Raw genomic sequence first — 144179 nt, 5'->3', positions numbered from 1 at the left:
CTATAGTCACAAGTAGTTGTTACTGCATATGACTAGATATGATTATATGTAGTGACCTATAGCCACATGTAGTTATGTTCATTCTTTTTACTACATGTGACTATATATGACTACAGTACGTGACTATATTTGTATATTAGTAAAATTCATCTACACCACCAAAAAATTCAAAAAATTGACAATTGCAACTATATAAGATGATGAATAGAACAATGTGGTTGAAAAAAAAACAGAAAAAAGACACAACATTTAGTTGTTTGAAACAGAAGAGCAGAAACACAAATACAAACACAACAGAAGAATCGAGTGAGAGTAAATCACGAGATATATTAACAATTACTTGTTGACCTTGCTACTATTCCAAATTATTCATTCTACACAATTAAGAGAGAGAGATATGATATATGAACGAAAGTGGTTGCAATTAATTTACCAGTGACTGTGGCGACGGTGAGCGGTGGGCGACGGAGTGGCGTTGGGTGGCGGAGGGCGGCTGTTAGTAACGGAGTGGCAGTGAAAGGCTGAGGGTATAGAGAGATGGAAGAGGTGTGGCGGCAGAGATTTGGCAGTGGGAGGCGAGAGATAAGAGAAAATGATGGTGGGAGGAGTGAGGAGTAGAAACACCAGGAGGAGTGGAGATGGACGACGGAGGAGTAGCGGGACCAGGTGCTCCGGCAGGGGAAGTGGGAAGAGAATGGGGAGAAACGGTGGGGGAATCGGACGGCGGAGATGATGCGGGCGGCGTAATGGTGGTTGATGGTGTTGTTGCCACCGGCGTGGGCGGCGCCGCCACGGGTGCTATTGTTGGAGCTGACTTTGGTGTGGCTGATGAAGCCTGAGATAGATCAGATCCAGCCACCAACGCGACGATCAGTACCAGCCTAGCTCCGAAATACTTGACCGCCATTGCTGAATTTTTCAAGTTTATTCTTTTTTTCTCGAATTTGCAAGAGAGAGAGAGAGAGAGAGAGAGAGAGAGAGAGAGAGAGAGAGAGAGAGAGAGAGAGAGAGAGAGAGAGAGAGAGAGAGAGAGAGAGAGAGAGAGAGAGAGAGAGAGAGAGAGAGAGAGAGAGAGAGCGCAAACAGTGGAAGCTCTTCAAATTTGAGAGAGATAAGAGAAAACGACCTGGGAGGAGGGAGCCAGAAGAGACCGAAAGTTGAGAGAGGGTTTTAAATTGTAACTAAGGGCAAAACAGGTATTTTAATTTGTCTAGGGGTCTATCAAATTAATATTAGAATTTAGGTTTTTTACTAGGGAAGAAAAATTCATAGGACCTATTGATACGCATAAAACCTACGTATGAAAAACCGCAAGTGTACAGTATCGCGTTTTGTAGAATAGTGAATTCAAGATATCGATCCACAGGGAATTAAGTTCCTAAATCTACCAAGTACCGTAATTATACTATCCTAAACGTTATCTAGACGATCGAAAGGATGAGGGATGAAATGATGCCAAAAGGAAACAAAAATAAAAACACCGGTCAGCCAGGACAAGCAAGGAATTCCGACGTGTGATGGCTTCTAGGGTAAAATCCACCAGTGTATTATCGATAAATCTGAATCTATTGTCAATTCTATGTTCGCTAACCCAGACACTAAAATACCCTAACCCTCGTCTCCAGTGTAGTTAGAGTCTACCCACATGTCCGACGTCTCCGTTCAGAACCTGATATTAAGAGAGCATTTAGGTCAAGTCCTTAAGGGCTACGCGAGGTGCATCACGTCTCCGTTTCCACAACCCGAGCTATGTTTTCCTAAAATCAAACGAGAAATCCTCTCTCGAGTTCATTCCCATTTAGAATCAATTCAACTATTGGCCAAACAATCGAAAGCATTTAATACAGGAAAACATAAACATAATCAAAGAACGTCAAATAGATCACATATCTGGAAATCAAAATCAATATATACAAGGTTTCATTTCCCCTAAAAGAAAATGCTCAGTTCATTACAAACATAGAATCAAAATGAAGAACACGAGAAATTATAAACTAAACGTAAAGAAAAGCTTATGAAAAACCCGAGTCGAAACCCTTGTCGAAGCTTCCCGCGAAGAACTGGCGAGAACCGAAGAGAAAACCGAAGAAAAGGTCAAGATATCGTCGAGAGGTTCAAAAATGAAAAAGGTGTTAAAGTGGGTGACCAACAAGCCAACTTGTGGTCGTGGTCTTTCTCTTTTTACTTGTAATAAAACGATCGTTTTTCGTTCGTAATAATAAAATATTTCATTTGGCATTCTATATCTCTTATCCCATGCAAGTAGCATAGATATAGTCCTAACGAGTTACTCTATTACTGTGAGTTGATCTAGTAGAATCATGAGATAACTCAGCAATGTAATGTAACTGTTAAACCTTGTTCCTAGTCGATGGGTTACGCCAATAATGAGGATACCGGCCTTTCCCTTTTGAGACTAGCACTTAGTGTATGTGTACTGCGTCTCATCAGTCCTCGGTGTTGTGACATCGGCATACTTGAGTGGGTGCTCATACTAGATGAGTTCACTGAACTCCCTCGCCCTAGAAATCTATAAGTGGTTCTCATTCATCGAGTAATAGGTTTCTAAGATATAGTTGTACACCATTAGTCCTTAAGACCCAGACATCACCGTGACTTCACTAGAGGACCGATTGTATCGTGACCTGTCCCTGAGTCCCACAGCGGACCACTCCAAGGGACAACGTTCGTGCAATCCGAAATTTAGTGTGAAGTCTGCGCATTGTAATAGGGGATTCGAGCGCTTGAGTAGTCATGGATGTCCTGCGTGTTCTAACGGTTATAATCCAAGGAATCTCTGGCCATAGTTGATAGTGGGGTGATTAGGGAAATGTGTTTCCCTAAGTCACACACGAACGGATTTATAATACCTAGAACGTTCGCACGGTCATTGAACTTTATAAGAGGTCTCGGTGAACCAATGCCTCTAGTTCAATCGGGACATGTGCTGCGAAGGGATCGTACTGTACGCTAACTATATCATAAGGTTCTTGCAGGCACTTCACTTGTATCTAGGGAATCATGATGCGTAGTTGCTAGACGCCAATCTTGATTCGTTGGGCACCGATTTGATCGGCGATGAAGTAAAATGAGTTTTACTCTAATCGGGACTATTGGGAGGAGTTCGTATAAGAACAATGTGTTGTTCGAATCACAAAGAGTTGTGAGCCCACGGCTAACATACACCTGGACCATTGAGGGTCACACTTCTCGTGTAATACGGATCCTTGATAACAATGAGCATAGGTTAATATGTTAATCTTTGCAAAGTTGGAGGTCAATATGATTGAGTCCAAGATTCGTGATTGTGGATTACGAGTCGGAATGAACGTAGAGAAAGAGAGACATGCAGATTTTAGTGAACTTTCTAAATTGGAAAGTTTCCCGATTTAGCAGGTCCACTGAAGTGGAAGTTTCCATTTTTGGAAATTGGAAATTTCGAAGAGGCACTCGTATCGACGAGGACTTTGAGATCGTCACAAATATAATTTTGTTATAATTTTGTGAACGATCGTTTGTTAGAAACGAGGTGGACGAGGGAATGGGCTTAATGCATCAGTGGGTCAAGCCCAATGACTTAAACCCACAAGGGTTGAGAACCCTAGTATAAATATACCTCAAACAAGAGTTTGAGATCAGATTTTTTACTCCAAAAAAACCCTAGCCGTCAAACCCTAGCCGCCCAAGCCTCTCGGCCACCGCTGCCCCGCCGCACCGGCGCCGTCCGCCGCCGGAAACCGCCGGTTTTCCCTCTTCTTTCTCTCTCGTATTTCCCTTGTTATCTAACCCCTTTGTATCTAGTGCTACAGTAGGGGGGGATCGGTTTTTTCGAGGTGAAACCTGATTGGAGAGGAGCTGCTGCCCCGAAGGAATCACCACACCGCCGCTGCACCGCCGCACGCGCCGCTGCACCGCCCATGCGCCGCCGCCGCTGACTTGCACGCGCCGCCGTTGCCTCACCGTCGGACCAGCTGCCGTTTAGTGGTATTCTTGCAGCCCCTAGGAGTGGTGTAACGCAGCTTGTACGGGTTTGAGTTCGATTTCGATTCGTCGAAATCTCACGCTACAAGAGGTAATTAAATCGAAACTTTCATAAATTTAATTCGAAAATGTTTGTATGAATTTTAATTTACGAGCATGTGCGATATGTGATTGCGTGTTTCGATTTTGTAATATGATGAACAAGCATGTTTTATATTTTTCGGTTTTACATGTTTATAGTAAAATCGATAATTACCATATGTATGGCGGAAGCGTTAAGGTAAGTTGACTATGTGATTAGTTTATGCATGTAATCGAAACTAGTTCGATCTAAAATTTTTAAATTTCGCTGCGTATACATGCACGATCCCCAACAGTGGTATCAGAGCCACGGGTTAATCGTTTATTTGTTAACGTGTTTATCGCTTTCGAAAGCATGCTTCGATTTGTTGAATTGTTGAATTTTCGGTGTTATCAAATTGGGTGGTTTAATATTAATATTTATGATATTAATATTAAGGGTAAATTACAAACACCCCCCCCCCTGAGGTATGGTCAAATTACAAAACCCCCCTCTTGTTTGGATAATTACATCTACCCCCCTTAACTATGATTTTTTCTTAGACCTCCACCTTTATGGTGCCAAATTCAACATAATCATCTAGATTCCGTGAAATGTGCTCTAGTTTGTACTATTTTTGTGTACAAAATACAGTTTCCGATGCACCACAAACTGATATATACAAGCTAAAAATCACATATTATGATCATCTTGCTTCATAATGTAGTGTTTGAATGGGATAAAACGGGTACAAAAGTGATAATATTCCATATAATCTCGAAGATTTCACTAAATTTGATGAGTTGAGGGGGTGGTTGTAATTATCCAAACAAGAGGGGTGTTTTTACAATTTGACCATACCTCAGGGGGGTGTTTGCAATTTACCCTAATATCAAAATTAATTGATTTTTAATTTTTGAAATTATTTATCAATTAAACCCAATTAAATAATTGATCGATTAATTTAATTTGAATTCAAAGAATAGTGTTGGATTAATTATTTAATTTAATCGTTAAATTAGTTTAATTAATGGAACACAAATTAAATGGCAAATAATTAATGGACTTCATTCTTATTTGATTGATTTATGAATGAAGGGAGTCCGTTAATTATATTTGCAATTTATCATATTAATTAATTAATTCATGAGATGAATGATTGTAATTAAGTACGATGATGATCGTATGTCTCTCTTAGGATCAATATGCGTTTCCACATTCCTAGAGAACATAGTTGTAGGAATCACAAACGATCATAACCTAAAACTTTCGATGAGCTAATAAGATTTAATAAATAAAATCCCTCATTCTTAATCAAGAATAATTATCAAGCTATAAAGAAAAACCAAATTGTTGAATTTTTCTTTCCTTCTACCAACAATTAAATTATGTGTAGCCTCTCATAATAGTGCAGTAGGCCGTGTTAGCGGGGAGTGCTATTGTGGGATAAACTGTAATTTAATTGACATTAGATGGAAATACGGTCATAGATAAAATTATATTGGATTAATGTGGTCGGCTAGATTAACTAGGGATTGCATTAGTTTGATATAGTTGGATCTATGACATCTCATATTGGTAGGCTAGACTTGACACACGAAGATTTTGATATTCGCTAGATTAACTTAGGTCATTATCGAGTGTGAGGTAAAACAAACTTTAGGGTCACATAGTGATGTGATTGATAGTACTCTACCTTTAGGCTTATGTAATCGGGATAGATTAACTACGGCTTACATTAGCGCTATTGGACCTAAAGCCCATTAAAGAAAAATAAGTTTTCTCGATTGTCTGCTAGAGGGTGGTGGAATTCGATAAAATTAGTGGGAGAACAATTAAAACATAAAAGTCCAAAATTTTAATTGTAACGATTATTACGAACTAAACTCTAATTATTGTCTTCTTAAAATTTTCTCAGCAACAATGTCCAAACATCCCCTTTCCTCAATCCTCGACCAAAACAAACTCACCGGTCCAAACTATTTGGCTTGGCTTCGCAATCTGAAATTTGTGCTCCAAGTCGAGGAGCGCCTCTATGTGCTCAATGAACATCCCCCCGCTGCTCTCCCTGCGACTGCTACTGCTGACGAGACTGCCACTTTCGAGGCATGGAAGAAGGACGACCTCCATGCGAGGTCCTACATGCTAGCATCCATGGTGCCAGAGCTCGCGAGGAAGTATGAGTCTCACGTGCATGCTTATGATATCAAGCATCATCTTGAAAGCATGTACACTGAGAATACTAGGACATCGAGGTACTCAGCTACCAAGGAGTTGATCACCATGAGGCTGCGTGAAGGGGCTTCGGTCCACGAGCACGGTCTCAAGATGATCACTCTCCTTGAGAAGTTGGTGAGCCTTGATGTCACCCTCCCGGCCGAGCTCTCGGTGGATTTGATCCTACTGTCCCTTCCTAGTTCTTATGAATCGTTCATAGTGAACTTCAACATGAACAAGCTCGATCCACCATTGGATGAGTTGTTGAACATGTTGGTCAGCTATGAGTCCACAATCAAGAAGGAGAAATCTGTTCTCCTAGTTGCTCCTTCTGCGAAGAAAGGTTCTTTCCAGAAGAAAAGGAAAGAAAGGAGTTTCGGCCCGACCAAGAAACTTGAGAAGGGCGAGTCGAGCGGAGTGAAGAATGACAAGCTCAACAAGCAAGTTGATGACGCTTGCCATCATTGTGGAAAGAAGGGCCATTGGCGACGCAACTGCAAGGCTTACCTCGATCAGAAACGTTCTGAAAAGGGTACGTATTTAGTTGAAGTTAATTTGTCCGTTAAATCTTCTTCTTGGGTATTGGATACTGGTTGTGGCTCACATCTTTGTAATGATTTGCAGCTCATGACTGTTAGAGTAGGTGACCGGCAAGCCAACTTGTGGTTGTGGTCTTTCTCTTTTCCTTGTAATAAAACAATCGTTTTTCGTTCGTAATAATAAAATATCTTATTTGGCATTCTATATCTGTTATCCCATGCAAGCAGCATAGATATAGTCCTAACGAGTTACTCTATTACTGTGAGTTGATCTAGTAGAATCGTGAGATAACTCAGCAATGTAATGTAACTGTTAAACCTTGTTCCTAGTCGATGGGTTACGCCAATAATGAGGATACCGGCCTTTCCCTTTCGAGACTAGCACTTAGTGTATGTGTATTGCGTCTCATCAGTCCTCGGTGTTGTGACATCGGCATACTTGAGTGGGTGCTCATACTGGATGAGTTCACTGAACTCCCTCGCCCTAGAAATCTATAAGTGGTTCTCATTCATCGAGTAATAGGTTTCTAAGATATAGTTGTACACCATTAGTCCTTAAGACCCAGACATCACCGTGACTTCACTAGAGGACCGATTGTATCGTGACCTGTCCCTGAGTCCCACCGCGGACCGCTCCAAGGGCCAACGTTCGTGCAATCCGAAATCTAGTGTGAAGTCTGTGCATTGTAGTAGGGGATTCGAGCGCTTGAGTAGTCATGGATGTCCTGTGTGTTCTGACGGTTTATAATCCATGGAATCTCTGGCCAGAGTTGATAGTGGGGTGATTAGGGAAATGTGTTTCCCTAAGTCGCACACGAACGGATTTATAATACCTAGAACGTGCGCACGGTTATTGAACTTTATAAGAGGTCTCGGTGAACCAATGCCTCTAGTTCAGTCGGGACATGTGCTACGAAGGGATCGTACTGTACGCTAACTATATCATAAGGTTCTTGCAGGCACTTCATTTGTATCTAGGGAATCATGATGCGTAGTTGCTAGACGCCAATCTTGATTCGTTGGGCACCGATTTGATCGGGATTAGGTAAAATGAGTTTTACTCTAATCGGGACTCTTGGGAGGAGTTCGTATAAGAACAATGTGTTGTTCGAATCACAAAGAGTTGTGGGCCCACGGCTAGCATACACCTGAACCATTGAGGGTCACACTTCTCGTGTAATATAGATCCTTGATAACAACAAGCATAGATTAATGTGTTAATCTTTGAACGATTGGATGTCGATATGATTGAATCCAAGATTCGTAATTGTGAATTGCGAATTGGAATAAACGTAGAGAAAGAAAGACATGCGGAATTTAGTGAACTTTCTAAATTGGGAAGCTTCCCGATTTAGCAAGTCCACTGAAGTGGAAGTTTCCAATTTTGGAAATTGGAAATTTCGAAGAGGCACTCGTATCGACGAGGACTTTGAGCTCGTCACAAATATAATTTTGTTATAATTTTGTGGACGATCGTTTATTAGAAACGAGGCCGACAAGGGGATGGGCTTAATGCATCAGTGGGTCAAGCCCAATGACTTAAGCCCGCTAGGGTTGAAAACCCTAGGTATAAATAGACCTCAAAAGGAGTTTTGAGATCAGATTTTTTCAGCACAAAAACCCTAGCCGCTCAACACCTCTCGGCCGTTGCATCTCCGCCGCGCCACCGCCGACCACCGCTGGAAACACCGCCGGTTTTCTCCTCTTTCTCCTTCGTTTTATTCGTGTTGTTATCTAACTCGTTTATATCTAGTGCTATAGTTCGAGTGGGTCGAAAATACGAGGTGAAACCTAATTGGAGAGGAGCTGCTGCCCCGACGAATCCGTGCACCACCGCACGCGCCGCACCGCCGCTCACGCGCCGCCGCTGCCGCTGCCACGCGCCGCCGCTGCTGCTGCCGTTCGTTGCCACTCGCCGCTTGCTGGATCAGCTTGTTCCAGCCGTGAGGTGCAGCCCCGTGGATTGGTAATTAGCAGCTTGTACGTGACTCGTTATAGGATTTCGATTCGTCGAAATCTCACGCTACAAGAGGTAATCAAATCGGAACTTTCGTAATTCGATTCAAACATGTTTGTATGATTATTAATTTGCAAGCATGAGTAATACGTGATTACATGTTTCGATCTTATTGAATGATGAATAAGCATGTTTCGTGATTTTCGGTTTTATGTATTTTTAATTAAATCGAAAATTACCATATGTATGGCGGAAGCGTTAAGGTACGTTGACTATATGATTAGTTTTGCATGTAATCGAAACTAGTTCGATATAAAATTTTAAATTCCGCTGCGTATACATGCACGATCCCCAACAGTGGTATCAGAGCCACGGGTTAATCGTTTATTTGTCAACGTGTTTATCGTTTTCGAAAGCATGCTTCGATTTGTTGAATTGTTGAATTTTTGGTGTTATCAAATTGGGTGGTTTAATATTAATTAATATTTTGAATATTTCAGAAAATATAAAATTTTTAAAATTCGTTTTTCTGCTGTTTTTCCAGCTGACCGAACCGGTCCGGTCGGACCGGTCCGACCGGTCCGGTCAGCGCAAACAAAAAAAAAAAAAAAAAAAAATTTATTTGATTTTCTGAGAATTAATATTAAAATTAATTGATTTTTAATTTTTGAAATTATTTATCAATTAAACCCAATTAGATAATTGATCCATTAATTTAATTTGAATTCAAAAATAGTGTTGGATTAATTATTTAATTTAATCGTTAAATTAGTTTAATTAATGGAACACAAATTGGATGGCAAATAATTAATGGACTTCATTCTTATTTGAATAATTTATGAATGAAGGGAGTCCGTTAATTATTTTTGCAATTAATCGTATTAATTAATTAATTCATGAGATGAATAATTGTGATTAAGTACGATGATGATCGTATGTCTCTCTTAGGATCAATATGCGTTACCACATACCTAGAGAACATAGTTGTAGGAATCACAAACGATCATAACCTAAAACTTCCGATGAGCTAATAAAATTTAAAATTAAATCCCTCATTCTTAGTCAAGAATAATTATCATGCTATAAAGAAAAACCAAATTGTTGAATTTTTCTTTCCTTCTACCAACAATTAAATTATGTGTAGCCTCTCATGATAGTGCAGTAAGCCGTGTTAGCGGGGAGTGCTATTGTGGGATAAGCTGTAATTTAATTGACATTAGATGGAGATACGGTCATAGATAAAATTATGTTGGATTAATGTGGTCGGCTAGATTAACTAGGGATTGCATTAGTTTGATATAGTTGGATCTATGACATCTCATATTGGTAGGCTAGACTTGACACACGAAGATTTTGATATTCGCTAGATTAACTTAGGTCATTATCAAGTGTGAGGTAAATCGATCTTTAGGGTCACATAGTGATGTGATTGATAGTACTCTACCTTTAGGCTTATGTAATCGGGATAGATTAACTACGGGTTACATTTGCGCTGTTGGACCTAAAGCCCATTAAAGAAAAATAAGTTTTCTCGATTGTCTGCTAGAGGGTGGTGGAATTCGATAAAATTAGTGGGAGAACAATTAAAACATAAAAGTCCAAAATTTTAATTGTAACGATTATTACGAACTAAACTCTAATTATTGTCTTCTTAAAATTTTCTCAGCAACAATGTCCAAACATCCCCTTTCCTCAATCCTCGACCAAAACAAACTCACCGGTCCAAACTATTTGGATTGGCTTCGCAATCTGAAACTTGTGCTCCAAGTCGAGGAGCGTCTCTATGTGCTCAATGAACGTCCCCCCGCTGCTCTTCCTGCGACTGCTACTGCTGACGAGACTGCCACTTTCGAGGCATGGAAGAAGGACGACCTCCATGCGAGGTGCTACATGTTAGCATCCATGGTGCCAGAGCTCGCGAGGAAGTATGAGTGTCACGTGCATGCTTATGATATCAAGCACCATCTTGAAAGCATGTACAGTGAGAATACTAGGGCATCGAGGTACTCAGCTACCAAGGAGTTGATCACCATGAGGCTGCGTGAAGGGGCTTCGGTCCACGAGCACGGTGTCAAGATGATCACTCTCCTTGAGAAGCTGGTGAACCTTGATGTCACCCTCCCGGCCGAGCTCTCGGTGGATTTGATCCTACTGTCCCTTCCTAGTTCTTATGAATCGTTCATAGTGAACTTCAACATGAACAAGCTCGATCCACCATTGGATGAGTTGTTGAACATGTTGGTCAGCTATGAGTCCACAATCAAGAAGGAGAAATCTGTTCTCCTAGTTGCTCCTTCTGTGAAGAAAGGTTCTTTCCAGAAGAAAAGGAAAGAAAGGAGTTTCGGCCCGAGCAAGAAACTTGAGAAGGGCGAGTCGAGCGGAGTGAAGAATGACAAGGTCACCAAGCAAGTTGATGACGCTTGCCATCATTGTGGAAAGAAGGGCCATTGGCGACGCAACTGCAAGGCTTACCTCGATCAGAAACGTTCTGAAAAGGGTACGTATTTAGTTGAAGTTAACTTGTCCGTTAAATCTTCTGCTTGGGTATTGGATACTGGTTGTGGCTCACATCTTTGTAATGATTTGCAGCTCATGACAAGAAGTAGGAAGCTTAATGTGGGTGAGACCTACCTAAGAATGGGCAACGGAGCAAGGGTTGCTGCTGAAGCCATTGGGACAATTTATCTTTCTGTTTTGGATTCTAGTTTTTCCATTGTTTTGAACAATTGTTTATTTGTTCCGTCACTTATTGGAAACCTTATTTCTATTCCTGTTTTGGATAATGAAGGTTTTACTTTTGTTTTTGGAAATTCGATTTGCATTATACGAAAGGAACAAAATATGATTTGTAAGGGACAACTTATAAACAACTTATATGAACTGAATCCAAGTGAAATACCTATTAACATTATATCAGCAAAGCGAAAAGATATAAGTCTTAACCCCGCACAACTTTGGCACGCTCGACTAGGTCACATTTCCTTGAGAAGGATGAACGAGTTTGTTAGTGAAGGAATGTTCTCCTTGGAGGACGTTAAATCACTTCAAACTTGTGTATCCTGCCTTAAAGGAAAAATGACCAAGACTCTCTTCAAAGGAAAGATGGAACGGGCCGAGGGTCTTTTGGATTTGATCCATTCAGACGTGTGTGGTCCACTAAGCGTTAGTGCTAGGGGTGGTTTTAACTACTTCGTTACCTTTACCGATGATTATTCTAGGTATGGTTTCGTGTACTTAATGAAGTATAAGTCTGAAACTTTTGAAAAGTTCAAAGATTTTAGACACCAAGTAGAAAACCAACTCGGTAGACGTATTAAGAAACTACGATCCGATCGTGGTGGCGAATACTTGAGTACTGAGTTTATAGACTATCTTAAAGAGAATGGGATTCTGTCTCAATGGACTCCTCCTGGAACTCCTCAACTTAATGGAGTTTCCGAACGTCGGAATCGAACACTGTTAGACATGGTTCGATCTATGATGGGGTTCACCGAGCTACCGGCATACCTGGGGGGTCATGCACTCCTAACTGCCGTGTATTTGCTGAATAGGGTTAATACCAAAGCAGTTAACTCCACACCTTATGAACTTTGGCACTCCAAGAAACCCACGTTTAAACATATTAGGATATGGGGTTGTCCCGCTTACGTGAAGCGGCTAGTGGGAGATAAGTTGGATACAAAATCCGACCTATGCTATTTTGTGGGGTATCCCGAGGATTCCATGGGATACGAATTCTACTATGTTTCCGAGGCAAAGGTGTTCGTCTCGAGAAATGCCGTATTCCTTGAGAAGGAATTTCTATCGGATAGAAAGGGCAGTGTAGTTGATCTCGAAGAAGTTCGAGAACCACAATCTGAAGTTCAAGCACAACAATCAGATAATGAACCAATTCAACAAACCACTAACATACCTCCTGAACCGTCGCTGCGTAGATCCGAAAGAGTTCGGAGAGCGCCCGATAGGTTATTCCTCGTTGATGAAGTTGACCAAGGATGTGATCCTAGAACTTTCAACGAAGCTGTATCGGATACAGACAAGGGACATTGGCTTGATGCCATGAAATCCGAAATGGACTCTATGTACTCCAACAAGGTATGGACCTTGGTAGATCCACCCGAGGGAATTGTTCCCATAGGCTGCAAGTGGATCTATAAGAAGAAAATTGGAGTAGATGGAAAGGTATCGACCTACAAGGCTAGATTGGTAGCGAAGGGTTATACTCAAAAGCAAGGAGTTGACTATGAGGAAACCTTCTCTCCAGTTGCTATGCTTAAGTCCATTAGGATTTTGCTGGCCATCTCTGCGTGGTATGACTACGAGATATGGCAAATGGATGTGAAGACCGCTTTCCTTAATGGGGACATTGAGGAAGAAATTTACATGGCGCAGCCGGAAGGCTTCATATCTTCTGGAGATGAGCAAAAGGTTTGCAAACTCCAGCGATCCATTTATGGATTGAAACAAGCATCCCGTAGTTGGAACAAAAGGTTCGACACAACTATCAAAGAGTTTGAATTTGTGAAAAACCCGGAGGAACCTTGTGTCTACAAGAAGGTTAGTGGGAGTGCAGTGACTTTTCTTGTACTTTATGTTGATGACATACTACTCATTGGGAATGATGTAGGGATGTTGCAGTCGACTAAAGTATGGTTATCCACACGTTTCTCGATGAAGGATTTGGGAGAAGCATCCTACGTATTGGGAATACGGATCTATAGAGATAGATCGAGGAGATTGCTTGGCTTGTCCCAATCCATGTACATAGACACCGTTCTTAAACGGTTTAGCATGGGAGAATCCAAGAAGGGATTCTTGCCAATGTCCCATGGGGTTCGTCTCTCGAAATCCATGCGTCCTCAAACGCAAATGGAAATCGAGGAGATGAAAAGGACACCTTATGCATCCGCTATAGGAAGCATAATGTATGGCATGCTGTGTACACGACCTGATATTGCATATGCTGTGAGCGTCACGAGCAGATATCAGTCCGACCCCGGCCCAGCCCATTGGAAGGCTGTGAAGGACATTCTCAAGTACTTGCGAAGAACTCGAGATTTGTTTTTGGTCTATGGGGATACCGAGTTGAAATTAGAAGGCTTCACGGATTCTAGTTTTCAATCGGACGTGGATGACTCGAAGTCAAAATCGGGGTATATATTCAAAGTCAACGGAGGTGCCGTGTGTTGGAAGAGTTCCAAACAAGGCACGACGGCTGATTCCACCACCGAGGCTGAATATATTGCAGCATCAGATGCTTCAAAGGAAGGGTCATGGATTAGGAAATTCATCCAAGAGTTGGGTGTATTTCCGAACGCTAGCGATCCAGTACGGCTGTACTGCGACAACAACGGAGCCGTAGCGCAAGCTAAGGAACCAAGAGCTCATCAGAAGTCGAAGCACGTGTTGAGAAAATACCATGTGATCCGAGAGATCATAGAGAGAGGTGAAGTCAAGCTAGACAGAGTCACCTCGGAGGACAATATTGCAGATCCCTTCACCAAGCCATTGTCAGGATCAGTCCACGAGAAACATCGAGAGTCGATGGGACTTAGATTTATGAGTAGTTGGCTTTAGGTCAAGTGGGAGATTGTTAGAGTAGGTGACCGGCAAGCCAACTTGTGGTTGTGGTCTTTCTCTTTTCCTTGTAATAAAACAATCGTTTTTCGTTCGTAATAATAAAATATCTTATTTGGCATTCTATATCTGTTATCCCATGCAAGCAGCATAGATATAGTCCTAACGAGTTACTCTATTACTGTGAGTTGATCTAGTAGAATCGTGAGATAACTCAGCAATGTAATGTAACTGTTAAACCTTGTTCCTAGTCGATGGGTTACGCCAATAATGAGGATACCGGCCTTTCCCTTTCGAGACTAGCACTTAGTGTATGTGTATTGCGTCTCATCAGTCCTCGGTGTTGTGACATCGGCATACTTGAGTGGGTGCTCATACTGGATGAGTTCACTGAACTCCCTCGCCCTAGAAATCTATAAGTGGTTCTCATTCATCGAGTAATAGGTTTCTAAGATATAGTTGTACACCATTAGTCCTTAAGACCCAGACATCACCGTGACTTCACTAGAGGACCGATTGTATCGTGACCTGTCCCTGAGTCCCACCGCGGACCGCTCCAAGGGCCAACGTTCGTGCAATCCGAAATCTAGTGTGAAGTCTGTGCATTGTAGTAGGGGATTCGAGCGCTTGAGTAGTCATGGATGTCCTGTGTGTTCTGACGGTTTATAATCCATGGAATCTCTGGCCAGAGTTGATAGTGGGGTGATTAGGGAAATGTGTTTCCCTAAGTCGCACACGAACGGATTTATAATACCTAGAACGTGCGCACGGTTATTGAACTTTATAAGAGGTCTCGGTGAACCAATGCCTCTAGTTCAGTCGGGACATGTGCTACGAAGGGATCGTACTGTACGCTAACTATATCATAAGGTTCTTGGAGGCACTTCATTTGTATCTAGGGAATCATGATGCGTAGTTGCTAGACGCCAATCTTGATTCGTTGGGCACCGATTTGATCGGGATTAGGTAAAATGAGTTTTACTCTAATCGGGACTCTTGGGAGGAGTTCGTATAAGAACAATGTGTTGTTCGAATCACAAAGAGTTGTGGGCCCACGGCTAGCATACACCTGAACCATTGAGGGTCACACTTCTCGTGTAATATAGATCCTTGATAACAACAAGCATAGATTAATGTGTTAATCTTTGAACGATTGGATGTCGATATGATTGAATCCAAGATTCGTAATTGTGAATTGCGAATTGGAATAAACGTAGAGAAAGAAAGACATGCGGAATTTAGTGAACTTTCTAAATTGGGAAGCTTCCCGATTTAGCAAGTCCACTGAAGTGGAAGTTTCCAATTTTGGAAATTGGAAATTTCGAAGAGGCACTCGTATCGACGAGGACTTTGAGCTCGTCACAAATATAATTTTGTTATAATTTTGTGGACGATCGTTTATTAGAAACGAGGCCGACAAGGGGATGGGCTTAATGCATCAGTGGGTCAAGCCCAATGACTTAAGCCCGCTAGGGTTGAAAACCCTAGGTATAAATAGACCTCAAAAGGAGTTTTGAGATCAGATTTTTTCAGCACAAAAACCCTAGCCGCTCAACACCTCTCGGCCGTTGCATCTCCGCCGCGCCACCGCCGACCACCGCCGGAAACACCGCCGGTTTTCTCCTCTTTCTCCTTCGTTTTATTCGTGTTGTTATCTAACTCGTTTATATCTAGTGCTATAGTTCGAGTGGGTCGAAAATACGAGGTGAAACCTAATTGGAGAGGAGCTGCTGCCCCGACGAATCCGTGCACCACCGCACGCGCCGCACCGCCGCTCACGCGCCGCCGCTGCCGCCGCTGCTGCTGCCGTTCGTTGCCACTCGCCGCTTGCTGGATCAGCTTGTTCCAGCCGTGAGGTGCAGCCCCGTGGATTGGTAATTAGCAGCTTGTACGTGACTCGTTATAGGATTTCGATTCGTCGAAATCTCACGCTACAAGAGGTAATCAAATCGGAACTTTCGTAATTCGATTCAAACATGTTTGTATGATTATTAATTTGCAAGCATGAGTAATACGTGATTACATGTTTCGATCTTATTGAATGATGAATAAGCATGTTTCGTGATTTTCGGTTTTATGTATTTTTAATTAAATCGAAAATTACCATATGTATGGCGGAAGCGTTAAGGTACGTTGACTATATGATTAGTTTTGCATGTAATCGAAACTAGTTCGATATAAAATTTTAAATTCCGCTGCGTATACATGCACGATCCCCAACAATGACAAGAAGTAGGAGGCTTAATGTGGGTGAGACCTACCTAAGAATGGGCAACGGAGCAAGGGTTGCTGCTGAAGCCATTGGGACGATTTATCTTTCTGTTTTGGATTCTAGTTTTTCCATTGTTTTGAACAATTGTTTATTTGTTCCGTGACTTATTCGAAACCTTATTTCTATTCCTGTTTTGGATAATGAAGGTTTTACTTTTGTTTTTGGAAATCCGATTTGCATTATACAAAAGGATCAAAATATGATTTGTAAGGGACAACTTATAAACAACTTATATGAACTCCCTCGCCCTACAAATCTATAAGTGGTTCTCATTCATCGAGTAATAGGTTTCTAAGATATAGTTGTACACCATTAGTCCTTAAGACCCAGACATCACCGTGACTTCACTAGAGGACCGATTGTATCGTGACCTGTCCCTGAGTCCCACAGCGGACCACTCCAAGGGCCAACGTTCGTGCAATCCGAAATTTAGTGTGAAGTCTGTGCATTGTAATAGGGGATTCGAGCGCTTGAGTAGTCATGGATGTCCTGCGTGTTCTAACGGTTATAATCCAAGGAATCTCTGGCCATAGTTGATAGTGGGGTGATTAGGGAAATGTGTTTCCCTAAGTCACACACAAACGGATTTAAAATACCTAGAACGTTCGCACGGTCATTGAACATTATAAGAGGTCTCGGTGAACCAATGCCTCTAGTTCAATCGGGACATGTGTTGCGAAGGGATCGTACTATACGCTAACTATATCATAAGGTTCTTGCAGGCACTTCACTTGTATCTAGGGAATCATGATGCGTAGTTGCTAGACGCCAATCTTGATTCGTTGGGCACCGATTTGATCGGCGATTAAGTAAAATGAGTTTTACTCTAATCGGGACTCTTGGGAGGAGTTCGTATAAGAACAATGTGTTGCTTGAATCACAAAGAGTTGTGAGCCCACGGCTAGCATACACCTGGACCATTGAGGGTCACACTTCTCGTGTAATGCGGATCCTTGATAACAATGAGCATAGGTTAATATGTTAATCTTTGCAAAGTTGGAGGTCAATATGATTGAGTCCAAGATTCGTGATTGTGGATTACGAGTCGGAATGAACGTAGAGAAAGAGAGACATGCGGAATTTAGTGAACTTTCTAAATTGGGAAGTTTCCCGATTTAGCAGGTGCACTGAAGTGGAAGTTTCCATTTTTTGGAAATTGGAAATTTTGAAGAGGCACTCGTATCGACGAGGACTTTGAGCTCATCACAAATATAATTTTGTTATAATTTTGTGAACGATGGTTTGTTAGAAACGAGGCCGACGAGGGAATGGGCTTAATGCATCAGTGGGTCAAGCCCAACGATTTAAACCCACAAGGGTTGAGATCTCTAGTATAAATAGACCTCAAACAAGAGTTTGTGATCAGATTTTTTACTCCAAAAAAACCCTAGCCGTCAAACCCTAGCCGCCCAAGCCTCTCGGCCACCGCTGCACCGCCGCACCGGCGCCGTCCGCCGCCGGTTTTCCCTCTTCTTTCTCTCTCGTATTTCCCTTGTTATCTAACCCCTTTGTATCTAGTGCTACAGTAGGGGGAGATCGGTTTATTCGAGGTGAAACCGGATTGGAGAGGAGCTGCTGCCCCGAAGGAATCACCACACCGCCGTTGCACCGCCGCACGCGCCGCTGCACCGCCCACGCGCCGCCGCCGCTGACTCGCACGCGCCGCCGTTGCCTCACCGTCGGACCAGCTGCCGTTTGGTGGTATTCTTACAGCCCCTAGGAGTGGTATAACGCAGCTTGTACGGGTTTGAGTTCGATTTCGATTCGTCGAAATCTCACACTACAAGAGGTAATTAAATCGAAACTTTCGTAAATTTAATTCGAACACGTTTGTATGAATTTTAATTTACGAGCATGTGCGATATGTGATTGCGTGTTACGATTTTGTAATATGATGAACAAGCATGTTTTATATTTTTCGGTTTTACATGTTTATAGTAAAATCGATAATTACCATATGTATGGCCGAAGCGTTAAGGTAAGTTGACTAAGTGATTAGTTTATGCATGTAATCGAAACTAGTTCGATCTAAAATTTTTAAACTCCGCTGCGTATACATGCACGATCCCCAACAAAAGGGACCTTCTGTTTGGTTTGATTCTCGGCTTCGCTTCCAAAATCGTCTCGAATCGGAAAAAAGAGATTATCTTTACCTAAAATATAAATAAAATAAAAACAACCTAATATATACATATAAAGTCGAAAACTCAGACGAACGAAGACCAAAAATCGAAGAATTGATAAGTGAAAATCATGCAAAATGAACACTTATCACACCCTCAAACTTAGATCTTTACTCGTCCCGAGTAAATCAAAACGAAACTACAACAAAAAAGAACAAAAACAACAAACTAAATCTAGGCCACTAACGTAGGGAATCACGATTGCATTTAGCGTAGCAACAAGCCTTTGAACCCCTGGGTACCCCCAAAGGACGAGTTGTGTCTCGTGAGGGTTTTTTAGACAACACACCCACAAAGTTGCCGGATTGGTCAAAGCATTGCAATTAATTCCAAAGATAAAACGAGCTAGATAACCTAAAATCTCAGAATGGCAAACGGCTTAAGGTATTCGACTTTCCTACCGACGCAATTAGTAGTTTCTACACCAAAATGAAAGATAGACTAAAGAATCCGTAGTTAAACAATAACCACAATCATCGAGGGTTTTGAGTAGAAATGTGGGTGAAAAGTAAGTTTTGATTCTGAAATTCAAAATCTCGAGTTGGGCATAAGTAGGTCTCTTTATTCAATAAGAAATGAGAACAACAATATTTTTGGTGATTTTCATCACAACTTTTTTTTTTCATTTTTTTTTTTGAAACGAGCATAATCATGACTCGTGCAAGGCTCGACACCACTGTGTTATCTCCCTGACCCATGTATCGAACTTTAGTCCAAGAAACCCCCAAGCTCGACAGCTCGAGAGACTTAGGCGACGAGGTGCACCCAACGGGTTAAGCTCGAGTCAGAAAGGCGGGGAAATCAGAGCGTGAATTACAACAATACCACAAATTATCATTTTTCTCTCTTTTTTTTTTTAACATAAAACATAAAATAAAAACGTAAAGACCATTGATAGAATTTTTAGCCAACAACTGGAAATCGTGAACACATAATTCAATTCTAACTCGCCCCCCAAACCTCAGACTATTATACCCCTCAGAAAAAGTGCGCTCAAGCTTAATCGGAAAGGATTCGAAAGGCTATCCACACAAGCTGCAAAAACACAGTCGGAAGGTTCATCTATAATTAGCCGGTTATCCACAATTTCAATTTTAAAATCAACTAGCCAGTCTACTAATTCATTAATTGCTTTGCTTCAATAGATCCGGAAATGCAACTTACACTCGATCCTAAATGAAATGCATGTGACAAACATAACACAATTACGGAAATTGAAATACATAAATGAAACTAAATTATATGATATGTATGCAAAAGACCAAATCAAAATAAGCTAAACTCACCCCCAAACTTAAATCATGCATTGCCCTCAATGCGAAAAATAAAAGATATGAGAAAGAAATACGCCCTGAACAGTCGTGCCGCAGATTGATCAGTGTTCTACGGTTGCGAAAGTGTTCATTGTTTGCACGGGGTGCCGTGAATTTTGGCACCGAGGGCGAATTGTCGGAGTTGTCTAGACTTCCCGACTTTTTACTCTTCTTTCCTTGGGTACGAGATACCGGCAAAAATCAAGAAAAATGGGTGAAATTAAACTTTAAACCAAAAAATGCAAACATAAAAGAAAACTAACAAAATAAATGACTAAAAATAAATAATGGGTTGCCTCCCATTCAGCGCCTGTTTTACGGTCGACGGCTCGACGCAATTTGGACGGATTATGTCCAATCCAAAGCCTTGTAGATTGCGCATCCATCTGTCAGTCTTGATACATACTTTGCAATCATATCATGGACTAGATTGCAATCTTGTAATGACCATCCCAACCCATGGTACTTTTCGTTTACTTGGGAAATCAGTCGGTAGGAGACTAGGATGGGTTGCTTGCCTACCGATCTCTCAAACTCGTATACGAGATATTCGAGCTTTGGAGAAAGCTCTACCTCAAATATGAAACTCGTCTCCTCACTCACACTCAAATCCAGAGTAGCAATGTGGATAGGATTTTGTTCGTCAAGTTCCTCTACCATCATCTTCATCCCACTCTCATCACACGCAAAAGTATCTACAATACTGGGATGAATAATTCCCTCAAGGTGCTCAACCTCATCGTTCATACGAAAATCTGTAAATACCTCGCTGTCTTCATATAGGATGGTCGGATGTGGTTTGGGACTATGACATCTCTGAAAATTTTCGAAAATATTTGCCAGAAAGTGGAGTTCGTCTTGTAAATAGCACAAGTGCTCATTTGTTTGTGCAACTCCATTTTCTAGGTTCAGCTTACGATATCTTTCAATATCCTCCAACTCATGTTGAATGTAATCAACTCTGGATTGAATCTTGTAAAGAGAGAGATCATAAATCGAGGCCATCAATGTATACAAATCTGTGAAAATAAATAAAATAAATCAAAAATGAAAAAAAAAATAAAAGAAAAATGTCTAAAGTAAAGTAAGGATAGTTTGTAACGATATTAGTAAATTCAAGATTAACTAATTCCCCAGCAACGGCGCCAAAAACTTGATACGCATAAAACCTACGTATGAAAAACCGCAAGTGTACAGTATCGCATTTTGTAGAATAGTGAATTCCAGATATCGATCCACAGGGAATTAAGTTCCCAAATCTACCAAGTACCGTAATTATACTATCCTAAACTTTATCTTGACGATCGAAAGGATGAGGGATGAAATGATGCCAAAAGGAAACAAAAATAAAAACACCGGTCAGCCAGGACAAGCAAGGAATTCCGATGTGTGATGGCTTCTAGGGTAAAATCCACCAGTGTATTATCGATAAAGATCTACAAATCCGAATCTATTGTCAATTCTATGTTCGCTAACCCAGACACTAAAATACCCTAACCCCCGTCTCCAGTGTAGTTAGAGTCTACCCACATGTCCGACGTCTCCGTTCAGAACCTGATATGAAGATAGCATTTAGGTCAAGTCCTTAAGGGCTACCCAAGGTGCATCACGTCTCCGTTTCCACAACCCGAGCTATGTTTTCCTAAAATCAAACGAGAAATCCTCTCTCGAGTTCATTCCCATTTAGAATCAATTCAACTGTTGGCCAAATAATCGAAAGCATTTAATACAAAAAAACATAAACAAAATCAAAGAACGTCAAATAGATCACAGATCTGGAAATCAAAATCAATATATACAAGGTTTCATTTCCCCTAAAAGAAAATGCTCAGTTCATTACAAACATAGCATCAAAATGAAGAACACGAGAAATTATAAACTAAACGTAAAGAAAAGCTTATGAAAAACCCGACTCGAAACCCTCGTCGAAGCTTCCCGCGAAGAACTGGCTTGAACCGAAGAGAAAACCGAAGAAAAGATCAAGATATCGTCGAGAGGTTGAAAAATGAAAAAGGGACCTTCTGTTTATATTGAGAAATGAAAGAAAAATATCTAGTCTCGATTTCTGTGCCCAGATCGCGATCTGGGCTTCTTGGATCGCGATCGGGCAACCACGAAAACTGCGCACCGCCTTCCCAGATCGCGATCTAGGAAGTGAGGATCGCGATCTGCCCCAACTTTTCGCTGTTACTGGAATTTGCCACCAGATCGCGATCCGGTGATTCTGGATCGCGATCTGGCCTCTGCATCAACTTCAAACACTTTATTCACCCTTTTTCAGCCCGAATTGGACAATTGTGCATTTCAAAAAAGTTGTAGCCCCTGAAGTTAGCTTTCTAAATCCACTTAAATCAGCCCAATCGGAGGTCGTATGCAAAAGTTATGCTTGATATACCAAACACTGCCACAATCCGCGAGAATGCACTTTTGCACGTGTTTGGTTTGATTCTCGGCTCCGCTTCCAAAATCGTCTCGAATCGGAAAAAATAGCTTATATTTACCTAAAATATAAATAAAACAAAAACAACATAATATATACAAATAAAGCCGAAAACTCGGACGAACGAAAACCAAAACTCGAATAATTGATAAGTGAAAATCATGCAAAATGAACACTTATCACCTATCCCTATATATTTTCAAAACTAGGGGGTTATCCCACATTTCCACATATATTAGTTTCTAAAAACTTGAAAAAGTCAAAATTCCTTAAATAATTGGAAGGGGTTTGCTATTATCAGTGCGGTTTTTACCACTATAATTCATTTTTTTTTTCTTTTCCAAGTCTTATCCAAACCCCCTCTCAAACACTCTCAACCTTTAATTCTTGAAATTTTTCAAATTCAATAATTTTTTGACCAATATCAGTTAGAGCACAAGTATTATCGACATGGATGACAACGGCTTCGATTTTGAGGTGAAAATACACGTTTTTTGTTCATTTCCAATGTTTTTAGATATTTCGTGTTATAACACACGAAATATATACTTCCATTTCATGTAATACTATACGAAATGTGTATTAAAATCATTTGTTGTTTGTTTCGTAGAAAAACATTCGAAATTAAAGCTTACATTTCGTAGAAAAACGTAGGAAATGGAAGCTCTTATTTCGTATGTTTTTACACGAAATTGTAGCTTACATTTCGTGTTATTTCATACGAAGTCCCTTATATATTGTCTTTTAATTTCAAATATTTATGCATGAACTAAGAGAACAATCTTACGATCATAGTCACTTCTTTGAACGTGGTATTGTGTGTGATAGTAGAGAAGCTTTAATTATGTGGGCAAAAGACACAGCAATTGGTCATAATCATCGACTTATTAATCATTGTAAATCAGAAAAATATCATGTTTTAACGTGTGCAAGATATCAATCTGGACGACATGTACTATTGAAGAAACGTTCTTGCCCGTTCAGGTTAATTGGCAAAACATCATCGGAGGATGGATTATGGCGATTGAGTGTGAGTAATGGTAATCATAACCATTTGCCGTGTACTTGAAAGTTTAACTTATGTTTAAATTTTTATTTGTTTTAATTTTGCATTTTAATGTTTAATTTATGTTTTGGAATATTTAAATTTGTAGCGTTGTATTTTGCATTTTTATGTTTAACCTATGTTTTTGGAATGATTAAATTTGTAAGTTTTTTTGTAAGGTTGTTTTGGAATGTTTAAATCTATACTTTAATTGCTTCAGTTGTACCTAGTTTCTAAATTCAACTAAAAAAACTAGTGAATTAAATACAAAACAACAAACTAGTAAATTAAATAGTTCGTAATAATAATAAACAAAACTAGTAAAATAATTAGTTCCTAATAATAATAAAAACAAATTATTAAAGTAAATAGTTCCTAACAATAATAAAAATGCATAGTCCTAATAATAATAAAAATAAACTTTAAAATTAAATAGTTCATAAAAATACATAACCGGCAAAAAAAATCGATAAACTACCGCCTGGCTCTCCTAGGCGGCTGCACCTCATGATCGTCGTCGTCGTCGTTGTCGTTCTCCTGGTTGATACCAATATATCGGGCGGCGGGCTGCATAATATCTCCAAGGTCGGCACGTAGATCGGCAAACTCCTGCATCCAGTCATGTCCAGTGCTCCTTGTGATCGGGTAAAATGCACGTACTATCTGGTAATAAGGCGGCTGATCTGGTGGCCTCACATTCTCTCGATGCAGTGGAGCCGGGCCTACGTCGGGGTTGTTGATCTTCAGATGAGTCCGATCGGTATACCACTCCATGTAGTGCTCGTCGACTTCCCCGCGTTGTCGTGCCGTCTTGTATATGTTGGCACGAATGGAATGAGCTTGGACCATGTCCCACATACCACCCGGAAATGGGTAGATGACTTTGTATGATGTACCTCATTTGGGACCGCGTGAACATGGCTCCATTGATGGAATCAAGCCGCGCGGAATATCCAGGATCCACCCGAACTGTCGAACGCAACGATCAGGCATATTCGGCTCTACGACCCACATGTACTGGATCGTGCCATGATACAACGTACGAGGGATACTCTCGTGTATATTCCGACCATACGGTAGCCACTCGACCTAAACAGAAAACAATATAAATACATAAATCAAAACATTCATATTTAAACTACAAACATAAACCAAAAAATTCATATTGAAACAAACTACAATTACATAAAATCGAAAAATTTCATATTTTAAAAAAATATAAACACATAAATCAAAAAATTCATATTTGAAAAAAAATATAAATACATAAATATAAAAAGACTTACATCATCCGCTGTCATATTGTCGAGTAAACCTCGAATATGCTCGAGCGTGCCCGCTTTTGGTGGCGCGTTCCACCTCTTGCATCGAGGCTGAAACTCGCGGTACCGCTCGCTCTCCTCCGGCGGTTGGAATCTCGGGAAATACTCGTATATCCAGCACTGCAATATTTTATTTAAAGATATTTAGGGAAATAAACAATAGAGAATATATAAATTTAAAAACATTATCAACAAAATAAGAACAAAAATATATTACAATTTACCTGAAGAAGGGTGGTGCAACCCGCCAAGCTCCTCGACTGTGCTCGACTGCATATACCCAACTCCCTGTATAGATTGGCCAAACAGGTCGTACCCCACGAATACGTGCCGACCTGATCAAGCACTGAATTCTCGAGCACGTGCATATACCACGGCTTCACCAGATCACATGTCTTGTCGGGTAATAAAATGGATCCGAGGAGAAACAGTAGATATATCTGAACTCGGCGTCTCATGTGCGTGTCGGGCATCAACAATTGTCCCTGTATCATCCTCCATGTGGGGCCCCCACACTTCCATGACTCGTCAATCTCCTCAAAATCGAGGTTTAATACCTCGGACAGCAAATACACGCAGTTTGTCCGCTCGATGACCTCGTCGTACCTAGGTGCGACCACCCGTCCCTCCACATTGGCACCTAGAATCATCTGGACATCGTGGAGAGTGATAGTCATCTCTCCCCACGGCATATGGAAGTTGTTCGTCTCCGGCTGCCATCGCTCCACGAATGCAAACAACAGCGGAGCATCTAGGCGCGGTAAATAACATCAGGCTAGGGGATACAAACCGGTCATCCGCAGAAAATGCTTGTCTACGGATACATCTATGTCTTCTAGGGCAGCTGCTATCTTCTCATAGTTGACATGGTTCAGGAAGTTGATATGGGACTCCACTCATCCAACCGGACGTTCATGCAACCATTTATTTAGAAAACATATTAATTAATCAACTATAAAAATATTTTAATATAAGATATATAAATTATAATATTAAAAATAAAATAAGTAATTAACTTACTTCTTCCCTCCAAATATATGCCGCTACGTGCAACTTGAATCTCAGAATCAAAGACGGATCCCGCGGGCCACCAGGAAATGGACCATCTAGCACATCCGGATTGACTCGAGTTTGAGCTCGACCACCACGACCTCCACGGGCCCGTCCTCGGCCTCCTCGACCTCCACGAGCTACAACCTCAGTCTCGTGAACGGGGTCCACAGCATCCTCCTCCTCCTCCTCCTCCTCCTCTATAGCACGAGAAGACCCAACATCAGGATCTGCAACCGATGATCTGGCTTCATCAGCTCTCTCAGCCTATCGCCTACGTCGTGTAGACATAGTCATGCGCTCGTGCTCCCGCTCTTGATGCTCAGCCTCTTCATGAACTGCTCGCATAATTGCCTTTGATTTGCCTTTGCCTGCCATCTGTTAAATAAGACACTATTAACGTCAGTCTAAATAATAATAATAATAAATAAAACAAATCTTAAATAAAAAAACTGAAATTTTTCAGTTATTTCGTGGAAAAACACACGAAATTAATGCTTACATTTCGTGTTTGTGTTCACGAAATACAAGCACTAATTTCGTTTGTTTTTCCACAAAATAACTGGAAAATGGCCGAAACTCTTACGTTTCGTGCAAAATCTTACGAAACAAAAGCTTACATTTCATGAGAAATCTCACTAAATGTAAGCTTCTGTTTCGTAAGATTTTGCACGAAACGTAAGAAAAACAAACAATCTTGCTAATTTCGTGGAAAAAAATCACGAAATCAGCCCTTTAATTTCGTGATTTCTTACACGAAACGCAATTTTTTTCCGAAAAGTTTCGAAAATCTTCGAAATACTGAAAACGTATAGATTTCGACGAAATTTGTTAATATACTACTATAAAACATTGGGTTAACGATTTGAGTTCGAGTTTTACCTTAAATCGTTGTTGAATTGCTCGTTTAATCAGCAGGAATTCGAAGGACCTTGGATAGGGTTTGAGAGGATTTTGAATTTTTTGAAGAAAAGTTATAAATGAAATAAAGTCGCACTGTAAGCCAGTAAAAGTTGTTCTATGAATAGCATTTCAGTAATTGGAATGTCCATCGAGCGAGTTGACTCTTGAGTACTTGAGCGGCATGAATACTGCCATTCATTGGTTGTTCTTTTTTTTTTTTTTTTTATGTTCACGAAAATTCAATTGTTTATTGGTTTGAGTTTTTAAATAGAATAATACTATACTATAATATCGAAATTTAATTGCCAAGAGGTTATAATAATTATTGTCCTTTTATCCAAAGAATAATAATTATTATTTTTTTATCCAAAAATAATAATTATGGTTTGATGTTTCATTTAATAAACAATTCACAAACAAATGATACCCATAATTATATATATAAATTAATAACAAATTTAAATGAATACCAAAAATCAGTAGGGCAAATGGCTAAAATGTCCATCACATGGGACTTAAATGCATTTTGGTCCACAAAAAAAACAGTCTCAAGCTCATCCCCATGTTTTTAGTCTAAAATACCCTCAATAATATAATTCTTATCAATTCCACCCATTATGCTCTAACTTCCTTAATATTACACATTGACCCCGGATTTAAACAAATATATCACATTAACCCCCAAAACTTTTTTTTTCAAATTTTTTTTTTTTCTGAAATGTTTTTTTTCCATCCAGATTCCTGCGTTGACCGCCGTTGACTATTTTTTTTTTTTTTTGAATTTTTTTTTTCTGTAATTTTTTTCCGGCCGATCTCCGGCGTTGACTTTTTTTTTTTGAATTGTTTTTCTTAGAAAAAAAATAGTTTAATTAATATTACTGTCTTGGCTACTAAATTACTGTCTTAGACAGTAATATTATGAATATTATTTTTCCGAACAATAATATTATTAATATTATTGTCTAAGATAGTTAAATTACTGTTGGAGACAGTAATTTAACATCCAAGGCAGTAATATTAATTAAAATAATTTTATTTAAGGAAAAAAAAAGGTCAATTAACAATTAAATTACTGTCTCCGACAGTTAAATAACTGCCGGAGACAGTAACTTAGCAACGAATACCGTAATATTAATTAAAAATATTTTTTTTAAGAATAAAAAAGTCAATTAATAGTTAAATTACTGTCTCCGACAGTTAAATAACTGCCGGAGATAGTAATTTAGCAGCCAAGACAGTAATATTAATTAAAATATTATTTTTAAGAAAAAACAAAATTATAAAAAAAAAAAAAAAAAAAAGTCAACGCCGGTCAACGGCGGCGACCGGCGGTCTCCGGTGGTGGCGGGTCAAAATTGGGGTCAAAATTGAAATTAGGGTTAAAATTGGTTAATTGATGAAATTGAGCTAAATTGGGGTGTAAATCATGAAATTGGAGTTAAATTGGGTTTCAATGAATTGGGGGTAATTTTGGTATATATAAAAGGATTTTCCTTATTTGCAAATAAGTTTGAATGGACTGGATTTATTTGAAAAACAAAAAAGTTGGATGTCTCTCTTTTAATTAAGTGCCCTTGTCATGAGCCTATTTGTCATTACCCAAAGTCAGTAAAGGGATAAGAGCCCTTGTCATGAGCCTATTTGTCATTACCCAAAGTCAGTAAAGGGATGCGCGTCCGCACACTTTTAAGTATTTTCAACTCTTTGTAAAACAATAACTTAAACCAATAAATAGATAGTAACGTAAACATCCGAAAATAAAATAAACAAAATTTAATCCTTCGATCACCTATACAAATTTCCTGATTTATTTGAATACAAGATGACTTTTTTTTTTATTTATAAAGAAAAAAAAAACAAAGAAATCCTGTTTTGAATAGGGTCAATTTGAGTTGGCAAGTAAATGAGGAAGCAGAAAAATCAAAATCTCCGGCGTTGACTATTTTTTTTTTTTTATTTACAGAGTTAAGAACAAAATTATTGTCAGAAATAGTAATATTGAATACCAAAGGAGTAATATTACTAATATTACTGTCCCAAAGAGTAATATTACTAATATTACTGTCCCAAACAGTAATGTTATGAATATTACTTTTCCGAACAATAATATTACTAATATTACTGTTCCAAACAGTAATATTATTGCATCATACAGTAACATTACCGTCGGAGACAATAATGTTACGGTCGAAGACAACGAAATTGCAGGTCAAGACGATAAAATTAAGGCTGCGGATATATACAAGCCCATTGTTTTATTAGTTCAAGACCTCCAACATAAAAATACTAATTTACCCTTAATGAAATTCAAAACCAAATAAAAAATACAAAACATTAAAGAAAATAAAAAATCGGCGTACAACGCCGATTTTGACTTGTAAAGTCGACGTTGTGTTGCCGATTTGATTAACAAAAATCGGCATTATGACGCCGATTTTCGTGTATAAAATCGGTCTAGGTAAACCGATTTGGGAAGCCAACGAAAACACACAAAAAAACCAATCTCAATTTTTTTTCTTAAATCGGCTAAAGCATTGCAACCCAACAAGAGAAATAAGTATAGATTAATGTTCATCCACACATATTTATCAAGAATCGATGCTCGATTAATGTTTTCGAATTTACAAATAATAGTTTAGTAAAAAGGTGGTGATGGTGCGGTGGTCGTGGTGCGGTGGGTGGGTTGCTGGTCGTCGCCGGCGCGGTGGAAGTCTCGTCGGTCGGCGTCGAGGCGATAGTCGTGCGTCAGCCGTGAGGGTTTTTTTTTTTTTTTTTTGTGTTGAACAAATTAAAAATAGGGTTTGTTTGTATTTGAGTATTATTTGTGGATAGAGGTATATTCATCCTCTTTAGTCGTGATGTAATAAAATAAGATTAAATTACGGGCTTGAACTAATAAATATCTTTATGTGGGTTTGAACTAATAAAAAAATGGGCTTGCATATATCCGCCGCCTAAAATTAATTAATTCAAAGAAATTATTGTCACATACAGTAATATTACTGTCCCGAACAATAATATTATGAATATTACTTTCCCGAACAGTAATATTACTAATATTACTGTCCCAAACAATAATATTATTGCATGAGACAATAATATTACAGTCAGAGAAAGTAATGTTACGGTTGAAGACAATAAAATTGCAGGACAAGACGATAAAATTAATTAATACAGTAAAATTATTATCTCACACAATAATATTATTGTCTCAAACAGTTAAATTACTGTCTCCGATAGTTAAATTACTGTTGAATACAGTAATTTAACAGCCAAGACAATAATATTAATTAAAATATTTTTTTAGGAAAAAAAATAGTCAACGGCGGTTGACTTGCCGGAATAAAAATCAGAAAAAAAAAATTCAAAAGAAAAGTCGACGCCGGAGACCGGCAGTTGACCTGGCGAAAAAAAATTTCAAAAAAAATAGTCAAAATTGGTTAATTTGTGAAATTGGGCTAAATTGGGATTTAAATCATGAAATTGGAGTTGAATTAAAGTTTCAAGTAATTAAGGGTAATTTTTGACATATATAAAAAAGTTTTTTAATTTATAGATAAATTGGAATGAGGTGGAATTATTTAGAAGACAACAAAGTTAGATGTTTTTTTTTACAGATAAATTCGAATGTTCTTATTTATCCGCTAATTTATTTTTCCCGGCCACCATGTATTCTGTTGGGTGCTAAATACCTAACACGCAAGTGCACGTATCGCAAACAAGTAGTAAAAGTGGACTCGTGAGAGTCGGATGTCGATCCCACATGGAATACTCAAATTATCTAATCCTAAGTACCAAATTCTAACAACTATGATTTTTATCCAGCCTACGCAAGTTTGTCGAATTAAATCAATTAAACAATTAAACTAATTATTTTTTTTTTTTTTTTTTTTTTTTTTTTTTTTTTTTGGCCAAAAAATGTACTTTTATTCCGATAAGGCACAGGGGTTTTTTTTTTTTTTTTTTTTTTTTTTTTTTTTTTTTTTTTTGGTAATGCAGGAACCCGCAGCCAACCATATAGGTGCACTGGGTAAACCTACACTCTCGTATAATAGCTTGCAAACCATACGAGAGATGTAAACGACACTAGGCTAACCATGTGTGACAAGCTCGACCTAGCGACCGTTGGCAAGGGGATTCGAACTTGGGTCAATTGACCCCAGCTCTCTTGCTCCAACCGCTAGGCCACCCTTGCGGGTCAATTAAACTAATTAAGAAAGCAAAGAATCACGAGAAAATATCAATAAAAACGGACCTAGGATTTTATCTTCCCCTATGCAAGAATTGCTCACCCAAAACCTCTCAATTATGAAATATATGATTCATGATTATAAACCCGAGACACTAATTTACTCATAACCCGCTGTCGCGTGTATTATGAGTCTATTATTCATAAACGGTTCACTATATTGCAAACAAATTATGAATAAAACATTAACTAACAAGTCTCGTAAATGGCTACCTAAGGTGATATATGTATGTCTACGACACGACATGCAATTGACACACTCATCCGGTGAAAACTACTCGAAGGCTATTCTACTTACCGTCTAATTATCAAAAAAGGTCGGTCGAGTCAATCCCAATAATCACAGATAAATCACATAAATTGATCAGGTTCATGCACTAACAATCATAACAAGTAGAAGAAATAATCATAAAATCACAATTGCATAATCTCAAGATAACGGGTTCACCATCCCCACATAGCGTTCTCCAACAAAATCCTAGATTAAAAACTTAGCTACTCATAACGAAAAAACATAATAAAACTAATAAAAGTCATAGATTAAAAAAAGATAGGTGAAAGAAGAATTATGATGAAGATTTGTCAATTCTCCGTCTTCGTTTCTTCGTTCTCTCGCTCCTCTTCCTCTAAGGATGTGTTCTAAAGTCCTCTAACTCGTGCTTGGTTTGCCCTTAAATAGATTCCCCAACTTGGTAGAAGAATTTAGGTTTCCTTGTGTGATTAAAAGTCCACAATTGTCTCCAGCGTGTTTTGGCGCGACCGCGCGAAAATCAGTGTAATTCTCACACGGCCGCACGAGAATCGCCGAAACCTTCCGCCCAACTTCGGCAGTTGGCGCGGCCGTGCCAAAAGTAGGCTAAAATTGGCACGGCCGCGCGGGCCACTTTTCAGCCAATTTTCAGCATATTTTGTTTTCTTCCGTTTTTGCCCGTTTTTGACTTTTTTTGGCTCGTTTCGTCCTTGGAACTTCCAAATCGTCAAGTTGTACCTAAAATACAATAAACCACTCATTAAGCATCATAAAATCAATAGAAGTATACAAAAATCCTCGTAAGAAGGTATACATTGAGTGTAAAATATACACTCAACATATTCCTATAAGTTTGAACTAAAGTAATCACGACTCACAACACTGAATTTATCATTTGTATTCATATTTAGATTTGATCAGTTTGAAGAAATCATTCAGATTTGACGATGACTTGTTCGAAATCTATTTTAATCATCTTCTTCATCCTCCTTTCCAATTTTTCGGTCCAAGTCCTGTCGGTGGTTGAGGATTGCGGCGCCGAAGAAGATGACGGCTGCACAAACAAGAAGAAGGCTTTGCCGCTCAAAATCATCGCCATCGTAACAATCCTAATCAGCAGCATAATCGGAGTATGCTTGCCACTTGTCACACAGTCAATTCCGGCTCTCAGCCCAGAGCGAAGCCTCTTCGTCATAGTCAAAGCCTTCGCCTCCGGGATTATTCTAGCCACGGGATTCATGCACGTGTTGCCCGATTCTTTCGACATGTTGTCCTCCACCTGTTTGAAAGAAAACCCGTGGCACAAATTCCCCTTCACTCTGGCTTCGTGGCTATGCTCTCCGCAATCATTACTCTCATAATCGACTCTATGGAAACAGGCGTCTACTCTAAGAAACACAATTCTGGAGTTGTCAAGCCGAAGTCCGGCAGCAACCGGAGGAGCTGGCGGTGGTGGAAGCTGGCGGCAGCGGTCATTCTCATTTCCACGGCCACCACCATGGAGCCAAGATGGAAGTACAGGGTTCCCAACTTCTCCGTTACCGAGTCATCGCGATGGTTAGTACTTGAATAACAAATTTAAAATAATGATCGATTGTATTTTTCAACCCCAATCTGAATCTAACTGATAAAAGTCAGTTTATATTTCGTTAATAATGGGATGCATGTGTTTAAATGAATTAAATAAGGGTTTTCTGTAGTTAAACCAAATAATCAAGTGCGTACAGAATGAGTGAACACATTATATCATTGTGCATCTCAAGTCATTGAATTGAATGGATCTGTTACAATCAGATTTCCTATATACAGTTAAACCTCTATAAATTAATAAAGTTGGGACTAGGGAAATTCTATTAATTTAGCGAATTATTAAATTATCGAATTAATAATTGAACACGTTCTCACCGAGTCGGGACCGAGAGAAACAATTATTTAATCAAGGTTATTAATTTATCGAGTATTAATTTATCGAGGTTCTTCTATATATTTAAAGACTAATAATAAATTAACGTATATACACAATAGTTGTGAAGTTTCCACGTGAAATAATTAATAGGAGCAGAACGTTCATCAGATCAGATGATATATGATCTTTTTCTAATGTTTGTTTGTCTGTTTGTGTTAAAAATGATGATGATATAAATTATTACTTATTGAGTAGGGGTTTGAACGAGCCGAGCTCGCCTCTTTTGGCAGGCTCGAGCTCGAGCTCGAGTCTATTTTGTTGAGTTCGAGCTTGTCGAGTTCCTTTTTTTTTGGCTCGAGCTCGAGCTTGTGTCCATGTTGTCAAGCTCGAGCTCATTTTGTTTTGTTTTTTTTTTTTTTTAATATATTTTGAAGTATTATTTTATTATTATTAAAAATTATTTTAAAAAAAATTACAAAATAAACAATAAATTGTAATTATATATTATATTACCCCATACTTTCGAAACTCCAAACTACGAACTTAGATTCTTCCTCGAAAATTTTTACGTGAATTTAATAACTTGCATAAATATTTTAGGTACTTTGACGTGCTATATTTAATTAATAGCTTTATTATGTGTTTAATAAATATGTGATTTTGTGATTACGTGAAATATATGAATTACGTATTTAATGGCTTAATCAAAAAAATTTGCATTTTCTATGCCTACTATGTGTACATGCATACATACATACATACATGATTTTATATATATATATATATATATATATATATATATATATATATATATATATATATATATATGGATCGGATGAAGTGTGTGTGTGAGTAAAGGCTGTGTTTAAAATAAATAAATAAATTTAGTAAATATTGCATGACTTAACACTTGGCATTTTCTAATCATTTCACTTAATCCACACTCAAGAGATTTGAAGAGACACTCTTCTATTTCTTCCTTACAACACATAATCTCCCTACTTGACTTCCTCTCCCTCATTCCACCGAGACATCACCACCACCATTGTTGTTCATCTTCTTCCACATCTCCACTCATTTTACAAGAAAAATCAAAAACCACCATGAAAATTCCCTATTTAACCATGGCTCTAGAGTATGCACAGAACACCATAAGAACAACTTGTCCATTCACTGGAGAAAACAACACATCCATTTTGGAACCACACACTATATCTTTCACCATAAAAGTGGCTTGGTTCGAGTTTGTCATCAACCCTTGAAGTCTCTCTATTTTGCTTGTTCTTCATTTTCCTTTTGGTGATTTAGGTAAGAAATTTCGAGTTTCTTGCTACAATTAGAAGATATCATATTATTTTAAAAGAGTTTTCAAGAACCTAAAAGACTTTTAAGTATTTCGAAAGTTAGGGATTTTTGAGGGAAAATGGAAATTTTGTGTTAATCTTTAATCTCCTCTTCTTGCTTGTTTAATCTATGCTTAAGATCTGTAAGTACTACCACTTCTTGACTAAAGATTTGAAGATTTCAAAATTTCAATAATTTTCACAAGAAACCAAACAACCCCAGAGATTTTTATTTCTAGTGTCTTGCATGTGTAAATCTAAAAGGTTTAAGGGCTAAACTGTTATTTTCCGAAACTTCCAGCTTTGAACAAGTTTTGAACTGTTATTTACAGTAGATCTATGGTAATAAATGAATTAATTTAAGGGGTTTGAACTATTTATTGAATATTTGAAAGCAAAATCAATTTTTGGTAAAGAAGTGAGATATTTAACTATTTTTATTATTAAAAATTTGAAAATTTATAAATCTGTGAAATAATTTCAAAATCTCGAAATATATAATTAGAAGTCTTAGGATCAAATTTGAGAATTTTTAAAGATCTTTTACTATTATTTCGAATTTTAAAGGTTTAGGTGCTAATTATGAAGTTCTTGTGCGTTAAGTGCTATGTCTTGGACTTGTGTGATTTAAATTATAAGACATGGGATTAAGAACATGGATTTGTGGCAGAAACATATTTATAAGGCTGCTGGAATTTATTGAGTTGAAAAATGAGTGAAAGTGGTGAGAAACTAATTAAATGATGGAATAAAAGTGTCTTTACTTTAAAAGCATGTGTGTGATGGGTGTGTACGTGTGTGTATGTGGGCAGTGTGTGTGTGGTGATGAAATATGTGTTGGTTAATTGTGTAATTAAGTAGTTGATAATTTTATTTGATTGGGGTTGTTACTCACTTGATTCATATTTGTGATGTTTAAATGACTTTTACATAATTTGTAGTCATTCCATGACATGCATTTGCTTTTGACAAAATTGAAAGATTAATGGTATGTTTGGGTAATAAACGAATCGGATATGGTGGGCCGGTATCCAACTAGGGTTGAGAGGAGTGATACGAGTAATATGAGTGATATTAGATCCATACACGGGCTCGAAACGGTTTATTATCCGAATATAGAAATTAATCTTTCACGAATCCGAATAAAAATTGATTTTTACACAGATTGCATTCATGAGCATGTTTGTGACTTATATGTTTTAGTATTTTTGTGACTCGATTCTTGTTTGATGTTTGTATGACTCGATGAAGGTGATCGGAATGTTATATATACTATATATATGTATAAGCTATTTTCAACCCTCGGCAAGTCCTCGAATTCCTTACTGAGCTTAATAGCTCATATAGATATTTTCTAATTACAGGTAGTGCTAGTGGTAACCCTCCCTCGGAATGGACCGAGTAGTGGATCGAAGTCTTGCCCGGAGTTTTTGGAAGTTCAAATATGTGTGGCTAAGTACTATTTTGGTGATGTAATATAAACTAACTTCCGTTTTCGTTTACTATCATATTCGTCTTTAAAGTATGGGAAGTATGGGACTTTAATCGGTAACGGATCCTATTTTGAACTTTATAATATATTGATCCGCTTATATTCATAAGTAGTTCGTTTATTCTATGACTTTATCGTTTATCGCCAAAATATTTCTAAACTCTGATTTTGACTTCAAACCTATGTTTTATGATAGTGTAGCACTCGAATAAACTCCTTCCAAAAAAATTTATACAAAAAAAAAAAAAAAAAAAAAAAAATTAAATCGATTAAAGCTTTTCAAAGAAATGTTGCGAAAATTACTAGGATTCTCAATGTTTCAAATATGGTTTTGAAATCGCAAGTGTTGATTTTTCGAGTTTTAAAAGAGATCCTATAAGATTCTTCCGCTAAACAAAATTCCGATAAACCGGTTCGATTTATCGCCTATAATAGAGGGGGTGCTACATATATATTTTTAATATTTATATATATTTTTTTATTTCTATAATATTTTATATTATTATACATTATTTAAATAAAAAATAATATATAAAAATAATAAATAAGGCTCGCGAGCCGGCTCGTGAGCTCACTAACAACTGAAAACTTGCTCGAGCTCGAGCTCGAAAAACTAGAATCCGAGTTCGAGCTTTTTTCAAGCCTGCTCATCGAGTTTACAACTCAGTTTGGCTAGTTTACCATCCCTACCAGCTGCAACAAATGGAGCAGATGTTACATAATATATATTATGCCTTCAATATTTCATATATAGCATGGTTTTCATTTTCATGTTAACCTCTACTTGTTGTCAATTAATTAGAATAGTAATCCTACGTGTATGTGGCCTAAATTACATCTTACTAGTTATCATATTTTAACTATAGGTTAGCCGACCCAAAGAACCCGATAAACAAAAAAAAACAGTTCGATCATATATAGGATAATAATGAGAACGATAATAATGGGAACGCTGATATAAAAATGTAATAATATACATTTTGATTAATTGATTAAGGCCTCGTTTGGTTGCCGAGATAAGATTAGCCAAAATAAAATAAAATAATATAATAAACCTAATTATTTTATCGGATCTCTCGACGTACATAAAAAAAAAGTACCCTATAAGGCAAGATAAGCCATAATTACATAATTTTGGCGGGTCGACCCGGCAATTTATTGAGGATACCAAATATCAAATTCAGTCCAACTATTTAGTTAATCATGGCTTATCTTGGCAACTAAATGGGGCCTAAGAGTATGCATTAGTGCAGGTTTTGGAGCTGGGAATAATAGTACACTCGATAGTGATTGGGTTGTCACTTGGCGCCTCTAACAACACATGCTCGATCAAAAGACTTATCGCTGCACTCTGCTTTCATCAAATGTTTGAAAGAATGGGACTTGGTGGTTGCATTCTCCAGGCGGAGTACAAGTTCATAAAGAAGGCAGCAACGGCATTCTTCTTCAGTGTGACAACTCCATTTGGAATAGCATTGGGATTGGGATTGGCTAGCTCATACAAGGAGAACAGCCCTCGATTGTTGATCACCGTTGGATTGCTTAACGCATCATATGTATGATTTTGGTGGATTTATTGGCTGCTGATTTTATGGGGCCGAAATTGCGGGGAAGTATCAAACTCCAAATCAAGTCTTATATAGCCGTTCTCTTGGGTGCCGGTGGGATGTCACTCATGGCTAATTGGGCTTAATCGATGATATATATATGTAACATATGAATGTAGTATGATTGTTGTTTTTGAAGACAACACAACAAATGTTGTGTTTTCTAGTTTGTTTTCAGATATTTGTTGTCTATTGTGTACGTGTCATTCTTGATGGAAATTTGCCTATTTCGTCGGCTCCACTTTTTGAAATGTAAATGTTACCCATTAATCTCCCTACCTTTAAAAGTACGAATGTTTTTTTGTTTCTTAATTTTTTTGTGATACCTATTATATCCTTATTAGTAACTTATTATATATGTATGTATTACTTGTGGTTATTTGTTAGTTAAAAATGTTATTTAAGTTGAAATCAATACGTCCAATCAAATATATGGGCTGAGTAGCTCTCTCTCTTTGTTTTGTTTTTTAATATGTTTTTTGATTTATTTTGTTCTTTAATTTTACACATGGACAAAATATGAAATGTTGGGAACTATGTATTCCATTTATTGGAGAAATCAAATTTCACTAGGATCTATTAATCATCAGAAAATGATTATTTTAATAGTCAGTCAAATATTTTTAGTGGCTTGATTTAATTTCATGGTTTACATCTCAAACCTCTACAATGTTTTTATTTACTATTGATTTCATTGATATAAATTTATGGCTTTTGTTTTATTGAACTGTGTAAAGTAGATAAACATCTTTAATAATAAAAAAAAATTAAATGAAACTTTTATAACCCATAAAATGAAAATACGTTAGATTTAGTATGTAGATTTAGTATGTCTGCTAAATATGTTTTTATGAAAAAATTATGGTAAGATGATACTTTAATAAATGATATGTAAGTGACAAAACTCATTGAAATGATGTTATAGAAAACAAACGGATAAATTCTAATTTTTTAATGGTTAAAAAATTTGTTTAAAGTTATTGTTTGGTGATTTCGTGCATTAACTACTTTAATTGTTTTACCTAACATAAACATGTTTTAATGCTGACAAATAATTTTTGAAATATATTTTCCATTACCATAAATAGATACAACATTCAATTGTTAAAAATATTCCGTGTTTAAAGTTAGTGTTTGATGAATTACGTGTGTTGGATGATTTTAATTGCTTTGACCAGCATAAACCCTTTTTAATATTGATAAATACTTTTTAAAATATCTATTTCATTAGGGTAAATAATTTTTTGTTAGTCAAGGACCTTCCACAAAAAACTCCCATTATTTGAAGTTATCTTTAGCATTGTTTGTAAATTAATTTAAACTAATTAAAAAATCTAGATAATTGACATATATGGAAAGTATCAAAGTTAAATTACATGGAACATAAATATAGTGATCAAACTGTTCCAAATTCTTGAAATGTAAAGATGAACCACATTTAGGGGTGGAAATCGGACTGAAAGAATTGAAAATGACTTTTTCGGAAAAAAATCAATTGTTTTCGAAAATTAAAAATGAGGTCCAAATTTTTGTTCCAAAAAATTGGGAATTCTAAAATCAATTATCATTTCGGAATGCCTCGGCATAGGCAGAATTTCAGAAATTTATAATATTTTGATCCAAGTTCTGACATAATGCAAATACGTAGAGACATCCGTATGTCCAACGCCTCAACCTTTCGACAATTGGTAGACAAGGCCCTTATGGCTTCCCAAGACGAGAAAGAGATTCAGCAAAACCGTCGAGCCCAAGGAATTACTCAACGCCCATGGAAGAAGATCAACCTTGGCAACCGCCAATTCCGAGGAAAGGAGATCCAGCCCGTGCGACGAACAACCGGACCACCACCTCCACCGCCACCACCTAGAAATGCGTGCCCAAAATGTGGAAAAGGACATTTTGGAGAATGCATACCAGGGACGAGGACCTGTTTCCGATGCCGACAGCCCGGACATATCGCGCGAGACTGCCCAACTACTCCGGAACAAGTTCCCGGACGTGTGTTTGCTATGACCGAAGATCAGATCGAACGAGACCCCTCTATGATCGTAGGTTCCATATTTGTCCTCGATAAACCCACGTATGCTCTAATTGATTCCGGCTCCACTCACTCCTTTATATCCGATAAAATAATTACGTATCTGAATCTCACCCCTAGTCGAACAAACTACGAATATCGCATTCTCATTCCCTCTGGTGAAGAAATGTGTTCGAATCAAATAATACTCAATTGTCCGATCCGAATTCACGCCCAACCCTTGAATTTTGATCTAATTATTCTTCCGATCAAAAACTTCAATATTATCCTAGGCATGGATTGGTTAACCAAATTCAAAGGCAAAAATGATTGTGCTCCGAAAACTGTCATCTTTCCTCTTCCAAACAGCGAAACCTTAAAATTCCAAAGTCAACCCAAAACATTGATTCCAATCATCTCTGCAGTCAAAGCTGTCAAACTTATCCACAAGGGCCATTTCTGCTACTTAGTGGATATTTTGAAATCCGAACCCAACGACAAACCTCAAATATCCGATATACCGGCAGTACAAGAATTCCCCGACGTGTTTCCCGACGACATCCCTGGACTTCCACCCGATCGAGAAATCGAGTTTGAGATCAACTTGATTCCCGGAGCTGCCCCCATTTCCAAAGCCTCGTATCGGATGGCCCCGACAGACTTAAAGGAGCTGAAAGATCAAATTCAGGAATTGCTCGATAAAGGCTACGTCCGGCCCAGTCACTCGCCGTGGGGAGCCCCCGTATTGTTCGTCAAAAAGAAAGACGGATCCCTTCGCTTATTCATTGATTACCGTGAACTTAATAAAATCACAATCAAGAATAAATACCCCCTTCCTCGTATTGACGATCTGTTTGACCAACTCCAAGGCTCCTCCGTCTTTTCCAAAATCAATCTCCGATCCGGATACCACCAACTCAAAATCAAAGACTCAGATATTCCCAAAACCGCTTTCCGGACCCGATATGGCCATTATGAATTCGTAGTCATGCCCTTCGGTCTAACCGATGCCCCCGCAGCTTTCATGGACCTCATGAACCGAGTCTTTCATCAATACTTGGACCATTTCGTTATTGTCTTCATTGACGATATCTTGATCTACTCTAAGAACCAAGAAGAGCATATGTCACACCTCCGCACCGTGCTTCAGATTCTCCGATCTCATCAGCTTTACGCCAAATTCAGCAAATGTGAATTTTGGTTATCAAGTGTGGCTTTCCTTGGTCACATCGTATCGGCAAAAGGAATCTCTGTCGATCCTAGCAAGATAGAGGCGGTGTCAAATTGGTCGACTCCAAAGAATGTAAAGGAAATCAGAAGTTTCCTCGGACTAGCTGGCTACTACCGCAAGTCTGTGAAAGATTTCTCAAAGCTTTCCTCTCTGCTCACCCGACTAACCCGAAAGGACGTTAAGTACCAATGGACCCCAGAATGCGAGGCCAGCTTCACCGAATTGAAGAATCGACTCACATCAGCACCAATCCTCACGTTACTGGAGAAAACGGAAGAATTCATAGTTTACAGTGATGCATCGAAACTGGGGTTGGGAGCTGTACTTATGTAAAATGGGAAATTCATATCTTACGCCTCACGCCAACTCAAGGAGTACGAACGGAATTATCCAACGCACGATCTCGAGTTAGCCGCCGTCGTATTCGCACTCAAGATCTGGCGACACTACCTCTATGGCGAAAAATGTACCATCTACACCGATCACAAGAGCCTGAAATACTTTTTCACTCTGAAGGATTTGAACATGAGGCAAAGAAGATGGCTTGAACTAGTCAAGGGCTGCGATTGTGAGATACTCTACCACCCCGGCAAAGCTAACGTTGTTGCCGACGCTCTCTGCCGCGAGTCAATGAACGCCCTCACTTTCCAACCTAACTTAAGAGAATCGATCAAAACAACTCAACAACGGGACCCGCAAATTCTCAAAATTCGTGACAACCTCGAATCCCAGCCAAACTTTCGAATCTCCGAAGAAGGACTTGTTCGATTCCAAAATCGAATCTACATTCCTGGCGATCTGAACGTTCACCGACTAATCCTAACCGAAGCTCATCAAACTACGTACACTTGCCATCCCGGTGAAACCAAGATGTATCAAGACATGAAAAAGTTATACTGGTGGCCCGGAATGAAGAAAGGCGTGGCTCGATTCGTCGCGGAATGTTTAATATGTCAGCAAGTTAAGGCGGAACACAGAGGCTCGGCGGCTTACTTCAATCAAACTTAATTCCATAATGGAAATGGGAAGCCGTTACGATGGATTTTGTGCAAGGGTTTCCAAAGACCCAAAAGGAATCCGATGCCATTTGGGTGATTGTCGACCGACTGACCAAATCGGCTCATTTTCTCGCGATCCGGATGACTTTTAGCTTGGACAAACTAGCCGAAATATACGTTCGAGAGATCGTTCGACTTCATGGCGTTCCCGTCACCATTATTTCCGATCGAGACCCTCGATTTACGTCAAAATTCTGGAAAATCTTACACGAAACCCTCGGCACACGAATAAATTTCAGCACGGCCTATCACCCACAAACCGACGGTCAATCCGAGCGAACCATCAAAACCCTAGAAGATCTGCTACGTGCTTGCATTCTCGACTTTGGAGGAAATTGGGAATCCCGTCTCCCATTAATCGAATTCGCGTACAACAATAGCTTCCACTCATCAATTGGAATGGCACCATATAAAGCTCTATATGGTCGTAAGTGTCGATCACCACTTCATTGGGACGAAATTGGCGAAAGAAAATACCTCGGCCCTGATTTAGTACAACAAACCGTCGAGATAATCCAAAATATTCGGAAAAAGATGCGTGTCACCCAAGATCGACAACAGAGCTATCCAATTCTCGTATAAGAGACTTAGGATTCAAAGTCGGAGACTCCGTGTTTCTTAAAGAGGCACCTTTCAAAGGGATTATGCGATTTGGGAAAAAAGGGAAAGTTAGCACCACGATTTATCGGCCCATTCGAAATTCTCGATAAAATTGGTAACCGAGCCCACAAACTAGCCTTACCACCCAACTTGTCCAATATTTACAACGTATTCCATGTTTCGATGCTCCGCAAATATATCCGAAGTCCGGACCACATCTTGAAAACCGAACCGATCGAATTATCTTCCAACTTAGCTTACGAAGAAAAACCTTCCCAAATACTTGATTCCAAATCCAAGACTCTTCGAAACCGAGAAATCATACATCCGAAGAAGCCACGTGGGAAAGGGAAGAGGAAATGCGTAAACGTTACCCAGAATTGTTCGGGTCAGGTAACAATTTGGGGACAAAATTTCTTTAAGGGGGGTGATTGTAATACCCCATACTTCCGAAACCCCAAACTACGAACTTAGATTCTTCCTCGAAATTTTTTACGTGAATTAAATTAATAACTTGCATAAATATTTTAGGTACTTTGACGTGCTATATTTAATTAATAGCTTTATTATGTGTTTAATAAATATGTGATTTTGTGATTCGTGAAATATATGATTTACGTATTTAATGGCTTAATTAAATAAATTTGCATTTTCTATGCCTACTATGTGTACATGCATACATACTGACATGATTATATATATATATATATATATATATATATATATATATATATATATATATATATATATATATATATATATATATATATATATATATATATATATATATATATATATATGCATATGGATCGGATGAAGTGTGTGTGTGAGTAAAGGGTGTGTTTAAAATAAATAAATAAAACTAGTAAATATTGCATGACTTAACACTTGGCATTTTCTAATCATTTCTCTTAATCCACACTCAAGATATTCGAATATATATATATATATATATATATATATATATATATATATATATATATATATATATGGATCGGATGAAGTGTGTGTGTGAGTAAAGGATGTGTTTAAAATAAATAAATAAAATAAATAAATATTGCATGACTTAACACTTGGCATTTTCTAATCATTTCTCTTAATCCACACTCAAGAGATTTGAAGAGACACTCTTCTATTTCTTCCTTACAACACATAATCTCCCTACTTGGCTTCCTCTCCCTCATTCCACCGAGACATCACCACCACCATTGTTGTTCATCTTCTTCCACATCACCACTCATTTTACAAGAATAATCAAAAACCACCATGAAAATTCCCTATTGAACCATGGCTCTAGAGTATGCAAAGAACACCATAAGAACTACTTGTCCATTCACTGGAGAAAACAACACATCGATTTTGGAACCACACACTATATCTTTCACCATAAAAGTGGCTTGGTTCGAGTTTGACATCAACCCTTGAAGTCTCTCTATTTTGCTTGTTCTTCGTTTTCCTTTTGGTGATTTAGGTAAGAAATTTCGAGTTTCTTGCTGCAACTAGAAGATATCATATTATTTTAAAAGAGTTTTCAAGATTACCTAAAAGACTTTTAAGTATTTCGAAAGTTAGGGATTTTTGTGGGAAAATTGAATTTTGTGTTAATCTTTAATCTCCTCTTCTTGCATGTTTAATCTATGCTTAAGATCTGTAAGTACTACCATTTCTTGACTAAAGATTTGAAGATTTCGAAATTTCAATAATTTTTACAAGAAAAATAGAGATTTTAATTTCTAGTGTCTTGCATGTGCAAATCTAAAAGGTTTAAGGGCTAAACTTTAATTTTCCGAAACTTCCAGCTTTGAACAAGTTTTAAACTTTTATTTACAGTAGATCTATCGTAATAAATGAATTAATTTAAGGGGTTTGAACTATTTATTGAATATTTGAAAGCAAAATCAATTTTTGGTAAATAAATGAGATATTTAACTATTTTTATTATTAAAAATTCGAAAATTTATAAATCTGTAAAATAATTTCAAAATCTCGAAATTTATATAATTATAAGTCTTAGGATTAAATTTGAGAATTTTTAAAGATGTTTTACTATTATTTCGAATTTTAAAGGTTTAGGTGCTAATTCTGAAGTTTTTGTGCTTTAAGTGCTATGTCTTGGAATTGTGTGATTTAAATTATAAGACATGGGATTATGAACATGGATTTTGTGGCAGAAACATATTTATAAGGCTGCTGGAATTTATTGAGGTGAAATCAATGAGTGAAAGTGGTGAGAAACTAATTAAATGATGGAATAAAAGTGTCTTTACTCTAAAGGCATGATTGTGCTATTTATTATGCATGTTTATGGTTGCATGGCATAAATATGCATAAGTGTGATGTGGGTGTACGTGTGTGTATGTGGGCAGTGTGTGTGTGTGGTGATGATATATGTGTTGGTTAGTTGTGTAATTAAGTTGTTGATAATTTTATTTGATTGGGGTTGTTACTCCCTTGATTGATATTTGTGATGTTTAATGACTTTTACATAATTTGTAGTCATTCCATGACATGCATTTGCTTTTGACAAAATTGAAAGATTAATGGAATGTTTGGGTAATAAACGAATCGGATATGGTGGGCCGGTATCCAACTAGGGTTGAGAGAAGTGATACGAGTGATATGAGTGATATTGGATCCATAGACGGGCTCGAAACGGTTTATTATCCGAATATATAAATTAATCTTTCACGGATCCGATAAATGGAAAAAAAAATTGACATTTATACGGATTGCATTCATGAGCATGTTTGTGACTTATATGTTTTTGTATTTTGTGACTCGATTCTTGTTTGATGTTTGTATGACTCGATGAAGGTGATCGGAATGTTTTATATACTGTATAAATGGATAACCTATTTTCAACCCTCGGTAATTCCTCGAATTTCTTACTGAGCTTAATAGCTCATATAGATATTTTCTAATTGCAGGTAGTGTTAGTGGTAACCCTCCCCCGGAATGGACAGAGTAGTGGATCGAAGTCTTGCCCGGATGTTTTGGAAGTTTGAACGAGGGTTCTACAAGTGTGGCTAAGTACTATATTTTGGTGATGTAATATAAAGTAACTTCCGTTTTCGTTTACTATCGTATTCGTCTTTAGAGTATGGGAAGTATGAGACTTTAATCGGTAACGGATCCTATTTTGAACTTTATAATATATTGATCCGCTTATATTCACAAGTAGTTCGTTTATTCTATGACTTTATCGTTTATCGCCAAAATATTTCTAAACTCTGATTTTGACTTCGAACCTATGTTTTATGATAGTGTAGCACTCGAATAAACTCCTTCTAAAAAAAATTATATATTAAATAAAAAAAAAAAAAAAAAAAAAAAAAAAAATCGACTAAAGCTTTTCAAAGAAATGTTGCGAAAATTACTAGGATTCTCAATGTTTCAAATATGGTTTTGAAATCGCAAGTGTTGATTTTTCGGGTTTTAAAAGAGATCCTATAAGATTCTTCCGCTAAACAAAATTCCGATAAACCGGTTCGATTTATCGCCTATAATAGAGGGGGTGCTACATATATATTTTTAATACTAATATATATTTTTTTATTTCTATAATATTTTATATTATTATACATTATTTAAATAAAAAATAATATATATAAAATATTAAAAAAAATAATAATAAATAAGGCTAGCGAGCCGGCTCGTGAGCTCACTAACAACTGAAACTAGCTCGAGCTCGAGCTCGAAAAACTAGAATCCGAGTTTGAGCTTTTTTCAAGACTACTCATCGAGCTTACAAATCAGTTCGGCTAATTTACCATCCCTACCAGCTGCAACAAATGGAGCAGATGTTACATAATATATATTATGCCTTCAATATTTCATATATAGCATGGTTTTCATTTTCATGTTAACCTCTACTTGTTGTCAATTAATTAGAATAGTAATCCTACGTGTATGTGGCCTAAATTACATCTTACTAGTTATCATATTTTAACTATAGGTTAGCCGACCCAAAGAACCCGATAAACAAAAAAAACAGTTCGATCATATATAGGATAATAATGAGAACGATAATAATGGGAACGCTGATATAAAAATGTAATAATATACATTTTGATTAATTGATTAAGGCCTCGTTTGGTTGCCGAGATAAGATTAGCCAAAATAAAATAAAATAATATAATAAACCTAATTATTTTATCGGATCTCTCGACGTACATAAAAAAAATACCCTAAAAGGCAAGATAAGCCATGATTACATAATTTTGGCGGGTCGACCCGGCAATTTATTGAGGATACCAAATATCAAATTCAGTCCAACTATTTAGTTAATCATGGCTTATCTTGGCAACTAAATGGGGCCTAAGAGTATGCATTACTGCAGGTTTTGGAGCTGGGAATAATAGTACACTCGATAGTGATTGGGTTGTCACTTGGCGCCTCTAACAACACATGCTCGATCAAAAGACTTATCGCTGCACTCTGCTTTCATCAAATGTTTGAAAGAATGGGACTTGGTGGTTGCATTCTCCAGGCGGAGTACAAGTTCATAAAGAAGGCAGCAACGGCATTCTTCTTCAGTGTGACAACTCCATTTGGAATAGCATTGGGATTGGGATTGGCTAGCTCATACAAGGAGAACAGCCCTCGATTGTTGATCACCGTTGGATTGCTTAACGCATCATATGTATGATTTTGGTGGATTTATTGGCTGCTGATTTTATGGGGCCGAAATTGCAGGGAAGTATCAAACTCCAAATCAAGTCTTATATAGCCGTTCTCTTGGGTGCCGGTGGGATGTCACTCATGGCTAATTGGGCTTAATCGATGATATATATATGTAACATATGAATGTAGTATGATAAACATCTTTATTAATAATAAAAATTAAATGAAACTTTTATAACCCATAAAATGAAAATACATTAGATTTAGTATGTCTTCTTAATATGTTTTTATGAAAAAAGTATGGTAAGCTGATACTTTAATAAATGATATGTAAGTGACAAAACTCATTGAAATGATGTTATAGAAAACAAACGGATAAATTCTAATTTTTTAATAGTTTAAAAATTTGTTTAAAGTTATTGTTTGGTGATTTCGTGCATTGACGATTTTAATTGTTTTACCTAACATAAACATGTTTTAATGCTGATAAATAATTTTTAAAATATATTTTCCGTTACCATAAATAGATACAACATTCAATTGTTAAAAATATTATGTGTTTAAAGTTAGTGTTTGATGAATTACGTGTGTTGGATGATTTTAATTGCTTTGACCAGCATAAACCCGTTTTAATATTTATAAATACTTTTTAAAATATCTGTTTCATTAGTGTAAATATTTTTTTGTTGGTCAAGGACCTTCCACAAAAAACTCCCATCATTTGAAGTTATCTTTAGCATTGTTTGTAAATTAATTTAAACTAATTAAAAAAATATAGATAATTGACATATATGGAAAGTATCAAAGTTAAATTACATGGAACATCAATATAGTGATCAAATTGTTCCAAATTCTTGAAATGTAAAGATGAACCACATTTAGGGGTGGAAATCGGACTGAATGAATTGAAAATGACTTTTTCGGAAAAATTTCAATTGTTTTCGAAAATTAAAAATGAGGTCAAAATTTTTTTTCCAAAAAATTCGGAATTCTAAAATCAATTATCATTTCGGAATGCCTCGGCATAGGCAGAATTTCAGAAATTTATAATATTTTTGATCCAAGTTCTGACATAATGCAAATTTTCATAATGTTTTCACTATTTTTTGGAATTTTCTAGCAAAATGCACCACAATCCAAAAAAAAATCAACAAAATGCAATAAATAAAATCATATGTAGAAAAAACATCATGCAACACAGAGTTTGAGATAAAAGAAAAAACAAATTGACAACTACAAGAAATCAGGGCTTCACCGACAGAAATTTTTATCGGTAATCTATCAAAATCTATCGCTAAATGAGATCACTGACGGATTTATCGACGTCATTAATCGGTCGGTATAAGCCCCGACGCTAAACCGTACCGACGAATATTTTTTTCCGTCGGTGACGTAGCAACGGAAATTCAGTCAGTATATTCGTAACTTTCCGTCGCCAAAATAATCATCAAAAGGTTTAATTTTCTGTCCGTAAAATTCAATTTATCGACGGATATTTCTGTCGGTATAGGTGTTGCTATTTGTACAGACCGAATATATATTCAGTTAGTAATTCACCAACGGAAAGTCCGTCAGCGGCATCCATCGTTATGATAATGTACCGACTGATTATTCTGTCAGCGATCAGTCACCAATATACCGACAACAAAGTCGTCGGTGATTCACCAAATGTGGATTTTATCGTTGCCGATCAGTCACCAATATTCCAATAAAGTTCAGTCGGTAATTTACTAACGAATATTTCGTCGGTGGATTTTATCCAAATAATTCACTGACGGATTATGTTGTTGATGATCAGTAAGCAATATGGCAACAAGCAATCAATAAAAATCAATATACAACGTATGCCAATAAAGATGAGTAATCAATATGCCACATCTTGTACATCAATAAAAATTAATTACCGCAAAAAATATCAAAAAATCATTAATACCATAATTATGAAATAATAACGATCCAATGAATGTTCAAAGAAACTCAAAATCAACCTAATCCAATAGAAATAGTTGCTAGATAGAAAAAAATGTACTTGTTTTAAATATCGAGATAAAAATAAATAAAAAGAACTAACATAATACCAAACAAACCTATTCTGAATAATTATCTCTAAACGAGCCATCAATCGACTCAGTATCAGATGTTGCCAAATCCTCCACGCCACTGTTTTGTGCTAACTTCTTTACAATATCAATAAGCTTCTCTACTTTCTTCTCATATCTATTCAACCTACTCTCCAATTGTTTAATATAATGAGATGTGGTAGGAGCAACATGTTCACCTGGAAAAGAATGTGAAATATTCGGCATTACTTCATTAGTTGGCTTATGATATCCGAATCCATACACATAACCCAAGATGTAGGATCAAATTCAAGCTGATCAATAGGGGCACCATTTTCATGTTTTTGGGATCGAACATCTTCATAAACATCCTGCATAGTCAAGTAAAATAAATATAATCAATTGGAAAGAACACCATATAGCACGAATAGTTTAAATAAAAAAAATTACATATATTCACTTACACGAACTCTCTTGGACTTACTATCAACAAAATCGCCTTGTCCTTTTTGTCTCTTGTGCGTACGATAAAAAGCATCCATTTCAGAAATATTATCGACACCAAGTGCTCTTTTCTGCACACAAGTAAGTTCATTGGATCAAATAATCTAATATTTCCTTAATAAATCAAATAATTCATCATACAGTAAACAATAAAAACTTCAAAGTTACCATTCTTTTTTCATGCTCTCTAAACGGAATTGAACTACCGGTATGTTTTGTTATGGAACCATCTTTCTCAGTCAGCCTGTTGTTTTTAGCAGCATCACTTTTTCTTCTCCATGCATCAGTTGCGAAAAGATCCTCAACAAGTTTGTTCCAATCATCAACACTCAACCATTTGGGACCACTGTTTTTCATTTTTAAAGGACCAACAAGAATAAGGAGTACCACTATTACCGAAAGGACAAAACCCGTCAGTACAAAATCCAGGACGGATATTACGTGGTTCTGATGAAAATGATGGGTACGTCTTATCAAAGTGCTTCCATGCCTTACTATTTGAAGGGGGTGCCATACTTCCATCTAAACATTGATTTGTGTAGTGCCAAGTCATTTGTTTAGCAGTCTCAGTGGACATATAAAATCGTTGAAGTCTGGGAATTAGTGGCAAGTAACGCAAAACTTTGTGAGGAATATTTTTTTTAGAATTGAAGTTTGTAGGCTTGTATCGATCATGCCCACAAATTGGGCATCCAGTTTTGTCACTATTCTCTTTATAGTACATAAAACAATTGTTAATGCACACATCAATCTTGTCATAACAAAGACCAAGACTAGCGATCATCTTCTTTGTCTCGTACAAGTTGCTAGGCAACTTCTCATCTTCAGGCATCATGTCTTTAATTGTTGACATGAGACGGTCGTAATATGCTTGATGTAAGTTGAATTCTGACTTAAGATTCAATAATTGAGATGCAGCCGAAAGCTTAGAATGTCTTTTACAACCTTCCCATAGTGGCTCGTCTGCATCTTTCAATCACTTATAGAACCTTTGCGCATTAGGATTAGGTTCCAGGTGATTAGACCCTAGATGTTGTCTTGATTAGTCCAATCAAAATTTGGACCAGCAACATCAATCACCATCGACCTCATCCCAATACCTTCTTCACGTCTAGTAATTGACGATTCCTCACTCATTTGATTATTATATGTAGAAGATTATCCATGTCTAGGCAGCATGCTAGTACTATATGATTCTCCGTGTGCAATCCATACGGTGTAACCACGTTCAAATCCATTTCTTTTTAGGTGAAAATGAACCTCTTTGCGAGTTAAATAAGTCTTATTGCAACACTTCGAGCAAAGACATCCTATCTGATCTCGATGTACAACACCGTGTTGCGAGTAAGCAAAATCTAGAAATTCAATAACCCCCTCCTCAAATTCAGTAGTCATACATCCACTATTATCAAACCGACGCCACATCCAACTACGATCCATTGACACAACTACGTGATATTGGAACAGGGAGTTATAAAACTAATGTAAATTTAGTAAACTAGGTTCTCGTTTCTCATTGTTGATGCAAATTTATATTGGAATATATTCAGTAATTCAGCACATCACATGGAATTAAATATCAAATTATAAAAGGGACAATTAACAGTAAATATCACATGAGAATCACAAATAGAGTAAAAACAATGTAACTCAAAAAATAATAGCTGAAGCAAGTAGAAGTTAAATATAATGATCAATAAATTTGTCACAATGTTACCTTGAACACACAATTCTTGCAAACTAAAGTTCTTCAAATAAACCTTTTTAATGTGAAAAATAATTCATCTTTAATGTAAAACAAGCATATATGGTGGCAGCATATTATCTCAATTGTAGAAACAAACATTAGCTTTTATCAAAGAATGTTGGTTTCTGTTTGGGAATGGTTCGAGTAAATTTGTCTTAATTAAAAACAGAACAAGATGTCAGATCCCTGATATATTATATTTTAATAAGATGTATTGAATGCAGTAAAATATTAATATGTTAATAAGAAAGTAAGCTTGGGAAAGAAGAAAGTAGGTGAAGGGCAGAAGAAATAAAGAAAGGGAGAATAGTTTCCAAATCTGAATTGCTTTCCAATTTAGGGTTCATAGTACATTTATAGTACTAGCACAAAACAAAAACATTCTCTTACTTCAGCCCGATAATAAAAAAGACTACTAATAAACGTAAATAAAACACTGAGCCCAACTACTACTTAAACCCACCGGCCCAATAGTGACATAAAATTGTAATAATGGCCCAATTGTTAATCTCCTTTTGCGACGTCGTTTCCCTTCTCAGCCACAGTCAACATCGTGTTCCCAATTCCCCCATATCCAAAAATCAAATCTTTACCACTTCTAGGTTTCCTCCTCCATTTTCCACCCCAATCAACCAATTCCGCCTCATTTTCCGGCAATTTGGCCGCAACCCTCGCACTGCGTTTCTTCTTCGTTCCCCAATTCTTCAATTTCTCACCGTACTTTGCCATTAAGGGTTCCCAGGATATGACATTACCCCCTTCTGAAGCTGATCCTTGTCCCCAAGGATCGAAAGTAGGGTACTTGGCCAGAAAATCCTCGAAGCTTTCCCACGTAGCTTCCTCTGGTGGTGCTCCTGTCCACTGAACTTGGATCTGTGGTAAGTCCTTCCCCAGAAGAGGGAGAACTCTGGTGCCCAAAATTCGATAAGGAAGAGTCTGAAGATGCCCCTCAGCGTCAAGGTTTGGGAGGGCTGGGTTGCTCGTAGTGGTGGGGCTGATCTGCCTTTTGAGTAGAGATACATGGAAGACATCATGGATCTTCGAGCCTTCGGGTAGGGACAAGCAATAGGCAACCTTGTCAATCCTTTCAACAATTGGAAACGGGCCATAGTAGCGGTTGGAGAGCTTCAGATTGCGGCGGAGGACTACCGAGTTCTGCCGAAAAGGCTGCAGTTTCAGGTAAACAAAATCTCCCACTTGGAACTCTCTGTCTGTCCTTTTCAAGTCAGCATACCATTTCATGCAGTTTTGGGCCTGTTGTAAATTTTCCTTAAGCAATTCCACTGCACGTAGTCTGTCTTCGATGAATTCTGCTACCTCTGGATTGGCTATGTCCAGATAGGGTCCTAGAGATAGATGATTAGGACTGTAACCATAGAGGGCTTGAAAAGGGGTCACTTTGAGACTGGTATGGTAGTTAGTATTATACCAGTACTCTGCTAATGATAACCATTTGAGCCATCTGTGTGGGTGTTGGCTAGTACAACACCTCAAATAGTTTTCAAGACATTGATTTAAACGTTCTGTTTGCCCATCACTCTGAGGATGATAGGATGATGTCATATGAAGCTTGGTTCCCAGTAATTTGAATAGTTCCTGCCAAAAAATACTTGTAAAAACTTTATCTCTATCAGTAACAATACTGATAGGTTGACCATGCAACTTGAAGAAATGGTCAAGAAAAAGTTTAGCCACAGTCAGGGCCGAATAAGGGTGTGACAAGGCTAAGAAATGTCCATATTTGGTCAACATGTCAATGACTACCAAAATCACACTCTTCCCTTCTGATTTTGGTAGTCCTTCAATGAAATCCATTGAAATATGAGTCTATGCTCCCTGTGGAATCTCCAATGGCTCCAACAGTCCTGAATAGGGGATGTTGATATGTTTGGCTTTTTGGCAAACTTCACACTGTTGCACCAACCTAGTCACATCCATTTTCATCCCAGACCAATAAAAATAGCCCTTAACCCTTTGATAAGTACCTTGTATCCCAGAATGTCCTCCGATGGCTGTGGAATGGATGTTCTCCATAATTTTGTGTCTCAGCCCTTCATCTCCACCAACACAGATCCTTCCTTTGTATCTTAGAATTCCTTGCACCACTGAATACTCTCCATATGCCTTGTCATCAATAGACTTGGCCCCAAGTATCTTGGTGATCCCAGAATCCTTGGTATAACTCTCAATGACCTCAGTCATCCATTTAGGTTGGAGGGTGGAAATAGCATTCAGCTCTGTCTGGCCCCTCTCCTGCCTTGAGAGGGCATCTACTACTCTGTTTTCAATGCCCTTCTTATATTGTATTTCATAATCCAACCCAATCAATTTTGAAATCCATCTCTGTTGTAAGGCAGTAGTAACTTTTTGCTCCATAATGTACTTAATACTTTGCTGGTCAGCTCTCAATATGAAATGATGCCCTTGCAAATAGTGCTTCCACTTTGCTACTGCCAACAGAACAGCCATGAACTCCCTCTCATAGATGGATAGGTTCTGATTTCTAGAACTTAGAGCCCTGCTAAGAAAAGCAATAGGCCTAGAATCTTGCATTAGAACTGCCCCTAGCCCTGTGGAACTAGCATCAGTCTCCACAATGAAGGGTCTGCTGAAATCAGGTAAAGCCAGAACTGGAGAGGTACTCATTGTTTCCTTCAGTTTCTGGAAAGCTGCTACTGATTCAGTGTCCCAATGGAATCCCCCTTTCCTCAACATGTTTGTTAAAGGCTTGCTAATCACCCCATAACCTTTAATAAACTTTCTATAATACCCAGTAAGGCCTAAAAATCCACTTAAGCCTTTAACAGTGGAAGGTTGAGGCCATTCTAACATGCACTGAATCTTGCTTGGGTCAGTTGATACTCCCTTGTCACTGATAATATGACCCAAGTATTCAATACTTGTTTGCCCAAACTGGCATTTTGACATCTTTGCATAAAGATTGTGTGTGTTCAGAATAGTAAAGACTATTTGCAAATGTTCCAAATGCTCAGTGAAGGTAGGACTGTAGACTAGGATGTCATCAAAAAATACCAATACAAACTTCCTCAAATGGCCAGTGAACACTTGGTTCATTAGTGATTGGAAGGTAGCTGGGGCATTACATAGCCCAAAAGGCATCACCAAGAATTCAAAATGACCATGGTGAGTCTTGAAAGCTGTCTTATACACATCTTCTTCTTTCATCCTTATTTGAAAATACCCAGATCTTAAATCCATTTTTGTAAACCATTTTGCACCATTCAGCTCATCCAACAACTCATCTATCACAGGAATAGGGTAGTCATGTTTGACAGTCATAGTGTTTAAGTATCTGTAATCAACACACATCCTCCAAGTCATGTCCTTCTTTTTAACTAGCAGAACTGGGGAGGCAAAAGGACTCTGACTGTTTCTTATTGTCCCATTTTTCAACAGCTCCTCTACTATACTTTCTATCTCATTCTTTGATGAATGTGAGTATCTATAGGGACATAATTGCTTAGGAACATCATCAGGCTTGAGAATGATCTGGTGTTCTGTTCCTCTGATAGGGGGCAGTTCTTGTGGTTCCAAGAATAATTCCTCAAATTGCTGCAGTAATTATGCTACCTCAGTAGGGACTGACAGCTGTAAGTTGGGGGTGTGAGGACCAATTTTCTCCATGGGTGTTATTGATAACAGCTGGTTCCCATTAACCTCCTCATGTGCAGTGATCAGCAATTTATGTTATCCCCTCCTAATTTTAATGAACCTCCTCTTGTAATCAAACTTCACTGGGCTGTTTTCCCGCAGCCAGTCACACCCTAAAATGATGTCATAGCCCCCCATTTTCAGCAACCTCAGAGGAAAAGAGAAAGGCTCTCCTTGAATCCACCATTTAAGCCCTTCTACCACCTGCCTGCTCATCATTTTTCCCCCATCTGCCACTGTGACTAGCATGGGTTTGGCCTTTGTTATGACACAATTAATTTGCTGTGCCAATTGCTCAAAGATAAAACTATGAGTGCTCCATGTGTCAATAAGAATCTTGATAGGCCCATTTTCTAACTCTCCTTGCACCTTAATTGTTCTTGCTCCTCTCTGCCCTGCAATAGCATTCAAAGACACATCAACCCCCTCTATTTGCCCTTCATTCTCAACTTGTTCCATGCTACTCATGGCCAACAAATGAGCATCCTCCTCTGCACTAGTCATCACCATGTATAACTGAGTGTACTTGCACTTGTGACCTGGTTGGTACTGTTCATCACAATTAAAACACAACCCCTTCTCCCTCCTAGCCCTCATCTCTGACAGTGTGAGGTTCTTCCTTGGCGGATAATTAGTTTGAGTAGGGTTGGTTTTGGCTAAAGCAGTTTGTGTGTTTGGATGATTGTGTTGCAATGGCTTCTTTGGCTGAAAAGCCTGGGCAAATATTTGTTTGGACTGAAACTTTCCTCTCCTTGCAAAAGCTTCTAACAGTGCCTCTTGTTTTCTGGTTTGATCAAAAGCTTGCTGTAGATTCTTTGCTACAAAGAGAGAGGAAAACTGTTGATTGTCTTCAGCTAAACCACTCTCAAAGCATGTCATGAAAAAATCTTCATCATACACCCTAGTATTAAACACCATCAGATAAGATTTGAGCTCCTCAAACCTACTGATGTAGTCCTCCAAAGATGTAGTAACCTTCAACTTCATCAACTCAGATAAAACCTTAGCTTCTTTCAGCTCTTCAAACCTTGCAGCCACCAACCCTACAAACTGATCCCAGGTGTAATCACCGCCCTGTTGCAGCAGATGGCTAAACCAGACTGCTGCCCTTCCCTCAAAATTTAACCCTGCCAATGTTACTTTCTGCTTCTCAGTGAGATTAGTAACTAGCTGAAAATACCCTTGGCATTTGAATAACCAGCCTCTAGGGTTTGTTCAATCAAACCTGGGAAATTTCAGTCTAGGGTTTGGGTTGAAATTTCCAGCAAAAGGATCTGAGTGTCCTACTTGATCATTATTTCTGTTAGATCTGGAATCATGAAAGGTCCTAGTCATATTCTCATGCTGAATATGAGGTGGGAATGAAGCATTTCCTGCAGATGAGCCCTCTCCCATAATGGATTTATCCCTGTGATAAACTTCCATTCTTTCTGCAATTTTGGCCAGTTGGATCTGCAGGTTTTCAAAAGATTTCTCAGCCCTTAGCTGATTTTGATGGATCTGCTCCTGCAGGTTCATCTCCACAGCCTGCCTTTTCCTCATCTCCTCTTGAATCCTCTGTTCCACCAATTTCTTTTGTGTTTCCAGCTGATCCTTTGCTCTAGTGCCTTCTGCCATGATGAATGTCTCTCTGTTGTGTTAATCGTGTAAACCTTGCTCTGGTAGCCAATTGTCAGATCCCTGATATATTATATTTTAATAAGATGCATTGAATGCAGTAAAATATTAATATGTTAATAAGAAAGTAAGCTTGGGAAAGAAGAAAGTAGGTGAAGGGCAGAAGAAATAAAGAAAGGGAGAATAGTTTCCAAATCTGAATTGCTTTCCAATTTAGGGTTCATAGTACATTTATAGTACTAGCACAAAACAAAAACATTCCCTTACTTCAGCCCGATAATAAAAAAGACTACTAATAAACGTAAATAAAACACTGAGCCCAACTACTACTTAAACCCATCAGCCCAATAGTGACATAAAATTGTAATAATGGCCCAATTGCTAATCTCCTTTTGCGACGTCGTTTCCCTTCTCAGCCACAATCAACATCGTGTTCCCAATTCCCTCATATCCAAAAATCAAATCTTTACCACTTCTAGGTTTCCTCCTCCCTTTTCCACCCCAATCAACCAATTCCGCCTCATTTTCCGGCAATTTGGCCGCAACCCTCGCACTGCGTTTCTTCTTCGTTCCCCAATTCTTCAATTTCTCACCGTACTTTGCCATTAAGGGTTCCCAGGATATGACACAAGATTGATATTTTAGCTTCAGAATTAGTTCAATTGTATATATATATATTATATATGCTTTACATATTTCGGTCCTTTAAATGCTATAATGAGCTTTCAACTTGTTAATTCATTTTTCTTGCAATTTTTTTCGTAAATCAAGGCTGGGTTACTTTGAAAATTTGAAAGAATTGGTCTCATAGGACTCCCCAACACAAAGACTCCCCAACACAAACCAAGAAACAAATAAATTATATTTTACCAAACATTAATTAAATGGCGAGTTTTGTTGGCTAAAATTTTCAATTCAATGATTTTGGGAACAGTTGGAGTTCATACGGCCGACGATGGAGGATGGTGATGAGAGATCGGAGTGACTCAGGGGGCAATCGGTGAGATTGTGGAAGAAGGTGGAGACGCGGCCGCTGGAGATGGAGGACGGCGGAGACGCGGGCGGCCGCTGTAGATGGTGGACGGTGGAGACGGTGATGGAGCACGGTAATTCCTGGAGAAGACGAGAAGGTTTTTTGAGGGGAAAGTCTGAACAACGTGTCGAGATTTTGAGATGTGTGGGTTAATTATTAGGGTTTAATTAATAAATTAAACAAGTTTTTATGTTATTTAATTACTAATGACTTAGAATTAACTTGTTGTTTTCATTGGGTCCTACGCACTCACGGAATGTAATTTCTCTATGTATTTTTCCTCTTTTAATTCTTTTTCCTTTTTTTTTTATTTCCTATTTTTCTTTTTATACTTTTTTTTTTTCTTTCCTATTTTTCTTTTTTTTTTTTTTTCGGTGTGATCTAGTATGAGTTATCTTATAATCAATGTTATCAGAACCGGACCGGACACAAAACCGGATAGGTAAATGAGTCATGGTTGGACCGGTTCAACCGGGTTCGACCCGGGTTTTTTAATTTTTCAATTTTTTATTTTGTAAATATTTTTATTGATTTTAAATTTCAAAATTAATATATTTATATCTATCTTTTATATATTTTAAACATTTTTTTTCCATTTTAATACAATATCCCTTACTTTATTTTATTTTATTTTTTGTTTTATTTTTTTTATTTTATTCTTTATCTCTCATCTCTATAATTTTCTCTATCTTCCCACTTTTTCTGCTCTCCTTCACGCAGCCCCTCTCTATCTCCTCTCCCCTTCTCTCTCCTCTGTGAATTAAAAATTCTTCTTCTTCCCTCATTTTCTCTTTCTTTTTCTCTATTTTCTCCCATTTATTTCTCCATTTCCGGCCTCCGACCACCGAATTCAGCCCACGGCCGCTCATGTCTGCCCACCAGACCGTCTTTACAGTGGAGATCCGTCCACCTCCGGCCTCCGACCACCGAATTCAACCCACTGTCGCCCAGATCTGGTCACGAACAACCTTTACGACCAAGATCCGTCGACCATTATACTTGTTTTGACAAAAACCGGGGTCATTAACCGGTTCGCCGGTTTCCGGGTTTTACCCGGTTGAACCGGGTTTCGATCATTTGACCCCGGTTTTAGATTTTTCCGGTTTTGAAGCCCAAACCGGACCGCCTCATCGCCGGGTCGCGGTCGAACCGGTCCGACCGGCCGGTCCGGTCCGGTTCTTACAACATTGCTTATAATTAATTAATTAATGACTTATAAATTACTTTTTAATATAGGGATAATTAGTGAAAACCCCCAGCACATTAAGATATATTAGGATGGATCTACACCCTTTTCCAATATTAGTGAGACCCCCCTTAGTTATTTAATTAAATTAATATTAATATAATTATTAAATATTATACCTATATTACCCCTAATTATCAGATCTTATAATCACAAACCCTAGCCATATATTTTATATTCAAAACCGCCGTTCTATCATCCCGATTCACGTTCTCTCTTCTTTATCGATCTGAAATCCACTTCTCTTCTTTCTCAATCTGGGAATCCCGGTAATGGCGGTGGAGGCGGCGGCTACGGAGGACGAAGGTGGCGCCACGTCTCAACAACGACGAAGGAGTCGTTCTCAAATCTCCGGCACCGTGAAGAAAATTAAAGAACAATAGCCGCTATGGAGTCGATTCTCGCTTAGTTCGCTTCGTTCTCAGCCGCTATGGAGTCGATTCTCGCTTAGTTCGCTTTGTTCGTTATATTCGGTGGCCACCAAAGGCGTTGGAATCGAATATGGGAGACCCTTCGTTTTTTTTTTTTTGGTAATGGTTAACCCCTCTCTACCTCCACCCTCGTCTGCATCGTCAGATCTGGTAACATCGCTCTGCTCCACCGCAACCATAATTTAAAAAAAAAATCGGAGATGTTTTTATTGATGGGTATCTTTTGCAGCAATATAGTTGTTTTCGTTATTCTACTATTTTTAGTATAGTTGTTTTCGTTATTCTACTATTTTGTATAGTTGTTGATGGGTATCTTTTGCAGCAGTATAGTTTTTTAATTAGTTGTTTTCGTTATTCTAATTAGTTAATCTTATAATGGAAATAATATAATATATAATTAATTTAATAAATTGTGAAACTGATGTATCATTGTTTTAATACCAATAACCGGAAATTCTCCTGATCGATGAGATGTTTGCTGTAGAAAGCAAGGATGGTGGTATATTGGTGTTCTTTTATTTGCTTTGTTTGTTTTGATATGCTAATTATTGTTTAATTATGGAGTAGTTTCTATTGTCCATGCTTTAAAAATCATGGTGGTTTGAAATTAGAAAATCAAGATTTGACGAGAATGCTCGAAGCAAACTATTTGATATGTCAGGATGTGTTGCGATGTTCATGTTGTTTCAATTTCGGAGAAATAGTTGTTTGTATCATTTTTGTAGTTGTATTTTCTTTTTTTTTTTATAGTTGTTTTGTTAATTTTTGTAGTTGTATTTTCTGCTTTTTTATAGTTGTTTTGTTAATTTTGTAGTTGTTTATGTTACTTTTATAGTTGAATACTTGTTACCATTGTATTTTATTTTTTTTATTACTTTTTGTAATTGATTTGTGATATTTGTCGGTGTTTTAAATTTGTAGGTGGTGAACTTTTGTCAACAATTGCTCCCATTCTTTGGATTGTTGTTGGAGGTGGACCTGGAGAAAAAATACGTAAAAACCCCCTAATTCATTTACTTACGCGTAATGGCGTGCCGTTTTTGTTGGAATTTTGGTGTGTTTTTTTTGCTTTTGCTTTTGCTTTTGTGGATTTCAATAATTTGTAGTTGAGTCAATATAGTTGTTTTCGTATAGTAATATAGTTGTTTTTGCACAACAATATTATTGTTTTCATTACTTTTTAGTTTGTTTGAATAAATAGTTCATTTAACAAATAGTTGTTTTGGAGATGTTTTAATTAAATAATTAGTTAATCTTATAATGGAAATAATATAATATATAATTAATTTAATAAATTGTGAAACTGATGTATCATTGTTTTAATACCAATTGTTTTAATAATAGTCGTTTTATAATAGTCGTTTTAATAATAGTCGTTTTATTGGCATATAGTTGTTTTAACTGAAAACTAAAATAATATAGAAAAGTAATATTTAAAGAAAAATATTAAAATAAATATTAAAAAAAAAAAATTTTTTTTTAAAAAAATTATTTTTTAAAGAAGAAATAAATAAAAAAACGAAAATTAAAATTAAAATATAAAAAATGAAAAAAAATATATCAAACTAATGGATAATGAGTAGTGAATAATGGGAGGGTAAATTTGAGAATACAAAAAGAATGGGTTTCTCACTAATAAAGGAAAATGAGCTGGACCCATCCTTATTAAAATAATGTTAGAGGGGGTTCTCACTAATAGTCCCTTTAATATAAACCAAAATATGAAAGAAACTTTAAAATTATTTAGATAACTAAACCAAATAATTTCTGTGGGATAATTATTTATTTGCAGAATTTCAATTAGGGGTGCAAGTTGGAATGGAAATTCCAATATCTGCCGGTTTCGATCTGAAAAGTTCCGATTTTGGAACAACTTTTTTTAATTCTGACTTTCAAAATTCCAATTTCCAAATTTTTCCAATTTTTTTGGATTGGAATTGGAATTATATAAAATAAATTTGAAATTTTCGATTTTCGATCCGATTTAATTTCAAAAATTTATTCCGAAAAATTCCATTTTTTTCCGAGAAATACACCCATAAATAATATATTATATAATACTTATTTTTCCGAAAAATACACCTCAATAGTTTCGTTTTAGGATTTTGAGATAATAATTTTTTTTTAAAGTTTTATTAGATATTATGATGTGTTTAGTTTTATTTATTTTTTTGAACTGAAATTTAGTAATTATTAGTTTTATTTTTATCGACGTGGATGTTCATATTTTTTGGAAATTATGAACATTTTCGAAAACTTCCGCTAAGTTTTGGAATTGGGATCAACTTTTAGATTATGAAAATTTTGGAATTGGAATTGGAATTGATTTTGTACTTCCGTTTTTTTTTTTTTAATTTTCAGAAAAGGCCATTCCCGATCCGATCCATCCGGCGACAAAGTCGCAAGATCAACAACAGATTACTGACGAATTATTATTCTCTCGCAAATATATATTTTTTTGTCACACATCTGTCGGAAGTTTAGTCACAAAATAGTGACAGACATTTCGGTCGCTACATCCGTCGGTGGAGGTCATTTTTCGTCGGTTGACCACAAATCAGCGATGGAAAAAATACGGTCGCAACATTAGCGACGGATTACTAACAAAATACAGTTACATGAAAAAATCATCGACGACTTTGCGACGAACTTTAAATCCCTCGTCACATTAGCGACAATGTACCAACCAAACTTGATTCTGTCGTAAGATCGGCGACAGAATAGCAACCAAATATGGTGTCGTCGCAAGATCAACAACAGATTACCAATGAACTTTAAATATGTCACATATATTAATAAGTTCGTCAATAATCTGTCGGCAATGTGTCAGTAAATAGTGACAGTCGTTCCTGTCGCTAAATTTCCGTCAATGAAGCCCTGTTTTCTTGTAATACCAATCAATATTTTCTATGGAATATTTTCTATGGTTTTTAGTTTATTTGGTCCTTGGGTATTCATATTTTACATATAAAATATAACATACATTATATTATGAAATTACAAAAATATATCATAAAATTATATTATAGATTTCAAAAAATAATCAAAATATTTGGAACTAAAATAAAACGAAAGTTTGAATTTTCGGTAATTTTATACACAATTTGCATTCCGTTCCAAACACATCAGAAAAATCGGAAATTAGAACTTCGCCATCAGAATAAAAAATACAGTTATAAATTCGGATATTTTCTTACCAAAATTCGCGAAATTCTGAAATTTCATTAAGATTTCCACCCCTAACGACATTGCATTTTTACTTTTATTTTTCCTTTAATTTATTTTATGAGACATACATACGTATGACGATGTTTTTTTGGTCGTCATATGTGTTATGATTTTAGATGTTATTACAATATGTTATTGAAAGAATGTTTAATGATGTTAATTATAAATGTATTAACATTGCCTATACTAGTTTATCATCAAATTAAGTTGATATACCAAATTGGGCCGACCCAATGGGACCCCAATTTATCTAATAATTGGGCCCACTATACGAAAGCACAATTGGACCCGATACACGAAAGCCCAAACACCTTCAAAATAAGGCTTGAGCCGAACAAAGTAAACCCAACCCAATCAACGACATATAAATAGAGGTTTTTACTCATTTGTTAAGGTACGTTCTATTAATCACAAGTATTCTAGAGCACAAATTCTCTATACCATCTCCACGATCCGTACATCTGACTTGAGCGTCGGAGGGGTTTCCGCCGGATCAACCCCCGGCTTAGTTCACGTGTGTTCATTTCGCAGGGAACTCATGATCATCAAATTGGCAAGCTACTGATCCATTTTGCTCTCCTAGCTCGTTAAATAGACTACCCCAGGTGATCTATGTAATTAGCATCATCATTTTGGCGCCGTCTGTGGGAATGCAAACCAGATCACATAGCCAGCAAGATCCTCATGAGTCATCTGCTCGAAGAGAGAATGACACAGCTAACAACCTCCCGATCCGCGGAGGATCTGGCTTGCCACCTCCTCCCCGTGCTCCCGATCCCTTTGCGATGTCCAAGTAAATCCCCCTCGGGATCCACCACTCGCCGATCCGCCACTCCCTGCTTCTCGAACGGTTCAGATAACCAAGGATGAGCTCCAACACATGATAGCAGAAGTCTCAACTCGTGCCGCCATAGAGGCTGTGACCCAATATATAGCCACGATGGGAGGAAATGCTCCCAACGCGCGATACCCGCACCTCCTCCACCTGTAGTCTCGCCCATGGCACCACCGCCAGTCCATAATCGAATAAGTGTGTCCTCATCCACTTCGGACCCACGGTCCTGGGTGCAACTATCCACTAATCACAGGGGAGCACAGCCTAGACAACAACGTCAATGCTCACCCCAACGGGGTAACGCGTCTCCACAGAGAGTCCCTCTCTTTAATGAAGGAGAAGGCGAGGTAAACAGTAGAATCTCTCGCCAAATTTCCTTCCCCCAATTGAACAATCCAATTGGAGAAAGAATGCCTGCCCCAGCAAGACGCAATCCTTTCACCATGGACAACCTAAACGAGGTATTACCTCAAGGAGTGAAAATCTCAGGATTACCTTAGTTTGAAAGAACCACCAACCCACAATAACACATAGAGAAATTCCACGCCATGGCAGATTTGTATGGCCCAACAGATGCATCAATGCGCAAGATGTTCCGCACCACTCTCTCCAAGCGGGCCATGAATTGGTTCAACTCTCTACCTACAGGATCGATCGACACCTTCTCTCGATTATCGCAACGCTTCACCAACCAATTCGCCATCAACAAACAATATGCCAAGACCCCAACACACCTTTTCTCTGTCATACAGAGAGACAACGAAACACTCCGCAACTACATCAAGCATTTTGTGGAAGCTGTCCAAGAAGTCCCAAGCGTAGGACAAGACATGCTCTCCCGGACCATGCACCAAAACTTGAAGTCGGGTAGATTCAAAGAATCTATTGCCGGAAGGCCTCCTAGAAACCCCGATAAATTGTTAAATCGAATTGATAAATACGTACGAATGGAAAAAGCTGTTAGAGTAGGTGGCCGAAAAATCAACTAATTGTTGTGTTTTCTCACGCTACTCGTAAATTATCTATTTTGTATTAATGATAAAACCCCCTTTGGCATTGTATATCTTTGTCCATTGCATAAGCATAGATGTAGTCCTTACAGTTACTTAATTACTATAAATATATCTAGTAGAATCGTGAGATTATTTATTTAATTATAGTAACTGTTAAATATAGTTCCTAGTCAACGGGTTACGCCACTAATGAGGATATTGGCCTTTCCCATTCGAGACTAGCACTTAGTGTATGTGTACTGCGTCTCATCAGTCAACGGTGTTGTGACATCGGCATACATAAGTGGGTGCTCATAAGTTGATGAGTTCACTGAACTCCCTCAATCTAGAGATCTGTAAGTGGTTCCCAATAATCGAGTAGATGTTTCTATGATATAGTTGTACACCATTAATCCTTAAGACCCTGACATCACCGTGACTTCACTAGAGGACCAGCTGTATCGTGACCTGTCCCTGAGTTCCACCGAGGACCACCCCAAGGGCCAATGTTCGTGTAGTCCAAAATCTAGTGGGAGGTCTCTGCATTGTAGTAGGAGATTCGATCGCTTGATTAGTCATGGATATCCAGTGTTTTCTTGCGATTTATATTCCATGAAGTCTTTGGCCACAGCTGAAAGTGCCGTGATTAGAGAAATGTGTTTCTCTAAGTCAAACACGAACGGATTATATAATCAAGAACATCCACACTGTTATTGAACTCATAAAGAGGTCTCGACGAACCAATGCCTCTAGTTGAATCGGGATATATGTATCGAAGGGATCGTATTGTACGTTAACTATATCACACGGTTCTTGCAGGTACTTCATTTGTATCTAGGGAATCATGACGCATAGTTGCTAGATGCCAATCTTGATTCGTTGGGTAGTTAAGTTGAAACTAGCTTCAACATAATTGTAACTCTAGGGACGAGTTTAAACCACAATGGGTTGTGGGCCCACGGCTAGCTTACACCTGAACCATCGAAGGTCACACTGCTCGTGTACCTGAGATCCTTAATGCAACTATCTAAGATTAATTAGTTAATCTTAGTGTAATTGGAAGTCAATGTGATTGAGTCCAACAATCGTAATTGTTAATTACGGATGAGAATAAGTAGAGGAAAATAATCCAACGGAAATTTAGTGAACTTTCTATTTGGGGAAGTTTCCCAATTTGGCAAGTCCTAAATTAGGGTTTCCAATTTCGGAAATTGGTAAATTGCAAAGTGGTACTCGTATCAACGAGGAATTGTGCTCGTCGTCAAAATATAATTGTTATATTTTTGCGAGCATTCGTTTGTTAGCAACGAGCTGAGAAAGAGAGTGGACTTAAGCTGTTGGGCCTAGCCCAACTTAAGGCATGTTAGGGTTTTCATAAGGAGCATATAAATAAGATTTATATGTCTTGTGAAAGATATGAAAAAACACACAAAAAACGACATAACACAAGCTTGAAACCCTAGCTTCTCTCCCCATGGCCGTCCACCTTGTAGCCGAAACCCTACCTCCGCCACCAGCTGTCGCGCCGCCGCCGGTCGCCGCCGCATCGGCATCTTCCTTTTCCCTTGGTTCTTCTTCGTTGTACTTAGCCTATCACGTATCTAGTGCTGCGTGGATAGTTCAATATACGAGGTGAAACCTAGGAGGAGGAAGATTATTATACCGCCAACGCCGCCACCAGGGTGTCCCCACGCGCCCCCACGCACCGCCACAAGTCGGTGATGCGAGAAGGCAATTCTGAAAAACTGCTCTCGGATTTTCTGCGCAATCCTGCGAGAAAATTCTGCATAAATCAACTGGTGATCGGATGGACGTGAACATTTGGCAGAAGCTTCACGACTCATAAATCTACAATCTCCTAGTAGCAATTGTCCATCTAGTAAATAACCATGGAAATATTGAAGTCAGAGCAGGGCTGTAATTTCAGATCAGCAAACAGGTTGGATCAGTAGGAGTGGGAAGAGCAGCTAGCCATCTTCTCGAGTCTTCGTTCGATTCATGCTTCAAGGCTAAAATATCGTTTTCCGTAATTAATATACATGTATTAATTAATTTATATTAATTGAGATTAATGTATGTTAATTGATTATTGAATCTGATAAATCTATATGTTCGATTATGTGTTTATGTGAATCGTTCGTTCAGCATGTTTATTATTTATTTTAATTTCGCGAGCATGCTATGATCATTTAATTTATGTTATTTAAATTAATTATATATGCGAGCATGTTTGTCGGTGATTGGAAGCGAAAAGGTACGCACTTAATTGTAATTTATTGTGCACGTGTTTGTTTATATAAATAAAATAATTTTTTTTCCGCTGCGTACACGTGCCTGATCCCCAACAGAAGCCTCTACCCATGCTCCTCCCAAGAGGAAGAAGGAAGATGACCGACAAGACGTTAGAGGACGGGATGATCGACGTCCACCACCCCCACCTCAAGGCCAACCATCTTCCTCCTACAATCGGTTCACTACGCTAAACACTCGCCTCACTGAAATCCTTCGTGTGATAGAACAAAGAGGTCTGGCAGAGCATCCACGCCCAATGCAGCCCAACGCGAAACGAGAAAGATCGGATCGCTATTGTCGATTCCATAAACATAAAGGACATACTATCAAGGAATGTGCACAACTTAAATTGGCAATCGAGAGGCTGATCAAGCAGGGCCACTTAGGCAAATACATTGATAAGCCTCGTCGAAATAAGCGCCATGATGACCTCCCACGCCGAGATAATAATCGAGATCAACGCAACGACGAGAGGAGGGGGGTCATCGGCGCGAACAAGATAACAATGATAACCAACCCACCCGGGGAGTCATTGCCTTCATCTCCGGAGGACCAGCGGGTGGCGACTCACAAAATGCGAGACGCACCCTCGCTCGATCACCACGTATGAATCAAGAGCACGCTTCTCCATCCACATCTATCTATCATATACGAAGACCTGATCATAGCATAGTCTTCGACTCCTCGGACCTTGAAGGCCCAGACGAAGATCATGTCGTCTGGTTGGTAGTGACAGCGTCGGTGGCCAACTTTTTGGTCAAGAAGATATTAGTGGACGGTGGAAGCTCAGCAGACATCATGTATCTCCATACATTCAAGCAGATGGGCATAGATAACGCCCGATTGAGCCCCACTACACCACTAAAAGGATTCACGGGGGAGGGCGTTTTATTCATGGGAGAAGTGGAGTTGCCCATCTTCTTAGGGGACAACCCTTGTCGAATTGCAAAGATGATAAAATTCCTCATCGTCGACAAGCCATCCTCCTATAACATGATACTAGGGAGGCCAGCGATCCATACATTCAAGTCAGTGTCTTCATCTTACCACCAAAACTGGAAATTCTCCACTGCTTATGGAATGGAAGAGGTACTTGGAGATATACGCCTCACTCGAGAATGCTATGCGAGAGCCCTACGTGAGCCATCCAAGAAGCCCAAACCGTCCGGAAGGGGAGACGACACCAAAAAACTCGACAAACGAAAATGGGTCAACGCGATCATCGAGGACGATAGAGAAATCCTCATCAGCATACCGGACGACAGCATCAAGCTAGCGGCCGTCGAAGAGCTTAAGCTCATAGAGCTCACACCTGAAGATGATTCCAAGCTCCTACGCATCGGATCCAATCTAGATCCAGAGATGGAACATCAACTAATCAACTTTCTGCGACATAATGGAGACGTGTTCGCTTGGAAATCCCAAGATTTGTCGGGCATTCCCCCTCAGGTGGCTCTACATCGGCTCAACGTCGACAAAAGGTTGAAGCCGATCAAACAAAGGAAGCGTACATTTGGTCCCGAATGCAACAAACACATCAAGGCGGAAGTGGAAAAACTTCTAGAGGCAGGCCATATACGACCATTTATGTATCCTGAATGGTTGTCGAAAGTAGTAGTTGTTCCCAAGCTCGGGGGCATGTGGAGGTTGTGCGTGGACTTCACCGACTTCAACAGAGTTTGCCCGAAGGACCCTTTTCCTTTGCCTAGTATCGACCAACTCATCGACTCGACCTCGGGATGCGAGCTACTCAGCTTTCTTGACGCTTATCAAGGATACAATCAAATCTTGCTCGCCCCAGAAGATCAAGACAGGGCTAGCTTCGTCACAGATCAAGGTACTACTGCTACCAAGTCATGCCTTTGGGGTTAAAAAATGCGGGGGCCACTTACCAACGTCTAGTGAACGCAATGGTCGCAGACCTAATCGGCAAGAATATGGAGGTACACATCGACGGCATGCTCATCAAAAGTATCAAGGTCTCGGACCACTTAGTCGATTTAGATCAGTGTTTCGCCATCCTACGAAAATACAAGATGAAACTCAACCCCCTCAAATGTTTGTTGGGAGTTCAGGGAGGTAAATTTTTGGGATATATGATTTCACAACGAGGAATCGAAGCTAATCCCACAAAAATCGAAGCCATCACCTCCATGGCTCTACCAACATCAATCAAGAAAGTCCAACAACTTAACGGCTGGTTGGCATCTTTGAACAAATCTATTTCGAGGTTGGCAGACAGAGGTCTCCCCTTCTTCAAGATTTTAAGGGGTGGAAAAAAGTTTGAGTGGGATTAAGCTTGTCAAAAAGCTTTCGTCGATTTGAAGTCATATCTCGCGTCTCCACCCTTACTCACAAAAGCTCAGCATGGAGACACCCTCCTCCTATACTTAGCAACCTCGGCTGATGCCATTAGCGCGGTCCTCATCCGAAATGGAAAAAAAGGCCATATATAAGTCGCACCCTTCAAGGAGCCGAACAACTACTACCACTCGTAGTATCCTGGATCTGTCTGAGGCCCACTAAACTCAATAAATGGATAGTCAACGGGAGAATCAAGTCGGCCATGCCATCTATCAACGTAGATACTGTGAAAACGAGCCCAATCTCTACCCCCTACGCCTCGACGATCATAAGAATGCAACTTAATCTCAACATCGTGATCAGTAGGATGTGGTGGTATACGCTGTACCCTACCAAACTGACGTAGCACCCTATACGGACGATGCAGCTCAACTCTCTCGTAAAGTATAAGGGGACAACTCGACAACCAAAGCTGTGGATGCACTACCTCAGGATACTCAAGTAAAGCGCCAAACTCAGGATCTAGTTCACTATAAGGCATCCATGTAAACTAGAAGAAAAAAAAATTTTTAGTATATTTTTTAATAGAGCACAAACATTAACTTAATTGCTGTTAACTTATAAATAACCTGATCCCAGAGCATCCGATCGAGCGTCGTACGATAAACACGTATATTGTTTCGCGAGGACCGAGTGTGACTAGTAGGCCTGATCCAACTGTAATATCATATGAAAATTTGCTAAGTCAATATATTAACCTTCATATAAATAAATTATTAGTACTAAGATGTTTACCGTGCACCGTAAGGAGGGTGGGGATATGCAAGACGACGGGGATCGTCATCTACTACTGGTACTATTGCTGGAGCGAGTAAAGGTATCCTCGACCATGCCCAACACTAATTATGAAACATAAAAAAATATAAAAAACCGCAAGTATAATAAACTACTAATTTAAATTTTAGAAGTATCAAAAATCCTATTACCTGTAACAGAGTAAGCGCACCACCTAGATTAGTTTTCCTCTTATCCAACTCAACAGTGCCGTCTTGTTCCACAACTTTCCTAAGTAAAGCCCCAGTGCATAGCTCACGATACAAATATCCAAGAACTGCACTACCCCAACTGAAAGTACGCACCACCTCAAGATCTTCGAAATGACGAAGATACAACAACGAGATTGCACTTGAAGATGTGTCAGGACACATAACCCCCCCAAGTAGCAATAACAGTAAACACCTGGTATGCTGCTGAACACGCTGCTCCGTGCTGTCATCTGTAATCTTGCATCCTCGTAAATATATGGCCAGATCAGTTGCATAGAGCCGTCTCCCTTTGAAAGCTATCTGAAGGAGTATATCCCAACCACGTCTGACAATAATCCTGCCACTGCTCCTTCGACCATGAAATATCCTGTCCAGTAACAGGTAGTCCGTCAACAGGCAAACCCCATAATAATGCGACATCCTCAAGTGTCACTGTCGCCTCCCCTGCTCGAAAATGAAACGTGTGTGTCTCCGGACGCCATCTCTCCACTAAAGCTGCAATAAGATGCAAATCGACTACGAGACGACCACATCGATATACTCCATAGAACCTAGTATCAACTAAGTACTGCATCACTCTAGGGTGTGGATCATCATCACCATCATCTCCATATAAACCCCAAATCCAACCATCACAGCGTCTCCCGCGCACAATATCATCCACGTTTGCCGATGTAATCGATCTAGATACGTGCTCTGACTGGCGGTATAGCAATGAAGTGTCTCGCGGACCATAAACATAACTGACATCCATCCTGTATAATAATATACATAGAACACTCAGATAATATGCACAAGTGTAATAATAAATACACACTAATAAATAAAATACTAAGATAGATTCAGATAATAAGTACAAATGCAAAGTCAAATAAAAAGTCAAACACGATAATAAAAGCCTACTTAGTCCGACGTGAAAACACGCTAATACATAGAAAAACTCAAATACAAAGTCAAACACGATAATTAGACACTATGTAGTCCGACGTGAAAACGTAGAAAATAATAATATAAATAATACAACTATCGGAGCCGTCTTGCTTGTTCCTCTCTTCTAGATTGTTGTCTTGCCCTTGTTTGTGGCACATCCATCTCATTAGGAATTCGACTGCGTCTTCGATCCCCTAATAGTGTTGGATCATGAATTAGTTCAAAACCAACATCCTCCCAATAGTGTTCACTCAACAGTGGTTGGAATATCCCAGAATAAGTGTTCACTAATCGATCAACAGTGTACAATCGTTCACATATACGGAGGCAGACAACATCCATTCACGGCACACGTGGAGGACATGACTGCAGGGGATTCCTGTTAGCTTCCATTTTCCACAAGTATAAGTTTGGTCCCTTAAACTCACGGTGTGTTTGTTATTTCCACCTCCACCTGGACGAGCTTTAGTGATCACCTCGGCAGAGAGCAGTTGCTGATTAAAACGAGTTGTGTAACATCCAACAGACTTGGCTTCATGTTTCCGGTAAACGCCATAAGCATACGTGGACCACAACTGTCCTCTCTGAACCATCAAATTGGCCTATTCGAGACGATTAAAAAAATACCTAAGAATGCGGTTGAATGTGAGGTCAACAATTGTTGAGATGGGAAGTTTTCGAGTTCCCTTGAGAACACCATTATGAGCCTCTGACATGTTTGTAGTAAGCTGACCACAACGATTGCCCCCATCATGTGCAAATGCCCATTTTTCTTGATCAATATCCTTCAAATAGTTATAAGCTTCAACACTCCGAGATTTGATCACATTAAGAATGTGGTTAAACTTCCAAATTTGAGACTCCGCTCCCGCCTTGTAGCATAGATCCTTCAAATCTACACTCTTAAAACGTTTGTTGAAATTGGAGCACACGTGTCTCAAGCAAAACCTGTGAAAAACATTAGGGGGAGCAAATTCGGGCAACTCCGCTAAAATCAAGACATATTTATTGAAATTCTTTAGATTTGTGCCAAGGTGAAAAAAGACACCTATTTAGGAACGGAGAGAGTATAAGATAAGAAAAACTGCACGCACTTTATAAAAATGACTTAATCAACATATGCAACAAAGTAAAAACGACGCATAGAGTGCTTCAAACCACATGTAGAGCTCAAATGAGATCCCTATGATGAATTATCAGCCAAATAATGCAGAGAACAAATGAGACATCTTAACAGGATTAGCCATGCAACATTCCAGGATGAATGGGCATCAAAAAGGGTTGACGTCAATTGACAAACTAAACATTGTTTAATAACAATCATATCATATTTTATTTTTATGGCAAAATCATGATTTCGGAGATCAAATCAATAGTTTCTAAACTGAAAGTTGAGTAATTTTTTATTTTAAATATGACATTTTATAAATCACCAATTTATTCCAACACACAAACATGTACACGCCCATACCCGAACCCATGACCTCACACATTAATTTTGATAGTTCAAACGTAATTAGTAAGGGAATCAGAAGGTCTAAATGGATCCAGGATGCTGACAGAAGCGGATACCGCCATGATCAAAAATAAAAAAATATAGTATATTTTCTTTAGATGCTTTAATTTACGTCTTTATTTAGGAATCTTATAATTAGGATTATTCTCCTGCCTTTTGGTCATCGGCTTTGTTATCTTTATTTCGTGCATTGTGATTGTTTTTGGATGACTTTGTGCTGCAAGAAATGTACAACATTATGTGTTGCAACTTCTATTGTGCTAACAGTTTGTGATGCAGGGGGAGTTAATCATTTCTGCAGGGGGAGTTAGTCTTGTCAGGAGGGGGAGTTCTTGTTAAACATGGATTATGACCAATCTATGCCAAAGGGGGAGATTGTTGGCGCCAGATTTTTGATTATTGAAGATTGAGGAAATCCTCCAATTTTTTGGAATTAAAAGATTGGTAAATATGTATTTCCATGTTTATTTTGGGGAATGAGAATCCTAGTTTGTAAAGTTCTTCTCCCACTATTACGAAGTGAGCGACTCTCGTTTTTAACTTCCGTGCTTGGGTGATGTCGGTTGGATGTTCTCCCTTCTTGAGATAAATTATGATTGGAGTGAACCAACACGGTTCGTCCTCCTCAATGTAATGCACTTCATCGGTTGAAGTTATCTCCGGTTGAGGCGAGGTGAGAAGAGTAATCCGACTCTCAATGCTTGCCATGGAGCTACCAAGCCTAGCTAATTTGTCCGCATGGATATTACTGGAGCGAGGTACTTGTCTTATTTCGTAGCTCTCGATCTTGGATAACAGAGTATGTGTGAGAGCTAAGTATTTGGCCATGGAGTCTTCTTTGGCCTCGTAAGTTCCGAGTACTTGGTTAACGACGAGCTGAGAATCGATTAGTATTAAGAGCTTACGCGCTTCGTCTGCTAGGGCGAAGCGGATTCCAGTGATCAAGGCTTCATATTCAGCTACATTGTTTGAGGCTGTAAATTCGAATCGTTGAGCATATTCGAATTCATCTCCGCTGGGGTTCGTTAATAAGATACCCGTGCCACCTCGTGTGGCTGTGGAAGATCAATCAACGCTGACGGACCAAGCGGGGATGGAGGTGCTCTCTTCTACTTAGGTCATTTCTACTAAGATATCGGCCAATACTTGCGCCTTGATGGCGGGGCGGGGTTTGAATTCTACCCCATATTCACTCAGTTCTATTGCCCATTTGGCTAACCGCCCGGATGTCTCGGGACTCCTTAATATCTGCTTCAGGGGGTAGTTGGTGAGAACCACCACTTGATGCGATTGGAAGTAAGGTCGGAGCTTCCGAGCTACGTTGATGAGAGCGAGGGTGAGTTTCTCCATGGTATGAGAGGCACACACGTCGTTTGATATCACCGATTGACAATCTTGATGATATCGGTTTTCAGGTCGGAGACCCGATTTTACTGGATCTTGTGGTTAGTATTTTTCTCAAAACAACCATTACTTTCGATGTTTTTCAATTTGTTTTTTTAGTTTCTTAAGTTCTTAAACTTGTAATGCCTTTTATTTCAGGGTAATCAGCTTATATCCATGAGTCTTGCTGCTAGGGCAGTTTCTCGAGATGACGATCGGATATATGATCTGTTTCAGGACAACGCTACACGGATGTATGCAGCTGGGACTCAACTTCTACGTAGGGATGGTGCTTCGTCCAGCTTACCTCCGATACCTGCCATACCTCCTATACCTTCTCCGCATCGAGATAGACGTACCAGAAGAAGGTCCAGCGCTACCGAAAGAGCTACTGAGGATGACGTGAGACAGACAAGAGAGGGGAACTATTATGCATCTACATCTCGGGTACCTCCATCTGGTGATGTTGCCGGTCCATTTGCTTCCCATACACCCTTTTATGCAGATGTTCCTGTGCATGGAGGTATGGACGATTTAGCTACTACACAGGGATTTATGGATATGTTCGGTGCGTCTACATCTCAGGTATCCATATTTACAGATTTAGTTGGTCCATCTACGAATGATTACGTTCCAGATATGCCATGGTCCGATTCTCTAGCTACCCCACATCCTCCTGCTATTGATACTCGGTTCTCTTCATGGGGTCCACATTTGGAGCTCAACTTGGGAGACTCAAGTCCCCAAGAGCGGATCCGACCACAATATAATGTTTCCCCTGTTCCATATCCACCCCATGACACCCAGTTTGTTGATGATGTACCGGCAGATCCGGACATTCGTCGAGATGGTAGGCCGCGTAGGACTAGACGGGCACCTGCATGTGGCACTGGTTCACATAGGCACTGACGTCATAGTGCCAATTTTATTTTCTTGTACTCATTTTGTCTTTTTACTCATTTTGGACCTATTTATTTTATATAACTCTTTTATTGGACCTATTTATTTTATATAACTCTTTTATTTTCTAGAACTCCTTTTGTTTTTGTCTACATATTTTATTGTGTTGATTAGATAAATATATGGACTGATTAATTTAACACTAATTGATAAAATGTAATAAATCTAATTGATAAAATGTAATAAATTTAATAAAATGTAGTTAGAATTGTTTTATTTGTAAAAAATAATTTCAAATCAGAAAATATTTAAAAAATCACAAAATATTAAAAAAAATCAGAAAATATTAAAATATTAAAATATTAAAAAATAATAAAAATATTAAAATATCAAAATAATAAAATATTAAAATATATTAAAATATTAAAATATTATAATATTAAAATATTAAATTATTAAATTAATAAAATATTAAAAATCTGGTAGAAGACGCCACCGGTGGCGGCGTCTCCAGCCGGTGCCGCCGTTGGCAGTGGCGTCTCCGGCTGGTGCCGCCGTTCCCGGTGGCGGCCAACCCCAATTTAATTACTCCTCCAAAAACAGCCCCAATTTAAAAACTCAATATTAAAACAACCCCAAAAAAAAAATTGCCCCCGTATTATGTTATAGTGATTGATGCTGCATTAGGGTCATAGAATTCACACCATTCATTTATTATGAGTTGTGTATTGATCTCAACTCTACCATCTAGCTGCAGGTAGGGTAGATAAAGTGCTAGTAGCCTTGGAAAACACAAAAGTTTCCTAGGAGAATCCGTGCATGAATATAATGATTTAGAACCCGACTTGTTTCTTTTGATTGTATTTTTCTATGTTTTACTTACCAGCTTTTAAGCCACGTGTAGGTTAATGGAATTTGTTAGAATAAATGGAATAAATGTGAATTCAATATTGGAATTAGTGGCAATTCAATATTGGAAGAAGTGGGCATTCATGTTGAAATAAGTGGGCATTCATGTAGGAATAAGTGGAGGATTGAATGTTAGAATTAAAGTGAATTTAAAGCACCATTGTCTAGATGTATCTAGACAAATGTGTTTTGATTTTCCTATGTATTAAATTAGAATTAAAAGAGTTGTTAGTCTAAGAGTCATTTTTTTAATTTATTAGTAGATTAATGTACTCCTCACTATAAATATGGAGTACTAGAGATGATTGTAAACAAGACAAAAAACAAAAAGAGAGGTAATTTTTGCATCCACATAACACTTGTATTTTACTTTGTCTACTCAAAAATATTATTTTTTCAAGTCTTCACAAAATCACTAAAATACAAATTTGGGATTAATTATTTTTATCATATTCTGGTTCCTACAAATTGGCATCAGAGCCATCTTAAAAATGTCCACCAACCTTGCTTCTCTTATACCTCGTTTAAATGGCGAAAAATTCGATTATTGGAGTAATCTAATGAAGCTTTGTCTTGAATCCCAAGACATTTGGAGCGTTGTTGAAGACGGTATTCAGACTCCCGAAAATGAGGATCAATTGACGAATGCACAAAGGCAAACTTTGAGAACCGAAATGCAAAAAGATCGAAAAGCTCTTTTTTAAATATATCAAGCCATCGAAGTTTCCGTCTATGAAATACTAACCAAGGCGAGTAGTTCCATGGTGGCATGAGAAATTCTACAAACAACCTATGCTGGGAAAAATGAAGTAAAGAAGGTTTGTTTGCAATCTTTGAGGGCTGAATTCGAAAAAATGAAGATGAAAGAAAACGAAAAAATTGTTGAAAATTTTACAAGAATCATCTCTCTTGTAAATCAAATGGCGACAAATGGCGAAGTCCTGGAAACCCAAAGGGTTGTCGAAAAAATTATGCGAAGCTTGCCGGTGAAATTTGATCATGTTGTTGTGGCTATCGAAGAGTCACAAGATCTTTCATCAATGGCGTTGGAGAGTTGACAAGGACGATTGGAGGCACACGAAGCAAGGATCCTTCAAAGAAATCCTCAAATCTCTTCTCGGGATCACGCAATAAAATCCTAAATTACATTCACAGGAGGCCGTGGCTTGTTCCGTGGACGTGGCCGAGGTCGTGGCAAAATAAGAGGAGGAAGAAACTCTTAGAACAATTACCATGGAAAAGCCAAATCAAATGATGAGGCGAAAGAGGAGGAGAAATATTTTCCGAACAATTTGCAAAGAGGAAGAGGCCGAGGTCGAAGATCATATAAATGTACAAGGCCTTACATTGAGTGTCATTATTGTCATAAACTGGGACACAAAATCAATGAGTGTTGGGAAAAATATCCAGAAAAAAGGCAAGAAGTTGGTTATTTGCATCAAAATAAAGTCGAAAATATAGAGACTTTATTGATTGCATCTAACGGTAGCTTTGAAAAATACTTGGTATTTGGCTAGTGGTGCGAGCAAGCACATGACGGGGAATAAAAAATTATTCTCAAATCTTGTCGAAGCTAGCCATGGGACAGTTACGCTTGGAGATGGATACACCTACGCATTACAAGATGTTGGAGAAATTGTCTTCAAAACAAAATCCGAAAAAGTCGAAACAATGTCCGAGGTTTACTATGTACCTAACTTGGCAAGTAATTTGCCAAGTGTTGGTCACTTGATGAGGAAAAGTTTCAACATGTTTTTCGACGAATTCACTTGCGTTTTTGAAAAAGAAGGATCAACACATTGCAAATATCGGTATGACCGGAAATAATATTTTTCCGTCAAACTTGATAATTTTGAAGCCTCTTGCCATTTAACTGTGAAGGACGATGTTTCAAAGTTGTGGCATGACCAGTTTGGGCATCTTAATTTCCAAAGTTTGAAGGAGTTATCAAACAAGGAAATTGTTCAAGGATTGTCGAGCATTAAAGCAATGGACGAAATTTGTGAAGAATGCCAATTGGGGAAGCAACACCGAGAGCCATTTCCTTCCAAGTCAAATTGGAAATCAAAGTCCCTATTGGAGCTCATTCATAGTGACCTTTGTGGACCATTTCAAGTTCCCTCTCTCGGTGGTAATCGGTATTTCTTGTTATTTATTGATGATTTTACAAGAAAAGTTTGGGCTTATTTTGTGAAAGAAAAATCCGAAACTCTATCATGCTTCAAAGATTTTAAAATACAAGTTGAGAAATTTTCGGTTTCAAAATAAAAAAATTGAGGAGTGATTGTGGTGGAGAATATATATCTTCTCTATTTGATGAATTTTGTCGAATCCATGGGATTAGACATGAATTCACGACCCAGTATACACCGCAACAAAATGGCGTGGCGGAGCGAAAAAATCGAACAATCATGGATATGGTTCGGTGTATGTTGAAAAAGAAGAATATTCCATTGGATTTTTGGGCTGAAGCGGTCGCTTGTGCCGTTTATTTGATCAACCGATCACCGACGAATATCTTGGATAATTCTACCTCAAATGAGGTGTGGTATGGTAAGAAGCCAAATGTTAGTCATCTTAAAACATTTGGTTGTCTTGCATATTCACATATTCCAAATGCTATGAGGACCAAGCTCGACGATAAAGCCGAAAAATGCATTTTCATTTGGTATAGTGAGAGGTCAAAAGCTTACAAGTTTTACAATCCTCAAACGAAAAAAATTGTGCTAAGTCGTGATGTTCATTTTGATGAAAAATCCTCTTATGATTTTTCAAAAAAGTCAGAATCATTAACTTGGCTGACCCTTGGAGACGAAGAAGGCGATTCTCAAGCAATGCAACCAAATGATGGTGAAAATGAGTCTCCACAAAATTCACCATCACCCCCGCCAAGAAAAACGAGGAGTTTGAGATAACTCTATGATGAAACGGAGGAGGTGAATGCCGGGGAGGATCCAATCTCTTTTGAAGAAGCCTCAAAAGAAGAAAAGTGGAATCAAGCGATGAAAGAAGAGATCAAGGCGATTGAAAAAAATGAAACTTGGGAGCTCACACCTTTACCTTCACACAAATCTCCTATTGGTGTGAAATGGGTGTTCAAAACAAAAACCAATCTTGATGTTTCCATCAACAAATACAAGGCGAGGCTTGTTGCAAAAGGATACAAGCAAAAAGAAGGAGAAGACTTCAATGAGGTATTTGCTCCCGTTTCACGACTTGATACAATTCGTTTAATTATCTCTCTTGCGACTCAAAATGGTTGGAAGTTGTATCAAATGGATGTCAAATCAGCATTCTTGAACGGATTTCTTCAAGAAGAAATGTATCTTTAGCAACCTCCCGGATTCATCAAAAAAGGCGAGGAAGAAAAGGTGTACAAACTCAAGAAAGCTCTCTATGGCTTGAAGCAATCACCCCGTGCATGGTATGATCGAATTAATGATTATTTTATTAAATTTGGTTTTGGTCGTTGTCCTTTTGAGCACACTCTTTACATCAAAAGGGATTCTAACGGCGGTTTTATGGTGGTGAGTCTTTATGTTGATGATTTAATCTTCACGGGTGATGATTTTGAGATGTTGGCAGAGTTCAAAGCTTCTATGATGAAGGAGTTTGAAATGACCGATCTAGGTGAATTGCATCATTTTCTTGGCATTAATGTGGAACAATCAAAAGGAAGAAATTTTATTTCTCAAGAAAAATATGCAAAAGAAATTTTGAAGAAGTTCAAAATGGAGAACTCAAATCCGGTGTCAACTCCTTGCATCACGGGCTGAAAATTAAGCAAAGAAGGTGAAGGAAAATTGGTGAACACAACCAAGTTTCGAAGCTTAATTGGAAACTTGATGTTTCTTACAGCCACTCGTCCTGATATCATGTTTGGTGTATGTTTGATTAGCAGGTTTATGGAGAAGCCATATTCGAATCATTGGGAGGCGGCGAAAAGAATTCTTCGATATGTCAAAGGAACCATTGATTATGGTATTTTTGACGAAAAAAATATTTCTGTTAAACTTCTTGGTTTTACAGATAGTGATCTTGGTGGAAGCGTGGATGATTCTAAAAGTACTTCCGGTTATGTTTTTAATGTTGGAACTGGAGCAATTTCTTGGAGTTTGAAAAACAACCAATCGTGGCCCTTTCTACAACCGAAGCGGAGTACATCGCGGCTTCTTCCGCCGGATGTCAAATTATGTGGTTGAGAGGAATTCTCGAAACCTTAAGTTTCAAGCAAGATGGGCCTACAATTCTCTTTTGTGATAATAGCTTGGCTATTTCTATCTCGAAAGATCCAGTTCTTCATGGAAGAACAAAGCACATTTGACTTCGTTTCCATTTCTTAAGGGAACTTGTTCATGAGGGTGAACTCACTCTTGAGTATTGCAAAAGTGAAGAACAACTTGCGGATATTTTCACTAAGCCACTTGGAGGTCCTGTTTTTTCGAAAAATGTTGAAGGTTTGGGAGTCAAAAGCAAATTCAATTTACGGGGGGAAATGTTGGAATGAATTGAATACATGTGAATTCAATATTGGAATTAGTGGCAATTATGGAAGAAGTGGGCATTCATGTTGGAATAAGTGGAGGATTGAATGTTAGAATAAATGTGAATTTGAAGCACCATTGTCTAGATGTATCTAGAAAATTCTCTTTTGATTTTCCTATGCATTAAATTAGAATTAAAAGAGTTGTTAGTCTAAGAGTCACTTTGTAATTTATTAGTAGATTAATGTACTCCTCACTATAAATATGGACTACTAGAGATGATTGTAAGCAAGACAAAAAACAAAAAGAAAAGTAATTTTTCCATCCACAAAACATTTGTATTTTACTTTATCTACTCAAAAATATTATTTTTTCAAGTCTTCACAAAATCACTAAAATCCAAATTCAGGATTAATCATTTTTATTCTATCCTGGTGCTTACAGAATTTGCCAGCTTTATCCAATGACATTTGTGGTAATGATCCCGTTGAAGATGGTTCTCTAGATGCTGGTTCATCATCTTATGCTGATGTTAAGAAGAAAAAAATAGTGTCTCAATTGCATATATATATATATATATATATATATATATATATATATATATATATATATATATATATATATATATATATATATATATATATATATATATATATATATATATATATATATATATATGGGATTATTTCACAAAACCCCTCATCACAAAAGTCCAATTACAATGAACCCAAATTTATTTCTTATTTTTAAGATAAATTCAAAACACCTTTTATTAATAAAAATTAATTAATTATCACAACTATACCCCTTTCCTTATTTATAATGTACTAGGGTTGAATATAAATAAACGTAATATTTGTTCCATTAATATCACATTTTCAATCTCACCCACAAATCTCGCCCATAAATCTCGCCCTTAACATAACGTTTTTTTCTCTCCCGATTTTCTTTTCCTTTTCTTTTCTTTTCTTTTTCTATTCACCGTTGCAGATCTCCTTCCGTACACCTCTTCTTCTCTCCCCACCGGTGCTGCCCCAACTCCCATCCGGCAAAACCCCAGCCGCCCCGCGCCGCCCCACCCCCCGCCCCAGCGCCGCCCAGCACCGCCCCACCCCCCGCCCCAGCGCCGCCCAGCACCGCCCCACCCCCTGCCCCAGCGCCGCCCAGCACCCCCCCACCCCCCGCCCAGCGCCGCCCACCCCCGCCCAAGCACTCGCCCGACGCCGCCACAGTCCCCGCTCGGCGCCGCCTCAACCCCCGCCCGGTGCCGCCCCAACGCCCACCCCTATGTCCTCTCTCTTCACCGTCGCCGAACGATATCTATGGTCGGTAGAAAAAGGTAATTATTTTTTTTTCGCTTCACTCATCTTTCAATAGTTTTAGGGTTTGTAGGGAAGGTTCCTATTTGATAACGATATTTGTGAAAAAGACTATTAATTCTTATAAATTAATTTTTTTTCTTGATCAGATTGATACAGTGACCCTCGTCGGCCATGTTGGTGGTGGTGTACTGATCTTGCATTTTTTCCTGGATATTGTAGTGACTTACATTTTAAATAGCGGATTTTTGAATAGTGAATTTATATTTTTTTTAGTTGTGTTAGTAGAGTGGATTGATGTATGTTTTTAGTGGATTTCAATAACTTTGTTGTTGATTATGTTATTATTAAAGTGGATTACGTTAACTTTTTGTAATTGGTCTTGCACTTTTTTCTTTTGCATAGTAGTGGCGTTTCTAATAGTGGTTTACGTTTCAAATAACGGGAAGAAGATGATTACACGGACTATGCTCTAGGGTTGATTGGAGAGAAGATGGTGTCTTTTATAGTGGGTTTATAGCTTCTTTTTTCGCATAATTTTAATCTTTTCTTGTTAGAATTCATAGTGGTTTTCGATGTTTATATAATTATTTATACATAGTGGTTTTCATGTTTATAAAGTTGTTTTATGCATAGTGATTTTCATGTTTATATAGATGTTTTCATAGAGTGGTTTTCAAAGTTATAGCGGATTTCGAAGTTTATAGTGGATTCCACTTTGATAAATTTGCTGGATGTTTTTTTAAATATTAAAATAATAAAAACTAATCGAATTAAAAAATAATAATAAAAAAATAATTAAACAAAATATTTTTTATTCAAGAAAAATGGGAAAAAAATTAAAAAAAATCATTTAAAAAAAAACCGGAATTAAGGAAAAAAACTATTAAAACTGAAAATAAAAATAAAACTATTTAAAAAAAATCAAACTGGAAAACATGAAATATAAATAAGAAAAAAAAAATATATTAAAAAAACCAAAAAAAAAATATAAAATAAAAGAAAACCATTAAAAAGAAAAGAAAAGAAAAGAAAAGAAAAGAAAAAAATAGAATTTGAAATGCCGTAATATGGGAGATATTAAGGGAATTGGCATATTTTAAAAAAATAATTAATTTTCCTTAATAATAAATGGGTGTATTTTGGATAATTCATGTCCATTGGATTTATAACAAATATCAATTATTAAAAATGGATTTATCATTAAGTCAAAACTGAATGAGGGATGTTTGTCATATAGCCCATATATATATATATATATATATATATATATATATATATATATATATATATATATATATATAAAAGCGTAGAGAAGTCAATCACCCCTGTTAAAAGATCTTTATCTTCGTCCAAGAAAAAGAAAAAGTCAAATATGCAAGAGGTATCTCCTGAAATAAATAATGAGGAGTTTTCACCGGGAAAGGAACATGTCCTTGCATTAGAAGCTGTCACCCAGTACCCAGAAAAAGAAAGAATAATGCTTACTGCCATGATACCGAAAAGAAGTCAAAGACCAACAATGCCAAATCATGTTCAGATACTAAGAAGAGAGGTCTGTTCAAATCAACAAATCAAAGAACAACAATAGCAAATCTTCACAGCCAAAACGTAAAATAGCTGGCTGTGTAGATATGGTTAATATCCTCCTCAAGGATGAGGTCTATTTCTTTTTATTATTTTTTTTTTCTCGTGGTTTTATCATCCATATATCTGGGTATTTTTTCTCATTTTCTTGAGCTTATGTCATGTTTAAATCATAATTTTATCTTTCATAACTTCAATTTTCGGTTCAAACTTAAAAGTATTGACATGCATGTTTATCATTTGTTAGACTTGTGGTCCTATATGGTTTGAGAAAATAAATGGAACACTTTGTTTGGGCTGGACTACTAAAACCACGTAGTAGATTGAATGGGGAACAAGTTGCGGGAAATAATTGATTAATAGCAAGTGTAGTGGGTCGAGTCATACTAGTCGGAGGAAATATATGATGCCTTTGATGATATTATTGCTCATAAATTATACCCTATAGGGGTTATCGATACAGTCTCTTCTTCGGATGCATCTTATCTATCCTTGAACATGGTAGCACATTGTTGCCACTACATAGGTAAGTGTGTCTAAGAAAATTATGGTTTTTCTAGCTCTTGTTGTTATTGATAATATCATGCATGATTCATATATCTTGCTCTATTATTTGTTTCCATAATATGCAGATGGTTGAAGAAGCAGCCCATGATTCACTTGAAAATTACTGTTGTACCGTTGAGACATGAAGATAATGCTACTGGAATTCTACAGGTATGCATCATATTGTGAACAAAACTCATTACAAAGAACTTGATGTTTCTAGCTGCCAGTGTTTTACTCTCCAACTACAAATTAAAATGACTGACATTGTGTCTTAATTTTCTTTTCTTTTTTATTATTTTATTTTAGCAGTTTGATCGAGTTGTTGGTTGTCGAGTCCATGGTGATAATGCAGATTTTAGTTGTAATGCGGTGGTCAATGACGATGACCCACCCTTTAGCAGATTCATTAGCTGCAGAACATCCCAGCACGTAAATCTGATGAGGAAAATCTGGATGTGTTTGATGTAGGAAACTCAGCTGATGATCCTCAAGATATTTCCAACTGTTCTACAAGTGTACAAAAGATCAGTAGCCAAAGAAAAAACTTTGTTTGATTCTATGCAGACCGAAAATGAGTGTTCTAGTTCCATGGTAGTCAAAAACTTTCTTTGATATTATGAACATCCCAGTAAATGGAATGGTCTTCCTTATGATACGAGAGGTATGGTAGTAAATTTTGGCATGTGATATGATAGGGTGGTGGTGGTGGTGTCGAAGAGGTACCACAGCGTGAACCAGTGCCCGAGCGTGAGTACACACCAGCAGGACGAGCTCTTAAAGAAACATTGTCAGTTTGGCTTCATTCATATTTCAACATGATTCTCATGTGCTTTTAATGAATGCCTACAATATTAACACATCATTATATCTTGCACTTTCAGATATAGGGCTATATCACATCACTGAATGGAACATACACCGATTATATAATTTGTTTATCAGAAACAATGCCTATAGTGATAGTTTGCTACAAAAATGAATGCGGATTATCCTTTAATCGACATTACTATATGACATGAATATCTTATTAGATTTGAAATTGTTAGACTATTTTTCATTAGATATTTTTTTGGGATTATTTAGCAGACCCCCCTCATTTCCAAATTATATAAAACGAACTATCAAGTGACTTACACTTTAGGGGAAATCCCCCTCATTTCGAAAATATTTTGACATACCCCCTCAGCCACCTTGAAGTCCCTATAATACCGTTTTAAAATCAGTTTTAAACCCTAAACACTCACAATCATCTCTCTCTTCCTCTCCCAGATTCAAATCCCGCCTCCATATATCTCCAATCGACAAAATTGCTTCCCGGAGTCATAACTCTCTCTCCGGTGGTCGGAATTCGATGGTTTAACTACCGTTGTATTCCTCTCGTCGAGCTCGTTTTTGTGGTGGTGATTTCATTCAGTTTGGAGCGCTGATCTGTTTCTGCAATTTTTTTTCATTCGACGACGGTGGTCTTGCGGAAGGTGTATTTTGTGTTCCACCGTCGAAATTTGACGGGCTACCCACCGTTGGATTCCTCTCGTCGAGATCTATATTTTGATGGTAATTTCATTTATTTTTATGGTTTCAAATTTATTTCTATATTTTTTTGCATTTGTGGGCGCGCGGAACCGTGGGTGGTTATTAGCTGCGGTTAGGGTTTTGGTAGGAGGCGAGGGGGGTGAGCAGTCACTGTCTGTTTGATTTAAAATCTGTAGCGTTTCCCAGCAATAACCCCTCTGTCTCTCTATCTCTCTATCTCTTAGTCTCTTAGTGTTTGTTGATTTTTGAGTGTTTTGATGTTTTTTCAAATTTTGTTGATTTTCACTAAATTAATTTTATTTTTTTGTTTTGATTTTGCAATTGCAGCTTAATGAAAGCCATTGATCCTCTCTTTTAAGGTGTCAAAAATTTGGTTGAAGTTACATCTGCTTCAAGTTACAGTGTTCAACAGACCGTATACATTACTATACATTACTATACACATAGTAACATGAAGTTACATATGGATATACATGTGTATTTTCGATTTGTATTTTATTGATTATGATGTGATTTGTAATAAAAATATTGAAGTTTGTAAATTTTTGTTGGGGTATATGAATTTCTTTGTATAAGTCAGTATTCGCGTGTATGTATACAATTGATCGACTAAAAATATGGGGTAAAAAAATGAACATAACTACGAATTACTATAGGTACTATAGTTACATGTAGTTATTTTCAGTACAGTAAACATATTGATTTGAAAATTAAAAAAGAATTAAATATATATATATATATATATATATATATATATATATATATATATATATATATATATATATATATATAAATTTAACAAACATGTTTATTTAAAAAAAAAAAAAGAAAAAAAAAAGAAAAATAATAATAAATAAATCAGCGGAAATGATAAATGCAGGACCAGAAATGCTGAATGCAGTTTGGGCGAAAATTGCTTATAAGGGTAGTATAGTACTTTCGCTTCTCCAGGGGGTATGTCAAAGGATGATTTGGGCTTGAGTTTATCCTTAATTTATTTAGTGGCTAGAGGTTATGTAAAATAACCTCATTTTTTTTCCGCTAAAATTTAATGCTACCCTTATTAATTCTTTTTACAACACATTATTTTCAGTAAGGAACATAATTCCTAAGGGCTTATTTTATAGGGGGTTTTGCGCATAAGTCTCTCACCAACCATCTTTATTATTCTAGGTTTAGTGGCTATATCTCTTTCGCCAATAAGCCCATCACTTTAATATTTATGATAAATATTGGAAAAACTAATGTATATGACAAAATTACCCCCAACCCTTTACACTCAATTCTTAATTGTAACCCCAATTTAATCAATTTTGACCACAAAAATTCAATTTTGACTTTTTTTTAAACTTATGTTTTTCAAAAATTATTTTTTTGCCACCGGTTTCCGGCGTTGACTTTTTTTTTTCGCCAGATTCCGGCTTTGACTTTTTTTAGTGTTTTTTTTTCCTCGTAAAATCTTTATCCGTTTTTTTACGCTAGAGTCAACGACAATATTATTATTTTTTTGGGTTTTTTCTTTCATTTTGTTTGATTTGTTGACAAGTCAACGTAATTATATTAGTATCGTTGACAGTAAAATAACTGTAAACACAATAATATTATTGTCAACCACATTAATATTATTATTTTATTTGGGTTTATTGTTTTGTTTGAGTTATTGATGGAGTAACGTAGTAATATTACTGTCTATTTTTGTAATATTAATTTAAACACAATGCAATAATATTACTGTGGTTGACGGTAATATTACTGTTGTTACAGTAATATTACTGTCAACAGTAGTAATATTAGTTCTTTTTGTTTTTTTTATTATGTTTACCTTTGTTGAACGGTTAACATATTAATATTACTCTATTACACAATAATAATGACTTTGTGGTCTTAATACTACTGTGCTAGTGATTAATTTAGCAATATTATTGTGTAGAACTGTGGTATAGTTAATTTTACGGTATTTAACAGTAATATAGTTAATATTAATGTCAATCACATCAATATTGTAGTTTAAACGAGGGGCAAAAAGATGTTAAATAAAAAAAATTCAAAAAAATAATCCAAAAAAGTCAACTCCGGAAACCGGCGGAAAAATCAGGAACAAAAATAACAGAAAAAACAAAAGAAAAAAGAAAAAAATGTCAACGCCGGAGACCAGCGGTCAACGGCGGCAACTGACGAAATTGTCCATAAAATTGTGTTTGAGTCAAAATTGAATAGTTTGTGAAATTTGGGGTCAAATTGATGTTAGATTAAACTGAAGGATGAAATTGGAGCATATTAAAACGTGATGGACTATTTTAGTCTTTTATAAACCTCTGGACCATATGTGGACTTTTTTTTAAAAGAGTTTTTTTCGCTGGACCCCTTTATAAATAAATACCCATTGATCGGTTTATTTGTAAAGTGCCCTATTTTATATACACCCCTGTGTACCAAATAAATTAGGGATAAACCCAAGCCAAAATCATCGTTTGACATTCCCCCTAGAGAGGCGAAAGTACTATATTACCCTTATATGCAATTTTCGGCCAAACTGCATTCATCATTTTTGGTCATGTATTTAGCATTTTCGCTCATTTATTTATTATTATTATTATTATTTTCGTTTTCTATTTTTTTCTTTTTTTTAATAAACTTGTTTGTATAATTTATATATTTCTTTTATTTTGTTTTAATATTTGTTAATTTTTTTTTAAAATCAGTATGTTTACTGTACTGAAAATAACTACGTGTAACTGTAGTAAACTATAATAATACTTGTTATGTTCTTTTTTATTTACCCCGTATTTTTAGTCGATCAATTATACACACACACACGAATATTGGCTTATACAAAAGAAATTCATAAACCCCAACAACAAAAATTTACAAATTTCCGTATTTTTATTATAAATCACCTCAGAATCAATAAACTACAAATAAAAAATACACAATTATATGCATAAGTAACTGCATTTTAATATATGTAACTAGTATTGTATAGTAAGTAATGTACAGTACAAAATCAAAAAAAATATATATATTTGAGTGAAAATAAAAAAAAATTGAAGAAACATAAAAAATCAACAAACAGAGAGAGAGAGAGAGAGAGAGGCCATAGCTGCGAATTTGACCAATCCGCCAATGACTCTTCACTCCATGCGCCTCCTACCAAAACCCTAGCCGCTGCTAACCATCGAAGGTTCCGCACACTCAAATGAAAAAAAAATATAGAAATAAATCTGACAATAAAAAATGTACGAAATCACCATCAAAATATAGATACCGACGAGAGGAATCCAACGGTGGATAGCCCGTCAAATTCCGACTGCCGGATCACAAATTACACATCCGGCAAGACCCACCGTCGTCGAAATAAGTACCGACTGTAAAACGATTGCAAAAAAAAATCGAATTCTTTAAACCGAATGAAATCAAAACCAAAAGAAAGAGCTCGACTAGAGGAATCTAACAGTAGTTCAACAATCAAATTCCGATCACCGGAGAGAATGTTATGACTCCGCGAAGGAACATCGTCGGTTGGAGATCTATGTAGGCGGGATTTAGATCTGGGAGTTGAGAGAGGAAGATAGAGACCGATATGAGTTGTGATACGAACCCCGTAGAACTTGTAACGAGATCCAATACCTTACGCGGAAGCAAGATCGAAGACATCCAAAAACAAAGGATTCAGATTGGCGGAAGCAATGAATAATGACCCCATAGCTATAAAGAGCTAGAAACCATTATTATCAAGGTGGAATACTTACCCCGTGGTTATAAAGAACCATAAACCAATATTATGTCGCTAAGAAAATTACAAGAATTCACTTGTAAAATCCCGAAGATTGCTGTAGAACGGCGAAGGAGAATTAATCTCACCAAATACTCAAAATATCATTAAAATTCGTCCATTGAAATAGGCTATATTGGCAACCTATTTATAAGATCTAAACAGACTTATTTTTCACAAGGAAAATGACTCCTACCTAAATTATAATAAAGAAACATCTAATTAAGCTAATTCTAACTATAAAAGACTCTAATAAAATAAAAAAACATAATAAATCCTAATTGAAAACGTGTATAATTAAATTAAATAACTTGATCTTCAAGTCGACTTCTCGATTACCCTTCTAATCTCGCGTAGACAATTGGCAGTGCACGTGCATGAACTTCATGCTCAATTACGACACTGTTGCAATTTGAATCTCTTAAATTGGACGTCATATGAGAGATTTATAACCCGAATGGTAAAACTGCCAGAAATAGGCGAGAATCTCGGATGCATAGAATTCGGCTAGTCCGATGAATTTTATTTTTGTTTTCTTCCAATTCCAAACTATTAACTCTTCAACAGTCTCATTCCAACCTTTATTCTCCAAGGATAACTCGAATAGCCTCTCCAAACTCGTACGCTTGCGTTTCTTCCAATTCTTCATCTTTGAACTTTTGTGGATCGTATCATACTCCCCCTCTTTAGAAGGATTCGTCCTCGAATTCGGAGAAATATCACAAGGCTTATAAATAAAACCGATCTCATGATCTATCTCTCTCTTTGGCATCAAACTAACACAACTCTCAAACTCAATGGCATCCCTTCAATTTTTGCACCAATGCTTTCCATGATGTCTAGAACATTTTCCTCCATGGGAATTTCAATGTTATCATTCCTCTGAGGTGGTGACACGTAAATAATATTTTTCTCCTTTGTAGAATTATCCTCAATGTTGGACCACAAGTTCACGAATTCCTTGCTCGGACACTCTCCTATCTTAGTCTTGAATTGCTGCTCAGTTTTTGATTTCTCTCTTTTAGGCTTTTGCAACGATTCTCTCACCATGCTCGCTGGAGAACTCCTTTGCGATTCCCACCTCGGCGAACCCCGTTCTTCTGACTTAGTAACTTGCCTCAAGCTTTGCATCTTCAATTCCCTATAATAATGGGAAGGAACGAACCTCCTTCTTATAGCTGCCTTCATGGACTCCCAATCTTCAATTGGTGGTTCGCCACAACGCCGCCTAGTTAAGACAAATTGGTCCCACCAACTAATTGCATAGCCAATGAACGCTTCGACTACGAGCTTCACTTTATTCTTTTCGGAATAGTTTTCATCATCGAATTTGTGCTCCACCTTTCTTTCCCATTGAATGTACACCTCGGGATCACTCTTACCTTGAAAGGGTGGTATAATCAACTTCATTGAGTTACGATTTTGATCAACGCCATCTCTTTCTCGACCAAAATATCCTCGGCTCGATCTATGCAATCCAGACCCTCGTCCCATACTCTCCCCCATTGATTTTGTAGCGTTCACACCAAAATTTGCATCACCATCTACCTCTTTATCAGGATAAGGTATAACTGGTTGGTGAACATCACGTCGTACGTATGGCCCTCGAACATGTTGATCTTTGCGTAGTTCCTTTAGTTGGGTAACAATTCCTTCCATCTGATCTTGGAGTTTCTGGAAGCGGTTATCCATTGGTGACATCCTACGCTGCTCAATTCTTTCTCCTTTATCACCGGCCTTCTCGGACATGATCAAAGCGATTTTTTTTTCTTTTTTTCATTTTATTTATTTATTTATTTATTTTTCATTAACATACCCTAACCTGGGCTGTAAGGAACTCTAAACAAGAACAAAATTCGATTTTATTTTCTTTTTTCGGTTTTTTTTTGGACACCAACATACCCTAACTTGGTTAAAAAGAAATCTAAACAAAAAAAAATTCGAAATTTTTGTATATTATTTTTTGACGAAGAATCTTAATAACAGAACTCGAGAAAATATGAGATAAACTAGAAGACACGAAAAAAGGACTGACTAAAAAATAATCAAGATAAAGGATAGGCGAAACCTGTTTTGGATGTTGGCTCTGATTACCAGCTGATACGAACCCCGTAGAACTTGTTACGGGACCCAATACCTTACGCGGAAGAAAGATCGAAGATATCCAAAAACAAAGGATTCAGATTGGCGGAAGCAAGGAATAATGACCCCGTAGCTATAAAGAACTAGAAACCATTATTATCAAGGTGGAATACTGCCCATTGGTTGTAAAGAACCAGAAACCAATATTATGTAGCTAAGAAAATTACAAGAATTCACTTGTAAAATCCCGAAGATTGCTATAGAACAGTGAAGGAGAATTAATCTCACCAAATACTCAAAATATCATTAAAATTCGTCCATTGAAATAGGCAATATTGGCAACCTATTTATAAGATCTAAAAAGACTTATTTTTCACAAGGAAAATGACTCCTACCTAAACTATAATAAAGAAACATCTAATTTAGCTAAGGTTAAATTCCACTTTACCCCCTTGTACTTTAGTTGGATATCACTTTACCCCCTTGTACTCTCAATTGCATCGATTTGCCCCCTTGTACTTTGGTTCGATATGACTTTACCTCCTTCTACTCTCAATTCATCGATTTTCCCCCTTGTACTTTGGCTCGATATCACTTTACCCCTTTCTACTCTCAATTGCATCGATTTGCCCCCTCTATACTTGAAAATTTATTTCAATGTGGCCCTCGCCGTTAGTTTTCAGACTTCTGACCTTAACACCGTTTGATCTAAGTTTGAAAATTACAAAAAAACCACCCCTACTAGTTTAAATAATTATTAATAAAAAAAAAAAAAATTGTGGCTGGCGTCGTAGACTATGTTTTCTCGCTGTCTTGAATTTTTTATTATTTTATTTTTTGTTGTTTTTATTTTTTGTTTTTTTATTTTTTATTTCTTAATAATTATTTAAACTGGAGGGATGACATTTTAGTAATTTTCATACTTAAATGAAACGGTGTTAAGGTCAAAGGTCTGAAAACTAACGGCGATGGCCACATTGAGACAATTTTTCAAGTAAGGGGGGCAAATCGATGCAATTGAGAGTAGAATGGGGTAAAGTGATATAGAGCCAAAGTACAAGGGGGAAAATAGATGAATTGAGAGTAGAAAGGGGTAAAGTGATATCGAACCAAAGTACAAGGGGGCAAATCGATGCAATTGAGAGTACGAGGGGGTAAAGTGATATCCTGTCAAAGTACAAGGGGGTAAAGTGGAATTTACCCTTAAGCTAATTCTAACTATAAAAGACTCTAATAAAATAAAATAAAACATAATAAATCCTAAATTGAAAAAGTGTATAATTAAATTAAATAACTTGATCTTCAAGTCTGCTTCTCGATTACCCTTCTAATCTTGCGTAGACAATTGGTAGTGCACGTGCATGAACTTCAAGCTCAATTACGACACTGTTACACTTCGAATCTCTCTTCTCTCAAAACATGAAAGTTTTAGAACTTCCAGTTACCTTTCCATAGCAATTTGAATCTCTTAAATTGAACGTCATATGAGAGAATTATAACTCGAATGGTAAAACTGCCAGAAATAGACGAGAATCTCGGATGCATGGAATTCGGCTAGTCCGATGAATTTTCTTTTTATTTTCTTCCAATTTCAAACCATCAACTCTTCAACAGTCTCATTCAAACCTTTATTCTCCAAGGATAACTCGAATAGCCTCTCCAAACTCGTACGCTTGCACTTCTTCCAATTCTTCATCTTTCAGCTTTTGTGGATCGTATCAAGTTGGCTAGGGTTTAAAACTGATTTAAAAGGGTATTCTAGGTACTTCAAACCTGGCGAGGGGGTATATCAAATTATTATCCAAATAGAGGGGATTTGAACTAGGATGGAAACAACATAATGGTTAGTTATATACATTTTAATATGAGGTGTCTTCAAAATAATCCCAATTTCTAATAATGTTGTTGGAATACTTCAATCATGACAACTGATTATAGGTATTATTCAAAGCAAATATGTTCAATGCCTTGTAAATTTGATTCCATGAGAAGTGGGAATTGTTTCTACTTTCCACTGTGGATCACTAGATTGATGCATTAAACGTACATTATGTACACAATTTATTGCGCATAAAATGCACAATTTAGTGGTTAGTGGTGTGTGTTGACTAGCATTCTTCCCATGCATTGCACAGAAAATGCACAATTTGTGTATTATCCATATACGTGTATTGCTTATAGAATTTATTGGTACATCGACTAGCATTATTCTGCACATGCATTGCATAGAAAATGCACAATTGGGGCTTTGTTATTTCTGTGTCATTCATTCAAGAGAATTCTTGTTTTCTTTTTTCCCCTTTCCTGGTTAAAATTGACACTGGTGAAGCCTGAAGGTCATTTAAAAGTTGTACTATACAACTAATGTGCTTATTATTCAAGAGCAGCAAGCTTCGTGCAAGATAAAAGGAAAGACTGGCTAAGAGAAATGTAAATGAAGCGCCGCCCTTTGATGCGATGCGGAGCAACTTGCTGAGGGTTATTGGACTCTGTGCACCAAATGCTCCGAACAACAAAACGGTGTTCCCAAAACCTTACCAAAGGCATGCAATTCACACAAGGACCAACTCCACCTAAGATTATGTATCATCCTCTGCATGATCTGAAAACAAACAAAAGAAGATCCAAGAAGATGGAGAGGAGATGTCTTCTTCGGAAGGGACGATATCAGATGGTCGTCCTACATGAATCATATATATAATAAGATTATTGTAATTGGAACACATTAAATACTAATTATTATTATTCCAACGTGATTCATTAGCTGGCTGGTGATGATGGGGCACAACAGTTTTGTAGTGCATTCCTCATCATACTTGTAATTATAGCGGAGAATGTAGAGTTGTTTTCTTTTAGTGTGAGGGTAAAGTATAATAATTACTCAAATGCCACCCCCTGTATATGCCTAACACTCTTTGGCCTAAGTTGTGAAAGCAAACAACAGCAACACAATATACATGAGAATCAACCAATCTTCAGCATAATTAGTTCACTTTAGGTGTTGAAAAATTTCAACTTGTTCTGCACAGCTATAGCAGCTGCTCATTGTCAAAATAAATGGTTTTAATTAAAAAAAAAGAAGACAAACTTGGTAAGATCATGCTTGTTTGTGCTAGTAACTATACCTTCTACGACATTCACATTTTTTGAAAACTAGAAAAGTGGACGTACGTTGCTCGTCTCGTGATAATTTTCCTGTTAACTTTGTGTACTTTATTATTTTTCATCGAGATATTTTGATACAATTCTTGCAATTTTAAAAGATTAACTTTCGCTAATATTTTGATACACGTGTAGTTTCATACTTTATACTTAAAACACTTTTGAAGTGCGTCTAAACTCTTATACATCTTATAAGTTGTTTATATTCAAACAGTTTTCTTATAAAATATTATTTGCCTTTATAGATGACATCACATGTTAGTATTTTTATTGTTTGATACATAATATTCTATTTATGAAAATATAAAACTTATATAGAAAATAAAAATGACAACGAAAATATATGTAATTTGGTACCATTTTTGTTTCTGTCCAATTGTTTTTCTCGAACAAAATTGTGTGTGTTCAATTTCTCAAATAATTTATTCAAACAATTTCCAAAGTTTATATTTTCTGCAAACATGATTTGATAGCTACAGTAAATTAAAAAATTCTACTGAAATAAGAAATAAAACATCACTATGTACAACAAATTATTCATCTAAGACACATTTTTCAACGGCTTATAGATATTATTTAACTAATACATTTTTTTTTTATCTCCTTCAAAAATATAACCGCACATTATTCATTTTCAAATCATCCTTTAAAATATATTTACCCAAAATGAATTAAAAATATGGAAAATTAGAGAAAACCTCCTCACTTAGGAAATATAGTTAAGGAAACACCCCCTCCCAAAAATAATTAGAGAAAACCCCCTTACCCAATATTCCACCCATGTGATATTTTCATAATTCCAAAACTACCCTTAATTGTCTATTATACTCTTTCAAAACCCTAATCTTATTTTCAATTTTTCATCCGCCGCTTCACGTTCCAGCTTTTCTCTTCTTCTGTTCTCTCGTCTTCTTTGTTTTTTTTTTCCCTCTGTTTTCTCCGGCAATCTTCTCCGTCGCCGCCGCCGGAAGATGGAGAAAGAAAGGAGAGGAAGCACCCACCAAACATTATAAATCATTTTGATAGCGATTCTGAATTCGAATTTCATGATTGGTACATTGACGGCGAAAAGAGGTAAGATAGTCGATTTGTCGCCGGAATCGAATTTTGATGGGGTGGTGGTTCTGCTTTGGTTGGTGGTGCGAGTTGTGATTTTGTTTATTTATTTGTAATAAAAAACCGTCATAATGTCAAAGTAAGGTGGTGATGGTGTGTTGTTGCGGCGGTGTGGTGACGATAGGGAGGCAAATTTAGGGTTTTTTGGTGGATCGGACGAATGACGGCGCTCGTAGAGAATTTCGCGCAGGCTGAAACCTTAATCGACTATGTACATGTTCAAAGTCGATTAAGCTAATTGACTATGCTCTGGCAGTCGATTAAGGTTGATCGACTCCAATATTTTTACTTTTTTTTTAAATTTTTTTTTATTGATTCCAATTGTATAAATCATTTATAATGTTTGTATATTTTTTGTTTTTTTTAATATATAGTTGATTTTGCATTTTTTTCGCAGTTGTGATTTGTTATTTTTAGTAGCAGATTCTTAATCGACTATGCTTCACATCATAGTCGATTAATATGCTTCATTGACTCCAATTTTTATTTTTTTGGGATTTTTTGTTTAGTGATTCTAATTGTATAAATCAATTGTAATGTTTGTATATTGTTTGTTTTTGTAAATATAGTTGAGTTTGCATTTTTGTAGTTGTGAGTTGTTATTTCTAGTATTTGGTTCCTTAATCGACTATAGTTCATCGTAGTCGATTTAATATGCTTCATAGTTGATTAACACTGCCGATAGAGAAAAAAAGTTAAAAAAACGAAAAAAGTAAAAAAAAAAGTGAAATAATAATAATAATAATAATAATAATAATAATAATAATAATAATAATAATAATAATAATAATAATAATAATAATAATAATAATAATAATAATAATTATAATAATAATAATAATAATAATAATAATAATAATAATGATAATAATAATAATAATAGTAATAATAATAATAATAATAATAATAATAATAATAATAATAATAATAATAATAATAATAATAATAATAATAATAATAATAATAATAATAATAATAATAATATAAAAAAAAAAGAAAAAAAAGGAAAGAGAGAAAGACACCGCTGGGTCATGGGGATAGTGGGTTGATGGGTCATGTGGCCCATGGGGATGTGTAAGGTGGATGGACATAAATGGAAAAATTGGTGGCTGAAATTTGAAATGGGTTTATCTGAAATGATGCAAAATAATTTGGGCCTTTCTCTATTAAAAATAGTATTGATGAGTTATATCAAAGATCCCCTTAAAAATAATTCTAATCAAAACGCTTCGAAACATTGCAATGAATTCCAACATCCAAATATAACGATTCTTTAATATGTTCTCTCATTTTCTAATTTCGAAAATGCCCCCACATAAAATTGGTTATAACTTGTAGCTTGCACATACCGGGGCTTCAGTATCTGCATCTAATAATCAAGAGCTTATTTTCTTCAGCTATTTTTGTGAGATAATTGATATGTAATTCCAGAATTTTACAAAGGGTAATACACCAAATCCCAAATTATTATTAGAGAAAATTACATTCCTTTCCGGTCTTGATTGAGTAATTCCGATCCATCCTCCAGGGCTCGCCACTAATATAGGACATTTTTCATTATCCTAAGTATATTGGAAAAATATTGAATATTAATGTAGAAACTACAACTGTGATAATAATCGTTTCAAGAGCATAAGATATCGGCACAAACCCTATTCATTGAGATAAAAGTAAAAGAAGATCTTCTAAGTTTTAATCCTTTACATTTGTCACCCGATTACATACTCTTATTTGGGTTTTTAACGCACTGATAGATTTAAAGATCATGTCAATTAAGAAATGTATACATCAAAAAATTATTCTAACATTTTTTTTTGTAGATGACGTATCCACTAATATTTTAGAAGCGTTCCAAGCAAAGCACGACGCCGGATTCCACCACCGAGGCTAGATATATTGGAGCATTAGATGCTACAAACGTAGATGTTTGGACACAAGACTTCATTCAAAGAGTTGAATGCTGTTCCAATATCTCATCAGAAATCCAAGCAAGTAGTGAGTAGGTATTATCGAAAGATAATTATAAGAGGTGAACTGTAGATCGAGAAATTTACCTCGGTAGATAACATAGAAGATCCCTTCATCAAACCTTTACCTCGAAAGGTCGACGAGAAACATCGGAGTCGATGGGACTTAGGTTCATGGGTAGTTGGCTTTAGGTCAAGTGGGAGATTGTTAGAGTAGGTGACTAACAAGCCAACTTGTGGTTGTGGTCTTTCCATATTTACTTGTGAACAATCTATTTTCGTTATTAATGGAATTCTATTTTTGGCAAGCTATATCTATTGTCCCATTTATTATGCATTGAATTAGACCTTATAGTTATATTAAATTAATATGAATTGATCTAGGAGAATCATGCGATAATTCATTTAGTAAGATAACTATTAAACAAGTTTCTAGTCGATGGGTTACGCCGATAATTATGATAGTGGCATTTTCCGTTTGAGACTATCACTTAGTGTATGTGAGTTGAGTCTCATCAGCTACAATAGTGATATTGGCATACATAAGTGGTTCCGATTAATCGAGTAGAGATTCTATGATTATAGTTATACACCATTAGTTCTTAGACCTAATACATCACTGCGACTTCATTAGAGGAACAGCTGTGTTGTGACTTGTCCCGGAGTCTCCTCGAAGACCGCTCAAAGGGCCAACGTTCGCGCAGTCCGAAATCTAGTGGGAGTCTGTGCATTGTAGTTAGGGATTTTGTTAGAGTAGGTGACCAACAAGCCAACTTGTGGCTGTGGTCTTTCTCCTTTTTCTTGTAATAAAACAATCGTTCTTCGTTCGTATTAATAAAATATTTCATTTGGCATTCTATATCACTTATCCCATGCAAGTAGCATAGATATAGTCCTAACGAGTTACTCTATTACTGTGAGTTGATCTAGTAGAATCATGAGATAACTCAGCAATGTAATGTAACTGTTAAACCTTGTTCCTAGTCGATGGGTTACGCCAATAATGAGGATACCGGCCTTTCCCTTTTGAGACTAGCACTTAGTGTATGTGTACTGCGTCTCATCAGTCCTCGGTGTTGTGACATCGACATACTTGAGTGGGTGCTCATACTAGATGAGTTCACCGAACTCCCTCGCCCTAGAAATCTATAAGTGGTTCTCATTCATCGAGTAATAGGTTTCTAAGATATAGTTGTACACCATTAGTCCTTAAGACCCAGACATCACCATGACTTCACTAGAGGACCGATTGTATCGTGAGCTGTCCCTGAGTCCCACAACGGACCACTCCAAGGGCCAATGTTCGTGCAATCCGAAATCTAGTGTGAAGTATGTGCATTGTAGTAGAGGATTCGAGCGCTTGAGTAGTCATGGATGTCCTGTGTGTTCTAACGGTTTATAATCCAAGGAATCTCTGGCCGGAGTTGATAGTGGGGTGATTAGGGAAATGTGTTTCCCTAAGTCACACACGAACGGATTTATAATACCTAGAACGTTCGCACGGTCATTGAACTTTATAAGAGGTCTCAGTGAACCAATGCCTCTAGTTCAATCGGGACATGTGTTGCGAAGGGATCGTACTGTACGCTAACTATATCATAAGGTTCTTGCAGCCACTTCACTTGTATCTAGGGAATCATGATGCGTAGTTGCTAGGCGCCAATCTTGATTCGTTGGGCACCGATTTGATCGGCGATTAAGTAAAATGAGTTTTACTTTCATCGGGACTCTTGGGAGGAGTTCATATAAGGACAATGTGTTGTTCGAATCACAAAGAGTTGTGAGCCCACGGCTAGCATACACCTGAACCATTGAGGGTCACACTTCTCGTGTAATATAGATCCTTGATAAACAACAAGCATAGATTAATATGTTAATCTTTGAACGATTGGATGTCAATATGATTGAATCCAAGATTCGTAATTGTGGATTACGAATTGGAATAAACGTAGAGAAAGAGACATGCGGAATTTAGTGAACTTTCTAAATTGGGAAGTTTCCCGATTTAACAGGTCCACTGAATTAGAAGTTTCCACTTTTGGAAATTGGAAATTTCGAAGAGACACTCGTATCGACGAGGACTTTGAGCTCGTCACAAATATAATTTTGTTATATTTTGTGAAACGATCGTTTGTGAGAAACGAGGACGACAAGGCGATGGGCTTAATGGATCAGTGGGTCAGGCCGAATGACTTAAGCCTACTAGGGTTGAGAACCCTAGTATAAATAGACCTCAAAAGAGAGTTTGAGATCAGATTTTTACAAAAAAAACCCTAGCCGTCCAGCCCTAGCCGCCCAGCTCTCTCGGCCGCCGCTGCCCCGCCGCGCCGCCGCCGATCGCCGCTTCTTGTCACCGATTTTCTCCTCTCTTCTCCTTCGTTTATTCTTTGTTGTTTATCTAACTCGTTTACATCTAGTGGTGTAGTTTGATTGGGTCAAAATATACGAGGTGAAACCTGATTGGAGGAGAGGAAGACCGCTGCCCCGCCGCCGAAGTCGCACGCGCCGCCGTTACGCAGCACGCGCCTTTCGCGTGAGTTGCACGCGCCGCCACCGTGTCTGCCACGCGCCGCCGTCTGCCATCTGCTGGACCAGCTTGCTCCAGCCGTGAGTTTCTGCCCCGAGGATTGGTAATTCGCAGCTTGTACGTGTTCGGTTCTAGATTTCGATTCGTCGAAATCCCACGCTTCAAGAGGTAAATCAAAATCTCTCGTAATATATTATAAATTTGGATTTATGATTTACTTGCGAGCATGTTGATGTTGTGAATTAATTGTTATCATGATTTATGAAATTGTGTGAACAAGCATGTTTTATATTTATCGGTTTTACATGTTTTGATAAAAATCGATAATTACCATGTGTATGGCGGAAGCGTTAAGGTACGTTGACTATGTGATTAGTTTATGCATGTAATCGAAACTAGTTCAATCTAAATTTTTTTAATTCCGCTGCTTATACATGCACGATCCCCAACAGTGGTATCTGAGCCACGGGTTAATCGTTTATTTGTCAACGTGTTTATCGCTTTCGAAAGCATGCTTCGATTTGTTGAATTGTTGAATTTTTGGTGTTATCAAATTGGGTGGTTTAATATTAATTAAATATTTTGAATATTTCAGAAAATATAAAATTTTTAATTTTAAAACTCGGATTTTTTTTCTGCTGATTTTTGTCGGTTTTCAGCTGACCGAACCGGTCCGGTCGGACCGGTCTGACCGGTCCGGTCAGCACACACAAAAAAAAAAAATTATCGATTTTCTGATATTAATATTAAAATTAATTGATTTTTAATTTTTGAAATTATTTATCAATTAAACCCAATTAGATAATTGATCCATTAATTTAATTTGAATTCAAAGAATAGTGTTGGATTAATTATCTAATTTAATCGTTAAATTAGTTTAATTAATGGAACACAAATCAAATGGCAAATAATTATTAATGGACTTCATTCTTATTTGATTGATTTATGAATGAAGGGAGTCCGTTAATTATATTTGCAATTAATCGTATTAATTAATTAATTCATGAGATGAATGATTGTAATTAAGTACGATGATGATCGTATGTCTCTCTTAGGATCAATATGCATTTCCACATACCTAGAGAACATAGTTGTAGGAATCACAGACGATCATAACCTAATACTTCCGATGAGCTAATAAGATTTAATAAATAAAATCCCTCATTCTTAATCAAGAATAATTATCAAGCTATAAAGAAAAACCAAATTGTTGAATTTTTCTTTCCTTCTACCAACAATTAAATTATGTGTAGCCTCTCATAATAGTGCAGTAAGCCGTGTTAGCGGGGAGTGCTATTGTGGGATAAGCTGTAATTTAATTGACATTAGATGGAGATACGGTCATAGATAAAATTCTATTGGATTAATGTGGTCGGCTAGATTAACTAGGGATTGCATTAGTTTGATATAGTTGGATCTATGACATCTCATATTGGTAGGCTAGACTTGACACACGAAGACTTTGATATTCGCTAGATTAACTTAGGTCATTATCAAGTGTGAGGTAAAATAAACTTTAGGGTCACATAGTGATGTGATTGATAGTACTCTACCTTTAGGCTTATGTTATCGGGATAGATTAACTACGGGTTACATTAGCGCTATTGGACCTAAAGCCCATTAAAGAAAAATAAGTTTTCTCGATTGTCTGCTAGAGGGTGGTGGAATTCGATAAAATTAGTGGGAGAACAATTAAAACATAAAAGTCCAAAATTTTAATTGTAACGATTATTACGAAATAAACTCTAATTATTGTCTTCTTAAAATTTTCTCAGCAACAATGTCCAAACATCCCCTTTCCTCTATCCTCGACCAAAACAAACTCACCGGTCCAAACTATTTCGATTGGCTTCGCAATCTGAAACTTGTGCTCCAAGTCGAGGAGCATCTCTATGTGCTCAATGAACGTCCCCCGCTGCTCTCCTGCGGCTGCTACTGCTGACGAGACTGCCACTTTCGAGGCATGGAAGAAGGACGACCTCCATGCGAGGTGCTACATGCTAGCATCCATGGTGGCAGAGCTCGCGAGGAAGTATGAGTCTCACGTGCATGCTTATGATATCAAGCATCATCTTGAAAGCATGTACAGTGAGAATACTAGGGCATCGAGGTACTCAGCTACCAAGGAGTTGATCACCATGAGGCTGCGTGAAGGGGCTTCGGTCCACGAGCACGGTCTCAAAATGATCACTCTCCTTGAGAAGTTGGTGAGCCTTGATGTCACCCTCCCGGCCGAGCTCTCGGTGGATTTGATCCTACTGTCCCTTCCTAGTTCTTATGAATCGTTCATAGTGAACTTCAACATGAACAAGCTCGATCCACCATTGGATGAGTTGTGGAACATGTTGGTTAGCTATGAGTCCACGATCAAGAAGGAGAAATCCGCTCTCCTAGTTGCTCCTTCTGCGAAGAAAGGTTCTTTCCAGAAGAAAAGGAAAGAAAGGAGTTTCGGTCCGAGCAAGAAATTTGAGAAGGGCGAGTCGAGCGGAGTGAAGAATGACAAGGTCACCCAGCAAGTTGATGATGCTTGCCATCATTGTGGAAAGAAGGGCCATTGGCAACGCAACTGCAAGGCTTACCTCGATCAGAAACGTTCTTAAAAGGGTACGTATTTAGTTGAAGTTAATTTGTCCGTTAAATCTTCTTCTTGGGTATTGGATACTGGTTGTGGCTCACATCTTTGTAATGATTTGCAGCTCATGACAAGAAGTAGGAGGCTTAATGTGGGTGAGACCTACCTAAGAATGGGCAACGGAGCAAGGGTTGCTGCTGAAGCCATTGGGACGATTTATCTTTCTGTTTTGGATTCTAGTTTTTCCATTGTTTTGAACAATTGTTTATTTGTTCCGTGACTTATTCGAAACCTTATTTCTATTCCTGTTTTGGATAATGAAGGTTTTACTTTTTACTTTTGTTTTTGGAAATTCGATTTGCATTATACAAAAGGATCAAAATATGATTTGTAAGGGACAACTTATAAACAACTTATATGAACTAAATCCAAGTGAAATACCAATTAACGTTATATCAGCAAAACGAAAAGATATAAGTCTTAACCCCGCACAACTTTGGCACGCTCGACTGGGTTATATTTCCTTGAGAAGGATGAACGAGTTTGTAAGTGAAGGATTGTTCTCCTTGGAGGACGTGAAATCACTTCAAACTTGTGTATCCTGCCTTAAAGGAAAAATGGCCAAAACTCCCTTCAAAGGGAAGATGGAACGAGCCGAGGGTCTCTTGGATTTGATCCATTCAGACGTGTGTGGTCCACTAAGCGTTAGTGCTAGGGGTGGTTTTAACTACTTCGTTAATTTTACCGACGATTATTCTAGGTATGTTTCGTGTACTTAATGAAGTATAAGTCTGAAACTTTTGAAAAATTCAAAGATTTTAGACACCAAGTAGAAAACCAACTCGGTAGACGTATTAAGAAACTACGATCCGATCGTGGTGGCGAATACTTAAATACTGAGTTTATAGACTATCTTAAAGAGAATGGGATTCTGTCTCAATGGACTCCTCCTGGAACTCCTCAACTTAATGGAGTTTCCGAACGTCGGAATCGAACACTGTTAGACATGGTTCGATCTATGATGGGGTTCACCAAGCTACCGGCATACCTGTGGGGTCATGCACTCTTAACTGCCGTATATTTGCTGAATAGGGTTAATACCAAAGCAGTTAACTCCACGCCTTATGAACTTTGGCACTCCAGGAAACCCACGTTTAAACATATTAGGATATGGGGTTGTCCCGCTTACGTGAAGCTGTTAGTGGGAGATAAGTTGGATAGAAAATCCGACTTATGCTATTTTGTGGGGTATCCCGATGATTCCATGGGATACGAATTCTACTATGTTTCTGAGGCAAAGGTGTTCGTCTCGAGAAATGCCGTGTTCCTTGAAAAGGAATTTCTATCGGATAGAAAGGGCAGTGTAGTTGATCTCGAAGAAGTTCGAGAACTACAATCTGAAGTTCAAGCACAACAATCAGATAATGAACCAATTCAACAAACCACTAATATACCTCCTGAACCGTTGCTGCGTAGATCCGAAAGAGTTCGGAGAGCGCCCGATAGGTTATTCCTCGTTGATGAAGTTGACCAAGGATGTGATTCTAGAACTTTCAACGAAGCTGTATCGGATACAGACAAGGGAACTTTGACCAAGTGAACTTTCTAAATTGGAATTTCCTAATTTAACAGGTACCACTGAAATAGAGGTTTTCGAAAATCGAAATATAAGATATGCAATATGGTACTTGAATTGACGAAAAAATTATGATCGTCACGAAAATATAATTGTTAGAGTAACCATTTGAGAGATATTAAGAATCTAAGAAAGCGTTCTAAAATTCTTAAGTATATGGGTCTCTCATTCCTAGATAAGGATTGGGGTATTTAATTCTAATTGTGAATTAGAATTATACTTGGACTAGGATTTATAAATCCCTACATATAGAGGTGGTGGGGTAGAGAAAAGGACATGACAACAAGACAACTTTTCTACACCCACAAAATTCACGTCCACTCCTCTCTCTCACGTGCTTCTTCTCTTTTCTCTTCTTCCAAATTACTTTTAACATAAAGCCTGATTTTGTGTCAAACACGTTTCACCTATATTTGCCCAATAGTTTTCTCGTGCGAGCTATTGGTAGATTAATCTCTTCAAGGTGAAATCCGATTCCAGCGAAGAAGGTTGACAGGAAGATTGGCGTGGATTTGCTCAACTTAGGACTTCGGTGTGACCACAAAGACAGTGTTCTAAGGAGCTTACGTTTAACGGGTATGTAATCGAAACTCGTTAATTAATACGATTAATTTATTTGATTATATGATTACTTGTTTCGCATGTTTTATTTGAATTTATTTAAACACATGATTAAAAGCATGCTAATAGATTATGCCTAATTGATGAATTTTTTGTTCATAGAATTCGATTGATGATTTTATTGTTCATAGAATTCACATGTAGATCCCCGACAGTGGTATTAGAGACATTGATATGTTTATGTGTTTAAATTCGAATAGAATGAATGTATGCGAATTAAATTGATTGGTTTTGTTTCGATTAATGTTGATTGTAAGTAGGAGTCTTGACGAAAAATCAAGAAGCCAATCTGAGATTTTTGTAATTGAATTGGAAAGTAGCAATTTTATTGAATTAGAATTCTGTAAAATTGTTTTAAATAAAAAAAAAAGGAAAAAGAAAAAGATAATTCTCTGATTTCAAAAGCCTTACGTACGGGCTTAACACAAATTTTTCTTTTAAATTCATGCATGGCTTTCGGCCATGCATACGAACATATATATGTATACATATACAGTTGAATGTGAATTCAACGTAGTTTTATTTGTTTGGAAAATATTTTTCAAAAGAATGAAATACTTTCTTATTTAAATTTTATTTGTTTGGAAATTATTTTCAAAAGAATAAAATATTTATTTATTAATATTTTCCAAATTCGTCAAAGTTTCCTAATTGAACTTTAATTTACGAAATTTAAAATTCAACTATGCTCAATTAATGATTAATTGAAAATTACCAATATATTTTTTTATGCATGTTTAATGGATTAATATGTTAATTAATTATTACTCATGATTATGTGATTTATTATAATGTGTTATAAATAAATTACATGACATAAAAAAATTTAGGCCTCGATCTTATTTGCTCGATTTATGATTGAGAAGGGCTTAATTATTGTTTGCATTAATCGCTTTAATTATTTATGCATGTGATGTATAGAATTAATTAAGTAGCAAACTTAGATAATATGTTCCCTAATCGCACTTAGATCGAATGCCTTAGAGAACATAGTTGAAGGAATCCCAAACTATCTAAAACACGAATTCTAATGAGACACAATAACTATTGTCTAAATCCCCTCGTTCTCGTTCCCCGAGAACTATATCAAGCTATAAAGAAGAACTGGTTTGTCGTTCTATCTTCTTTCCTTCTACCAACAATTAATTTATGTGAAGCCCCTCACTGTAGTGCGGCAAACCGTGTTAGCGGACAGTGCTATTAATGGGGCAAGATATAAATTAGTTGACATCGTAAGATGGAGATTAGGTTAAAGGGTGGTCTCATTGAGTTTGCTAGTTCAACTGGGACTTGGTGAGAAACGACCCAATAACATCTCACATTGGTAGGTTAGACTTGACACATAACGACTATGATGTTCGTCATATCATTGGGGACATTGTCAAATGTGAGGTAAACTATCTTTAGGGTCACATATAGATGTGATTCATTTGATCTACCTTCTAAGTTAATGTGGTTGGGTAGTTCAACTGGGACTGCATTATCGTTAGTAGGACCTAAAGCCCATTAAAGAAATTAGATTTCTCGTTTGTTCACTAGGGGGAAGTAGGACTCGATAAAATTAGTGGGGGAACAATAAAAAATAATATAGTCCAATTTTTTATTGTATTCATTAATTCGAACAATCTCTAATACCTATCTACTTTAATCTTCTCAGTAGTCATGTCTAATAATCGACTAGCGTCTATTCTTGACTCAAAACTTAATGGCAACAAATACATAGATTGGCTTTGCAATCTTAGGATAGTACTTACGCTCGAAGGGCGTACGTATCTGCTTGATGATATCCCTCCAAATGAACGTTTTGATGATTCAACCGAAGAGGAAGTTGCCACTTATGAGAAGTGGAAGCAAGATGACCTCACGGCCAGGTGCTATATGATAGCAGCCATGTCGCCAGAGCTAGTGAGAAAGTATGAGACTTTCGCCACTGGAAGAGGAGGAATAAATGTCCACCTTGATACAACTTATGGTAAGAATGTTAGGGAAGTGAGATTTTTAGCTACTAAAGAGTTGATGTCTCTTAATATGCGCGAAGGGACCTCGGTCCAAGAGCATGCGCTTAAGATGATATCGCTTATTGAGAAGCTAGCGAATATCGATGTTGTACTTCCCATAGAGTTGACGGCAGAAATTTTACTCCTCTCACTTCCTAGCTCCTATGAATCGTTCATAGTCAACTTTAACATGAACAAACTTGGAAGAGATGGTTAGCATGTTAAATTCTAATGAATCAACCATAAAAAGGGACATGCCTGTTTTGCTAGTGGGGTCCTCTTCTTCAACTAGGAATGGTTCCAAGTTTCAGAAGAGAAAGGGAAATAGTTCCCAACCAAGCAAAAAGAAGAGCAAGGCAGAGTCAAGTGAACCTAAAGCAAATGAAGGCAAGCAAGAAGGTGATGCTTGTTTCCATTGTGGAAAACAAGGCTATTGGCGCTGAAACTGCAAGGTGTACCTTGATCAGAAGCGTTCTGAAAAAGGTATGTTTAACATAGAAGTTAACTTATCCGTCAATACTACTTCATGGGTATTAGATACCGGTTGTGGCTCGCATCTTTGTAATGATATGCAACTAATGACAAGAAGTAGGAAACTCAAGCATGGAGATGTTTTTTTGAGAATGCGAATGGAGCAAGAGTTGCTGCAGAGGCCATTGTAAGAGTTATCTTAGATACAAGTTTAAATTATAGTTTAGTTTTAGATAATCGTTTATTCGTTCCGTCTTTGATTAAAAACTTCATTTCTATTCCCATTTTGGATAAGAAAGGTTACTCTTTTTATTTCAAAAATTCGATTTGCGTTATTTATAAGGGTAACACTGTTATTACTCAAGAAGAACTTACAAACAATCTATATCAACTAGACCTAAATGAAATTCCAACTAACTTAAACTCAACAATAAAACGTAAGGTTGATAGTTTAAACCCAGCACAACTTTGGCATGCTAGACTAGGTCATGTTTCTTTAAGACGGATGAACAAGTTGGCTCGTGAGAGATTGTTCAGTTAAACGGATATAAACTCACTGGAAACTTGTGAATCATGTCTTAAAGGAAAAACGGCAAAGTTGCCTTACAAACGGCAAATGGAGCGTGTCAATGGTCTATTGGATTTGATCCATATGGATATTTGTGGGCCACTAAATGCTAGTGCCAAGGATGGTTTCAACTTCTTCATAACCTTTACCGATGATTACTCTAGGTATGGTTACTTGTACTTAATGAAGCACAAGTCCGAAGACTTTGAAATATTCAAAGAATTTAGACAAGAAGTTGAAAACCAATTAGGGCTAAGTATTAAGAAACCGCGATCCGATCGCGGTGGAGAATACTTGAGCACCGAATTCTTGAAACTATCTTAAAGATAACGGGATTATCTCCATCCGCCCAGAACTTCTTAATAGAATGGAGTGTCCGAGCATCGTAATCGAACTTTGATGGACATGGTTCAATCTATGATGGGGTACACCGAGTTACCGGTATACTTGATGTTAGAGTAGGTGACCAACAAGCCAACTTGTGGCTGTGGTCTTTCCATTTATTCTTGTAATAAATAATCAATTTTTCATATTTATGATAAAAACACCTTGGCATTCTATTGTTGGGAATCAGACACGTGTACGCAGCGGAAAACAAAAATTTTATGCGAATTAAACGAATTTAAAACACTTAAACACATGCCCGATAATGGAAAACAATTAATTGCGTACCTTTGCGCTTCCAGCGAACTTAAAAACAACATACATGCGAATTATTTAATCGAAACTAAATCAACTAACATGCTCGCGTTAAATTGAATAATCATGCTCGCAGTAAATAATCAATTTCATGTAGTCACATAAAATCATACAATATGCTTACTAAACGAACATGCATATTTAATTTAAATAAAACCGAATCGAACGACAATGGATTCGAAACTTTACCTCTGGAAGCGTGAGGTAGACGCACTAAACGAAGCTAGATTGCCACGGAAACCAATCCATGCATCCGGGGCAGCAACGGCGAAGCGGCAGCAACGGCAGTGTGAGCTACGGCGGCGCGTGTGGCTCACGCGCTGTCTTCCGGCGGCGCGTGAAGGCGCGTGTGTCGTCGGCTCGGGGCTGCTCCTCGATTATTCGATTCTTCGATCTTCCTCCACTCGGATTTCACCTCGTCGTATACTTCGCTCTACTAAAACGTGGCACTAGACAGACAGTAGTTAGAATAAAACGAAAGAGTAAACAAGGAAAAGAACTACCACGAATTAATCGGCCAAGGGAGGCCAATTCCGGCGAGTGGACGCCGACAGCGGCGGTGTTGGCCACGCGGGGGGGGGGGGGGGGGGGGGGGGGGGGGGGGGGACGGCCGAGAGAGAGGGAGCGGCTAGGGTTAGTGTGTGAGTTGTGTTTTTTATGCAAGACATATAAATCAAGTATTTAAGAGTGGAGTTTGAGAGTGCATTTTGATCTTGGACATTGGAGGTATTGATAGAGTTTTTGGAGGGTTCAAAGCCACTGGAGAAGAAAGGAAAATACATCTTTTTGTGGGAGTGATTTTGCAATTTTTCGAAATAGGTGTGGTGGTGGTTCTTGGGTGATTCAAGCTTGAGAAGGTGGTGGCTATGGTGGCGGTTTTGTGGCTGCCGAGAAATGAAGGGGAGAGGAAGAAGAAGAGTGACCTTTGGTCTTGCTTAAAGTTGAGTGTGGGAGTGAAAAAGGAAGTCTAGCTAGTGAGTAGGGGGACTAGGCTTGGGTATTTCTTTCTATGCTCAAAATACAACCACACTAATGCATGTCTATTCCTTATTATCATGTAATTTTTAAATCATGTGTGTGTATGTATTGATGTCCGAAAATTTGGAAAAAAATGAGGGGAGGATTTTCTAATTTTCTCCACTAATTAATAATCCCAAAATCCATGAGAAAAATTTATTTTCTAAAATTTTGTGCATGCCTAAATATGATAAAATGCTCACTTAAATTCATATGCAAAAATCCTAGTTCATGAAAAATAATTTATTTCGACATAATATCTCAAAATATTTCCTAAGCACATAATTCACGTAATCTCATAATTCACATAATCATATATTTCACATAATCACATAATTCACATAATCATATATTTCACATAATCATCTAATTACACGTAATTACTAATCATGCAGAAATTATTCTAAATTCTAATTTCATAAACTTGCATATAGAGGTGGTAAAATAAAATAATAATAGTTTACCAAAAATGCGGGGTGTTACAACACTCTAATTACATATGAAAACAAATAAAAATAAATAAATATATAAAAATAAATAAATAAATACATAAATAAAAGAGCTAATTTCATGAGAATAGGAGTAATGCTTATCTCGAAGCTAATGCCAAAACGAAAGAAAGAATGCTTAGCACAAGCTAATTCCATAAGGAGAGAAGTAATGCATATCTAAAAGCTAATGCCCAAAAGGAATGTAAGAATGCATAGCACAAGGTAATTCCATAAGGAGCGGAATAATACTTAGCTTTAAGCTAATTCCAAAAGAAAAGTAGGAATGCTTAGCTAAAAAAGATACTGCCAAAATGAAAGCAAGAATGCTTAGCACAAGCTAATTCCATAAGGAGATGACTAATGCTTAGCTCAAAGCTAATGCCAAAAGGAAAGTAACAATGCTTAGCACAAGCAAAGTCCATAAGAAGAAGAATAATGCTTAGCTCGAAGCTAATGACAAAAGGAAAGTAAGAATATTTAGCACAAAATAATGGCATTAAGAGAGGAATAATGCATAGCTCGAAGCTAATGCCAAATCGAATGTAAGAATGCATAGCACAAGCAAAATTCCATAAGGAGAGGAATAATGCTTAGCTCGAAGCTAATACCAAACGGAAAGTAAGAATGATTAGTACACGCTAATTCCATAAGAAAAAAGAAATAAGAATAAGAAAAAAAATAAAGAAAAAATCTATTTACATAAGTATAGGAATAATTCTTAGCTCGAATCTAATGCCAATACGAAAGTAACATTTCTTAGCACAAGCTAATTCAATAAGGAGAGGACTAATGCTTAGCTTGAAGCTAATGCCCAAAAGGAAAGTAAGAAGGCATAGCACAAACTAAATCCATAAGGAGCGGAATAATGCTCTGCTCGAAGCTAAAGCCAAAAGGAACGTAAGAATACTTAGCTCGAAGCTAATGCCAAAAGGAAAGTAAGAATGCTTAGCACAAGAGAATTCCATATGGAAAGGAATAATGCTTAGCTCGAACCTAATGCCAAAACGAAAGTAAGAATGTATAGCACAAATAAATTCCATAAGGAGAGGAATAATGCTTAGCTCGCTAATCTGATAAGGAGCGGAATAATGCTTAGCTATATGCTAATGCCAAAAGGAAAGTAAGAATAATTAGCTCAAACCTAAAGCCAAAAGGAGAGTAAGAATGCTTAGCTGAAAGTAAATGCCAAAAGGAAAGTAAGATTGCATAGCACATGCAAATTCCATAATGAGTGGAACAATGCTTAGCTTGAAGCTAATGCGAAACGGAAAGTATGAACGCTTAGCACATGCCAATTCCATTTGAAAAAAAAAAATTAACTAAATATAAACATAATAATAAAAAATAAAAATAAATAAATATATATAAATAAATAAATATAAAAATAATAATAAAAAAAAGTTAATTCGAAAAGAAAAGAAATAATTCTTAGCTCCAAGCTAATGCCCAAATGGAAAGTAAGAACGCATAGCACAAGGTAATACTATAAGGAGAAATATAATACTTAGTTATAAGCTAATGCCAAAAAGAAGGTAGGAATGCTTAGCTAAAAGCAAATGCCAAAAGGGTAGTAAGAATGCTTAGCACAAGCTAAGTCCATAAGAAGAGGATTAATGCATAGCTCGAAGCTAATGCCAAAAGGAAAATAAGAAAGCTTAGCAAAAGCTAATTCCAAAAGATGACGAATAACACTTGGCTCGAAGCTAAAGACAAAAGGAAAGTAAGAATGGTTAGCACAAGCTAATTTCATAAGGAGTGGAATAATACTTTGGTTGAAGCTAATGCCAAAAGAATAGTACGAATGCTTACCTAAAAGCTAATGCCAAAAGGAAAGTAAGAATGACTTGCAAAAGCAAATTCCATACGGACTGAAATAATGCTTAGCTCGAAACTAATGCCAAAAGGAAAGTAAAAATTCTTAGCACAAGTAAATTCCACAAGGAGAGGAATAATGCGTAGTTCGAAGCTAATGCCAAAAGGAAAGAAAGAATGTATAGCACAACCAAATTCTATAAGGGAGGAATAATGCTTTGCTCGAAGCTAATGCCAAACGAAAAGTAAGAATGCTTAGCACATGCTAATCCATAAGAAAGAAAAAAATAAAAATGAAAACAAAAATAATAATAAAAAATAAAAAAACACAAATATATAAAAATAAATAAATAACAAAATAAATAAATAAATACATAAATAAATAATAAAAAAAATGCTAATTCCATATGAATAGGAATAATGATTAGCACAAAGCTAATGGCAAAATGAAAGTAAAAATGCTTAGCACTAGCTAATTCAGTAAGGAGAGGAATAATGCTTACCTCGAAGCTAATGCCCAAAAGTAAAGTAAGAATGCATTGCACAAGGTAATTCCAGAAAGAGCGGAATAATACTTAACCTTAAGCTAATGCCAAAAGGAAAGTAGGAATGCTTAGCTAAAAACTAATGCCTAAAGAAAAGTAAGAATGCTTAGCACAAGCTAAGTCCATAATATGAAGAATAATGCTTAGCTCGAAGCTAATGCAAAAACGTAAGTAAGAATGCATAGCACAAGCAAATTCCATAAGAAGATAAATAATGCTTAGCTCGAAGCTAATGCCAAAACGAAAGTAACAATGAATTGCACACGCAAATTCCATAAGGATAATAATAATGCTTAGCTCAAAGCTAATTCTAAAACGAAAAAAAGAGTGCTTAGCACAAGCAAATTCCATAAGGAGATGAATAAGGCTTAGCTCGAAGCTAATGCCCAAAATGAAAGTAAGAATGCATAGCACAAGCTAATTCTATACGGAGCGAAATAATGCTTAGCTCGAAGCTAACGCCCAAAGGAAAGTAAGAATGCTTAGCTCGAAGCTAATGCGAAAAGGAAAGTAAGAATGATTAGCACATGCTAATTCCATAAGACGAGGAATAATGCTTAGCTCGAAGCTAATACCAAAAGGAAAGTATGAACGCTTAGGTTGAAGCAAATTCCATAAGAAGAGGAATCTTTGCTTAGCTCGAAGCTCATGCCAAACGGAAAGTAAGAATGCTTAGTTCGAAGCTAACGCCAAAAGGAAAGTAACAAGGCTTAGCATAAGCAAATTCCATAAGATAGGTATAATGCTTAGCTCGAAGCTAATGCCAATAGAAAAGTAAGAAGGCTTAGCAAAAGCAAATTCCATAAGGAGACGAAGAATGCTAAGCTCGAAGCTTATGCCAAAAGGAAAGTAAGAATGTATAGTCCAACCAAATTCCATATGGAGAGGAATAATGCTTAACTCGAAGCTAATACCAAACAGAACGTAAGAATGGTTAGCACACGCTAATTCCATAAGAAAGAAAAAAACAATTAATAATAAAAAATAAAAATAAATAAATATATATTAATAAATAAATGAATAAATAAATAAATAATAAAAAAAGCTAATTCCATAAGAATAGGAATAATGCTTAGCTCGAAGCTAATGGCAAAACGAAAATAAGAATGCTTAGAACAAGCTAATTCCATAAGAAGAGGAATAATGCTTAGCTCGAAGCTAATGCCAAAACGAATGTAAGAATGCTTTGCACAAGCTAATTCCATAAGAAAAAATAAATAAATAAATAAATAAAAAGAACTAATTCCATAAGAAGAGGATAAATCCTTAGCTCGAAGCTAATGCCAAAACGAAGAAAGAATGCTTAGCATATGCTAATTTCAGAAGGAGAGGAAAACGGTTAGCTCAAAGCTAATGCCCAAAAGGAAAGTAGAAATGCATAGCACAAGTTAACTAATAAGGAGCGGGATAATACTTAGCTATAAGCTAATGCCAAAAAGGAAGTAGGAATGCTTAGCTAAAAGTAATGTCAAAAAGATAGTAAGAATGCTTAGCACAAGCTAATTCCATAAGAAGAGGGATAATGCTTAGCTCGAAGCTAATGTCAAAAGGAAAGTAAGAAGGCTTAGCACAAGCTAATTCCATAAGAAGAGGAATAATGCTTAGCTCGAAGCTAATGACAAAAGGAAAGTAAGAATGCTTAACACAACCTTATTCGTTAAGGAGAGGAAGAATGCTTAACTCGAAGCTAATGCCAAAAGGAGCGGAATAATGCTCTGCTCGAAGCTAATGCCAAAAGGAAAGTAAGAATACTTATCTCGAAGCTAATGCCAAAAGGAAAGTAAGAATGCTTAGCACAAGTAAATTCCATAAGGAAAGGAATAATACTTAGCTCGAAGCTACTGCCAAAACGAAAGTAAGAATGTATAGCACAAGCAAATTCCATAAGGAGAGGAATAATGCTTAGCTCGCTAATCCGATAAGGAGCGGAATAATACTTAGCTATATGGTAATGCCAAAAGGAAAGTAAGAATAATTAGCTCAAAGCTAAAGCCAAAAGGAGAGTAAGAATGCTTAGCACAAGCCAAATCCATAAAGAAAGGAATAATGCTTAGCTGAAAGCACATGCCAAAAGGAAAGTAAGAATGCATAGCACATGCAAATTCCATAATGAGTGGAACAATGCTTAGCTCGAAGCTAATGCGAAACGGAAAGTATGAACGCTTAGCACATGCCAATTCCATTTGAAAAAAAAAATTAACTAAATATAAACATAATAATAAAAAATAAAAATAAATCAATATATATAAATAAATAAATATAAAAATAATAATAAAAAAAAGTTAATTCGAAAAGAAAAGAAATAATTCTTAGCTCCAAGCTAATGCCCAAATGGAAAGTAAGAACGCATAGCACAAGGTAATACTATAAGGAGAAATATAATACTTAGTTATAAGCTAATGCCAAAAAGAAGGTAGGAATGCTTAGCTAAAAGCAAATGCCAAAAGGGTAGTAAGAATGCTTAGCACAAGCTAAGTCCATAAGAAGAGGATTAATGCATAGCTCGAAGCTAATGCCAAAAGGAAAATAAGAAAGCTTAGCAAAAGCTAATTCCAAAAGATGACGAATAAGACTTAGCTCGAAGCTAAAGACAAAAGGAAAGTAAGAATGGTTAGCACAAGCTAATTTCATAAGGAGTGGAATAATACTTTGGTTGAAGCTAATGCCAAAAGAATAGTACGAATGCTTACCTAAAAGCTAATGCCAAAAGGAAAGTAAGAATGACTTGCAAAAGCAAATTCCATACGGACTGAAATAATGCTTAGCTCGAAACTAATGCCAAAAGGAAAGTAAAAATGCTTAGCACAAGTAAATTCCACAAGGAGAGGAATAATGCGTAGTTCGAAGCTAATGCCAAAAGGAAAGAAATAATGTATAGCACAACCAAATACTATAAGGGAGGAATAATGCTTTGCTCGAAGCTAATGCCAAACGAAAAGTAAGAATGCTTAGCACATGCTAATCCATAAGAAAGAAAAAAATAAAAATGAAAACAAAAATAATAATAAAAAATAAAAAAACATAAATATATAAAAATAAATAAATAACAAAATAAATAAATAAATACATAAATAAATAATAAAAAAAATGCTAATTCGATATGAATAGGAATAATGATTAGCACAAAGCTAATGGCAAAATGAAAGTAAAAATGCTTAGCACTAGCTAATTCAGTAAGGAGAGGAATAATGCTTACCTCGAAGCTAATGCCCAAAAGTAAAGTAAGAATGCATTGCACAAGGTAATTCCAGAAAGAGCGGAATAACACTTAACCTTAAGCTTATGCCAAAAGGAAAGTAGGAATGCTTAGCTAAAAACTAATGCGTAAAGAAAAGTAAGAATGCTTAGCACAAGCTAAGTCCATAAGATAAAGAATAATGCTTAGCTCGAAGCTAATGCAAAAACGTAAGTAAGAATGCATAGCACAAGCAAATTCCATAAGAAGATAAATAATGCTTAGCTCGAAGCTAATGCCAAAACGAAAGTAACAATGAATTGCACACGCAAATTCCATAAGGATAATAATAATGCTTAGCTCAAAGCTAATTCTAAAACGAAAAAAAGAGTGCTTAGCACAAGCAAATTCCATAAGGAGATGAATAAGGCTTAGCTCAAAGCTAATGCCCAAAATGAAAGTAAGAATGCATAGCACAAGCTAATTCTATACGGAGCGAAATAATGCTTAGCTCGAAGCTAACGCCCAAAGGAAAGTAAGAATGCTTAGCTCGAAGCTAATGCGAAAAGGAAAGTAAGAATGATTAGCACATGCTAATTCCATAAGAAGAGGAATAATGCTTAGCTCGAAGCTAATACCAAAAGGAAAGTATGAACGCTTAGGTTGAAGCAAATTCCATAAGAAGAGGAATATTTGCTTAGCTCGAAGCTCATGCCAAACGGAAAGTAAGAATGCTTAGTTTGAAGCTAAAGCCAAAAGGAAAGTAACAAGGCTTAGCATAAGCAAATTCCATAAGATAGGTATAATGCTTAGCTCGAAGCTAATGCCAAAAGAAAAGTAAGAAGGCTTAGCACAAGCAAATTCCATAAGGAAACGAAGAATGCTAAGCTCGAAGCTTATGCCAAAAGGAAAGTAAGAATGTATAGTCCAACCAAATTCCATATGGAGAGGAATAATGCTTAACTCGAAGCTAATACCAAACGGAACGTAAGAATGGTTAGCACACGCTAATTCCATAAGAAAGAAAAAAACAATTAATAATAAAAAATAAAAATAAATAAATATATATTAATAAATAAATGAATAAATAAATAAATAATAAAAAAAGCTAATTCCATAAGAATAGGAATAATGCTTAGCTCGAAGCTAATGGCAAAACGAAAATAAGAATGCTTAGAACAAGCTAATTCCATAAGAAGAGGAATAATGCTTAGCTCGAAGCTAATGCCAAAACGAATGTAAGAATGCTTTGCACAAGCTAATTCCATAAGAAAAAAAAAAAAAGAACTAATTCCATAAGAAGAGGATAAATCCTTAGCTCGAAGCTAATGCCAAAACGAAAGTAAGAATGCTTAGTATATGCTAATTTCAGAAGGAGAGGAAAACGGTTAGCTCGAAGCTAATGCCCAAAAGGAAAGTAGAAATGCATAGCACAAGTTAACTAATAAGGAGCGGGATAATACTTAGCTATAAGCTAATGCCGAAAAGGAAGTAGGAATGCTTAGCTAAAAGTAATGTCAAAAAGATAGTAAGAATGCTTAGCACAAGCTAATTCCATAAGAAGAGGGATAATGCTTAGCTCGAAGCTAATGTCAAAAGGAAAGTAAGAAGGCTTAGCACAAGCTAATTCCATAAGAAGAGGAATAATGCTTAGCTCGAAGCTAATGACAAAAGGAAAGTAAGAATACTTAGCACAAGCTAATGGCATTAGGAGAGGAATAATGCATAGCTCTAAGCTCATGCGGAAAGGAAAGTAAGAATGCTTCGCTCGAAGCTAATGACAAATGGAAAGGAAGAATTCTTAGCTCAAAGCTAATGCACAAAAGCAAAGCAAGAATGTGCCAATGACAATAGGAAAGTAATAAGGCTTAGCTCGAAGCTAATTCCAATAGGAAAGTAAGAATGCTTAGCTCGAAGCTAATGCAAACCGAAAAGTAAGCGTGCTTAGAAAAAGTTTATTCCATAAAAAGAGGACTAATGATTAGCTCCAAGCTAATGCCAAAATGAATGTAAGAATGCTTAGCACAAGCTAATTCCATAAGGAGAGGAATAATGCTTAATTCGAAGCTAATGCCCAAAACGAAAGCAAGAATGCATTTTACAAGTTCCTTAAGGAGCGGAATAATAATTAGCTTTAAGCTAAAGAAAGTAGGAATACTTTGATAAAAGTTAATGTCAAAAGGAAATAAGAATTCATAGAACAACCTATACCATCAGGAAAGGAATAATGCCTAGCTTGAAGCTTATGCTAAAAGGAAAGTAAAAATGCTTTGCACAAGCTAATTCCATAATAAGAGGAATAATGCTTATCTCGATGCTAATGCCAAGCGGAAAGTTAGAATGCTTAGCACAAGCTAATTCCATAAGGAGAGGAATAATGCTTAATTCGAAGCTAATGCCCAAAACGAAAGCAAGAATGCATTTTACAAGTTCCTTAAGGAGCGGAATAATAATTAGCTTTAAGCTAAAGAAAGTAGGAATACTTTGATAAAAGTTAATGTCAAAAGGAAATAAGAATTCATAGAACAACCTATACCATCAGGAAAGGAATAATGCTTAGCTTGAAGCTTATGCTAAAAGGAAAGTAAGAATGCTTTGCACAAGCTAATTCCATAATAAGAGGAATAATGCTTATCTCGATGCTAATGCCAAGAGGAAAGTTAGAATGCTTAGCACAAGCTAATTCCATAACGAGAGGAATAATGCTTAATTCGAAGCTAATGCCCAAAACGAAAGCAAGAATGCATTTTACAAGTTCCTTAAGGAGCGGAATAATAATTAGCTTTAAGCTAAAGAAAGTAGGAATACTTTGATAAAAGTTAATGTCAAAAGGAAATAAGAATTCATAGAACAACCTATACCATCAGGAAAGGAATAATGCTTAGCTTGAAGCTTATGCTAAAAGGAAAGTAAGAATGCTTTGCACAAGCTAATTCCATAATAAGAGGAATAATGCTTATCTCGATGCTAATGCCAAGCGGAAAGTTATAATGCTTAACACAAGCTAATTCCATAAGGAGAGGGACAATGCTTAGATCTCTAATGCCAAAAGGAAAGTAATAATGCTTTGCTCAAAACTAATGGCAAAAGGAAAGTAAGAATGCTTAGCAAAATCAAATTCCATGAGAAGAGGAAGAATTCTTAGCTCAAAGCTAATGCCAATAGGAAAGTAATAATGCTTAGCTCGAACCTAATGCCAAAAGGAAAGTAAGAATGCTTTGCACCAACCTAATACCAAACGGAAAGTAAGAATACTTGGCACAAGCTAATTTTATATTGAAAAAAATAAAAAAAAAAGTTGAAAATGTAAATAAATAAATTAATTAATTAAAAAAATAAATGAATAAATAAATTAAAACAAAAACAATAACCATAAGAAGAGGAATAATGCTTAGCTCGAAGCTAATGCCAAAACAAAAGTAAGAATACTTAGCACAACCTATTTCCATAAGGAGAGGAATAATGCTTAGTTCGAAGCTAATGCACAAAATTAAAGTAAGAATGCATAGCACAAGCTAATTTCATAAGGAGCGACATAATACTGAGCTTTATGCTAATGACAAAATGAAAGTAAGAATGCTTAGCTAAAAGATAATGTCAAAAGGAAAGTAAGAATGTTTAGCACAAGCTAATTCCATAAGAAGAGGAATAATGCTTAGCTCGAAGCTAATGCCAAAAGGAAGGTAAGAATGCTTAGCACAAGCTAATTCCATAAGAAGATGAATAATGATTAGCTCGAAGCTAATGCCAAAAGGAATGTAAGAATTCTTAGCATAAGATAATTCTTAGCAACGGCGCCAAAAACTTGTTGGTCGAAAACCTACACGCAAGTGCACGTATCGTACAAGTAATATAGTGGACAATTAAGTCCGGATATCGAACCCACAGGGAATATTTAATTATCTAATCCTAGACGCTAAATTCTACCAATTGTTATCAAGCCCACCCTATACAGTCGAAAAAGGATTAATAAACTAAATTAAACTAAAGCAATTAAAAACACAAAAACAAGAAAGCAATTAAAACGAAGATTTAATCAAAGTAAACAAGCCTAGGATTTTATTCTTCCCCCTATGTGATTATTATTCCCCTAATTCCTTCAATTATGCAAGCAATAACCCGGATTATTAACCTGAGATGCTAAAATAATCATAACCCGCTTCCGCGTGTATTACGATTCTAATACTCTAGATTCAATTACTATATTCCTATGCAATTAATTCTAGAACACAGCATTAAGCACAAATCTCAATAATGGCTACCTAAGAGATTAACTATATTCCTATGTTAATACCACAAAGGCTCTTCTACCACAGTTCTAATTATTAACCCGATCTTCCGATTCATGCGATTAACAATAACATAAAAGCACATAAGTTGATCAAGTTCATGCACTTAATAAAACAAGTAGAAGAAATAATCCGGAATTAAAACTTGCATAAAATCATAGAAAAGGGTTCATAAATCCCACATAGGGTTCCAAATAAAATCCTAGAAATAAATAGTTTAGCTACTCATGATTAAATCAAAAACGCAAATAAAATAAATCATGGACGATAAATATTTGCTTGAAGTCTTCGAATTCTTCGTCTTCGTTATTGCTTTGTTGCTCTTGAAATTGCGTAAAAAGATGGCCCTCTAATTGTGTGCTTGGCTTGGTCTTATATAGGGTGAAAAACTTGGGGAAGAAGGCAGTTTCCTTGTACAATTAAGATTCCTTCACTGCGCCAACTCGCCCATCCGGACGGCCGTGTGAGATTTATGCCTAAAATCCGCACGGCCGCGCGGTCTATTCTCCAGAATTCTGCTTTTTTCACTTTTGGCCCATATTTTCTCCAAAATTGCAGTTTTGACCCCATACTTTTCCAATTCTTCAATTTGTACCTAAAATACAATAAATCAACTTTTTAAGCACCAATTATCGTTAAAACACACCAAAAGCTCAAATAAAAAGATACGATAAAGTGTAAAAATATACACTTAACACACCCCCAAACTTGAACTTTTGCTTGTCCTCAAGCAAAAATCTACCAATAAGCAAATAACTCAACGATAACATCTCATCACATAGATCAATGATCAACTTCACGTTTTCAGAACTTGTAATTATAATGACAATTCCTTAGACATTCGCAAGCTCAAAATTCAACAACACTTAGTCACTCACCATTACAAAAAACCACAAATCATACAATTGCTTCAAGTATCCCATATTTGCAAGTTAAAAATAGAGAAAATTTATACTTACATGCATATGCTTGACTCCAAATACTCACCAAATTATTCTACTCTACTAATATCGAACATTAAGCTATTGGGATCATTGGGGCTTTGTGGCTTTCAATTGTTAGGCTCTTTGGTTCGAGGTAGGAAATATGGGTATGTGTGGCTATTCTTCTTGAATTTAGGTGATTACGCCAAAATTTGAAAGACAGGCGTTTGAAACAATGAATTCACCTATACGGACTTTAATAAACTCGATTCTCAAAAGTTCAAAACTCTCCACTTTTGCTTTTGAGGCAATGGATTGAGTTTTCAAGAATAATTCAACAACTAGTCCTTATTTCTCCCTTCTAGTCTCTTCTTCTTCTCTTTTTCTTCTTTTTTTTTTTTTTTTTTTTTTTTTTTTTTTATATATATAGAAGCATAGATATTTGTCTTCTTTTTATTTTTTATTTTTTTATTTTTTTATTTTTTTATTTTTTTTTTTTCGAAGAAGAAGAAGGACCTTATACAATTTTCGATCGAACTCCAAGGGGTAATTTTCAAGAATCTCCACCTATTCTACCTTACACATATGGCTAAAAGAAAGAACACCTTTTCTCCGAGGCTCAACTCAAGGTTCTACGGATAATTTCGATAAACAGGTCGGCTTGAAAGGCTCAAACGGTTCAAAGAAGGCCCAAATCATATCCCAAATCACTTACTATTCAATACTTCGTATCATAAATTTCCTAGGGTGAGTCTTAAAACCGAACATAGCATGATCTAGCACAAATTAATTCCAAATTTAAAATACAAAACATTCAACAAAAGCAATGCACAAAATGTGATTCCTAGCAATAATTCGCTTCTAAGTCCCGTTGAATCGAAAGCTAAACAAACATCAAGTCCTTATCACACAAAACAAGTAATTTCATCATCAAACATTGATCATCTCTCATCATCATAAATCATAGATGCCTTCGACTCAAGCAATTTTTTTTTTTTTTTTTTTTTTTTATATTCCGGAAAAACGAGAAAAACAATAAAAACGACTAAAACCTAATGCATGCAAACTAAAACAATTAAGCACAAAAATAACATGTTTTTCACCCCCAAACTTATAATTTTCGTTGCCCTCAACGAAATTAGCACAAAGTTTAAGGATAGAAAACACCTGATTTAGTCGGGGTCGATGTGATCGGGGTGCTCCTCCCTCGCTCTCTCACGCTCATCTTCATCGGCGGCTCGGACACGGGCTCAAGAATGGGTGCCGGCGGATGCCGGCTCGATGCACTCGGGCGTGCCTTGAAAGATGAGATTTTTGAAGAAGTTGGCTCGATGCTCTAGCCTCCATTCGAAAATTGTGTGTGGGAGGGTGTGAGGATGAAAGAGAAGGGTTTAGGAAGAAATGGGGGCAAAATCGAATTTTTAGAATTTAAAACGCCCAGTAATAGCCTCGGACGGCCGTCCCGCGTTTTGCCCTCTTTCTCGGACGGCCGTCCGAGCGTTCTGCTTCACTGCTGCCCATGGGACGGCCGTCCCGTGTTTTGGCCTAGTTCTGGGACGGCCGCACCGTTTCTCGAAATTGGGCAGATGCTGCTCCAAAATTCGGACGGCCGTGCGAGATTCCAGGTCTTTTTCGCACGGCCGTGCCATTTCACGATTTTATACAGTAGCTTCCCGCAATCTCACACGGCCGTGTGAGTTTTACGCCCTTTTCTTGCACGGCCGTGTGAATAATTGCAATTGGGCCCCTGAAAATTACAAACTTCTGATTAATGCCCCTGAAACTTCTTATTTATCACTTTTTCGACCCTGAAAAATAAAATTCAAATAATAAATTAGAATGCATGCTTATGATATTAAAAACGAAACGAAAAATTAAATAAAAATACGAAAAACGATAAAGCTCGGGTTGCCTCCCGAGAAGCGCTAAGTTTAAAGTCTTCAGCCGGACGTTGCTTCTTTAATTTCAAGCAAAAGTGACCGAGGTCACTTGGCATTCTTCACTTGCTTCCCAATACGGTTTGAGCCGGCTCCGCTTTACGTTGAACGTACGATTTGAATCTCGCTCCTTTATTTTGACCACCTCGTGAGGAAGAATTTCTTGGACAATACACGGCCGCGACCACTTTGATTTGCGCTTCCTTGGAAATAACCAAAGACGGGATTTGCACAATAACACCAATTGTCCTTTGTGCAATTTCTTTTTGATTTTCTCCTTGCGACCACAATAGCTTGACTCATCCTTCTCTCGTGACTTGCTCGAATCTTCGGGTGGCAACACCTTCTTTGCACTCTCATCGCCGTTAAGACTCAAACTCGTATGATTTTCTCTCGGAGGAGTTGAAAGTGAGTCCATGAAGTAAACTTGCTCCGTCCGATTCCCGTTTCTGCCATCATCCCCTGCACTCAAAGATACTTTCCCATTGTCCAAGTTCAAAACATCAAATTTTTCATGAGTTGTAAAATCCATAAGCTCAATAGCAAAACAATCATTATTATCACATGGATTTTTATTAGCACTAAAAACATTAAATTTGATTGTTTGATCATGCACAGTCATTGTAAGATCACCACTAGCACAATCAATTAGCGTTTTCGACGTGGCTAAAAACGGTCTCCCTACGATAAGAGGTATCTCCCTATCCTCATCTATATCTAGTATAACAAAATCGACAGGGAAGATAAATTTGTTAACTTTCACTAGCACATTCTCTAAAATACCTTTTGGGTAAACTAAAGATCTATCGGCTAATTGAAGAGTTATAGCCGTCGGTTCGATTTCTCCTAACCCAAGATTTTTAAAAGTAGAGTATGGCATTAGATTAATGCTAGCACCTAAATCAATGAGCGATCTAAAATTTTTACCTCCTATAGTACAAGGAATAGTAAACTTACCTGGATCGCCGAGTTTTTGTGGAAGAGGCCGAGTAAGAATCGCACTAATTTGCTCCGTGAGTTGGATCATCTCGTTCCCTTGCAATTTCTTACTTTTCTTCACGAGGTCCTTGAGGAACTTCACCCACTTTGGCATCTTTTGAAGTGCTTCAATGAAAGGAATATTTATGCGAATTTCCTTCAACTTGTCCAAAAATTTTTGATATTCGGCATCGAGCTTCTTCTTTATAAACTTTTGAGGATAAGGAATTGGAGGGACTTGTGAAGGCACCGTTGATGGTGGCTCGTCATGAGATGATTCTTTTTCCTCATTCTTTTTCGGCTTCTCGATTACCGTGCTTCTCTTCTCTTTTCGTGGGGCTTCCTCCAATTGCTTACCGTTCTTCAAGGTGACTGCTTGGCATGTCTCGACCTCGATCTTTTTCGTTAGCAATCTTTGTGGATATGGGATTGGCTCGACCCATTCGGCTACAGTGACTTGCGGCTTGATTTGAATTTCTTCCCTTTTTTCGCTCTTGACATCGATAGCTTGGCACGTCTCGAACTTTTGATTTCGAGGATCTTCCGTATTCGATGGCAATGCTCCCGGCGGGCGGTTCTCTTGCTTCAAAGCTAATTGAGCGAGTTGATTCTCCAAATTTCGCAACGAGGCTTGGGTAGCGGTCATGAATTGGGCCAATATCTCATCCGTGTTTGATTTTTGGGCCGGTGGATTGTTGCCTTGATAGCTTTGTTGAGGAGGGGCTTGATTTTGGAATTGACCTTGAGGTCTTTGGTATCCTTGGCCTTGTTGATTTCCTCCATATTGCCCTTGTGATCTCCACCCTTGATTTTGGAATTGGCGAGGCGCATTGTTGACGTAGTTGAGCGACTCCACATCTTGTTGGCATTGGAGTGTGTAATGATTTCCCCCGCAAATTTCGCAACATGGAGACTCAACGGCTTGGACTTGTTGTGGTGGATTTGCTTTGATGTGTTGTAGAAGGAGTTGATTTTGTTGAGCAATTTGGGTCACTTGAGCTTGAAGGGCCGTAATTGCATCTAACTCCAACACTCCGGGAACTTTCTTGGCTCCACTAACCGTCCTCTCACTTGACTTGGCAAACCGATTTTGAGCTATTTGATCCAACATGATAAACGCATCGGGTATTGATTGACTCATAAAATTACCTCCGGTTGATGCATCTAAGACGGTTCGTGCATTCTCGTTAATCCCTTGGTAAAAGATGTGGATTTGCCGCCATTGTTCGACTCCATGTGTTGGACATTGCCGCAAAAGAGTTTTAAATCTCTCCCATGCCTCGTATAATTGCTCGCCTTGCTCTTGGACAAAATTGTGAATTTCTCGCCGGATTCTCTCGTCCTTCTCGGGTGAGCTATAGACTTTCATGAAAAGGTTGAGGAGTTGAGGCCACGACGAGATAGAGTGGGGTGCTTGGGACATCAACCACTGGCGAGCTCTTCCTTGTAACGAGTGCTTGAAGAGAATTAATTGAAGCGCCTCTTGGGAAACGCCGTTTTGACGGTGAGAGTTACAGGTATCTAGAAAATTGACAATGTGAAGATGGGGATCTTCACCTGCCAATCCACTAAATAACCCGTTATTTTGGAGCATCGTCAAGAGGCCTTGCTTGATCTCAAAATTGTGCGCCTCAATGGGTGGATATTGGATGCTCGGGCGGAATCCGTCATGAGTCGGGATTATGTAGTCTTGAAGTGCCCGTGGCCTATCTGCTGGCTGTAATGGAAGTTGAAGGGGTGGGTCTTGGACTTGGTTTCCGTTGGCATTGAGTAAATTACCCTCTGCGCGTCTGCGTTCTTCGTCCTCCATTCTATTATTTTCGCGTTGAAGTCTCCTAGCGGCTCGAAAAGTGCGTTCGATTTCGGGATCAAACGGTTCTCTAGCAAGATCGAGTCTCCTAGGCATACACCGTACCTAAAACAAAAATAAAACAAAAATTAAATGGGTGAATCGTGAAAATTGTTCAAATCTAGAGCTAGAATAAAATAAATAATTAAAATATTCCCCGGCAACGGCGCCAAAAACTTGTTGGTCGAAAACCTACACGCAAGTGCACGTATCGTACAAGTAATATAGTGGACAATTAAGTCCGGATATCGAACCCACAGGGAATATTTAATTATCTAATCCTAGACGCTAAATTCTACCAATTGTTATCAAGCCCACCCTATACAGTCGAAAAAGGATTAATAAACTAAATTAAACTAAAGCAATTAAAAACACAAAAACAAGAAAGCAATTAAAACGAAGATTTAATCAAAGTAAACAAGCCTAGGATTTTATTCTTCCCCCTATGTGATTATTATTCCCCTAATTCCTTCAATTATGCAAGCAATAACCCGGATTATTAACCTGAGATGCTAAAATAATCATAACCCGCTTCCGCGTGTATTACGATTCTAATACTCTAGATTCAATTACTATATTCCTATGCAATTAATTCTAGAACACAGCATTAAGCACAAATCTCAATAATGGCTACCTAAGAGATTAACTATATTCCTATGTTAATACCACAAAGGCTCTTCTACCACAGTTCTAATTATTAACCCGATCTTCCGATTCATGCGATTAACAATAACATAAAAGCACATAAGTTGATCAAGTTCATGCACTTAATAAAACAAGTAGAAGAAATAATCCGGAATTAAAACTTGCATAAAATCATAGAAAAGGGTTCATAAATCCCACATAGGGTTCCAAATAAAATCCTAGAAATAAATAGTTTAGCTACTCATGATTAAATCAAAAACGCAAATAAAATAAATCATGGACGATAAATATTTGCTTGAAGTCTTCGAATTCTTCGTCTTCGTTATTGCTTTGTTGCTCTTGAAATTGCGTAAAAAGATGGCCCTCTAATTGTGTGCTTGGCTTGGTCTTATATAGGGTGAAAAACTTGGGGAAGAAGGCAGTTTCCTTGTACAATTAAGATTCCTTCTGATACGATCCACACAAGCTCCAAGACAAAGAATTGGAAGAAGAGAAAGCGAGTGAGATTAATGGAGCCGTTCGTGTTGGGATTGAAGAATAAAGGCTTGAATCATGCATTTGAAGAGTCCGTGGTTTGGAATTGGAAGAAAAGGAAGAGGAAGAATTCGTTGGACAAGTCGAATTCCATGCATCCGAGATTCTCGCCTATTCTGGCAGAGTTTACCATTCGGGTTATAACTCTCGCATCCGAAGTCCGATTGAGATGATTCAAAATGATTCGGAAAGCTAACTGAAAGATCTACAACTTCATGTTTTGAGCGAAGAGATATTCGAAGTGGAACAGTGTCGAAATTGAGCTTTAATTGCATGCACGTGCACAGCCCAATGTCGCGAGATTAGAAGGGTGATCGAGAAGCCGACTTGAAGATCAAGTTATTTAGTTTACTTATTCACGTTTTTAATTTAGGTTTTATTATGTTTTTATTATTTTAGAGTCTTTTATGGTTAGGATTTGCTTATTTACAAGTTTCCTTATTATAGTTTAGGTAGGAGTCCTTTTCCTTGTGAAAAAGGAGTCTTTTTAGACCTTATAAATAGGTTGCCAATTTGGCTTATTTTCGAAGACGAATTTTAATGAATATTTGAGTATTTTGAGAAATCAATTCTCCTTCGCTGTTCTACAGCATTCTTCGGGATTTTACAAGTGGATTCTTGTAACTTTCTTAGCGACATAATATTGGTTTCTGGTTCTTTATAATCACGGGGTCAATATTCCACCTTGATAATAATGGTTTCTAGCTCTTTATAGCTATGGGGTCATTGTTCCTTGCTTCCGCCAAACTTGAATCTTTGTTTTTGGGTGTTTTCGATCTTGCTTCCGCGTAGGGTATTGGGTCTCGTAACAAGTTCTACGGGGTTCGTATCAGTTGGTAACCAGAGCCAACATCCAAAACAGGTTTCACCTATATTTTTTTTTTTTTTGTTGTGTCTTCAAGTTTATCTCACCTTTTCTTGAGTTGTGTCGTCTAGAGTCTTCGTGAAAAAAAAAAAAAAAAAAAAAAAACGAATTTTTGCTTTTATTCTCTTTTCAGCCCGAAGATAGGGTTTGTCCGTGTCGAAAAAAAAAATACAAAAAATCGAATTTTTATTTTTTTTAGATTTCTTTTCAGCCAAGTTAGGGTTTATTCGTGTCACAAAAAAAAAAGAAAAAGAAAAAAAAAAAGTCGAATTTTGTTCTTGTTTAGAGTTATTTGCAGCCCAAGTTAGAATTTCTTAGTGTCAAAAAAAAAAAAAAAAAAAATATTTGTTTTGATCATGTCCGAGAAGGCCGGTTATAAAGGAAAAAGATTTGAGCAGCGTAGGATGTCGCCAATGGATAAACGCTTCCAGGAACTCCAAGATCGGATGGAAGGAATTATTACCCAACTAAAGGAACTACGCAAAGATCAACAACATGTTCGAGGGCCATACGTACGACGTGATGCTCACCAACCAGTTGTACCTTATCCTGATAAAGAGGTAGATTATGATGGAAATTTTGGTGTGAACGCTACAAAATCGAAGAGGGAGAGTATGGGACGAGGGTTCAGATCTGAAACATCGAGCCGAGGATATTTTGGTCGAGAAAGAGATGGCGTAGATCGAAACCTTACCTCAGTGAATATGACTATTCCATCTTTTCAAGGTAAGAGTGATCCCGAGGCGTATATTCAATGGGAAAGAAAGGTGGAGCACGTATTCGATTCTGATTACTATTCCGAAAGGAAGAAAGTGAAGCTCGCCGTCGAAGCGTTCATTGACTACGCAATTAGTTGGTGGGACCAATTTGTCTTAACTAGGCGACGCTGTGGTGAACCACCAATTGATGATTGGGAGTCCATGAAGGCAGTTATGAGGAAGAGGTTTGTTCCTGCTCATTATTATAGGGAATTGAAGATGCAAAAGTTGAGGCAAGTTACTAAGTTAGAAGAAAGGAGTTCATCGAGTTGGAAACCACATAGGAGATCTTCAACGAGCCAAACGAGAGAACCCTTACAAAATCCCAAAGCAGAGAAAATTCTACGAGACAAAGAAGACTACAAACAATTGAAGAGAATGGGTGATTCTTTATCGCCACTTGAGAAGGAAGATACTCGTCAAGATTTTGAGAAAGAGAACACTCAAACTGATTTGGGAGTTATTGATCCGCTAGTTGAGGTCGAGTCCAAGGGGGAAGAAAATTGCAATCCCGCGCCACCAGTTCTAGAAAAAGAAGGTTCGGATTCGAGGGCGAATCCTTTTGAAGAGGTGGAGAATGATATGAGCCAGCCATGCATCGAAGTTAACGCTGAACTAACCGGAGTGCAAACTCCCATTGTGCATTATGATGAGATGGTGGTGTCGAGGTTTGACGCGTTGGGGCTTCGAGCTACAAAACACCCACATTCGTTTATGCTGCAATGGGTAATAGATGATATGTTCTTGGATGTGGTGCAGAGATGTGTTAGTTTGCAGCCAAAGAGGGAGATTGATCATGAAGTCGATTTTGTTTGTACTCCTTCTGATATTTGTCCGGATTCGAGGACGAATCCTTTTAAAGAGGGGGAGAATGATACGATCCACACAAGCTCCAAGACAAAGAATTGGAAGAAGAGAAAGCGAGTGAGATTAATGGAGCCGTTCGTGTTGGGATTGAAGAATAAAGGCTTGAATCATGCATTTGAAGAGTCCGTGGTTTGGAATTGGAAGAAAAGGAAGAGGAAGAATTCGTTGGACAAGTCGAATTCCATGCATCCGAGATTCTCGCCTATTCTGGCAGAGTTTACCATTCGGGTTATAACTCTCGCATCCGAAGTCCGATTGAGATGATTCAAAATGATTCGGAAAGCTAACTGAAAGATCTACAACTTCATGTTTTGAGCGAAGAGATATTCGAAGTGGAACAGTGTCGAAATTGAGCTTTAATTGCATGCACGTGCACAGCCCAATGTCGCGAGATTAGAAGGGTGATCGAGAAGCCGACTTGAAGATCAAGTTATTTAGTTTACTTATTCACGTTTTTAATTTAGGTTTTATTATGTTTTTATTATTTTAGAGTCTTTTATGGTTAGGATTTGCTTATTTACAAGTTTCCTTATTATAGTTTAGGTAGGAGTCCTTTTCCTTGTGAAAAACGAGTCTTTTTAGACCTTATAAATAGGTTGCCAATTTGGCTTATTTTCGAAGACGAATTTTAATGAATATTTGAGTATTTTGAGAAATCAATTCTCCTTCGCTGTTCTACAGCATTCTTCGGGATTTTACAAGTGGATTCTTGTAACTTTCTTAGCGACATAATATTGGTTTCTGGTTCTTTATAATCACGGGGTCAATATTCCACCTTGATAATAATGGTTTCTAGCTCTTTATAGCTATGGGGTCATTGTTCCTTGCTTCCGCCAAACTTGAATCTTTGTTTTTGGGTGTTTTCGATCTTGCTTCCGCGTAGGGTATTGGGTCTCGTAACAAGTTCTACGGGGTTCGTATCAGTTGGTAACCAGAGCCAACATCCAAAACAGGTTTCACCTATATTTTTTTTTTTTTTGTTGTGTCTTCAAGTTTATCTCACCTTTTCTTGAGTTGTGTCGTCTAGAGTCTTCGTGAAAAAAAAAAAAAAAAAAAAAAAACGAATTTTTGCTTTTATTCTCTTTTCAGCCCGAAGATAGGGTTTGTCCGTGTCGAAAAAAAAAATACAAAAAATCGAATTTTTATTTTTTTTAGATTTCTTTTCAGCCAAGTTAGGGTTTATTCGTGTCACAAAAAAAAAAGAAAAAGAAAAAAAAAAAGTCGAATTTTGTTCTTGTTTAGAGTTATTTGCAGCCCAAGTTAGAATTTCTTAGTGTCAAAAAAAAAAAAAAAAAAAATATTTGTTTTGATCATGTCCGAGAAGGCCGGTTATAAAGGAAAAAGATTTGAGCAGCGTAGGATGTCGCCAATGGATAAACGCTTCCAGGAACTCCAAGATCGGATGGAAGGAATTATTACCCAACTAAAGGAACTACGCAAAGATCAACAACATGTTCGAGGGCCATACGTACGACGTGATGCTCACCAACCAGTTGTACCTTATCCTGATAAAGAGGTAGATTATGATGGAAATTTTGGTGTGAACGCTACAAAATCGAAGAGGGAGAGTATGGGACGAGGGTTCAGATCTGAAACATCGAGCCGAGGATATTTTGGTCGAGAAAGAGATGGCGTAGATCGAAACCTTACCTCAGTGAATATGACTATTCCATCTTTTCAAGGTAAGAGTGATCCCGAGGCGTATATTCAATGGGAAAGAAAGGTGGAGCACGTATTCGATTCTGATTACTATTCCGAAAGGAAGAAAGTGAAGCTCGCCGTCGAAGCGTTCATTGACTACGCAATTAGTTGGTGGGACCAATTTGTCTTAACTAGGCGACGCTGTGGTGAACCACCAATTGATGATTGGGAGTCCATGAAGGCAGTTATGAGGAAGAGGTTTGTTCCTGCTCATTATTATAGGGAATTGAAGATGCAAAAGTTGAGGCAAGTTACTAAGTTAGAAGAAAGGAGTTCATCGAGTTGGAAACCACATAGGAGATCTTCAACGAGCCAAACGAGAGAACCCTTACAAAATCCCAAAGCAGAGAAAATTCTACGAGACAAAGAAGACTACAAACAATTGAAGAGAATGGGTGATTCTTTATCGCCACTTGAGAAGGAAGATACTCGTCAAGATTTTGAGAAAGAGAACACTCAAACTGATTTGGGAGTTATTGATCCGCTAGTTGAGGTCGAGTCCAAGGGGGAAGAAAATTGCAATCCCGCGCCACCAGTTCTAGAAAAAGAAGGTTCGGATTCGAGGGCGAATCCTTTTGAAGAGGTGGAGAATGATATGAGCCAGCCATGCATCGAAGTTAACGCTGAACTAACCGGAGTGCAAACTCCCATTGTGCATTATGATGAGATGGTGGTGTCGAGGTTTGACGCGTTGGGGCTTCGAGCTACAAAACACCCACATTCGTTTATGCTGCAATGGGTAATAGATGATATGTTCTTGGATGTGGTGCAGAGATGTGTTAGTTTGCAGCCAAAGAGGGAGATTGATCATGAAGTCGATTTTGTTTGTACTCCTTCTGATATTTGTCCGGATTCGAGGACGAATCCTTTTAAAGAGGGGGAGAATGATACGATCCACACAAGCTCCAAGACAAAGAATTGGAAGAAGAGAAAGCGAGTGAGATTAATGGAGCCGTTCGTGTTGGGATTGAAGAATAAAGGCTTGAATCATGCATTTGAAGAGTCCGTGGTTTGGAATTGGAAGAAAAGGAAGAGGAAGAATTCGTTGGACAAGTCGAATTCCATGCATCCGAGATTCTCGCCTATTCTGGCAGAGTTTACCATTCGGGTTATAACTCTCGCATCCGAAGTCCGATTGAGATGATTCAAAATGATTCGGAAAGCTAACTGAAAGATCTACAACTTCATGTTTTGAGCGAAGAGATATTCGAAGTGGAACAGTGTCGAAATTGAGCTTTAATTGCATGCACGTGCACAGCCCAATGTCGCGAGATTAGAAGGGTGATCGAGAAGCCGACTTGAAGATCAAGTTATTTAGTTTACTTATTCACGTTTTTAATTTAGGTTTTATTATGTTTTTATTATTTTAGAGTCTTTTATGGTTAGGATTTGCTTATTTACAAGTTTCCTTATTATAGTTTAGGTAGGAGTCCTTTTCCTTGTGAAAAACGAGTCTTTTTAGACCTTATAAATAGGTTGCCAATTTGGCTTATTTTCGAAGACGAATTTTAATGAATATTTGAGTATTTTGAGAAATCAATTCTCCTTCGCTGTTCTACAGCATTCTTCGGGATTTTACAAGTGGATTCTTGTAACTTTCTTAGCGACATAATATTGGTTTCTGGTTCTTTATAATCACGGGGTCAATATTCCACCTTGATAATAATGGTTTCTAGCTCTTTATAGCTATGGGGTCATTGTTCCTTGCTTCCGCCAAACTTGAATCTTTGTTTTTGGGTGTTTTCGATCTTGCTTCCGCGTAGGGTATTGGGTCTCGTAACAAGTTCTACGGGGTTCGTATCACCTTCACTGCGCCAACTCGCCCATCCGGACGGCCGTGTGAGATTTATGCCTAAAATCCGCACGGCCGCGCGGTCTATTCTCCAGAATTCTGCTTTTTTCACTTTTGGCCCATATTTTCTCCAAAATTGCAGTTTTGACCCCATACTTTTCCAATTCTTCAATTTGTACCTAAAATACAATAAATCAACTTTTTAAGCACCAATTATCGTTAAAACACACCAAAAGCTCAAATAAAAAGATACGATAAAGTGTAAAAATATACACTTAACAGTGAGGAATAATGTTTCGCTTGAAACTAATGCCGAAAGCAAAGTTAGAATGCTTTGCACAAGCTAATTACATAAGGAGAATGCTTAACACAAGCTAATACCATACGGGAAGGGACAATTCTTAGCTCAAAGCTAATGCCAAAAGGAAAGTAATAATGCTTAGCTTGAAACAAATAGCAAGAGGAAAGTTAGAATGCTCGGCAAAAGCTAATTCCATGAGAAGAGAAAGAATGATTAGCTCGAAGCTCATGCCAATAGGAAAGTTAGAATGCCTAACACAAGCTAATTCCGTAAGTGGAGGAATAATGCTTAGCTCAAAGCTAATTCTAATAGGAAAGTAATAATTAGCTCGAAGCTAATGCCTTAAAGGAAAGTAAGAATGCATAGCACAAGCTAATTCCAATGTCGAAAGAAAAGTACGAATGCTTCGAAGAAACTAATTACATAAGAAGATGAATAATGCTTAGCTTGAAGTTAATGAAAATAGGAAAGTAAGAATTCTTAGCATAAGCTAATTCCATAATAAAAGCAATAATGCTTGATGGTAATGCGAAAAGGAAAGTAAGAATGCTTAGCTCGAATCTAATTCCATAAGGAAAGTAAGAATACATAGCACAAGCAAATTCCATAAAGAGCATAATAACACTTAGATGGAAGCTTATACCAAAAGGAAAGTAAGAATTGTTAGAGTAGGTGACCAACAAGCCAACATGTGGCTATGGTCTTTCGTATTTATTATTGTAATAAAAAAACCTTTATTCGTATTAATGATAAAACAACTTGGCATTCTATATCTTTGTCCCTTTGTCACAAGCATAGACATAGTCCTTACAGTTATTACAAGTACGAGTAAATGATCGTTAGGATCGTGAGATATTTACTTTAGTATTATAATTGTTAAACATGTTCCTAGTCAAAGGGTTACGCCACTAATGAGGATATCGGCCTTTCCCATTAAGAGACTAGCACTTAGTGTATGTGTACTGCATCTCATCAGTAAACGGTATTGTGATATCGGCATGCATAAGTGGGTGCTCGTAAGTTCACGAGTTCACTGAACTCCCTCACCCTAGAAATCTCTAAGTGGTTCCCAATAATCGAGTAGAGATATCTATGGTATAGTTGTACACCATTAGTCCTTATGACCTAGACATCACCGTGACTTCACTAGAGGACCAGCTGTATCGTGACCTGTCCCTGAGTTCCACCGAGGACCATCCCAAGGCCAGTGTTCGTGCAGTCCGAAATCTAGTGGGAGGTCTGTGCATTGTAGTCGGGGATTCGATCGCTAGAATAGTCTTGGATGTCCTGTGCGTTCTGAAAGTTTGTAATCAAACTAAGTCTCTGGCCAGAGCTGACTAAGTGATGATTAGAGAATTCGATTCTCTAAGTCATGCACGTAACGATTACAACACTTAGAACGATCGCACCGTCATTGAACATATAAAGGGGTCTCGACAAACCAATGCCTCTAGTTCAATCAGGACATATCCATCGAAGGGACCGTACTGTACGTTAACTATATCTGAAGGTTCTTGCAGGCACTTCATTTGTATCTAGGGAATCATGACGCGTAGTTGCTAGACGCCAATCTTGATTCGTTGGGTGATTAAGGTTAAACAAGCTTCATCTTAATCGTAACTCTAAGGTACGAGTTTTGACCACAAAGGGTTGTGGGCCCACGGCTAGCTTACACCTGAACCATCGAGGGTCACACTGCTCGTGCACATGAGATCTTTGAATAAACGGTCAGAGATAAAATAGTTTATCTTTGCATGATTGGAAGTCAATGTGATTGGGTCCAACATTCGTAATTTGGAATTATGAATGAGAACAAGAAAAGGAAAAGAATACGAAAACGTATTAGTGGACTTTCTAAATCGGGAAGTTTCCAAATTTAGAAAGTGCACTGAATTAGGGTTTCCACTTTTGGAAAGATGGAAATTGAGAGTTGGCACTCGTAATGACGAGGATATTATAATGATTCCGAAAATGTAATCGTTGCAATTTTCCGATCATTGAATTGAGAGAGACGAGCAAGTAAAAGAACTAACGAACTTAAGTTGTTGGGCCCGGTCCAACTTAAGCCCGTTAGGGTTTTATGCAAGGCACTATAAATACTTGATTTATAGGCCTTGCACAAAAAACAAGACCTAACCCTAACCCTAGCTGCTCCCTCTCTCGATCGGCCACCCTCTCCCGCGGCCACCACTGCCGCCGTCGCCGCTTTCTCGCCGGAATCGGCCATCCCTTGGCCGATCCAAGTCGGTAGTTCTTTTCTCTTTTCGTTTCTTTCGTTTTATTCTAACTATTTCGTGTCTAGTGCCACGTTTTAGTAGATCGAAGTATACGAGGTGAAATCCGAGAGGAGGAAGATCGAAGAATCGAGGAGCAGCCCTCAAGCCGACGACGCACGCGACCCCATGCGCCACCCCGAAGACCACGCGTGAGATACACGCGCCGCCGTGCCCGTCTCGCTGCTGTTTCCGCTGCACCGCTGTTGCCCCGGATTGTACGGATTGTTTTCCGTAGCAACCTTGACTTTCTTAGCGCTCCTACCTCACGCTTCAAGAGGTAAACACACGAATTTTATGTTCTTGATTCGTTTACGTTTAAACAAAATATTCATGTTCGTTCTCGTATGATTTTATGTGATTACGTGAAATCGTTTTAATTGTTGCGAGCATGTTAGTTGGTTTAAACGCGAGCATGCTAATTGATTTAAATTGAATTAAATAATTTAACATGTATGTTGTTCTTAATTTCGCTGGAAGCGCAAAGGTACGCAATTAATTGTTTCAATTTGTCGGGCATGTGATTATGTGTTTTAAAGTCGTTTAAATCGCATAAAATTTTTGTTTTCCGCTGCGTACACGTTCTTGATTCCCAACAAGAATGCGTAGCTGAAAGCTAATGCCATAAGGAAAGTAATAATGCTAAGCACAAGCTAATTCCAGAAGAAGAGGAATAATGCTTAGCTCGAAGCTAATGCCAAACGAAAAGTAACAATGCTTAGTACAAGCTAATACCATAAGGAGATAAATGATATTTAGTTCGAAGCTAATGCTAAAAGGAAAGTAAGAATGCTTAGCTCAAGCTAATTATATAAGAAGAGGAATAACACTTAGCTCGAAGCTAATGCCAAAAGGAATGTAAGAGTGCTTAACACAAGCTAATTCCTTAAGGAGGGGAATAATGCTTAGCTCAAAGGTAATGCCAAAAGGAAAGTAAGAATACTAAGCTTGAAGCTAATGCCAAAAGGAAAGTAAGAAATCTTAGCCCAAGCAAATTCCATAAGGAGAGGACTAATGCAAGCTAATGCCAAAAGGAAAGTAAGAATGCTTGGCACAAAGCTAATGCCAAAAGGAAAGTAAGAACGCTTCGCAAAAGCTAATTCCAAATGGAATGTGAGAAAGCATAACACAAACTAATTCCTTAAGGAGAGGAATAATGCTTAGTTCGAAGCTAATGCCAAACAGAAAGTAAGAATACTTAGCTCGAAGCTAAGGCTAAGAGGAAAGTAAGAATACTTAGCAGAAAGCCAATGCCAAAAGGAAGGTCAAAATTCTTAGCGCAAAGCTAATGCGAAAAGGAAATAAGAATACTTGGCACAAGCTAATTCCATAAGGAGTGGAAGAATGCTTAGCTCGAATCTAATGCCAAGGGGAAAATAAGAATGCTTAGTACAAGCAAATTCAATAAGGAGAGGAACAATCTTTAGCGCAAAGTTTATGCCAAAAGGAATGTAATAATGCTTAACTCGAAAATAAATTCAAAAGGAAAGTATGAATGCTTGGTAAAAGATAATTCCATAAGAAGAGGAAGAATGCTTAGCTCGAAGCTAATTCCAAAAGGAAAGTATGAATGCTTAGCACAAGCTAATTCCATAAGGAGAGGAACGAAGCATAGCTCAAACCTAATGCCAAGAGCAAAATAAGAAAGATTAGCTCAAAGCTAATGCCAAAACGAAAGTAAGAATGCTTAGCACAAGCTATTTTCATAAGAAGAGAAATAATGCTTAGCCTCGTAACTAATGTCAAAAGGAAAGTTAGAATGCTTAGCACAAGCTAATTCCATAAGTAGAGAAATAATACTTAGCTCGAAGCTAATGCCAGAAGTATAGTATGAATGCTTAGCACAAGCTAATTCAATAAGGAATAGCGTAATGCTAAGCTCCAAACTATTGCCAAAAGGAATGAATGAATGCTTAGCACAACAAAATTCCAAAATGAGAACAATAATGCTTAGCTCGAAGCTAATAGTAAAAGGAAAGTAAGAATGTATAGCACATGCAATTCCATAAGGAGCGGCACAATACTTAGCTTGAAGCTAATACCAAAAGGAATGTAAAAACGGTTAGCTAAAAAGCTAATGTCAAAAGGAAGGTAAGAATGCTTAGCACAAGCTAATTCTATAAGAAGAGAAATAATGCTTAGCTCGAAGCTAATGCCAAAAGGAAAGTAAGAATGCTTAGCACAAGCTAATTCCATAAGAATTGGAATAATGCTTAGCTCGAAACTGATGTCGAAAGGAAAGTAAGAATGCTTAGCACAAGCTAATTCCATAAGGAGAGGACCAATGCTTAGCTCGAAGCTAATGCCAAAATGAAAGCAAGAATGTTTAGCTCGAACTTAATGCCAAACGGAAAGTAAGAATGCTTACCACAACCTAAATCCATAAGAAAACAATTAAAAAAAAAGTATATATAAAAAAACAATACGAATAAAATAAGTTAATTCCATTAGAGAATGAATAATGCTTATCTCCAAGCTAATACAAAAAGGAAAGAAAGAATGCTTTTTGCACAAGCTAATTCCATAAGGAGAGGAATAATGCATAGCTCGAAGCTAATGCGAAAAGGAAAGTAAGAATGTTTCGCTCGAAGCTAATGCCAAATGCAAAGGAAGAATGCTTAGCTCGAAGCTAATGCCTAAAGGAAAGTAAGAATGGTTACCACAAGCTAATTCCTTTAGGAGAGGAACAATGCTTAACTCAAAGCTAATACAAAACGGAAGGTGATAACGCTAGCTCGAAACTAATGCCAGAAGAAAGTTAGAATGCTTGGCAAAAGCTAATTCTATATGAAGAGGAATAATGCTTAGCTCGAAGCTAATGTAACAAGGAATGTAGGAATTCTTAGCACAACCTAATTCCATTAGGAGAGGTATAATGTTTAACTCGAAGCTAATGCAACAAGTAAAGTAAGAATACTTTATAGAAGCTAATTATGTGAGGAGAGGAATAATGCATAGCTCAAAGGTAATGCCAAAAGGAAAGTAAGAATGCTTAGTACAAGCAAATTCCATAAGGAGATGAACAATGCTTAGCTCTAAGCTAATACAAAAAGGAAAGTATTAATGCTTAGCTCGAAACTAATGGCAAAAGGATATGAATGCTTGGCAAAATCTAATTCCATAAAAAGAGGAAGAATGCTTACCTCGAAACAAATACCAAATAGAGTGTAAAAAAGCTTACAGAACCTAATTCCATATGGAGAGGATCAATTCTTAGCTCAAAGCTAATGCCAATAAGAAAGTAATAATGCTTAGCTCGAAGCTAATGCCAAAAGAAATGGAAGAATGCTTAGTTCGAACCTAATGCCAAACGGAAAGTAAGAATGCTTACCACAAGCTAAATGCATCAGAAAAAAACAAAAAAAAAAAGTATATATAAAAAAACAATAGTAATAAAATAAGTTAATTCCATTAGAGGACGAATGATGCTTAGCTCAAAGCTAATGCCAAAAGGAAAGTATGAATACTTAGCACAACCAAATTCCAAAAGGAGAGGAATAATGATTAGCTTGAAGCTAATTCCAAAAGGAAAGCAAGAATGCGTAGTACAAGAAAATTCCTTAAGGAGCCGAATAATACTTAGCTCGAAACTAATAGCAAAATGAAAGTAAGAATGGTTAGCTGAAAGCTAATGACAAAAGGAATGTAAGAATGCTTAGCACAAGCTAATCTCATAAGAAGAGGACAATGCTTAGCTCGAAGCTAATGTCAAAAGGAAAGAAGCTAATGTTAAAAGAAAAGTAAGAATGCCTAGCACAAGCTGATTCCATAAGAAGAGGAATAATGCTTAGCTCGAGGCTAATGCCAAAAGGAACGTAAATGCTTAGCTTAAGTGAAATCCATAAAGAGATGAATAATCCTTAGCTCGAAGCTAATTCCAAAAGGAAAGTATGAATGCTTAGCTAAAAGCTTATGACAAAAGGAAAGTAAGAATGCTTAGCAGAAGCTAATTCTATATGGAGTTGAACAATGCTTAGCTCAAAGCTAATGCCAAACGCAAAGTAATAATGCTTAGATCAAATGTAATGCAAAAAATAAAGTTAGAATGCTTCCATAAATAGAGAAAGAATGTTTAGCTCGAAGCTAAAGCCAAAAGGAAAGCACAAATGCTTAGCACAAGCTGATTCCATAAGTAATGGAACAATACTTAGCTTAAAGCTACAAGCAATACGAAAGGAATAATGCTTAGCTCGAAGCTAATGCCAAAACGAAAGTAAGAATGCTTAGCACAAGCTAATTCCATAAGGAGTGGAATCATCCTTTGCTCGAAGCTAATACCCAAAAGGCAAATAAGAATGCATAGCACTACCTAATTCCATAAAGAGCGGAATAATACTTAGCTTTAACCTAATGCCAAAAGGAAATTTGGAATGCTTAGCTAAAATATAATGTCAAGAGGAAAGTAAGAATGCTTAGCACAAGCTAATTCTATAAGAAAACGAATAATGATTAGCTCAAAGATAATGCAAAAAAGAAAGTAAGAATACTTAGCTCGAAGCTAATGCCAAAAGGAAAGTAATAATTCTTAGCACATGCAAATTCAATAAGGAGATGAATCATGCTTAGCTCAAAGCTTGCCAAAAAGAAAGTTAGAATGCTTAGTACAAACTAATTCCATAAGTAAGAATGCTTAGCTCGAAGATAATGTAAAACGGAATGTAAGAATGCATAGCACAAGCGAATTTCATAAGGAACTGAATAATACTGGGCTCCAAGATAATACCAAAAGGAAAGTAAGAAAGCTTTGCTAAAACCTAATGTCAAAAGGAAAGTAATAATGCTTAGCACAAGCTAATTCCATTAGAAGAGGAATTATTCTTAGCTCGATGCTAATGCCAAAAGAAAAGATAAAATGCTTAGCTCGAAGCTAATGTAAACAAGAAAGTAAGAATGCTTTGCAAAAGAAAATACAATAAGGAGAGAAATAATGCTTACATCGAAGCTAATGACAAAAGGAAAGTAAGAATGCTTAGCACAAGCTAATTCCGTAAGAAGAGGAATAATACATAGCTCGAAGCTAATGCCAAAAGGAAAGTAAGAATGCTTAGCACAAGCTAATTCCATAAGGAGAGGATCAATAAATATCACGAAGCTAATGCCAAAAATAAAAGTAATAATGCATAGCACAAGCTAATTCCATATGGAGTGGAATAATACTTAGTTTAACCTTATGAAAAAAGGAAGGTAGGAATGCTTCGCTAAAAGCTAATGTCAATAGGTAAGTAAGAATGCTTAGCACAAGCTAATTCCATGAGAAGAGGAATAATGCTTAGCTTGAAACTAATGTCAAAAGGAAACTCATAATTCTTAGCACAAGCTAATTCGATAAGAAGATGAATAATGCTTAGCTCGAACCTAATGCCAAAAGGAAAGTAAGAATTCTTAGCACAAGCTACTTCTATAAGAAGATGAATAATGCTTAGCTCGAAGCTAATACCAAAAGGAATGTAAGAATGCTTAGCCCAAGCTAATTCCGTAACAACACGAATAATGCTTAGCTCGAAGCTAATGCATAAAGGAAAGTAAGAATGATTAGCACACGCTAATTCCATCAGGAGAGGAACAATACTGATCTCGAAACGAATGCCAAAAGGAAAGTAATAATGCTTAGCTCGAAGCTAATGCCAAAAGGAAAGAACGAATGCTTAGAACAAGCTAATTCCAAGAGGAGAGGAACAATGCTTAGCTCAAAGCCAATGCCAAAAGGAAAGTAATAATGCTTAGCACAAGCTAATTCCGTAAGAAGAGGAATAATGCTTACCTAGAAGCTAATGCCAATATGAAAGTAAAAACCTAATGCTAAAAGAAAAGTAAGAATCCTTAGCCCAAGCAAATTCCACAAGGAGAGGAATAATGCTTAGCTCAAAGCTAATGCCAAAATCAAAGTAAGAATGCTTAGCTGAAAGCTAATGCCAAAAGGAAATAACAATGCTTAGGACACGATAACTCCATAACGAGAGGAAGAACGTGTAGTTCGTAGCTAATTCCATGAGGAGAGGAAGAATGCTTAGCAGAAGCTAATTCCATAAAGAGACGAACAATGTTTAGTTCAAAGCTAATGCCAATAGAAATGTAATAATACTAAGGTCGAAGCTAATGCCAAAATGAAAATAAGAATGCTTAGCTCGAAGCTAATGCCAAACGGAAAGTAAGAATGCTTAGCACAAGCTAATTTCGTAAGAAGAGAAATAATGTTTAGCTCAAAACTAATGCTTAAAGTAAAGTAAGAATGCTTAGCACAAGCTAATTTCATAAGAAGAGGAATAATGCTTAGCTCGAAGCTAATGCCAAACGGAAAGTTAGAATACATAGCTCGAAGCTAATGCCTATAGAAAAGTAAAAATGCTTAGCACAAGCTAATTCCATAATGAGAAGAACAATGCTTAATTCAAAGCTAATGCCAAACCGAAAGTAATAATGCTTAGCTCGAAACAAAAGCTAAAAGGAAATAAGAATGCTTGGCAAAAGTTAATTCCATAACACGAGGAAGAATGCTTAGCTCGAAGCTAGTGCCAAAAGGAAAGTAAAAATGCTTAGCATAAGAAATCCCATAAGACGAGGATTAAGGCTTAGCTCAAAGCTAATGCCAATAGGAAAGTAATATTTCTAAGCTCGAAGCTAAGGCCTAATGGAAAGTAATAATGCTAAGCTCGAAGCTAATGCCAAACGAAAAGTAAGAATGCTTAGCACAAGCTAATTCCATAAGGAGAGGAACAATGCTTAGCTCAAAAGCTGATGCCAATAGGAAACTAATACTACTAAGCTCGAAGCTAATGCAATATGGAAAATATAAATGCTTAGCTCGAAGCAAATTCCAAACGGAAAATTAGAATGCTTAACACAAGCAAATTCCATAAGCAAAACAAAATAAAAAAAATGTAAAAAATAAAATAAAATTTAAATAAATAAATAAATAAATATATAAATATATAAATAAATAAATAAATAAACTAATTCGATAAGAAGAGGAATAACGCTTTGCTCTATGCTAATGCCAAAAGGAAAATAAGAATGCATAGCCCAAGCAAATTCCATAAGTAGAGGAATAATGCTTAGCTCAAAGCTAATGCCAAAAAGAAAGTAAGAATACTTAGCTGAAAGCTAATACCCAAAGGAAATAAGAATGCTTAGAACAAGCTAATTCCATAAGGAGTGGAAGAATGCTTAGCTCGAAGCTAATGCGAATAGGAAAGTAATAATGCTTAGCTCGAAACTAAAGCAAAAGGAAAGTAAGAATGCTTGGCAAAAGCTAATTCCATATGATGAGAAAGAAAGCTTAGCTCGAAGCTAATGCCAAAAGAAAATTAAGAATGCTTAGCACAATCTAATTCCACAAGGAGAGGAGCAAGGCTTAGCTCAAAGCTAATGCCAGTAGGAAAGTAATAATACTAAGCTCGAAGCTATTGCCCAAAGGAAAATAAGAATGCTTAGCTCGAAGCTAATGATAAACGGAAATACGAATGCTTAGTCCAAGCTAAATCCATAAGAGAAAAAATAAAATAAAAACAAAAGTTAAAATTAAAATAAAAAAATAAATAAATAAATATGTAAAAAATAAATAAATAAACAAAAAAAAAGCTAATTTCATAAAAAGAGGAATAATGCTTAGCTCGAAGCTAATGCCTAAACGAAAGTAAGAATGGTTAGGACAAGCTAATTCCATAAGGAGAGGAATAATGCTTAGCTCGATGCTTATGCCCAAAAGGAATGTAATAATGCATAGCACAAGCTAACTCCATAAGGAGCGGAATAATGCTTAGCTCGAAGCTAATGCCAAAAGGAAAGTATGCACGCTTAGCTCCAAGCTAATGCCAAATGGAAAGTAAGAATCCTTAGAACAAGCTAATTCCATAAGAAGAGAAAAAATGCTTAGCTCGAAGCTAATGCTAAAAGGAAAGTAAGAATGCTTAGCCGAAGCTAATTCCATAAGAAGAGGAATAATGCTTAGCTCGAAGCTAATGCCAAAAGGAAAGAAAGAATGCTTAACACAACCTTATTCCTTAAGGAGAGGAAGAATGTTTAACTCGAAGCTAATGCCAAAATGAAAGCTTAGCACAAGCTAATTCCATAAGGAGAGGAACAATGCTTATCGCAAAGCTAATGCCAATATGAAAGTATAAATACGTGGCTCGAATCTAATGCCAAAAGGAAAATAAGATTGATTCGCTCGAAGCTAATGCCAAACTTAGAGTACAAATGGTTAGTCCGATCTAATTCCAAAAGAAAAAAAAATATTAAATATAAAATATAACTAAAAATAAGTAAATAAAGAAATAAACAAAAAAAGCTAATTTCATTAGAGGAATAATACTTAGCTGGAAGCTTATGCCAAAGGGAAAGTAAGAATGATTACCACAAGCAAACTCCATGAGGTGTGGACTATACCTTAGCTCAAAACTAATGCCAAAAGTAAATTAAGAATGCTTAGCTCAAACTTAATGCCAAAAGGAAATAAGAATGCTTAGCACAAACTAATTCCATAAGGAGAGAAAGAATGTTTAGCTCGAAGCTAATACAAAACAGAAAGTATGAATGCTTAGCACAAGCTAATTCCATTAGAAAAAAAATAAAATAAAATAAAAATAAATAAATAATTAAAAAAATAAACGAGTTCCATAAGAAGAGAATAATGCTAAGCTCGAAGTCGATCCCAAAACGAAAGTAAGAATGCTTAGCACATGCTAATTCCATAAGAAGAAGTAAATGCGTAGCTCAAAGCTAATTCCCAATGGGAAAGTAAGAATGCATAGCACAAGTTAATTCCAAATAGGAGCGGAATAATACTTACCTTTAAGCTAATGCTAAAAGGAAAGTAGGAATGCGTAGCTAAAAGCTCATGTCAAAAGGAAAGTAAGAATGCTTAGCAGAAGCTAATTCTATAAGA

At 37.1% G+C, this 144179-nt stretch overlaps 5 protein-coding genes, 1 long non-coding RNA gene and 1 pseudogene across 7 annotated transcripts; 6 read left to right on the top strand and 1 right to left on the bottom strand.

Moving 5' to 3' along the window:
* Positions 1-32298: 32298 nt before the first annotated feature.
* Positions 32299-37871, top strand: LOC105970741 (fe(2+) transport protein 1 pseudogene; annotated as a pseudogene). Its single transcript, XR_016034563.1, has 3 exons — positions 32299-32718; positions 32777-32916; positions 37354-37871. The product of XR_016034563.1 is annotated as a fe(2+) transport protein 1 pseudogene (transcript).
* Positions 37872-43628: 5757 nt separating this feature from the next.
* LOC148766927 (uncharacterized) lies at positions 43629-45952 on the top strand. The gene is made up of 2 exons (XR_016034397.1): positions 43629-44084; positions 45541-45952. It is a non-coding gene; the product is annotated as an uncharacterized LOC148766927 (long non-coding RNA).
* Positions 45953-64157: 18205 nt separating this feature from the next.
* LOC105970698 (uncharacterized) lies at positions 64158-67503 on the top strand. The gene is made up of 2 exons (XM_012995531.1): positions 64158-64574; positions 66976-67503. The coding sequence occupies exons 1-2, from the start codon at positions 64158-64160 to the stop codon at positions 67501-67503; spliced, it is 945 nt and encodes a 314-aa protein (XP_012850985.1).
* Positions 67500-68765, top strand: LOC148766926 (uncharacterized). Its single transcript, XM_088825862.1, has one exon. The coding sequence runs from the start codon at positions 67500-67502 to the stop codon at positions 68763-68765; it is 1266 nt and encodes a 421-aa protein (XP_088681988.1).
* A 613-nt stretch (positions 68766-69378) lies between these two features.
* On the bottom strand, positions 69379-70405 carry LOC148766925 (serine/threonine-protein phosphatase 7 long form homolog). The gene is made up of 4 exons (XM_088825861.1): positions 70184-70405; positions 69993-70096; positions 69827-69914; positions 69379-69747 (listed from the first exon to the last, which is right to left on the bottom strand). Exons 1-4 carry the CDS (start codon positions 70403-70405, stop codon positions 69379-69381), a joined length of 783 nt encoding a protein of 260 aa, XP_088681987.1.
* Positions 70406-73953: 3548 nt separating this feature from the next.
* On the top strand, positions 73954-75224 carry LOC148766924 (uncharacterized). Its single transcript, XM_088825556.1, has 2 exons — positions 73954-74134; positions 74232-75224. Exon 2 carries the CDS (start codon positions 74250-74252, stop codon positions 74979-74981), a length of 732 nt encoding a protein of 243 aa, XP_088681682.1. The 5' UTR covers positions 73954-74134; positions 74232-74249; the 3' UTR covers positions 74982-75224.
* A 26938-nt stretch (positions 75225-102162) lies between these two features.
* LOC148766923 (uncharacterized) lies at positions 102163-102579 on the top strand. Its single transcript, XM_088825674.1, has one exon. It carries the CDS (start codon positions 102163-102165, stop codon positions 102577-102579), a length of 417 nt encoding a protein of 138 aa, XP_088681800.1.
* The last annotated feature ends 41600 nt before the right edge of the window (positions 102580-144179 follow it).

The sequence above is a fragment of the Erythranthe guttata genome, chromosome 11, assembly GCF_056151865.1.
Source record: "Erythranthe guttata isolate IM_541 chromosome 11, IM_541, whole genome shotgun sequence".
NCBI classification, from domain to species: Eukaryota; Viridiplantae; Streptophyta; class Magnoliopsida; order Lamiales; family Phrymaceae; genus Erythranthe; species Erythranthe guttata.
Note: the sequence above shows the minus strand (reverse complement) of the source record. Positions and strands in the feature narration are given on the sequence as shown.

Coding starts and splice junctions, on each gene's coding strand:
- LOC105970698 (XM_012995531.1), top strand. CDS start 64,158: ATGGCAGATTTGTATGGCCCAACAGATGCATCAATGCGCAAGATGTTC. Junction 64,575..66,975: donor GAATGGAAAAAGCTGTTAGA/GTAGGTGGCCGA, acceptor GCTCCTCCCAAG/AGGAAGAAGGAAGATGACCG.
- LOC148766926 (XM_088825862.1), top strand. CDS start 67,500: ATGAATCAAGAGCACGCTTCTCCATCCACATCTATCTATCATATACGA.
- LOC148766925 (XM_088825861.1), bottom strand. CDS start 70,405: ATGTGTCCTGACACATCTTCAAGTGCAATCTCGTTGTTGTATCTTCGT. Junction 69,915..69,992: donor CACCCTCCTTACGGTGCACG/GTAAACATCTTA, acceptor ATGATATTACAG/TTGGATCAGGCCTACTAGTC. Junction 69,748..69,826: donor ATCGGATGCTCTGGGATCAG/GTTATTTATAAG, acceptor TTTTTCTTCTAG/TTTACATGGATGCCTTATAG.
- LOC148766924 (XM_088825556.1), top strand. CDS start 74,250: ATGAGTCTTGCTGCTAGGGCAGTTTCTCGAGATGACGATCGGATATAT.
- LOC148766923 (XM_088825674.1), top strand. CDS start 102,163: ATGATCACTCTCCTTGAGAAGTTGGTGAGCCTTGATGTCACCCTCCCG.